This window comes from Ursus americanus, chromosome 1, assembly GCF_024610735.1.
Source record: "Ursus americanus isolate L20-20 chromosome 1, mUrsAme1.1.p, whole genome shotgun sequence".
NCBI lineage: Eukaryota > Metazoa > Chordata > Mammalia > Carnivora > Ursidae > Ursus > Ursus americanus.
Window position 1 is genome coordinate 53,240,728 of NC_142127.1, and position 136,836 is coordinate 53,377,563.

The following is a 136,836-nucleotide window of genomic DNA, read 5'->3' on the forward strand; positions in this document are numbered from 1 at the left end:
CAGCCCCCTGGCGGCGCCGACGTAGTTATCTGGTGAGCGGCGCCTCGTCCCTCTGGTCCGGCGGGCTCACGGCGGTCTTGCTAAGCACAGCCGCTGAGTAGGGCAGGAAGCCGCTCTCGGAGCGAGGCGCCGTGGCGCTGCAGCCGAAGTCCGAGCCCCCGGCGGCGCCCGCGCCGCCCCCGCCGCTGCCCCCGCCGCCCCCGCCACCACCCCGGGAGCCCAGGGCCGCGGCTGCTGCTGCTGCCGCCGCAGCGGCGGATTGACTGCTGTGGCAACTGAGGCACGAGCAGGGCGCGGAGCCGCCGCTGGGGGGCGCCCCGGCTGCCGCGGCAGAGGAGGCCGCAGCCGCTGCAGCTGCTGCAGCCGCCGCGGCCGAGGCCGCGCTGTTGAGGCCCGCGGCGGCCGCAGGCGTCTGGTAGAGGCCCGGGTGGCGGAAGCTGCACAGCAGCTCCGGCCTCGAGTAGGGGTGCGAGAGGGCACGGAAGGTGTCCAGCGGGCGGATGGAAGTGGCGAAGGGCGACGAGGCCGCGGCCGCGGCGCCCGAGGCCGCAGCGGCCGCGGCCGCTGCAGTGACACCCACATGCGGGTAGTAGTGCAGAGGCACGTGCGAGTGGAAGGGGTAGGGCAGGCTTCCGGTGGCGGCCGCGTGCGTCATCATGTAGGTGTAGAAGCTGGGGTCGGCCGGGTGCGGCCACGACATAGCCAGGCGCTGCCGCTTGTCCTTCATGCGCCGGTTCTGGAACCACACCTGAAGGGAGAGCCGCACCGCGGCCCGAGTTAGGGAGTGCCCTGAGGCCTCAGCCCGCGCCCTGGACCTCTCCACCCTTCCCGGACCTCCGAATGGCCTGACCTACTACTCCCCTCCGATTGGGCCCAGCTTGGAGGCCCCTCTGCTCTACCAGCTGGTAGTGAGGGCGACAGTGAGAACAGCCGTGGGCGCACCTTCCTCAGCGAAAATAATCTGCCCTCGGCTCCTGCTCCCTTGCTTTTTGCTGCGTTTAAGATCCCAGCGCAACCTTTCCTCTCCTTCCCGCCACCCATTGGTGTCCAGTCTTGCTGAACACCCCTCTCTCAATCCCAGGATTTGCACGGGATTCTAGGCCACCTTTGAAGAGGGGCTACCGCGGCAGCTTTTGTAAAAGGTCGCCGCTCGAGGTCTTGAGTCCTCTGAGCTTCAAGGACCTGCCCCAAGGGCACACGTCCGATTTTTACATTGAAGGGATGATTTTTTTTTTGAATCGTTTGCCTCAAATGAGTGGCGGGAGCAACATCCTCTTAAACTGGGAAAGGGACTTTTCTACCCCTCCCAACACAGTCTAATGAAGACATCATTCGTCACAACTCTAAATTAAAGAAAGCTCGATCAAACCAAAGGGAGACTTCCACAACCTCCCTTATCCATTGCAGTTTACTCTTTTCTTTTGCTAGAGTGTAGGATCCTCCGTGAAGTGTTCGCCAAGTCGCCCAACCTCCCAGCTGTCTCTCCCGGATTAATAAAATTAATCACCTAGAGATATAGAAGTAAGGACAATTTCGTTGTATCCTCCCTCCCCTCCCCCCCCCCAAGAAGGTTGCTTTTTTTCCTGCTGCCCAAGAGAAAAATGTTTAGGAAACTACTTTCTCAACCCAATCGATTTTCAAAATACAGTATTCTTTTCTCCAAGTTGTAACGATTTATGTGGGGAATAAATCTCCAAGATCAAGAGCAGATGAAAAGTTTCACCTAGGGTTCGTGCCAGAGGAACAAAGACCAGCCGGCTTTGCCGCGGAGGGAAAAGTGGGGCCACGGACATGGGCTAGGGGCACCTGAGCAGGCGCTGGGCAGAATCGAGCAGAGGCCAGCGTTTCCCGCACCGACTCCGCCATTCCCGGGCCTTCCCAGGTCAGCCAGGCCGGCCAACCCTTCGGATTCGGCAGCTGAGAAATAAATATGCCAGTTCCTTTGGTGACTCTACCCCGCGGATTTTCAGGCCCTCAGCTAAATGTGGCCACCCAGGAACGAGAAAGGAGAAACAAAAGTCAACCCAGACACCCCCGGGGAGGCTAGAAAAGGCGCGTGCTGGAATCAATACCTTGATGGTGGTTTCGGGCAGGTTGAGCGCGGCGGCCAGCTCACACCGGCGGGGCCGCGACACATAGTTCTCCCTGTAGAACTCCTTCTCCAAGCGCGCGATCTGTTCGCGGGTGAACGCCGTGCGGTAGCGCCGCACCTGATCCGCGCCAGAGCCGGAGCCGCCCAGCGCCGCGCCCCCGCCGCCGCCGCTGCCGCCACCTCCATGCAGGCTGCCAAGGCCAGAGCCCGACGCAGACGTCGTGGTGCCCGCGGCAGAGCCGCTCTCCGCGTACCCTGGCAAACAAACGGCCGACAGTACGAGAGTCACTGGAGGGCCGAGATCCCCGCGCTGGGGCTGAGCACGGATGGGGGAAGCCGGGAGAGGAAAGCGAGACGCTGCCTGAATTGATAGGGTCTGTCACGCTTACAAATTGCTGCCTCTAATGGAATCAATAAAGTTTGGGGATCCCTTCATAACCAAATAATAAGAACTTAATTAGGAAGGTTTTTTTTTTCCTTAATAATTGGAAATTTTCAACTCAGGAGGAAAATTGGCCAAGGGAAAATGCCTATATCTGGGCTCAGTTTGGTAAGCTCTGGGTTTCCCGTGGTCTGAAGACGGCAGGGCAGCTTTCTGTAGGGCTTCCAACCTTTCTTTTATAGTCTTTTGGGTTTGGTTAAAAAATACCTATATTTTTTTAAGATGAGAAAGACAGCAGCAGCTCAAACCGGAACCATTAGGGGGTGGACTCTACTTTTCAGCTCTTTTCTCCCGCTGACCCAAGCGGGTCTCCCAGAGGCGCCCGGCGACGCTCCCTCCGACTTACTCAGGATGCCCCCTCCACTCGGCCTTGGGGAATCAGGGGTAACGGAGTTCAGAGCAGCTACCAGGGCACCCTTCCCGTAGCGCGACTCAGCGGCTGGCTAGGGGTCGGTCAGCTCGCACAGGCTTTCAGACCAGCCCGCAGAAACATTTTCTAGGACTTGGGCGACAGCGGGGGCAGGCCTGGCACCCCCCAGGCCTGTGCCTTGCTGGGAGGCTCAAGGAGCAAAGCAGGAGTGCAGGGTCCCCAGCATGCGTCCCGCCCCCGCCCGAGCCCGCTGGGTGCAGCTTGCTTGCAGAGGGTCGGTTAGGGGCAAAGGCAGTAGGAAGGGCCAGCAGGAGCCGCGGAGGAACGGGGAGGATGGGACTAGAGAGCGCGGCAAGGGCGGCGCGGTTACCTTTGCCATTGTTTTCCTTGAGCGGCGCGGCAGCAAGGCCGCCAGGGGAGCGCAGCGCGGAGCAGCCCACCTCCACGTCGCTGCTCATGTCCGCCTCGGCGGCCGCCTCTGAATAATGACCCGGCTTTTTACGGCCTTCGGCGGCGGAGGCGATTTCGGAGGAGACGGTGCTTTCGCTGCCCGGGTGCTGCAGGTTGAACAAAGTGTCTATTTCGAATTTGCCCTTGGCAGGGAGGTCTCCCAGAGCGCCGTGCAGAGGGGCGGACGGCAGGCGCGGGCTGAGGCGAGCCGGGTGCTGCGAATTTTCCAGGGCCTCGAGCACAGCATTGCCAGCCGAATCGGACAAATTGGAGAACCGCTTGCCGGCCGTGGGGCTGTGCAGCCCCCTCTCCATCAGAATCATCTCTTTTCTTATTCTTTCCATCATCTCAGCTTTCTAAAAAATGTCACAGTGGCCCGCTGTCCCGTCCTAATGATGGGCTGCGCCTAGGGCTAATTCTCATTCAGCCCCAGCGAGCGCCTCTAAATATTATTATCTCTTTTGGAGGGAGGCGGAAAAACTGTGGGATGCCAGAGCGAGGGAATGACTGGTCAAAATGACCCATACATCCTTCCGAGCCCGAGATGTCATTCATCAAAAAGTAGCGCTCGCTCGTCATTAAGGTACGAATGACGCCGTTCGAATAATCATTTATTGTAACAGGTTTATAAGCAAATAAATACACGCTCTTGTCAGTGGGTAATGAAGGCGGCTTCGGAGCAGACAAATAGATCCAGGTAGGAGGCGAGAAGAGACAAGAAGTGAGGAGGAAGGCTCCGGTCCTTTGCCCGCTCAGAGCCGGTTCTGTTCGCCCGGGGGTTTGGCCTCGGGGGTGAAATTGACAGTCTGATTAATAGAGCGCGCCGCGGCACATTTCCCCCTTCATTTAGGGGCATCATTACGCTCTCAGTTTGCTGGGTTGCCCCTTAGGTCCTAATCATGCAGCGCCTTCCTCATTTTTCCTCGGACATAGATACATGTTAAATAATAGATAATGCTTTGATTTTCCAGAGTAGATCGTCGGGAAGGTGGTTTTTTTTTTTTTTTTTAACATTTACAAGCGGGAGGGGGTAAGGGAGGGGACAAGAGGGAGGATGTAGGAAGAGTTGGGTAAGGAGACCTTGCGCTCCTGTCTGGATTACTTATCTTTTGAATTTCAGAACCAAATATGTATTTTATTTAACAAATAGGACGCCGAGTTTTCTCTCTCCCCACTTCTTCGCCTCAGCCTGGCTGCTCTCCTCCCACCCCAGCTGAGAGAGAGAGAGAGAGAGAGAGAGAGAGAAAGGGAAAGGAAATATCGTAGAGTTTTGAAAGCACTTTAGTGCTACGTGGCTGGGGAGGTGCGTTGGCCCCGCGCCTCCAAACGGAAATCATTAGGTCCTCTCTGATTTTTTTAACACCGTTTGCAGAGTGAGTTCTGAACTTGAAGTCCTGGGTTTTTTACTTTTATAACCCTGCTGATGGATAGGCTTCTCGCCTACGCATTTTCCCTGGGGGAAATGAACTCGGCTGGACGATTTCATAGTAGAATTCGACAGCTAACTTTAAACACAGTCGCGATTTACAACGCCATATGGGCTGCCCCAGATCCACTTTTTACGTTGCCAGCTTTCCCCCTCCCTCCTCAAATCCAATTATTTGTGGCAAAGTTGCCGAATTTCTAGGTCAAAGGAGGAAAGAAGGGACTTAGCCTCCTTCCCCTTCCACCCGCTGTCCTCCCTTCTCCACTCTGCTATTCTTCTCTCTTTCCTCTCCTCCCCCAACCCAACCTCTTACCTGTGGCCCTGAGTATGCCGGGTGCTGAGTCTGGGCGCGGAGAATCTCGGATCAGCCTTGCTGCTGCTTCTTGCGGCCTGAGTTTGGCGGCTGAGCCTCTTGGCGATAACTTTGATGGTCATAATGACGCCGGTGGCAACCATTTTAACGAAGATCAATCTTCACTCAAGGCCTTTGCACGTCTCCTCCCGCGCTTGCGCCCCACCCTGTCCGGACCCCCAATGCACTGTGCGGGTCCGCCAGCCAGCAGCAAAAGAGGAGAGATCCGCGGCCACAGGCGGGGACACGAGAAGATAGGGACAGGACTCAGAGGTCGGCCTGCGAGCTTCCGAAGCGGCCGAGAGACCCTGGCAATCTGGGCTCTGGGCGCGGGTCCTGCATCCTCCCCTCAGCGCCCACTCAGACCCCAACCCAGCCCCCCCCTTTCTCCCTGCCGCCACACCCAGCACGTTGGGGTGTGTTAGGGGCAAACCCAGAATCTATTTGCCCATCTCTCCGTTGGCGCTTTCCTTTTAACCTTGAACCCGTTGGGGGCGCGTCAGGAATGTAAGGAGACACGAGGTGTTAGGTATATTTATATACATTTATACACATAGTCAATGCCAAAAGTTTCTCTCCTGTTCCCCTCGGCGCCAACTTATTTCAACAACTTGAGCTTTGCTTAGAAAATCAATTCCACCTCTTTAGGTAATAAACGGAATTCTCCCCCAAGGTGAGAAATGCAAAGCTGGATAGGCACGCGGTGGCTGGAAAGGTGAGAGGGGGGACGCGGAGTGAGTTTCGGGAACCCAGAAGAGGACCTGCCCCAGCGTCCGCCTCCCACCCTGTCCCAGAGGCCACTCGACTCCGAGCACTAAGTTCCCTCCCCGAGGCGGCTTTCTGGCCATTAACGTGGTCAAAGATTAGCCTTGCGGGTGCTCCCACCTCTCCCTCTTAGCTCCACAGTCTAGGTCCCCAGCTCTACCACCCCTGGTAGGGTCGTCGGCGAAGAGGAGTCGCTGTCCCAGAAACCTGGGAAGGGTACTCCCCCCGCCCAGTCCCCCCGTCCCACTTGCTTAGGGAACTGAATGGGACACTTGGGTCCAGGCTCAGGTCCGTGGGTGGCCAGGGCCCTGGCGGGGGAGCGGGGGGGATCGGTCGAGGCGCGACCCAGGCGGAAGTCACTGATGCCTTTATTGCTGTCGTTTGGCGCCCCCGTCTGTTTTATTCGCGGTTTCGGCAGCTGTGAGCTACTTTCAATCGCAGAAGCCGCCGCTGGGGGCTGGGGTACGGATGGCAACCCCTTTCTCCTTCACTCAATGCTTGTTCCCTTCCTCTGGGACCTCACGCCTCTGGTCCCAAAGCCTACGCAAACCCGGACCTCAGTCTGTTGAAAAGGTAAAACACCATTTCTAGGCGATACCTTTATTCATCAGTGGTTTTGAAAACTATTTTACACCTTTTAAATAACACTAGTATTTCGTATGCTAGCAAGTTTATTATAAAAGGTACATTGGAGATCATGTCAGGGAAACTACTCACAGTAAAAGAGGTATAATTTTTCACTGAACTGCGTTTAGCTGACAATATTTCACGGGAGACAGTGAACATCCCATTACAATATTTAATTTCCTTAATTTATTTTAGATTCCACGCCTACTAGTATAGTAATATTGGCCAACTTCTATTTAGCTTTTACTTTAAAATTACAAGTGCTTTTTACATATATTATAACCTCTAAAGCTGAAGCAACTCTAGAGATGGATTCTATTATCCCTTTTACAGAGGCGGACTCCTTCCACACAGAGAGGTTGAAGGACTTGCTGATTTAAACCTACCTCTGAAAATATTCAAGTTATAAGGTATTTAAAAGCTTTGGGGAAGCATTTTTGGTTGATTTTTTTTTATTTTGCATATGTCTTCTTTAAATACAGGCCTACCTCAAAAACATTGAATCCTTATGGAGGGTAGAGAGATTAACAAACAGTTCTGTTGATGTTTATTAATGAAATACCCAAACCTTGTACCTCTCCCAAACTGTGGAGGCTGAAACTGAGAACGGGCCTGTCAGATGCCCCCAGTGTTTAGCGTAGCTACCTCTGGGCCAGATCGAGACCTCCTACCCACTACCAAAGCACAGGACTCACTCAATAGAACAAGACAAGAATCCAGCCCATGCCCCCGTGGTTTGGCAAAAATTTTAAGTGCATTGGGGGTGAGGGTGTGGGAAGGACTTTCTCCAAATGGACTGAAAAGCACTTTTAGGTCGAAAGAAGGAATTACATAAAAGAGGTCCGATATTTTATTTTATTTTATTTTATTTTATTTTATTGTATTGTATTGTATTGTATTGTATTGTATTGTATTGTATTGTATTTATTTGGTTAGGCCTCCAGACTAAATATTTGTTTCTTGAGCAGCAGCGGGTCCTCCGAGGTGAAGTGGTAAACACTTTTGGCCTTGGACTGAAGGTAATAAAAATGTGTCCAGGCTGCCCGAGGGGAGGGGCGCGGGTGAACCTGGAGTTGTAACGGAACCCCGCGTCCGCCCGGGCCTGGCTGCGGTCTTCCGCGCGGTCGGCTCCTGGCCAAGCGGGCCCAAAACCCGCGCGGGCCCGCATCCGGATGCAAGCTCGCTCGAGGACTGGGGCCGCCTGGATGTAGTGGGACAGCAGAACCGCTAAAGCCTGGGCTTCGAACCTCTGGTACATTTTCTTTAGGATAAATGCAGTCCGCACGGCTTACGGCTTGGAGGTTTCGGTTTATAAGGGAAGGAGCCGCCGCTTTGGCGACTCAGGCCTGACTCCCTCCTGGCATCTTTTTGCGGCCATCCCTAGGCTGGCGGTCCTCGCGCTGTCTCTTAGTCCCTCTGGCTGCTTCTAGTTCTCCTCCTTCCCGCTACAGTTGCGCACCCTACTAGGGACGGCCCCGGATTGGGGGGGGGGGGGTACTTTGTCTCTGGGCTCTGGGGCTACCCAGACCCACTGCCTGCCTGAAGCTTGTGCGCCTTCAGACGCGACAGGAAAACTTGCAGGGACATCTAGCGCCAGGCCTGAGGAACTGCGCGCTGCCCAGCCGGGAAGCTAAGACTGACCACTTGCCTCTCAACCTCACTCCCTTCGCGCCCCGCCCCCCCCCGCCCTCCATCCCCCCCACCCCCGGCCACCTTCGTGGTTAAGCATTTCTCAAGCCTTCATCCCTTCATCCACGTGTCCACACGTGGATTCCTCATAGAGACCAAGGGCTCTGCGGAATGGAGAGAGACAGAGAGATGGAGAGGGAGAGAGAGAAGGTGGGGAGAAGGAGGAACATTTACTTTTTTTCATTTCCAAAGGCCAGCAGAGTGAGCACTTTCTGGACTTCAGTTAACAATGACATTACTAGAGAAGTGTATAACAAGGACAAACCTACACCTTGAAACCCTGAACAAAACAGCAGAAAATTGTTTGCAGTCCCAGCTTTTGTTTTTCGGTGGGGAGGGGGCAACAAGTTACTGATGTCCTCCAGCTCTGGGCCCACCTTCCAGCCTCCCCATCTCAGTGAGATTAGTGCTTCTCTAAGAGGGAAGACTTGCTGTGTTTAATTCCCACCAGGACTGGAGTTCTCTCCATCCCAAACAAGGGCCCGCTGCACTGTGGGAGGCAAACCTAGGTTCGCCAAATAGCACTTTGGGTTTAGAGAGTGTTTCGTTGTTGTTGCAAACAATTTACATTTAATAAAGCCTAATTGTGTTCATCAAATTCAAATGGAATACATCTGAGATATAGAAAGTGCCTAAACTGAGGATTCCACTGTCTGGCTTTTGCTAGAGACCACTTTCTTTACCCTAGGTTTGTTGTTTTTAATTTTTAAAAAATATATTTCCAACCTGAATGAAACTGGGTATTGCCTACAGAGGGAAAATTAGCTTCAAAGTTGGCAGGGCACAGATTTGGTTAAAACAACACTGTCCAGCCAGCCCCGCTGGATTTAAGGCTTTACTCTGGAATAAAGACTTTATTTCTACACTTCATCTTTGGCTTCTTACAAGTTAATTAGGAGGGTGTCCTGCACTTCCTGGTGTGGCCATCAAGGAACACACTTTCAAAGGAATTCCCAGCACCCCACTCTGATAGGAGTTGGTAATTGTTCTCTGGCAGTAACCGCCACTGATTCTGTGGTTAATTGAGCTCTTTGCTGTTTTGGCAAGCAGAGGAACTTGTGTTCTTCAACAAATCTAAATCTCAGACTTCATCCACCCATTCTCCAACCCAGGACAGGGACATGATTTGAAAGACCATCTACAAGGACGACAAGAGAGGATGTGATTTTCAGAACATTACTGATTCCCAGAAAGGGTGCCTATGGAGAGGGAGGAGAGCGAGTGATGGGAAAAGAGGGAGAGCTGATCTCTCTCTCCCTCTCTCCCTCTCCCTGCCCAGCCCCTTTTGAATAGGACTTTGGGCAATGGGGTTTCTCGCCCAAATCAGGAAATGTGACAAAACTGGTTTCACTGAATAACACATCAGTGTTTGGAGACATTTCTGAAAACCAAAAAGACATTTCTGTCTGGTTGCAAAAGATTTTCATTTAACAAAGATTATGTCTGTTGTTAAAGCCCCAACGTAATATACCCACACACATACACAGGGTTCAGTCTGTGCTCCTGACCACTCGAAGAAAATTATTCCCGTTGAGTTTAAACCTAAAATCAACTCGGACACAGGGTACACAAACTAAATGAAATGTTTCCGCAAATTCAGCCTCAAAATTCCTCCACTACCTACCACCCCTGGCTTGTAAACTATGTGTCTTATTAGTTCATAAACAGAGCAGCCCTGACTTTGCCTGGTACTCAGCCACAGTGCTATGATCCAATCGCAGCAGCTGCCCTGGGGTGCAGGGTTTAAGGGCCTTCATAAGGTCCAGTCTGAGCCTCTTTCCTAAGGGGAATTCCCTCCCCCAGGGCCAGGACCTTGAAGGCTGTACTGGAAGCAGGTTCAGCGGCAGGAGAGGCAGGATAGCGAGAAGCAATGCTCCTTATTGTTCATAACCTCCCTCGTCTCTGAACATTCTCTAGGATGGACAGAGAAACCCCAAGTCCTGTGAGAGTCCCGCAGGGCAACTGGAGGCAGGGCCATCATTGAGAAGTGTCTTTCAACTAGAGCATTAATTCAACTTTCCTCCCAGTCCTGCACAACTTAATTTGCTGCATGGACAATTAAGCCAAAATTGAAGGGCTGTCTCAACTTGGCAAAACTTGACAAATTCTTCCTTCCTAGCTTAATTTCATTGTCTTCATCTTTTGGCATATAATCAGCTAGTAGAATGTATTTATCAGTTAGAATAGGGCACAGAGGTCTCTTAGTGTTAAAAGACTAAAAGTCCATTTGTTCCAGTTACGTCTTAGAAATTATTTCAACAAATTTGCTTTTTGAGGTCACGGGGGAAAATGTTTAACGATGCGTTTTCCCTCTCTGAGAAAAAGCAAGGGAGACAAAGGAAAAATAGGAGTGTTTTGGGGTGGCATTCCATGACCCATTTGGTACCAAAATTGTTAGGTGAAGAGGACCCAGCCAAACTCTTCCAAAAAAAATCAGCAACTCTGTCACCTGGTCCCAGCTGGTGTTTTTAAAATGCCGATTCATCTTCCGTTACCAACTTTTGCCTCCATCTTTCAAGTAGCCAAAACTGTTCTCACCAGCAAACTTCTCTATGATTTTCTGCAAAGGCTCAAGCCCCTCTGACTCAAATTTGATCATGAACACATCTAGGACTTCAAAAAGGTCAAATTCCCCTGCTTTTCCTTTCCAGCAACCCTCTCATAACTTTCTCCTTTATTTGAGCCTTTTATGGTTACTGGGTTTTGCGTGTCAACACTCCCGACACCAGCAGCCCACCCTGCAATGCCAGGCCAGGCCCAGGAGGGCCTCCTCGGCTTTTTTACTTGCCCCATCCAGTCACGTCTTAGGTCCAGGAATGCCAGGACTGGGTGACAAGCCGACTTCACAAATCACAAGCTCAGGGGAGCGATTTTCTTGGAGATGGGCTGGGCTGGGGAGTTGATGCTACAGAACCAAATAGGCTCGCTCTGAGGGCTCCTGCACCCACCCACCCCAGCACCGTCGACTGCTCAGATGGAATGTTGCTTCTAAGGTTGAGCCTTAAATTTACCGCAGGACACACACCAGCTCCCCACCTATGGCTAAGATGGGTGGGGGGCTGGGGCTCTGTGGCTGAGAAACGGCACAAAGGGATGAATCGAGTCAGAGTTGTGATGCTTGACACCAAGAGCCCACTCTATCCCCTGGAGGCCAGACCCAGTTGCTCCGGGCTGCTCCTATCTGGAGCCCCAACTTTGCTTGGGGGAAAAAAAACACACACACCCTCTTAATTTGCCCCTCTCAGTTCTCTGCAGTTGGCAGCTTGGAAAAGAAAGCGAAACAAAGGTCCCTGGGAAAGTGAAGTTTTCAATTAATTGGTGTGAGTAATGGGCGGGGGTGGGTGGTGGCTGCAAAATGCAAGAGGCAGTTGGGCTGCAGGGGAGGCGCAGAAGTTTCGTGGAGGGCAGCAGAGTAGCTTTCTCCAGGTGCCCTCCACAGGGTCTTTCTGCTGGCCAGGGGAATCTGCGCCGGGGTTGGGGAGCCCAGTACGGGAGGCGACTCCCGGATGGCCCGCGTGTAGAGACGAATAGTGTGGACCAGCCATCAGGAGTTTTCTCGCGGGGGCAGATCGTCAGGTTCGCCGCTCCATGGCGGAGTCTTTTCTTCTACTTGACTTACTTGTAAGTCTCTGTCCCGGCTCCGAGGATGCTTCATGGGCATTTTCCTGGTGGACGGTGTGTGTGTGTGTGTGTGTGTGTGTGTGTGTGTGTGTGTGTGTGTGTGTGTGTGTGTGTGTAGGGAGGGTTTGTTCCAGTTGGTCTTAATTCGGAGGATCCCGTATGACAACCTGTGTGAAATGCTTTTGCCCCGTAGCAGTGTTCAAGGTAGGGAAAATAAGGTCAACTAATCCAAGGGATTAAGCAACAGGATCCAAAATCAGTCTGTTTTCAGATCATTCTGACCATCTCTGTCCTTCGCCTTGGTTTAGTTGTGCCGCTCGGGGATCCGAGGAGAGGTGGCAAAAACAGCCGTGGCCGAAACAAGGCGCAGGCCTCGGCGCCCGTCTCAGTCGCAGACAGGGCCTAGGATGGGCGGTCGCGCAATCAGCTCGTGGGGGTTGGCTTCGGCGCAAACGCTTGGGTCCGGGGGAGGGCGGGAAGGGGCGGTGGGCTGCGCTAGGGGCTGGGAAGGGGTAGGGGCCGGGGTGGGTGGGTCCAGCGGGGCCCGGGCCAGGAGCCAGGCTCTCCCGCGCCCCCACCCCCACGTGGCCCCGCGCAGCCAATGGCGCGGCCCCGAGCGGGAGCCCTCGGGGAGGGAGGAGGCCCCCCGACCGGCCCAGGCCCCCTCCCAACCTGAACTTCGTTTTTATAAACGTCCCGCGATGAGCTAACCTGTTGGAGGGCGGGCGGGAGGCGGGAGGCTCGCAGAGGGAGAGAGGGCGAGAGGAAGAGGGCGGGAGCGAGAGAACGAGAGAGAAAGGAGAGGAGGGAGGAAGCGCGCTGCGCCATGGTGTCCTGCGCGGGGCCAGGGCCAGGGCCGGGGCCGGGACGGGCCGGGCCATGAGCCGCGGCGGGAGCTGGGACATGGACGGGCTGCGGGCGGACGGTGGGGCCGCCGGGGCGGCTCCAGCCTCCTCCTCCTCCTCCTCTGTGGCGGCGGCGGCGGCGCCGGGCCAGTGTCGCGGCTTCCTCTCGGCGCCAGTGTTCGCCGGGACACACTCCGGGCGTGCGGCGGCGGCGGCGGCGGCGGCGGCTGCGGCGGCGGCGGCAGCCTCGGGCTTCGCATACCCCGGGACCTCTGAGCGTGCGGGCTCCGCCTCGTCGTCGTCATCTTCGGCTGTGGTCGCAGCGCGTCCGGAGGCTCCCTCCGCCAAAGAGTGTCCGGCGCCCGGCGCGGCCGCTGCAGCGCCTCCGGGCGCCCCAGCTCTGGGCTACGGCTACCACTTCGGCAACGGCTACTATAGCTGCCGCATGTCACACGGCGTGGGCTTACAGCAAAACGCTCTCAAGTCGTCGCCGCACGCCTCGCTGGGAGGCTTCCCGGTGGAGAAGTACATGGACGTGTCGGGCCTGGCAAGCAGCAGCGTACCGGCCAACGAGGTGCCCGCGAGAGCCAAGGAGGTGTCTTTCTACCAGGGCTACACGAGCCCCTACCAGCACGTGCCTGGGTACATCGACATGGTGTCTACCTTCGGTTCCGGGGAGCCTCGGCATGAGGCGTACATCTCCATGGAGGGCTACCAGTCCTGGACGCTGGCCAACGGGTGGAACAGCCAGGTGTACTGCGCCAAGGACCAGCCACAGGGCTCCCATTTTTGGAAATCATCTTTTCCAGGTAGGAGCGGTGTGGGGGTGGGGTGGGAACGGGGAGGTCAGGAAGGAGGGAGTGGGGGGAGGGAAGAGACAGAGAACGGAAAGAAAGCACTAGGAGTGTAGGTCCCTACTTGGGAGCTGCGCTGTCCTCCTCGCCCAGGCAGGGTTAACCTGATGGAACAGCTCCTGTAGTTTGCCTGAAATTTGTAAATTTCTCCTTTGATTTAAACTGCCCCTCTCACAACCCTTTTCTTCTTGTGTGGGGGCATAAGCCTGTTTTTCTCCCACAGCTGAGGGTCTTTGCGTGCCCTTTGCTCAGGCCTTGGCCCCTCCTCCCCGAAGAAGTGTCACAGAGTTGGGTCCCACTTTTGAAGGATATGACTGCCCCAGGGTCACCACTAAAACTTCTAAGAGCTCACAAACTCCAAACACAGGAACACAAGAAATCAAAGTTTGAACAAAAAAAACCTGGATTTTTTTAAGTCTTTCGTATGTTTGTATGTGTGCAACCAGCATTTGCAGAAACTATCCTTATAACTGTCCCCAATAACCATGCCATAAAATTGAAGCCTTGTTAAGATGCTGGTTTGAGAAACCATGATGATCCATCAAATGGCCTTCACTTTGAAGTGTAAATAATCTTTCTTTAATAATGTCTAAATAATATGTCTGTGTAAATACTAATAAAATGCAAACAACCTGGTTTTCTTTATTCCGCATACCCCTTCCAAACATACACACACAGCCCCCGGTGGTGCTCCAGAAACCCTGGTCTAATTTTTTTTTTGCTGTTTTTTATACCAGGGGATGTGGCTCTAAATCAGCCAGACATGTGTGTCTACCGTCGGGGGAGGAAGAAGAGGGTGCCCTACACCAAACTGCAGCTCAAAGAACTGGAGAACGAGTATGCCATTAACAAGTTCATTAACAAGGACAAGCGGCGGCGGATTTCGGCTGCCACGAACCTATCTGAGAGACAAGTGACCATTTGGTTTCAGAACCGAAGAGTGAAAGACAAGAAAATCGTCTCCAAGCTTAAAGACACTGTCTCCTGATGTGGACCAGATTGGCCAAAGAAGAGTTTAAATGCTTTCAGTTGTCTCCAAAAGGCCTTTGGAAAGACTTGAATATGTATTTAATTTCCCCCATCTCCCTGCCAATGATGGCAAATTTTGTGAATTGTTTTTCTCTCTTCCCCTTATCTGGCTCTAAAACCTTTTGCTGCCCTACCCGACTCTGTAGTTCTGTTTCTTACTTGTTTATTATTGATTTTGTTCTTGTCTAGGTTTTTTATGATGTTTTTAATGTTCTGTTTCTCCCTCCAGGCCAGTATAAAGGACTTGAAGTATTTTTTTAATAATGCCCCCCCAAAGAATTTCAGAAGTGCCATTATGATTTTAGTGTTTTATTTTCTTAAATCACTTAATGTGCCTGTTTCCAGCACTGATTATCTTCATAATCTATTAGGGTAGAACGATTTGCAGTCATTCATATCCTGTGATTGGGCAATTTAATCATTAGCTCTCAGCAGTCACCCTGAGGCAAGTGGAAACAGCTCTGGGCAGGCCGTGCTCTAGGGTCACTGGGAAAGTCTAAAAACAGGCGGCTGGAGGTACTGTGATGGCTTTAAAAGCAGCTACCTTATTAAATAGGGTTTGTATCGATATTGGAATGAAGACAATCCTTCCCACTTCGGGTCTTTCATTTGCTGTTGTAGTTATATGTTTTTAGTATACCTTGTCGATTTGTGCTTTTATAATCTTTAATTTGAAAATAATGTGTCCTCATGGATGCCTTCATTTCCCCAGATCTAGATGCAGATATTTCAATGGCTGCAGTTGTGAGAGTGATCCGTGGATGGTGTATATGCACACCTTCTCCTTGACCTTGGGTCTGTGGGACTAGAAATAAGGTGATCTCCTCAGTCCCCTGAAAGAGACTGAATCAATGTGGACATGGGTGGGAACTTTTACCCAGAACCCAATGAAGAACTTGACTGTCTGAACAAATGTATTAAGCCTCTCGTGGAGTTTTAGAACACCTAACAAATATGAAAAATGTGGAGCTCTACAGTTCAAGATTTTTAAAAAAAGATGTTTCTGAAAGTGATGACAAATAACTACTTTTAAAGTGCTGCGTATTTATACAACTGAGATTATTTTTGTAGATGCAATGTCTGTGAGCTGGGATATGTGTGCAGTGCTTCAGGCATTTAAAAATCACTTTTTTATTCCTAGGGAGATGCAAATAAACAGAACTCTCTTGTCTCTTCTGTGTCTTTATATATTTGTTTTCTTTTTCCAAGCTTGTATTACCTCTTGTGTTCTTATTTATTTTAAAATCTTGTTGTCTTGAAGATTACGATGTTCCCTATAGATGAAGGAAACTCAACCCCAGTTCTACTCTCTGAAACATCCATTTCCGCTGCCCCCTCCACCCTTTTCCCTGTGGCTTTAACATAAGTAGTGATGTCTTTAAATGAGAATATAATTTGTGGCGTCTAAAATGATATTTTTTACCAGACCAAAAAAAAAAAAAGTCTCCAATAAAAATTTTACTTCTCTTTCAATATTATCACTTTATTCAAATAGTTTTATTTTTTAAAATCATTATGTATGTTGGTGTCTGGGTATAGGAAATTGTGCTCACTTGAAGGTGTTCTTCCTAGAAAGGCTGTTATAAATATCTACTCTTGGAAGGTCTTGCAATTAGACACATCCATATTTGGGAATTGAAAAAGAAACATTTCAAGCTGATCTCTTATCGCCTTCTCCGAGCAGCCTCCAAACAGCATTTGAGGACTGAAACCATAATTATACACCCTAAACCTCTGGTTGCAGTTTTTAAGCACTATGAACTTTCTTTTTGAGGCCTTTTTGCCACTCGGGGAAATGGCCGCTGAGGAACGGGTGCCTCATCGTTGTTAGCGCCTGGACACAAATCAATTTAGTGGTTGCTAACTTTTTGGTATGTAAGTTAAATACACATGTTTCAAACCTCCCACAATATGTAAACTCTTCTGGCGGGAGAGCTCCCTTATGGATCTGCCAGAGAAAGCGCAGAGACCCAAGGACCAAAGCTACTTTCGTTTTCTCTGGCCCAGCTTGGTTTATTTCGTATCTTGCACCGATGGTTGACTGTGGGCCGCCGACTTCGTTTTAACTGACAGAGAGAGAGACAGAGAGAGAGAGAGAGGGACAGAGAGCGAGAGAGAGAACGGACTACGATTCAAATTGGAGAAGAAATAACCCCTGAAAATGGGGACACATCGACCCCGACCTTCCTCTGTCAGGAAGAGTTTCTAACATTTTCTCTGTTTTCCTCACAAGATGTGCTTTCATGTGAAACGGGCCTGTTTTCCCTTCTTTTCCTTCGTCGTTTTCCCTCCTTTTTTGTACATTCCAGACTCCAGGGCCGCACTCCATTCCCAGGTCCATTTCTAAGGTTTCCTGTCGGATGGGAGGATTGCCTCGAGGTTTTCCTTTCATCTGCAGTTTGCCGGTCAGTTTCCCCCGCCTAAGAGAAATGGGGGGTTTGCTGAAGATTAAAACTGCTCGAATGCTCTCCGGTGGAATTTGAATTGATGGCTAAATCAATAACAGATGAAGACTTTGCTATTTATATGCATTCCTTTTATATTCCGAATTGAGGAGGGAGTAGAGGATCTGGTAGAGGCCCGCGGGGAGCCAGGGCGAAGGGAGCTTCGGAGAGAGGCCTTTCCTTCGGGTGGAAACCGAGAGGCCGCAGGGAGAGCGCTTCCGAAACCGGGCAGGTTTCGAGCGCCGCTGGTGGAGACTCCAGGCCCGCGCGTCTACGCGTGAGTCAAGAGGCGAAGGACGCTTTGCAGCCGGGACGCACTGCCAAAGAGGCGGCCGCGACGCTTCCCCGTGTCTGGCAGCCTGCTGGGTGCCTCTGACTCCGCCGTCCCGGCCAGCCTTGCTGCCACGATCTCCGGCTTTCGGAGACACTTGGCGGAGCCTGGCAGCGGGCCGTGACCGCACGGGCTGGCGACCCCAGGCCGGCTGTGCCGCCCTTCACTGTTGATCTTGACCGTGCGCCGGCGCGTCGCCAGGCGTGGAGCTCGCTCGCCATCTCCTGGGCGGTCGGCGGCATTGGCAGAGCTCGCGGTTTAGCTCCGCGGCCAAATCCTCTCCCATTCCCCAGCTCACCAGCCAAGCCTCCTGCCCTTCCCCCAACCCGCCCCGCCCCCGCCGCGCAGTCTCCAGATCCCAGCTCCCAGCGTACAACTTTGCTCGCTGGACCTCGGAAATTATAAACCCAGGAGATAAGGTGGGGCGGCTGGGGCACCATTCTGAGCCAAGAAATGGACGGAGTCTAGTTGTTCTAGTCTTTCTGTTTCTCACTTAGTCCCTTTATATCTTTAGTCCCCCGGGGTAAACCGCAGCCGTGCGGCTGCCTAAGGGTCCGGAGAAGACACCCCTGGACTTGGAAATACCGGAGCATCGCTGTGTGCTGAGGCCGGAGGAGACGAGACTGCAGGGATCTCTGGAGCTGGAGCTTCGGGCCTGGGGAGGCTGTAGCTCCTGGAAAACAGGGAGAGTTTCCCAAAATGAGAGCCTGGATCCCTCAAGTCCTTAGGAACCGAGGTTGCAGCTTATGCCCACACCACCCCAATCCCCCAAGGACGGGGAGTGGAGTTCTTGTCTCTAAGTCTGAGCTCCTAAGGAAACTCTGACAGAACCCTGAAGAGCCCCTGACAACCCCATCCCCACCCCCTGCCCCCGCCCTAGAGCCGGAGGAAGACCGACGGCGTTCCCCAGAGCCGCCCAATTGGTCGCCATAACTCACACAATAAAGTCGCAGCGCGGTGGTCAGCCTTGCCCTCCGGCGGCGCCTGTGTGGTCTCCGTGCCGGAGCTGGCGGTCTAACCAATTCCAGCTTGGCTCGGGGACCGGCGAGGCGGGCTGCAGGTTGGGGCGGGCGCCAGTCACGAGGTCGCTGGGGTTCTTGGGACCAAGGCAGGAGAGGAGGACCCATAGCCCTCTGGCCAGACTCAATCGGAGGGCCTGCAGAGGGGGGCTGCCACACTGCTCCCGGCGAGGCAGAGCTGCCCCGCCCGCATCCCTGTTCGCCAGAACCCCGAACCCGTCAGCCGCCTTGGAGGCGCTGAGCCGAGGAACGCGCTAGCCTGCTGCCTCGGGGTGCCCCGCTGTTCCCGGCCCCGAATGACTCTGGCTCTTCTGTCCTTCCACACCAGATCGGGGGAGCTCCTCTTGCTCTGCCGGCTGCAGAGGAGTTGAAAAGCTTGGAGTTCTGGTTGGCACGATGCAGTCGCCAAGGTGACTCCTGGCGATAAAAGGAATGTAGCCTTTGGCCACGATTGGCCAATGCAGCTGCCCCTTCCCCGGCCAGCATTCTTCATGGACCTGGATGGCCGAAACTTTCCTGGGAGCAGAGGGCTTGGCCATGGAGAAGCACACCAGAATTGGTGTGAAACCACCTTCCTGGGAGCCAAACTTGGGCAGAGTTTGTGATGCATTTCTCCTCCATCAGCACATTTCTTGGACTGCGCCGGGTTCAGGCAGTGTGTGGGTCTTCGCTGCTAGACCACTAGTGCAGAATCCTCTCCAGAGGGACAGGGCAGGGAGGCATCATCGTAGGAGAAGCATTGCTCAGGCCTAGGGACAGAGCTGGTGGCCCCACCATACGGTGGGCTCTCCCTGCAAGCCTAGAGGTGCAGAGTACTGGAAAAGGCCTTAGCTACAACTTAAAGCCGGTGGAAGCAAGCCTGGCCCAGGCAGCCAGTGGATAAAGGGAGTGCAAAGCTAATCAAGACCAAGAAGGATCCCAAGGGACACTTAGGCAAAGGCACCCAATGTCCCCAGCTCCTGAAGCTGAGCCCAGAAACTCCCAGTGGTTTCACCTTCACTCAGCGTTCCTTGGTTCTGCCTGCCAGCCTCGTCCTCTGCCATCGAATATTGCGGGTGTTATCATAATACCCTGAAGGGGGGGAAACGGGTCGGGGGATGTAGGCGGTGCTGAAATGACCGGCTTTGAAGAACCTGCAGGCAAAGTTTCGTCCAATCGTCTGAGCCTGTCCTCTTATTCCCGGTTGTAACTAAATACTGCTGCGAGCGCAGCCGAAGCCCTTTGTTGGAGATGTGTGAGCGCAGTCTCTACAGAGCGGGCTATGTGGGCTCGCTTCTGAATCTGCAGTCGCCTGACTCCTTCTACTTCTCCAACCTGCGGCCGAATGGCGGCCAGTTGGCCGCGCTCCCCCCCATCTCATACCCGCGAGGCGCGCTGCCCTGGGCCACCACGCCCGCCTCCTGCGCCCCAGCGCAGCCTGCCGGTGCCACCGCTTTCGGCAGCTTCTCGCAGCCCTACCTGGCTGGTTCCGGGCCGCTTGGCCTACAGCCCCTGGGCGCCAAGGACGGACCCGAAGAGCAGGCCAAGTTTTATGCGCCCGATGTGGCTGCCGGGCCGGAGGACCGTGGCCGTGCGCGGCCGCCCTTCGTCCCCGAGTCTAGCCTGGCCCCCGCGGCCGCTGCTCTCAAAGCCGCCAAGTACGACTACGCGGGTATGGGCCGTGCGGCAGCGGGCTCTGCAGCCCTGCTCGAGGGGACCCCCTGCGCTGCCGGCTTCAAGGACGACGCCAAGGTCCCGCTCAACTTGAACATGACAGTGCAGGCGGCAAGCGTCGCCTCTTGCCTGCGACCTTCGCTGCCCGACGGTAAACGGTGGCCATGCTCCCTGGGCCAGTTTGGGCTGGGATGGGAGGTGGGGTGCAAGGGAGAGTGTGTAGGGGGAGGGAGCCCCTGGGGGCGGGCAGACTACAAGGAGCGCCCTGCCGGGCTGACTTGGGTTGGGGCTGTGTTGCAGGCCTACCGTGGGGGGCGGCCCCAGGGAGAACCCGCAAGAAGCGGAAACCCTACACCAAGCAGCAGATTGCGGAGCTGGAGAACGAATTTCTCCTTAACGAATTCATCAACCGCCAGAAGCGCAAGGAATTGTCCAACAGGCTGAACCTCAGCGACCAGCAGGTCAAAATTTGGTTCCAGAATCGGCGTATGAAAAAGAAGCGCGTGGTCCTGCGCGAGCAGGCGCTGGCGCTATACTAGACCCCCGCGTGGTCGCGGCTGGCCAGGCCTACCTTTTAAAGCCGAGGCCTGGCGTAAAGGAAGAGCTGGGAGTAGGGGCTTTGCCTTTCGCTCCTTCTCCGCTGGTCCTAAGTACCCTTCCGTTCAGTCTGCAGCCCCAGACGTCCGCAGAGGATTTGGAGACCAGGCCAGTTGGGCCTCTACGATTCCAGCTCTCTGGGAGGGGCCTGCAGAAGTTGAAGTATAACCTTGGCCTTCAGGCTTCCTGAGTGGGGGCCTGCGGTCACCTGTCCTAGCTCTTGTCTGGGGTATTTACATGGACGTTCCCTGTAGCACCCTTGTACTTAGATTTCTGCCTCCAACTACACTCCCTTTCCTCTTCTCTCCAGACTTTTTTGAATTTAGTAGGCACCTCACTAGAGCTCAGATTGGAATTAAATTTAGGAAGTCCTTCAGGAAGGAGTAGAAAAGGGCTGCAGGCACAATTCTGTCTCCTTGCAGCCAAAGCCCCTTGTGGCAAAGCCAGAAACTTGGCTCTGGAGAAAGAAAGGGTACCGCCCCCCTCCTGTCTGCCCTGGCTGGTTCGGGAGGACAAAAGCCACCCTAGACATTCAGACTTCGGGAGGAAAGGGGAGGGGAGGGATGGTGTGGCTGGACAAATTCGAAGACACCTCGGAGTTTGGGCTGGGCTGGCCCCTCCAGCTGGACAGAATGGTGTGGATACTTTCTTCCCATGGATTCCAGGGAGGCTGAGGCCCCACAGCCAACTGCAATCTCTAGATAGGACTGGTAAAATTTTTCCTACTTCTCCTATCTCTTCACATATGTCTAGGCCAGAGCCCTGCACTCTGTAACTGGACTCAGCTCTGCAGAGGACAGCTGCTAATCTGCTCTCAGGCTGGGTTGCACTAGGAGGTGGGGGAAATATCCAGGGGGAGAAGGGAGTGAGAGAGGAGAGGGGTGTCCCACATTCCAACTGTAAATATGGCTTTCCTCTTGAGGTGTGGACATGTCTTTCTTGAATTAGGGTAATGGGCCACCAGTGGGAGAGGTGAAAGCTTCTCCATCAGTCAGGGAGTGAAGAAGGAGGTCCCTCCAATCCTTAGCCCCTGGTCGCTGCTGTTGACCAAGTAGAGAGAAGACCCCTCTTTCACCCTCTTCACCACCAGACAACTCTACCAGGGGCCTTTCTGTGCCTCAGCCACTGTGCCTTTTCTGAGGCCATGTCTGGCCTGCCTCAGTGGAGCCTGTAAAGCCCTGGGCCCTGCTGGGCTTGCTTTGTGGAGGCTGGGGTTCGGGATGCCACATGGAGTTGTTTTGCATGTGCTGGGGTGTCCTGTCTACCCTCAGTGAAACCGACCCCCCCCCCAGCTCCCTCTACCATCCCTACCTCTTTTCCCTCTCCTTCTGAGAAGTAGCGCCCCCCAACTCCTACTGAGATGTATGACAGCCAAAGAGTTGAACATTCCTTCCCCAAGTCCAGTGATTTATTTTCAGTGCAGGACTAGGCCCTAGATCTGGAATGAGCACCTCACAGAGAGCCCCAAGCCTCAGTCCAACTGACCACAGTTTATGTTTAGACTAATCGCATTTTCTTTGCTATGTAACAGTTGTTGTGCATGTTTCATGTTGTTTTGATTTTGTCAAGAAAACCGCAATAGCTTGTATATATCAGATACATCAAAATGTTTTGAGTGGAAATAAATATCCAGGTCCCAGCCAAGCTGTCAAGGGACTGATGTCAATTTTTCAAAACCCTTTTGGATTCCCTCCTAATGATTTTAGGCCAACAAATTCGTTTTTCTTTCCTGGTTGTGGTTTCACTGCAGGTGTTGACTGTTCATTAAAGGAGAAAATGGCTTCCAAGTCAGTCAGCAAATGGTGTATAAAAGCCTATGAACAAAATGTGTATGAAACATCTAAGCGGAAGGTGAGGGGACTGTGTGCAGATTTGACGGCATTAAGTGAACTCTCAGCCTGTTGCAGGCCAGGGCTTCTGTATTTTGCCTAAATTATCAAACTTTAAGGCTTACTGTTGGGGGGGGGAGTGCTGTCAAGATATGAGGTTCCTCAGATTTCAACACAAAACATCTCTCTCTGCCATGTTTCGGTGAGGCTACTTTGGAACAGGCTATCCCCTGTGGAAATCCTGCATACTGGCGCCTCTGCCTGGAGCCCAGCAGGTTCCCTTGGGAAATGTGGCCTCTGCACCCTGCACCCCACACCCCGTAGGCCTTAGGAGCCTCTAGCCGTGGCTGGGAAATTTAAAGCCTGCTCAGTATTCACCATCCTCTTGCAAACCTCAACTCCCAGCTAGCTTTGAAATGGAAACAAGAGAATTGTTAGCTTTTAGCGAGTGGAAGAATTAGCAAAACCATCAAATCTCTAATGCCAAGTACTCATGGGCTCCAACTCCCCTTTCCTGAAGCAAATTTGATGTGTATTTTAAAAATATTTTTAAAACGGCTCCTTTAAGAAAAATACAACAGTGGGGAAAAAGAAGCAAGAGACTGCCGAAGCCCTATCTTTAGAAATGTTTTCCCACCTGATGGGGCTCAGGGAGGTAGTGGTACCCGGAGCTGGGTATCTCCCCCAAAAGAGCCGAACAAAGGCGGAGGCCACACGCAGACCTCAGGTCCAGAGAGCTGGGTAAAGGACTAGGAAACCAGACTTAGATGCAGGCCCTAGGATAACACAGAGAGACAGTTTCTTTCCAAAGTATACCATTAAATCATCGTGTTCTTTCTCTTTAGCCTGGGAGGTGGGGTGGGTGGAGAAATTCATGGAGACCACTCCCCAAAGAGATTGAAATTATTGTAAGTGTAAAATCTCGATTGTCCGTTGGGGCTTCAGCAGTGTTTTTCAAATTTATCCCCTTTACTGACCCGCAAAAATACAAAGGCGGTGGTCTCATCTCTTTTTTCCTAGCCAAGATCCTGGCAGGGATTTGGAACCACGACGAAATTCCTAAGAAACAAACGCGGAGAAAAATGATGCTGAAATCTGAGTGCTCAACATTCCCTCGCACAAAGACAAATGCGTCCTCCGAAATGCTGCAGTCCAGGCAGGCCTCTTGACCAAGAAAAAGGGTTTTAAACGAGAAAAAATGGCTTCGGCTGGCATTCAACCGGCTGCAAGCTCAGAGGGCCGACGGGGGAACTCTTAAGGCCTGGGGGCTCTCCCCAAAGGAGGCAGGCTAGGGAGGCTTCCGGGAGGCCACAGGGTGGAGGAGAAATCCAGAACCGTTGTAAATATTCATGTCTGCGGGGGGGGGGCTCTTCACCCCGCCTCTCCCAGCTGCAATCACCCCCCCTTCGTGGGGAGGGGGGTGCACAGCGCCTGTCCGACCGTCCTTGGACAAAGGTGATCTCCCCACATTTTTGTTCTCCAGCCACTTGACTTAGGTAGCCCTTTCCGAAGGCTCTGCAGGGAAGGGACTGGCTCTGGGTGTTTTCCCCCGCGTTTCTCCTCTTCTTTCGTTTCCTAAAAGAGCATAAATAATTAAAGTTTGGCAGGGAGGAAAAGCTTTCTTGCAGAACTGTAGTGGCAATAAATGAAATGACTCAGAATCCCTTCCCCAGTCTGCTTTTACGAGGGCTGCCAGACAGTGTCTGTTCACGTTCTCCAGATACCAGGGGCGCCCTGACAAAGTTAAGGTCAAGTTAGTGTCTTATCTTGGGTGGCTCAAAATTACCGCATCGCGTCTGGGCGCTGCGCGGAAAGCTACCACTCGCGGAGCAGCTGGATGTGCCGGAAGAGTCGGATGCGCTCCTTGTGCTTCGAGTGGGGCCGCGCCGGCAAGGACAAGGCCACAACGCTGGAGTCTTCATGGTAGGTTCTCGCGGGACCCGCGGGTCAGGAGGCTGCGGTTTTCCTTAGGTTTTGGGGTGAGGATCCAGGAGGGAGCGGGGGCAAAAGGCCGAAGCGGGCTGGGCCCAAAATGAAAGCCCAAGGTTGGGTGTGGGGGCGGGGATCCGCGCTAACGCTCAGAGAGGGGTCCGCTGCCCCTTCCCCTATGCACCCGCGCGCCGCTGCAGATGGCGCACCCTCCCCTGCCAAAGCGCGGCTCCAGCCCGAGCCGCCAGCGCCATGTCGTTGAACTTGAATGGTTCCGTCCTCCCCATTTCCCTCTTCAGCGGTCAGCAGGCTCGGCTTTGGGGGCAGCGGGCTGCCTGCGCCCCACCCCCTGCAAAGAGAAGGTGCGAAAATTTTGCGCACTCCCAGACACGTAAAGACCCGGCTGGGGGGGGGGGGGTCCCTGCAGCCGCTGCCCTGGGGCCTGAGCTGCCGCAGGGCCAGTGTGCAGTGTCCGGGGAGCCATTTTAGGAGAGAGATCCAGGGGCGTCGACCACAAGCCCGAAAGGGAGAGGCTGGGGTGGGGGGCGATGGAGATGGGAGGCAGATAAGTGTGCTGGCGGAATGGACCGAGGAGAAAGGGGCGAGCGGGAATCTGGGCGAGGGTGCCAGCTGGGAGGAGGGTGCACAAAACGATGGGCAGTTCTGGGGCGGAGGGAGCCTCCTTGCCCTCCAGTCGCCACAGACCTGTTTGCGCAGTGTTCGGAGGAAAGCAGAGGTGGGAGGGGGCGGAGGAAGAAGAGTGGGAGGGAGAAAAGGAGGGAGGAGAAAAAGAGGAAGGGGGGGGACAACGGCCAGAAAATAGATATGAGTTCCGATCACCCGCCTTTTCTCTGTCTGTCGGCATGGTGGGCAGAGCTTGCCACACGGGCACTGCGGCGGCCGGGGCCAGGGAGGGAACCAGCTTCACAGCCTGCACCGCCTGCCCTGGGCGTAGGGCAGAGGCCCAGAACCCAGTGCTGGGATTGCCTGGGCTGAAGAATCTTGGGGAGAGGGGCAACTTCCTGCCCTCGGTTCTGGGATTTGGGTTTGGGGAGCTTCTTTGTGAGAGACCGATTTTACCTTTGGAAAACGCTGGCTCTCCTGGAGGCCAGGCCTCGCCTGGACCCCCGGACTAGGAAAAGGGACCCGGCCGCCGTGGAGGAAAGTGAGGTCTTGGGGCAAACGGATGGGGGGGGCTCTCAGGGCCAAGTGCTGCAGAGAGGCTCAAGCAAGGAGGGAAAAGCTGCTGAGAGCATTCCGCCTCCCTCCCCAGAGCCAACGGACCTCCAGGGGGCTTCCCCCGCAGTGACCATGCCGGCCCAAGGGCACCGCAGGAGCCTGGGGGAAACCGGGCGGCGTGGATGCGTAGGCCTTGGCGGGTCTCCGACGCAGGGAAGGGGCTGGTTGTGAGGCGGACTGGTCCTAGTCCAGGCCAAAAAGCAGAGAGAGTGAGGAGGGTAGAGGCGCCCGTGGTTTGTCTCCGTTTGGTGGGGAGTGGGAGGCCAGGCACCTTTAGAGTAGGACTCCAGATCCTTTTGTTCACCAGACCCCCCAGCTTCTAGAGGGCCACGGGCGTCTCCGCTGCCTGAACTTCCTCCTTGCTTTAGCATTGGGAGAGCAAAGGCAGAGAGGCGACAGGGAGAGCACAGAGATGGTGACACACAGCTAGGGGAAAGGAAGAGATAGGATCAGGGGACAGAGAGGAGAGGAAACGAGGAAAGTAAGAAGGACGAAAGCAGGAGGGAACAAGTGAAGGGAGTGGGAAAAGAGAGGACAGGAGAGAAAGAAGTGAGAAGACTGAAGGGAGACGAGGAAGGAGAAAGGGAGACAGAATAGAGGAGGAGAGAGGGCGAGAGATCCGAGTGGGCACCGAGGCCCTGGCCTGGGTGAGCTCCTGGTAGGGTTTTGGTGTGTTTTTTTTTTTTCCGAGGCTGGCACTCGCACTCCCGGGGTCAAGAGTGGAGAGAGCCAAGTTATTCTGCGATGAACGCGCAGGGCTGAGAAATATGTAAATCAGGGCTCCGCGTGCCCCGAGAGTGGCGCAATTACGCCCCTGGAGCAAGAAGCAACAAGCTCCTGACCGGCAAGCTGCAGAGGGTGGCGGCGTCGCGGGGGAGGGAGCGGCTGCAGGAAGGGGTGTGGGGGGTGGGAACCTCACAACCTCACACCTAGTCCCCTGTGCCCCGGGCTGGGGCTCCCCCCTCCACTCTCTGCTTCTTTCCCTTCCCCCTTCCTCCCCCTTCCTCCCCCTCCCTCCTCCTCCCCGCCGGCTTCGGTCCGCGTACTTAAAGCGGCGCGGGCGGGCGCGGGCGGGCGGCCCAGCCGGGCGGCGGCAGATGCACCCAGCAGTGGCAGCCGCCGGCGGCGCACAGGTGACCGGCCTGCGGCTCAGCCTGGTCAGGGAGCGCCCGGGGAGTGCTGGCTGGAGAGGAAGACTGATCCGCCCCCAGCGCGCGCGTGTCTCGGCGCCAGGAGCCGTCCCGGGGCGTGTTGGCGAGAGCTGATACAGATATAAGGACATTTCTCTCCATGGCGTCACGTGACATAATTACCACCAGAATCAATCAAGATGAATTGCACGTCAGCGCCCGGTGGGGATTTTTGCTTAGTTGATCCTGGCCCAAGCCTCTTGTGCAATCGATGGCTCAGGTTGGCGGCGCGGGGAGCGGCCCGGGGCTCGCCGGCGCGCACGCCGCGGAGCCATGAACGACTTTGATGAGTGCGGCCCGAGCGCAGCCAGCATGTACCTGCCCGGCTGCGCGTACTATGTGGCCCCGTCGGACTTCGCCAGCAAGCCGTCGTTCCTATCGCAACCGTCGTCCTGCCAGATGACTTTCCCCTACTCTTCCAACCTGGCGCCGCACGTCCAGCCCGTGCGCGAAGTGGCCTTCCGCGACTACGGCCTGGAGCGCGCCAAGTGGCCATACCGCGGCGGCAGCGGCGGCGGCGCGGGGGGCGGCGGCGGCGGGGGCGGCCCTGGCGGGGGCGGCGGCGGCGGCGCCGGGGGCTACGCTCCCTACTACGCGGCAGCCGCGGCGGCGGCGGCAGCGGCGGCAGCGGCTGAGGAGGCGGCCATGCAGCGCGAGCTGCTCCCTCCCGCGGGCCGCCGGCCAGACGTGCTCTTCAAGGCGCCAGAGCCGGTGTGCGCCGCGCCGGGGCCGCCACACGGCCCCGCGGGCGCCGCCTCCAACTTCTACAGCGCCGTGGGCCGAAACGGCATCCTGCCGCAGGGTTTCGATCAGTTCTACGAGGCTGCGCCCGGGCCCCAGTTCGCCGGGCCGCAGCCCCCTCCACCTCCTGCGCCGCCGCAGCCCGAGGGCGCTGCCGACAAGGGCGACCCCAAGACGGGGGCCGGTGGCGGCGGGGGAAGTCCCTGCGCCAAGGCGACCCCCGGCTCGGAGCCCAAGGGAGCGGCAGAAGGCGGCGGCGGCGATGGCGAGGGCCCCCCGGGGGAGGCGGGGGCTGAGAAGAGTGGCGGCACAGGTAGGCACCCGGTGCGGGGTGGGCGGCTGGGCCGGGGGGCCGCGGGCGCGGGGGGGCGGCGGGGGCCTCCCTCTGCTTGCGCCGTTTTATGTGCTACTTTATAAGCGTTCGAAGGGGTTTATACATCCTATAAGATTTCCCGGGCCGTTGTAAAGTGTGTTTACGATAGGAAACCAATTTAGGTGGGCTTAAGGTAGACTTCGAAGGGGACATTAATCGCTGCAGAGAGCTTTTCCCCAGTTTGGGGGGGTGGTGGTGCTAGAGACCATGGAGTGTGGGGGGGTAGATTTCAAGCCACTTTGTGAGTGTGGACACTCGAGCCTCCTGCTTTTAAGGGGGTGGGGTGGGGAGATCCTTGAACTGGACTTTATCCAAGCCTCTGGCTGACGCGCGCTGCTGGCTGGAGTAGAGCAGATGCCTGGGCGCGCTCGTGTTTCTCTCCCTTCGGGTTCCAACTCAGAGCCGGCCTTGCCCTCTGCTTCTCCACCTCCGTGCCAGTGTGTGTGTGTGTGTGTGTGTGTGTGTGTGTGTGTGTGTGTGTGTCCGGGCGTGAACACAGGCCCACACCCACACTCTCTCCTGTGCCCGCCCATATATCATCTCCCACGACGCAGGCAGGGCCTTTCAGTGGCGGCGGGGGACGTCCCCAACGGGCCGAGGCCTGGCCCTCGCGCGGGCCTGGGCCGGCGGGCGGGCGGGGGTGGACAGCCAGCGGTCTCTCTCACCTCTTGGTTTCTTTGCCTTGCAGTGGCCCCCCAGCGGTCCCGGAAAAAGCGCTGTCCCTACACCAAGTACCAGATCCGCGAACTGGAACGCGAGTTTTTCTTTAACGTGTACATAAACAAAGAGAAAAGACTCCAACTCTCTCGGATGCTCAACCTCACTGACCGGCAAGTCAAAATCTGGTTCCAGAATCGCAGAATGAAAGAAAAGAAACTGAACAGAGACCGTCTGCAATATTTCACTGGAAACCCCTTATTTTGAGAGCTCCAGGAAGCACCCCTCTTCCCGAGCCCCACTCGCCCACCCACTTCCCCACCAGCCTGCCCTCGGCAGGCCCAATGTCCTTGGGTTTAATGACGCCTCTTCTCTGTGGAACACCACGATTCCTTCCCACGGTCAACTCGGGACCTCCCAGCGACCACTGCTGCCTGCGGACGAGGCCGGGGACTTGGCCGAATGGATCCTAATAAGGGGAAAATGGTAAATGCAAACGTCCCTTTACAATTTTACCGCCAATGTGCTGTTGTTCTCCCTCCCTCTCTCCAGTCCCCGTGGGGACGCTGTGGGATCTGTAGAGAGTTAGGCCTCGGGGCTGGAAGGCTCTTGTTTTTGTTCTGAGTTTAAGGGACCCGACCATCCCCCTTGGTGAATGCAGATTATTTAAACTCTGGGAAATGTATCTTCGGTCTGTCGGTCTGTCCTATTGAGGCATAAGTCACTGTGTTTTGTGTGAATAAATGGTTTCTGGTAAAATGGAGGTTACAGCTTCAACACACTATATGATTTTTTTCCTCTTTAAAGAAGTTTAGTGTCTGATTAGGGGATTTTAGTGGCCAGAACCTTCTCCCATATGCAAATGAAAATCAAGTGAAATTCTTTTTAATCCCACTGAAATAAGAGTAGCTCTCTCCCACCCTGTCTAGGCTACCCTGGTTTTAAAATCACTTTAGGGATGAATTTCTGAATTGAGGATGTGACCCAGCCATTCTGGTGCTGCTTTCTCCAGGCAATGAGGCTGGGGCAGCAGGAACCTAAGAAGGAAGTCTCCTCCCCCCATTCCCAGTTTAGTGAACTTGGAATTTCTGAAAAGACAAAAACCATTTAAAAAAAGTTGTTAGAAAATCTAAATGTACTCTTAACAAGGTGTCAAGGAGCCAGGGTCCCTTAAAAAAAGAAATCAAAATCAGAAACCTTCATTGAAAAAAAAATAGTTTGCTAAAAGGAAGTTACCAGTGGTGGAGAGGGCTTGGGATCCTTGCTAATGTCACAGCAGGCATAGGGTAGAGAAGGTAAGACCTCTCGCTGGAATAGGGCCTGAGGCTGCAGACCCACTTCTCACTGCATTTATCGCTGCAAGTTAAAGAATGTGGTGGGGGCTGAACTGCACTTTATGTTGCAGGGCCAGGCCAGGCTGTTTACAAAACCTTGAACTGTCTAGACAACACCATAAAAGCCAAAGTTCTAAACAGCTTAATTGGGTTATATTATACACCTTCTGGTGGGCCCAAAAGAGATTTCCGCAATGTGCAATAAACTGTAGGAGTGAGAAAAGCATCTCTTTCTCTGAAAAAAGTAAAGTGAATCATGACTCTTAACCTCTCCTAAGCCCAAAGTAAAGAAAAACAAATCCATAAGATGTACAGTACCCCATGCACCTTCAGAGGGGGTATGCATTTCCAAATACACAATTTTTTTAATTGCCAAAGTTTGGTGGTGGGGCGGGAGGAAAAACATAAGTGCATAAGTGTATGCCTTTGAACTTCCAAAATGTCAAGGTCATCACCTTTAACCTTTCTGAATAATTAGGCGCCTTAAGGTTCTTCTGTGATATTCAGCCGCCACCCACTCACACACACATGCTTACACACATCCAGACCCCCACATACATTTATGACCACACAGCATCATATCAGAGGCTCACCATAAATCTAAGCAAATGCCTAATTTCAGGATCAATAACTTTAATTTCCCTTCAAACATTTGTGTAATTCAATAGCAGTTGACTTCTTTTTAAAATACTGGTTAGATTTAAGTGTCTACCAGCATGTTTTTTAATACAGCTAGTATATAGTGAGGTGGGTTTTTTTGGGGGGTCATAGACAGCAGTCCCCTTTGCTCTAATGAAGAACCACAGCTTTCAAAGCAGGCATTTGAAAGAGGAAGCTTTAGTCAGATTTACACCTTTGCTATATTTGAAAAAAAAAAAAACAACTGTTGTACCGTCAGTTAAGTTATTGTACTTTCTATGATATGGAACAAAACTAAAAATATTTATATTGTTTTCCAAAGTGTCCCTCAACCGTTGGTGAAAATTGCAAGAGAAACAAAGCCTACAATTGAATAATTTCGTCCGGAAGGGGATTCCTTTGTGTGGAATTCTGGGTGTCTGTTAAAATGTCAGTGCCCTAGTAGTATGATCATTGCAGGAGCTTAAAACTGTTTTATTTCTTTCTCTCTCCATCTATCTTTTTTTTTTTTTTTTAACTGCATCTAAATGTAGCAAGCTTGTGTGTCCACCACCTTAGGTAAGCCGAGCCTAAGGATACCATTTCCCGTTTGCATGGCCTTGGAGAGCCACACGGGGGCGTGCTCACGTTCCAGAAGCCGCGTTTGGCGCTGAGGCCACAGTACCGTATCTTTCCAATACTGATTCTAATAGACAATCTCAGCCCGTTAGAAACAGGCGGCCACTAAGGTATTTGTTTGCTGTTTGTTTGTTCTAAGCAGCCACGAGGTGTGGAAAGTTGCATAAAGACAGAGAAAACGGAGCTACCCAGATTCCTGAAACAGATAATCACCTAATCGTTGTCTCCTGAAAGATAACGCTGTTGCAAAGAATACCTTGGCATAACCTGGTGGTGTCAAGGAGAGATTTTTTAAAGACAAATATGTACATTTCAAAATAGGTCATGCCACTGAGAGTTAATTAAATTAGAGAAATTAATTTTCTTGTTAGTTTGAGTACGGAGACCGATAAGAGGGTAGGATCAACTCCTCCCAAAAACAGCGTCCGCCTTGTACGCTCTCCGACCGCCTGGGATGATTAAAAGGCTTTTGTTTAAGACAGATCGGGGCGCCGGCAACTTAGCTGAATGTGGTCTCAGAGAAAATGAGACGCGTTGGGACTGAGGGGCTCGTTCTGGGCGAGGGAATGCCCTCCAACCAGGCCATGCCTGGCACCCAGGGCTACTGGTAGTGAGAAGTGCAAGTGGAACTATGAGTTGCGGCGTCTGGGCCAGGCTGGGCTGATGCGGCTGCGGGAAGCCGCAGGCTGTCCAGGGAAACATTTATACTACGAGGCAAGGCGGCATAGAATGGGGATTGCATTTGAAGCAAACGAGCTTTGCGTTTGACGGAACCCTGGACACTCTTCGCAGCCGCCTGCTGGCCTTGAGCATGGAGTTTGATTTTTGCACCAGCTCTTGGAAGCAGTCTTCTTGCTGCATGCCCTCCTAGTCCCCCACCCCCGTTTTGCAAAGCCCCTGACTTTGGGGAGGGCCTGTGTCGCTATCCTCTGTCCAAAAGGGAGGGCTCCAGGACATGCATGGTCTATTCTAAGGGAGGGTGACTGTTCCTTCTTTCCTGAAGTTCATTGTGAAGCTCCTGCAGCCCCCAGAATTAGTGCTGGCCTCCTCAGCTCGGCTGTCTCTGTCTCCTTTCTCCAAAGCCTGGACCAAAAACCCTGGGTCCACCCCTGGGAGCTGGCATCAGCTTCAAAGGAGGCTGGGGCGCCGTAAGCCCCCCAGTGAGGCGCCTGCCAGAGGCATAGGTGTTCCCCACGGGCACCCCCGGCTCCCGCCTGTCTGACTGCCGGTCCTGCTTAGCTATTGTGAAGCGACATTTCTCAGAGCCTAACCTGGGTGTCAGTCCAGGTGGGGAGAGAACCCTCCTCCCCAAATGTCGTTGTGTTGCTCTTTAGGCGGATCCAGCAGGGGTGCATGTGGCCTTTCAGGGCCCCTTGGCCTTGGCTGGCAGCCTTCCTCAGACAACGGGTGCTCAGCAGTCTGCAGTTCCTTTCCTACCAGCAGCGCCCAAGATGGGCCTAAGAAAGGGCAAAGGATTGGACCAGGACTTCTGGGGGCTGCAGATCCGACCCCTCCTGGTTGTTCAGAGCCTGTAGGGCTCGTGGAGTGTGGCCATGTATCTTGAGTCACCGAGATCTCAGATGCTGAAGTGGAGGGAAAGTGCGCCAAGTAGGAGTCTTTTGTGTCTGTAACGGAAAGAGGCTCCCCGGCCGCCAGCCCTTTTGCACAGTCTCCACAGACTCTTCATTGAGTTGGTGGTGGCTTCCACAGCCTGCCCATTTGTCCCCTGATTTCTTTTCACATTGGCTGGAAGGTACACAGTGCAACCCGGAGGGGTTCCCTGGGGAAGCAGCCTTTAAAATTTGTCTCCATCCGCTCTGCCCCCAAAGAATGGCACAGCCCTGAGGCCACTCAGGGCCCAAATTCAGAGTGAACCTAGGAGTCCCCAGGTCTACTCAGGCCCAGAGTCACTGTTCTTCCTGGTGACAGAAGAGCGCAGATGCAAGCCGCTTCTTGATTACAAATGCTAATTTCTTGCTAAAGCGACCCTATTAATTTTTCTCTGGAAAGAGCTGTGCCAGGGAGAAGGATGTCTTGGTACAAATATGGATATTCATCTCCTTTATCGTGCAATATTGATTTATTATTAATGGTAACTGCTCCAACTGAGATCTAAAGATGATCGAAAACAGCGGCTGTGCAGCTACATTAAATACTCCAAAGCAAAATGCAGGCTGGCCTTGAAAGCCACTGCCCTTTCATCCCATTTGCTTCATCTCAGCCTTAGAGTCTTAGCCAAAGTTTCCATCCTCCCAGGTCCAGATCATTCTCTTGTATTATTTCTATTTTGCTCCATTTTTATTATAAAATCCCTCTGAAATATTGGAGTCTCTGGCCTCAAGGAACTGGTCTGAAGACAGATATTTGAGAAAGAACAAAATAGAATTTTGTGATAATAGATTCAAAATTATAGCTGATACACATATTTTCTGTGAATGAAGGAGAACTATTTAAGGCCAAATCTAATGTGGGGGTGACTTAGAGCCTGAAGCCCCTGAGAGTTGAAACAGAAAGGCCCCCAAATTCGGAAGGCAGATCCTGCTTGTGCTGGCTCTCCGAAGACCTACTCGCTCCGCGAGGAATTGCTGGTTTTTAGCCTGAATGTTTTCTTCATGTATAAATAAAGATTATGAAAGGGCATTTGATGGGCATAAAATTCCCGATTAGATTGAACAGTCTTGCCTCACGAGTGGGGTAGGGAGAATTAGACAACCGAGTTCCAGGCAGTTCCCTTGGCTGAGATGCAAAGGGATGACAGTCCTGGAGCGCCAGGGTGGCGTCAGGGCGCCTGCCGAGAGCGCGTGCAGCGGGCACTTTGTCCAGCCCTGGGCACGCTTAACTGGCCGGGATCATGATCTCCACCTTCGGATAAAACAATTTTTGGGGTGCTGGTCCGTGGCTGTTAGCTTTGAACAGGAGCGGTAGCAGACTAGAGTCGAAAGTTGGATTTTTTTTTTCCTGCCTTCCTCACGCCCCCCCCCTCACCCATCCTCAAGCTTAAAAACAGCCACCCCTACGGAAAGGTAATGTTTAAACTCGGGCTTCGCCGCCGGCATCCCGCAGCCGGAGCAGTTAGAGGCGTCAGGCTTTTAACCTGACAATGATGTTGTATTTGAACAGCTGCGTAAAGGTTTAAAAGGTCTGTCTCATTGCCACCGCGGAGTTTTTTAAAAGGGGTTATTGTTTGGGCGAGGGCACTTCGAGGGGACAGGCAAAGTGGTCCCAAGGCCGAAAATAATGTTCAGTGCCTGTTTCCACCAGGCCAGGAGAGATTCCTTTTGGGGAGGGGGGACAGAGGGTTTGTTGGAAAAGGTTTTTGTAAAGGAGTGAGCAGACTCGTAGTTCCCCCCCAGAATGCTGAGGCGCTTTAATGAGCATTGGGCTCCAAAGAAATGTTCTGCTGAGGCGGAAACCCAATTTGCTCACAAGTTCAGTCTCTGGGCCTGAAATCCAAGGCCAGCGCATGACAGGGTGACTGTGGGGAGAAGAAAACACAGACGCCTTTCCGGACAGAGAACTGGTTCACAATCAGGGTTTCTGGGGCCTTTTTCCTCTCTCCGATGCAGGGAAGGGGATCTGGGAAGCCCGAGGACAGCTCCTGTGCCCTGGCCTGGCCCCTCGACCAGGGCAAGCCTTTGGAAATCAAGGTTAAAGCTCCCGCTGCTTCCCCGAGGCCGGGTTTCCGAAGGGCGGCTCACCCGCCTGCAGCCAGAGAACAAGAAAGGAAGTTGTTGGAGAAGTTTCTCGTAAAACTCTGAATTTCCATGGTGGTGATGGTGGTTATTCTTTAATGAGCTCGACCACAACCCCAGACCAAATCCTCTTTATAGAACTTTCCGTCACCAAAGGAAACAGAGGACCAAGGTTCTCTCACCTCCTTTTTTTTCTCCCTCCCCTTACCCAAGCAAAACGGTGTCAAATAATTTTAGGAATTGTCCAAAACTATAAAACTCAACTTCTGACAAAAGTATAGCTTTTAATATTTGACGATTTGTGTTAAAACAAAAATTGACCTTCTTGGTTAGTAGCGAAGGGGAAAAATCAATAGTATAATTTTCAATAATTCATAAAGCGAACGCCATTATGCTAAATCTTAACTATTAATCTTATCCTTTACAAAGTCTCGATTGATTTGTTAATAAAATATCTTCCCGTGTGTGGCAACAGCGGGTATAACTCTTTAAAAACCTTCAGAAGCAAGAAAATTACCAAGTAGCCCAAGAATGTAGATGAGAATTTTATTGATCGCCCTGATTCTTCTTAATATGTATTAATAAATTCCACAACCTTTTGTACCTTGCACTTGTCAGAAACCAATGCTTTTACAAAATCCATAAAAGGAAAACATATTTTTCTTTGCAGAAGAAGCAAATGACACCTTTGCTTCTCTCTCTCTCTTCTACTCGGCCCAGTCAGTTTTCTAAAACTTCTGGCGTCTGAGGGCTAGAGTTTTCCCCTTTCCTTGAAAAAATTATCTTCTTTCTCTCTTCCTTCCTTCCTTCCTCTTTGCTCATTATTGTCAGGGTGTGTAGGGAGGGAAACCTCGGTTTAGTTCTCCCGCTGGGAACCGGAGGGACGCTTTCGAGGATAGCCAACTGCTGGCGAGGGATTGTCTCCGGGCTGAAAGCTCCCAGCGGCCCGGCCGCAGAGGTCGGGGTGTGGTTCCTCCGAGAGAACCGAAGGCTCGGATAGCCCACCGGGGCGCCGAGGCGCCGGGATCCCGCATCTCCCTCGGGCTGGAGGAGAGAATGGACAGCGCCAGGGCGGGCCAGTCCTCCGGGCTCAGGGCCGGCCAGCTGCTTGGCCTCTTAGCCCTCGCGGCCCTTCTCGCCTCCGCTCCCCACGATAACTTGGCCACGTCTTTGCGTGAGAGATCTTTACTGTGGACCCCTGGGGTGGGATGTCTCAGAGCCCAGAGAATCCGACTCACCTTCCCAGGCTGCCCGGGAGAAAATTAACCAGCCGGGCCCCCGCCCCCCGCCCGTGCCCCGGCTCTCGGGCGCGTTCTGCCTGGGTGTGTGCGGGGAATGCTTCTGTGTGCTGGCGCCACGGCACTCTGGCTTCCCTCCCCGCGCGTGTCCTCCCGGACGCCCCTCTGGCCGAGACTTTCCTTCCGCCAGCGGGGCCCGGAGGCCGGAGCGGGGGACGCGAGTGGGGCCGGCGGGCTGAGCGAGCCCCGGGGAGGCTGGCGGGCGACGGAGAGTGCTGGACCGGTTGTCTACAGCGCGCACTATCGCGGGCGCGTAGTAGATGTCGCTGTTGTCCGTGCTTACGCGGCCGGCCGGCCGGGCTCTGGAGCACGTGACCTGCGAGGAGGCTGCGGCTCAAGGCCATTTTCAAATCTCATTGGCTTGGTTGTCATGTGGTCGGCAGAGGCATCCACAATTACACGGGGAATGTTTTCCTAGAGATGTCAGCCTACAAAGGACACAATCTCTCTTCTTCAAATTCCTCCCCAAAATGTCCTTTCCCAACAGCTCTCCTGCTGCTAATACTTTTTTAGTAGATTCCTTGATCAGTGCCTGCAGGAGTGACAGTTTTTATTCGAGCAGCGCCAGCATGTACATGCCACCACCTAGCGCAGACATGGGGACCTATGGAATGCAAACCTGTGGACTGCTCCCGTCTCTGGCCAAAAGAGAAGTGAACCACCAAAATATGGGTATGAATGTGCATCCTTATATACCTCAAGTAGACAGTTGGACAGACCCGAACAGATCTTGTCGAATAGAGCAACCTGTTACACAGCAAGTCCCCACTTGCTCCTTCACCACCAACATTAAGGAAGAATCCAATTGCTGCATGTATTCTGATAAGCGCAACAAACTCATTTCTGCTGAGGTCCCTTCGTACCAGAGGCTGGTCCCTGAGTCCTGTCCCGTTGAGAACCCCGAGGTTCCTGTCCCTGGATATTTTAGACTGAGTCAGACCTACGCCACCGGGAAAACCCAAGAGTACAATAACAGCCCCGAAGGCAGCTCCACAGTCATGCTCCAGCTCAACCCTCGCGGCGCGGCCAAGCCGCAGCTCTCGGCCGCCCAGCTGCAGATGGAAAAGAAGATGAACGAGCCCGTGAGCGGCCAAGAGCCCACCAAAGTCTCCCAGGTGGGGAGCCCCGAGGCCAAGGGCGGCCTTCCGGAAGAAAGGAGCTGCCTGGCTGAGGTCTCCGTGTCCAGTCCCGAAGTACAGGAGAAGGAAAGCAAAGGTCGGTATGAGCAAGTTGCCACCCCAGCGGGGCGTGCAGCCCGGGAACCCGGCAGAGAGGGAGCGCCTGGGTGCCCAGCGTCGAGCTCGGGCAGCTGAGGCGGGGCCGACTGGCAGGTGCTGCTCCTTCTGGCTTTTAGAGGGGCAGTCTCAGTCTCGAGATGGTCCCCGCTTCTCCCCGGCTGTCCTGGCCCTCCTGGCTAGTCCTGGCCCCACGCTGATGGCGCCTGGGCAGAGGAAGGGCTTGCCGGGTTTATTTTTCCTGAGCTAGACCTGAAATGCAACAAAAGAGAGCAAATGAGACCTGCGGCTCGTAAACACGGCCCCAGAACCTCCTTTCTCCTGCTCAGATTTGCAGTCCCAGCTTTGCCTTTCACCCAGTGATGATTTTAAGGCGGTCCAAGGCACCGTGGTCGTGTTCAAGTGTATGCACCCCGCATCCTGCGAGCTTGGGGGAGGCACTGGGAACGAAATGAATGGGCTGGTTGGCGCTTGGGCTGGGGAACAGGGCTCCCAGCCTCTGCGGGGTTAAGTAACCTTGGCTTTGTCTGGGGAAAGTGCCGCAAGCTTTGCAATCCATTTGCAAAGAGGGCAAAAGCTGAAGAAGGGGAGAATGGAATCTGCAGGGCCCACCCGGCAGGGTCAGCCTTAGGGCTGGGCTGGGGCAAAGAGCCAGGGGTTCTGGCTATTTGAGAAGAAACCCTAGCCCTAAGCCTCTCCCCCAGTGTCCAGAGGTGGGCCACAGTAAGAAGCCACATTTCTGGGAGGAGGGGATGCTTTTGTGTGGGGACAAGAAGGCATGAGAATGCGAGAAATTCTGAGGGGTACAACAATGCCCAGGCAGGTCGGAGAAGGTGTACTCGCTTCCTTGATTATCTTTTGAAAGAGAAGGGCCACTATAAACCTGGTTGTGGGGCTCCGCCCGGGCAGGAAAAGTGGGGAAGAAGTGGCAGACTTGGGGATGTGAGGCAGCAATGGTGTTGGTAGTCTTGTTCCGGCTGTGGTTTGCTTCTTCCACTCCAGCCCAATTATGAGCTGCCCACTTAGAATGTTGCTGGGGAGATCCTGAAAGTTTACTATTGTACGAATGTTTCGTGCAGGTCAGAAAGTTGAGAGAGAAAAAGAGAGAGAACCCTGACACCTAGGGCAAGAGTACCCGCCCATCGTGTCATTTTGGGCATTTAAACTAATCTGGCATCAATTACAAATCCCTTCCAGGGCCCACCTCATATGAGTAATGTTTAATACCAGCATTTCCCAAAGCGGCCTGGCTGCCAGCGGGGTCATGGCCAAGGGTACATTTGAAAAGACTGAGAGAAAAAAAAAATTCTTGATTTTTTTTCTTCTTTTCCCTTTAATTTTGTTAGAGGAAATCAAGTCTGATACTCCAACCAGCAATTGGCTCACTGCAAAGAGTGGCAGAAAGAAGAGGTGCCCTTACACGAAGCACCAAACGCTGGAATTAGAAAAAGAGTTCTTGTTCAATATGTACCTCACCCGCGAGCGCCGCCTAGAGATCAGTAAGAGCGTTAACCTCACCGACAGGCAGGTCAAGATTTGGTTTCAAAACCGCCGAATGAAACTTAAGAAGATGAGCCGAGAGAACCGGATCCGAGAACTGACCGCCAACCTCACCTTCTCTTAGGTCCCAGGCCCGTCGGAGGCCAGGATCGGAGAGGGAGCACCGCGTTCCAGGGCCCAGGGCTGGAGGACTGGGAAGGCGGAAACAAAACCTTCGTTGCTCTTTGTTTTTTTGTTTTGTTTTGTTTCCTGCTAGAATGTGACTTTGGGGTCATTCTGTTCGTGCTGCAAGTGATCTGTAATCCCTATGAGTATATATATATTAAAAAACTAGCACGTGTAATTTATTATTTTTTCATCGTAATGCAGGGTAACTATTACTGCGCATTTTCATTTGGGTCTTAACTTATTGGGACTGTACAGCATCCATCAGTTCATTCATCTGTCCAGCAATGTGACTTTTTCATGTTTTTCCTAACGCAAAAGGTCTGTGTGTGGTTAGTCCATGATCTCATGGCGTTTTGAACACATTCAGTACTTAAAAGTACTTAAGTTACATATATATTTAAAAAAGATTAAGAAAACCCACAAGCTTTGGGGGGAGGGGGACTAAAAAAGCACATTACAATGTATCTTTTCGCAAATGAATTTAGCAATTGTCCTTGGTGAGATGGAATACTGACGACTTATGCCTTGTAGCCTTCCCTTGTGGTGCATCTGTGGTTTGGTAGGAGTACAACAGCAACCTGTCCTTTCTGTGCATGTTCTGGTCGCATGTATAATGCAATAAACTCTGGAAACGAGTGCGCTCCCTCTGCTTTCTGAAATGGACATACACCTTACGGTGGAAATGAAAGCCTTTGGTGAGATTATCTTCCTGTTAAACTGCTTGTTTGGGGCAGTTGGGGGTGGCGATAGCAGGAGAAGGAAAATGGGAGAAGCTGGAGGAGGCCTAGGGTGCTAAAATTTGGCAGTGGGGGGGGGAGTGATAATCCAGCCTGGATGTGCTGTTTTCCTAGTTGGGAAGAAGAGGAGTCTTCTCCCCCTCCCACCTCCCCAAGATAGTAGCACAATTGAATTCTAGATGGGTGTGAGTTTCCCTCTAACCAGAGCCTGGTAAGTAAGACTGTGCCCACGCTGCTTTTTCCCTCACAGCTCCCCATTTGTGTGTTTTCCTGTCTTTGGTTTTGGTTGTGTTATTTTTTAATACTTTCAGTGGGGTCTTGGTGATTTCTGGCTGGCGTGCCATCGTCAGGGGCTAGGCTGAAACCAGTCCGGCCCACCTGGAAGCTGCCTGGGCCTCCAGTGCAGGAACAAGGACAACCAGCAGCTAGCACTGCAACGGATCCAGTTCTGCCTGCCCCCCCTTTCCCTTACTCCCACCCCTATCCCAAGCACAGGACAAGCCAGGCCACAGCGAAGCCGAGGATGGGTGAGTTTTCCCATCCCACTTTGCCCTGGTTTCCTTGTGGAAGGATTTCATGCTCAGTCATTAGCTTTTAGTGGCCCACATGAAATTTTCTTAAAATTTTCTGAAAAGATTTTCCCCCAGGTAATGCTCCATTTAATTATAAAATGCTGGTTGGAGCCACTGTATCTGGGAGGCAAGAAAATGTACAAAAGATGACTGAAAGGGACTTTGCAAATGAACGTGACTTCCCATGAAGTCCAATGTTCCAGCTGCCGACACTGCTCGGAAAACTCCAGCCAGCCTGCACCGAGAGAGTCCAGGCTTACCTGGTCCTACGTGGGAGAAAGGAGAAGAGGCCCCAGAGGAAAGAATTGACAAAGAATTCGTTTTCTCAGGTTGTGCTGTGGTTTCAAACGGTCTCCGCCAGCTTCAAGTAGCTTCACAAAACACATCCTTTTCACTTTTTCTTTTTCTCCCCATGAAACTGTCTATTCAGGGGCTCTGAGCCTTACAGTTCTCATTCCAGGGAGTCTTTGGGAAATTCAGTATTTATTCAGTTTTAAACTTCCTTCTGAAAACGAAGAACCTTCCCCAGTTCCAAGACAGAACCCTTTAGGGGAGCCATTTCCTACGGGTGGGAGAGAGAAGGCTCGGAATCAATGCCAGGTTGGAAACACTGGAGTAGATTCGCCCAGACCTCCATTGGTTGGGCAGGAGAAGGAGGGCAATTTTAACTTATCCGTTTCCTCCCTGCGATGTGGGGCGCGCCATTAGTTGTTGACAGGGGGCCATGTCTCAGAGGAAAACCCGGTGCTACAGGCAAAGACATCTCTGGAACAAAATCAGAAAGCCATTGGCAAAGGCAATCAATCAGGCCATAAGTAGCCATTTACCCCTTTCCTTTCCGGGGCTCGAGGTGGGCTGGGATCCCTCCACGGGTGCTCTGAGCAACTTGTAGAGTGAGGGATAGATCCTCTGCCGCCTGCTCCCGGGCTGCTTTTGTCTCGGCGCCCAGCCGAGCTGCCAAGGCTTTGTACCATGGATTTGGGAGTGACAATGGGCATTTCCCTCAGATTCAAGGCTGCCCAGCCTTACTTCTGGAGGGAAAAGAAAGAATTCGGAAGACAGTGGTCCAAGAACAAGCGCCAAGAAGCGGCCCGGCCCCGGGAGACGCGGTTCCCGCCGGCCTCCTTGAGGCAGGCTTGGGGCGGTGGGCGGGAGCGGGCCTGCGCTTGCATTTGGGTTCTGCCCTATGGCGTGTTCTCTTCCAGGGCCTTTCCAGCAGCCCCGGAGAAGACAGTCATCCTGGCCGCCACTGTCCCCGCTTTGCCTACTCTACAGCCTGCCAGCACTTCCGAGGGCACTCAGAAGCCCCAGCGGTGGCCGCCGCAGCACCCAGTCGGCGGGCCGGGCTGCCCCAGCTCACCCCTCGGGCCGCGGCGTGTGCTTCGCCTCACGTCGGGGGTGTGTGTGGCTGCGCGGGCGTGTGTGAGTGTGGTAGGGGGAGGAGGCCCTCCGAGCTGCTCCATCCGTCCGTTTTATTAGGGACACATTAATCTATAATCAAATACACCTCATAAAATTTTTATTGAAAGGCATAATATCATTACAGAGGTCTTCCACCTGTTTTAAACAACACGACAAGCTGTGAGAGAGCGTGTGTGGGTATGTGTAGGGAGGGGTGGGTTTGGGTAGGGAGAGAGGCACAGGGAAAAAACTCCCCTCGGGCGCCAGGGGGCCGCCTCTGAAGGCCGGCCTGCCTCGGGCCGCATCCCGCCCTGCGTGCCCCGGGCTGCTCCAGCCTCTCGCCCAGCGCTCCGTGCGCTCAGGACACGCGGCCGCTGGCTCCGAGTCCAGGGGCTGGAGAGGCAGCGCCTAGGTCTGAACTGCAAGACCGAGGGCGGCAAGAGGAGACGAACAAATAGTCCCCAGCGCCTCCTCCGGCCACGGTCGGGCGTAGTGGTTCCAGCCACCGCCAGACTGTCCGAGCCAGGCCGGACCGAGCTGGGCGCACGGACCGGGCTCTTGGGCTCTAATTGCGGCGCTTATGTTGATGATGATTTTTTTTTTTTTTTTAAATCACAGCAGCCCCCAGTTTAGCGGACTGATTTACTCTCGGTATTGGTAAATATGATCACGTGGGCCGCGCGACCAATGGTGGAAGCTGCAGTCTGCGAACTAGTCGGCGGCTCGGGCGCCGGCGGGGAGCGGCGCCGCGGCGGGCAGAGTAACCTTGGGTGGGAGCGCACGGCGCCTCAAAATGTCCTCCAGTGGCACCCTCAGCAACTACTACGTGGACTCGCTCATAGGCCATGAGGGCGACGAGGTGTTCGCCGCGCGCTTTGGACCGCCGGGGCCCGGCGCGCAGGGCAGGCCCACAGGTGTGGCCGACAGCCCGGCCGCCGCCGCCGCCGAGTTTGCCTCGTGTAGTTTTGCCCCCAAATCGGCTGTGTTCTCCGCCTCGTGGTCCGCGGTGCCCGCCCAGCCCCCGGCGGCGGCGGCGATGAGCGGCCTCTACCACCCGTACGTGCCCCCGCCGCCCCTGGCCGCCGCCGCCTCCGAGCCCGGCCGCTACATGCGCTCCTGGATGGAGCCGCTGCCCGGTTTTGCGGGCGGCGCGGGCGGCGGCGGGAGCGGCGGGGGCGGAGGTGGCCCGGGCCCTGGTCCCAGCCCCGGCCCCAGCGGCCCACCCAACGGGCGCCACTACGGGATTAAGCCTGAAACCGGAGGGGCCCCGACCCCTGTCGCCGCCACCTCCACCTCCTCCTCCACTTCCACGTCTTCCTCTTCCAAACGGACTGAGTGCTCCGCGGCCCGGGAGTCCCAGGGGAGCGGCGGCCCCGAGTTCTCCTGCAACTCGTTCCTACGGGACAAGGCGGCAGCGGCGGCTGGGGGAACCGGGCCCGGGGCAGGGATCGGGTCCGGGTCCGGGGCAGGCGGCTCGTCGGAGCCCTCGGCTTGCAGCGACCACCCGAGCCCAGGCTGCCCACTGAAGGAGGAGGAGAAGCAGCATCCGCAGCCGCCGCAGCAGCAACTTGACCCAAGTAAGTGCAAAAGAAATTGCCCCCTGATTTATTGCTGAAACCTGTAAGGCTCGAATGTGCAAAACTGATAGTTTTACTAACCTATAAAAACGTCTAGACGCCTACTCCAGCCTAGGCGAGCAACACGCATCCATAAAAAGCTTCCCATAACCACCTACCCTAGGCGCGCGGTTTGTACGGTAAACAGAGCGCGGGCATTAAGGCTTTTTATGATAATTCCCCCCAAGTTGTGAAAAGCGGCCATCCTTGGTGAAATTAATTTAACGACCTCTCTCCCCCACCCTGTCGTCTCTCCTTGCCTCCCCTCCGCCCTTCGATCCCTTTCTTCAAACCCCCCTCTTCATAGACAACCCTGCAGCAAACTGGATCCACGCTCGCTCCACCCGGAAAAAGCGCTGTCCCTACACCAAATACCAGACGCTTGAGCTGGAGAAGGAGTTCCTCTTTAACATGTACCTCACCCGGGACCGGCGCTACGAGGTGGCAAGGATTCTGAACCTCACAGAGAGACAGGTCAAAATCTGGTTCCAGAATCGTAGAATGAAAATGAAAAAGATGAGCAAGGAGAAATGCCCCAAAGGAGACTGACCCGGCGCGGCGCCGGCGGGACCACTGTGCGCTGCAAAGGCAGTGGGGTTTTTGTTTGTGGGTGCTTGATTTCCAGAAACTCTCCAGCTATTCGGACATTTCCTCCCCCCTTCCCTTTTTAGGTAGAAGTGACTGTGTGGTTGGTCTCTGTGAGGTGTTTGGGGGACTCTGTATTTGCTCGCTTATGTGTTGGAAAAATGAAGTGGCTTTGGGGTTTTGCCTTTTCCCGCTCCCTCCCTTTCCTGAACCGTTGGTTCCATAGGAAATGCTATATTTTGTGAGTGCACGCTGGATTGAGGAGCCCTCCCCTGTGTAAATGTCCCCTATGTTTCTGAAAAGTGCAGTAGTTTAGCCCCCAGTGCTGCTCAAGCAGGGGCCAAGTGCACCCCACTTCTGAGAATGAAGGCAGAGCGACAACAGCGGGAGGCCCACCCGGGTTGCCTACCAGTTACGAAAGTCCCCTTTCCTCAGGGAGCCCGTGGGCCCTTCACTGGGACCTGAAATGAGGCCGAGAGGGGAGCCCAGGGCCTCTGGTGGGTGGGTGGGGGGTGTATTCTCAGTGCACTGAAGGAGCCGCTCTCTCCTGGGGAGGGCTCGGCTTGCGTAGTCGGCGCGGGTGTAGGCCCTGTGGGTTCCTGCCTAAGGACCAGTTGTAAATGTTACCGCTTCCTACCAATAAATGCTGACCTGATCAAATGGAGCCCAGACGCTGGCCCTGAACAGTGTGTGCCTGCTTTCTCTTGTCTCTTTCTTTGCAAAATACCACACCCACAGGACTTCTCTTCCATCCCTGGGAGAGAGACACTGCTAAAAATCTGGGGCCCTTCCACCTGAGCGGTCTTTCTGACGTGCCTCTGAGTCTCCCTTTGTGTGGGCAGACCCAGTCAGAGCACAGCCCCTGGGGGGCCCTTGGCTGCTCTGTCCTTCCCCCAGCCTGCTTTCAGCTTCTCAGCGAACTCTGGGCCCTAGGCCCAGTGTCAGCCTTGCAGCAGTGCCCAGTGGAGCCCATGGGCCCCAGAAGCCAGACACCCTCTCGCTGGGGCATTGGCACATCGCACCCCATGTCTCCCTCTGCTCATGGAGTACCAGCCATCCACTCCCCTCTCTAAAGGAGGGAAAGGCCAACTCTGCACTCTGGAGCAACTCCCGCACCGCGTCAGGGTGGCTGGTTCCGGGAGGGCTGAGCCAGTTAGGCTGTGAGCTTCCGCCCTCCATACAAGAGCCCCAAAGTGACCTTAGCAGATCGAAATGGTCAAGGCTCTCCTTCGCAGCCACCCCCACCCCATCTCATCGCCCCTTCCCCGCCAACTCAATTCCAGTGCGTGTTTAGCCCCCAGCTTGGCCCTCTGAAGGCCGCATTCAGGGGCTAAAATGAAGGTCATTGTAAGTGAGGGTTCAGGCCCAGCACAGCCTTTGCAGGCCCGAGAGTGGGTGGCGCCGGGTGGCCTGGGCTGGGTGAAGGGAGGGATTGATCGAAGAGTTTGGGGGGATCCTGATGAAAGAGGGGACTTGAAGGAAAAGCAGAGGGGGGCTGGGAGGGAAAGCCAAGGCCCAGATCCGGCAGAAGGTGCAGTGTACCCCCCGCCCCTGCGGCCAACCCGATACCTAGGGCTCTTTGAAAACAGGAAGAGCCAAGGTGTCATAAAGCCATCGAGCCGGCGAGACGTCTGGAGGTAATGAGTTTACGACAGGCTCGGCGCTTCACTTTGAAACCATCTCATTTTGATGTTGTGTTTGTGGGAGGAAGGGAAAAATGCAGAAAAAACTGGGTCTTAAAATCTGGACAATAAAATATAAACAAGACTGTGTTGGATCAAGAAGGCAGGGGCTTGGGAGCCCCCGGTTAGGTGTGAGCACCTAGGAAATAAAAATGGGGGAGGGCAGGAAAGAGGAGATGATGTATTTCTGATTTTTAAAAATGGGCCGGTATTAGGATTAGCCTATGGTGGGTGGCTCTTTATAATATTTCACTATGGCCGCAGTCTAGCTCGTTCTTTTCTTTCTTTCTTTTAAATTGGCCTGTTATTTGTGGGTGGGAGAAGTTAGTGATCTTGAGTCATTGACTCAAGCTGAGGGTCTCCCAGCCGCATTGTCGCAGGTCGGCAGGAAAAAATGAAGTTATTTAAATACCCTATCATAAAAGTACCTGACCCTCCATTCCAAACTTTGCAGCAAAAGTATTGTTGTAAATTCTATTTGCTTGTAGAAAATGTAATCGTTACAGCTGAATTAGAAGAAAACATTTTTAAAATTGAGAAAAAAGACTAACCTCGAAAGAAACACCTAAGCTGATTAAAGTCTTTGCTTTAACAAAAATTCAAGTGGAATGCTTAGTCAATTTATTTCACTCTGTGACTTTTGATATAAATTTAAAATCTCACTTATTGTGTATAGAAATGTCAGTAAACAGCCCAACAGGGCCTTTCCAGAGAGCCGCTCAGAGATCCAGCAAAAAGCTTTTAATTTGGTTTCTATTTCTGCCTTCCCCTGCCCCCAGATTGCCCAGTGAAATGGGCCTGAAGGATTAAAAATAAAAAGTTAAAATAGCAAATATTCAGGATTTAATGCTAAGTAAAGAAAATATTAATAAAATGAACTTCTATCATTTCTTTGTTTTAGTAGTGCCTGGCTCCTCTGACAAAGAAGCCTGTTGTTGTTGATATTTAGAAAGTTGTAATTTTTGTTCAATCCAGCCCGTTCTGTAGTTGTGGGCGATTAGGGAATGGGGACCTACTGTGTCTGGCAAAAGAAAGGCTGGAAGCTTTTGAAAAAGACACTATTGGAAGCTCTCGGGAGTACAAATATCTTTGGCATTCAGGAGCCCCCGGTTGCTGCACTTGACTTGTTGACAATCAAAGGGATGAAGCATTATTAGTGTCAGCGATCCAAGCCCCAGTCAAAATAAAGAACAAGATTAGAACTGGTCTGAGTCGAATAAAGGGAAGTTAAACTCAGTCTACTGGAGGCGGCATTTTGACACTAGAGGGCGCTGTTGCTCCACTTTGTGATCTCATAAAGCTGGAGTTGCGGCGAGGAAGGTTTTGATTTAAGATATTTACAATCTTATTTTTAATTCTAAATTAGGATAAGTTTAACCAGAAAGGCTCAGTGTACACTATTAAATTCTCCGGGCGTGTTTGTTAGGTATAAAATTTTGGATTAGTCAGGATTTCAGAAAATTTGGACTATGGCACAGCTGAAACTATAAAATGTTATGGTTAAGTTAATGCATTCTATCAAAACAAACGTGTAAAAAGCATAGATCTTTATTTACAAAGTTAATCGCGCTCTTTTCCCATTCAAATTATAAACAAAATGCTTGGGGTGGGGGCGAAGGGGAACTAAGTGTTTTGTCCCAAGAGGAAATGTTGTGTTGTAATGCTTTGTTAATTAGGCCAGAATGTGTAGAAATGAATTTCGTAGTATTTGTGTTTCTTTTCTGCCCCCCAGAAATCACACAGTTCTGGAAGGTGCCTTGTATTATTGAGATCTGGGTTCACTCTTCTTTTCCCCCATTCTGTTCCAAAACCCACTCATTGATCCAGAGTTTAAATACTTAGAAGCGCACAAGCCAAACACTGAAATTTAAAAAGCCACAATTACAAAGTTGGTTCCAAGGCTTTATTGAGAATAATTCTCTTTTAATTGGGTATTTGCAAGACTGAAGTACAAATCGTTAACTATCGGAATCGGTTTGTCCGCCTTCGGATTTCAAGGAAGTTTTACCTGGCGATATCCGGCAGAGAACAACAACAACCCCGCCCCCCCTCCCGCCCCCAGTATCCTCTACTCCCTACTAATTTAAAAAATAAAGCATGCTTTTATCATCTGGAAATTCATTAACAGTCATTTACCTTGACCGTTTCCAGCCATTCCCTGTAGAAACAATTGAAAGAGTGTTAGACATTATCTTGTTATGCCTTTCCTTGTCGATCTCATTTTCTCTATTTGCGAAATATGATTCAGTCCACACGGACTGACCTCAGGATCGCACTCAGAGACTGGACCAACCCACAAAGAGTGGGGGGTAGTTGAAATGACTCGCTCGCTGCGCCTTTGGGGGCCGTCTCGGGTTTTTAGGTATTTGCATTAGGCGTGAAATGCCGGGGTGGTGTGTTTTAGCTTTAGCGGGAGCGCCCTCCGTGGGTTCGGGGCATGTTTCCGCGATCGGTTCTCAAGGCTGGAATGGGCCTGGTGCTCTCGCAACAATGGATTATCCCTCAGGAAAAGGGGCCCGGTCATCTAAAAAGCCCATGAAAAAGGCCGAGTAGGCAAGGGAAAACGCACTCAGCATAGACTTATTATGTTTATTGGACGTTAATACGGGAGTAGAGGAGAAAAAAAAAAGGTCTGAGGGAGAGAAGACGGTGGTGTAACGGCGAGCGGGCTTCTAAAATCAGGAATATTTTGCCGATTCACACTCGACTTGCCCACATGACACGGGACGTTTCTCTTCCTCATCGCTCAAGCTAGGATGGGCCTTCTCTTTCTTTTGGAAAAATTAGTAACTTTTTAAGCTGAGTCCAGCGCCCGCTCTCAGCAGTAAGTTCACAGGCTTGGCAGATGAACTAGAATCATTAGCAGACGATGGGCGCCGCCTTCAGCTGCTTCGAACCGGCGCGATCCGAACACCCGCCCGGAGGCTCGAAGTGGGGACTCGCAGGCGTCGGCCCCCCGTGCTCCGCCCGGGGCCACCGCCTGCCCTGGTCCGCTCGGTGCCGGGGCTGAGACCCGGGAGCCGCGCGTCCTGCTCGAGGAAATACTACCCACCCCAGCGTGAGTTCTCCTTCCCGCCTTGGAACATTTCTGTCGCTTTTCTATTTACTCCCTCAGCAATGTTAATCTGCCCCCCCGCCGCCCCCACATTCTTCTTTTCCCCTGCCCCTGGTGCTGACGTCTATCAAGGGTGAAATGATGGAAACTATATTCATGGGCATGATTTCCATTAAATATCAATTAACCTGGGAGCCTCAGCCAGGCGTGCAGTGCGTCAAGGGTAAATGTACATCTCATTTCAGAAGGCCTGCCAGCCCGGAAAAGAAGGGCCTAGATTCGCTTTGATAATGCCTGGCTTGGGGATCACCCTTATGGCCTTTAATCAAACCACCCAGGACCCAACCCAAATGTATGCGGTCCAGTCTGTCTACACTACTTGGCCCTTGTTCCCTGGGCTGCGCCCGCATGTTCAGAAGCGCAAAAGCCACGGCCAACCTCTGAGGGGCTGCTCTTGGGGCCAGGGGAGGGTCATTTGCTTCCATAGCCTCCTGGGAGTGGCCTCCCTGCCTCCCCCCAAGTGTAAGGTTCTCTCGCGCCCCCGCCACGCCAGCCGCGAGCCAGATTCCCTGGGCCCCGGGGGGCAAGTCGAGCCCTTGGCAGTGCGGCTTTATGGGCCCCCTTTAAGGCCGGCGGAGGCATCTCCCGGCCAGCGTGAGGAGTCCCGTCGGGAGCAACGGTGTCGCCTCCGCGCGGATCCCTCCGCGCGGTTATCTCGCCCCCATCTTCTCCACACAGTGGCGTGGTGCGAAAATGCCTCGCCGGGGCGCACCGGGGCGGCAGCCTCGGCGGCGGCGGCGAGAGCGGTGGGAGGGGGCCGCGGGGGGGGCCGAGGTGAGAGGTGGTGGCGGGTAGAGGGTGTTTTTTTCTCTTCCCTCCACAGCGGAGGTTTGTAAACCGAAGCCAAAGAGTGTCCCTGTGGGCCGGGCGCACTTTTTTTTCTTGTCCCGGTGCGCTCAGGGCCGCCTGGTGCCTGAGAGGAAACAGTGGAGGCAGCGGGGCAGGTCACCCGGGGCGTCGGCGATTATATTGCGGCCGAGCCGGCGCGCGCCGGGAGAGGCCGGGCGGGCGGTGAGCGCGGGGGCTGGGCGAGGCCCCGCGACCCGCGAGGGAGGCGGTGCGAGGCTGAGGCGGCGGGCGCGAGAGCCGGGCATGAGCGCCCAGTAGCCAAGTGCCCGCGGCTGCCGGGCCTCAAAGGCGACGCGCGCGCGGGCGGGTGGCAGCACAACGTAGCCCCGCGGCCCCGGCGGCGCGAGCAGCCGCCCCAGAGGCCCCCGCGGCAGTGCGGCCGCGCTGAGGCGCGCTCCCTGCCTGCTCTGCACCGTCCGCCCGGGGCCGCCGTACCTCGGCCCCTGGCCACTGCCCCCGCCGCTCCGATGAGCTCTTACTTCGTGAACCCGCTGTACTCCAAGTACAAGGCGGCGGCGGCCGCAGCGGCGGCGGCGGCGGCGGCGGCCGCGGCGGGCGAGGCCATCAATCCCACTTACTACGACTGTCACTTCGCGCCCGAGGTCGGCAGCCGCCACGCCGCCGCCGCCGCCCTGCAGCTCTATGGCAACAGCGCCGCCGGCTTCCCGCACGCGCCCCCGCAGGCGCACGCGCACCCGCATCCGTCGCCGCCGCCCGCCGGGCCGGGTTGCGGTGGTGGGGGCGGCCCGGGCCCCGGCCAGGACTACTTCCACCCCGGCGGGGGCAGCCCGGCCGCAGCCTACCAGGCCGCCCCCCCTCCTCCTCCGCATCCTCCGCCTCCGCCGCCGCCTCCCCCCTGCGGCGGGATTGCCTGTCACGGGGAGCCCGCGAAGTTTTACGGATACGATAACTTACAGAGACAGCCGATTTTTACGACCCAGCAAGAGGCCGAGCTGGTACAATATCCTGACTGTAAATCGTCCAGTGGTAATATTGGCGAGGACCCAGACCACTTAAATCAGAGCTCGTCTCCTTCTCAAATGTTTCCCTGGATGAGACCACAAGGTTGGGATGCATTTTTTTTTTTTTTTAATGCGGGGAGAGGGGGAGAAATTTGCTTTCATCTCACGTTCTAGCTTTAAAACTACCTTTTCCTCTCCCTCTCCTTTTCCTTCTTGTGTAGCTATAGTGGGTCTTATTCATAAAGTAATACTTTTTTTTTCGTAAAGTAGAAACCGCGTAAAGATAATGGGGACAGAGTAATTGTGAAGACCTTCCCTCTGTACCTGTAGCCTGCATATCCTATCTATCTATCTATCTATCTATCTATCTATCTATCTATCTATCTATCTATCTATCTATCTATCTATCTGAGAGCTAAAGAGACCTGTGTATATTTCATCCCTTAGACCCGTTCCAGAAAGCTCCAGCAACCTGCAGAGGCACCATTACATTTCTAAAACGCTTGTTTTCCTTTTTTTTTTTTTTTTTTTTAAATCAGCAGCTCCTGGTAGACGAAGAGGAAGACAAACCTACAGTCGTTTCCAAACCCTAGAGCTGGAAAAAGAATTCCTGTTTAACCCTTATCTGACCAGGAAGAGAAGAATTGAGGTTTCCCACGCCCTAGCCCTCACGGAGAGACAGGTAAAAATCTGGTTCCAGAACAGGAGAATGAAATGGAAAAAAGAGAACAACAAGGACAAATTCCCAATTTCCCGACAGGAGGCAAAGGATGGGGAAACCAAAAAGGAAGCCCAAGAGCTGGAGGAAGACAGAGCTGAAGGCCTGACAAATTAACTTCTACCTTTAAAATTTTAGCACAGACTATTAAAACTAATGATCAACACATGCTGTTGGACACCATCTATTTTCTTTGTTGGAAAGGACTTTACCTGTATTTCAAGCTACCTTCATGTCACTGCTCTTGAGGTTACTGCGCTTTGAGAGGGGTTTGAGTGTTAAAAGTTTTTAGTATTGCATAGAAGCAGCCCTTGAGCTGTACTATGTAAGGGTAATTTGATACTGACCTTGTTGCTATATTTTTATAATGGTAGTTTTTAATGTCTGAGCTGATGATTTGCCTCAGCAACATAAACTTCCTAATGATTAGCACTAAATAATTGAATATAAATGCTTTATTAATCAAACAAGTGCACTTGAACACTTAAAATCATTTCTTTATGGTGAGTAAATTAAAAGAGATCTATTAATTTTTTTAAAATTATGCCTGCAGAATATTTACTTTATGTCATTTGATTAAAATGTATTATTTATGTTTTCTTTTTCTGCTTTTATCATGAATGGTTCGGGTGCCTTTTGTTTACTCCTAAAAGGTTTCTTTGAGTATTTTGTAAATGTAATATCTCTGGGAAAAGTCTGGGCCAAATATTCATAAAGCACATGTTAGCTGAAGAGTGTAATGTGTAGTCCAGCTCTGCAGCTTCCTTAAACTTGGGGAAAATGTTGGGCCAATGACAAAAGTTTCAGGAAAATGTCATAGTTGACGCTTAACAATTTTCTATAGTCTATACAAATTATGACAATTTCATCATCTAAAGTGAATGAATACTTGAAAAGCCAATTATAAGATTTTCACTCATTAACTTTTCACTCTGGCAAGTCGCCTTGTGGAATGCCTCTCATTTCTCAGCTTGCTTTCGTTTTGAACTGCGCTTGGTATCGCCTGAAATCGCTAGGTCTCTATGCTGTGGCCGCTGCTGTGATTCCGTTTTTTAAATAGGTGCCATATTTATTTGTATTCCCTTCGCTCTGTTTGCACGCCCATTTTGAGCCAACTGTGTGCGTCTCAGATGTCGGTTGGTACGTCCTCTGCTGTTCTCCAGGAAGGCCTCACCTATTGAAACAAGCCCTGAGAGCAAATGCAGAAAAATCTGAGTGTAAACAACCGCTCCAGAACATAGCTAGCTCCTTAATAAAGAAATGAATCTTTTCTAGAGCTAGTGTGTTTGAGCGCCGCACATAACCCTTTCCCTGAGTCAGGAACCACCACCTGGGCTACTAGAAGGCAACGTTTCACTAAAGTTTCTATTTGATTAAAAAAAAAAAAAAGGAGTGGGGGTTCCAAGCACTGCGTTGTAAAAATAAATAAATGCAGGGGAGGGGTCTTTTTTTCATTACAGAGAGGGCTGGCTGGCTAGGCTATCCTAGCTGCGTCTTGCTCTAAATAACCTTGCTAAGATACTGTGAAAGCTTTGAACTTCGCAAAGGACTCAAGTTGTGGGTCCAGTGGGGAAGACCCAGAGTCCAGGTTACACCACAGATTATTCCGCTGAGCCTGTGCTGATGCTGGGGTTTGGGATCCGTTATTAACGAGATATCCATTTTCCATTGGAGGCTGCTCCTGCAGCTGCCATTTTATGAGGGAAAAGGAGGGGGAAGAGGGGGAGTAGAGAAATTCAAGTAAACTAATATTTCTCCCCCCAAAATGGAATGCATCTCATCAGGTAGACATTGAAGAGCTCTTTGCTTTTCCTAGATGCTTTTATTTTTAAAGAGGTCCTTTTAATTCCAGAGTGGTTTTTATTGCACAGGTAAGACAATGGAATCTGTCTTAGGCCTGAATCAGCCCCTAGGCATTGGTAGGCTATTTGCCTGCCACTTCAAGGACCTGGGAAATGTTGGCACTGGTGGGGCCAGAAGTGAAACACCACCTAGCTTTCTTTTTTTTTTTTATTAAAGATTTTATTTATTTATTTGACAGAGAGAGAGACAGCCAGCGAGAGAGAGAACACAAGCAGGGGGAGTGGGAGAGGAAGAAGCAGGCTCATAGCGGAGGAGCCTGATGTGGGGCTCGATCCCATAACGCCAGGATCACGCCCTGAGCCGAAGGCAGACGCTTAACTGCTGTGCCACCCAGGCGCCCCACCACCTAGCTTTCTATCCAGGGAAGAGGCTGTGGCTGTGGCATTCGCTGACCTGAGCCAGGAAAGACAATTTTAAGTCACGGTGGCCTGCGGCTTAAGAAACATTTGCACTAGAGGAAACAGCTGCAATTGTGCATGCTGGATTTGGAAACGTTCTGCTCCGTGTGCTGCTTGAGACACTGCCGTTGGCTTCTACAGAGCAAAGATGCCAAGCGCCTGAAAGCATGGCTAGGGAACAGCCTGTGTGGTGGTGGTGGTGGCGGTGGGGGTTGGTGGAGGTGGTGGTAGAAGTGGCAATGGCGGTGGCGGTGGTAGCCGCAAGCTAGCTGGAGGTTCTTACTGGCTAAACTCCAGCTGCCTTCCATTTAAGTGATTCCTCTATTAGCAAAATTCGCTGTCTCCCACTGAAAACTGCTCCCTAAATTCCAGTTTTAGAGCCACTGATTTGGGGCAAGACTCAGGGGACCTGGTGGTGCATGAATGGATGTGGAAATCAAGAAATGAAGGGGAGGTAGCAATGTGCTTATTTCCTCTATATTCTGTGTTGCTGTGGAAGCGTTGTACCTTCTTGACTCATCGCCCCCAACCTATAGTAAAACTGGAGCTCTTGTACAGAAAACTCTGTTGTAATACCTGGTGCATTGCAGAGTATTTGTTCATCTACAAATTTGGTATTCTGGGTATATATTTGGTGTATTTGTACTTACACATAGATTACACATTGCAGAAAGTGTTGGTCATAAATAAATGTAGGTATATATGTTTCTTTTTGTAGCTGGGAAAATCATAGATCTGCCTTCAAATAAAGAGCTTGGGAATTACACCCACCCACCCCCCCCCCCGTCACACACACACCACCTTCTTTTAGTGGCTAGAAACCCCCATCATGGTGTCTTATGCAGACAAACTCAAGGTGACAAGCACAGAAGATACCCTTCTAACTGGCTCAAATCTGTAAACATCGGAGGGTTGCAGCTAAGGGAGCAAACATTTTTGCTGCAGAAATGTGCATAAACCTTCAGAGAATCCTTTGAAAATCTAGGCGATGCTTTTTGGCCCTGGATTACTTAGAGTCTGCTTAGAGAGGTCTGTAAACCGTTTAGAGAAAAATAGGACCCTCCAATGTTAACACTGAATGAAAGAACCAAGCCTTCCAAGTGATTTAGGTTCTCTGTTTGCGAGGACTAGAAACACACAAAAGAGGGTGTGGGTCTCAATGGTTTCTAGAGAAAAGTCAGTTCGGAGACTGCCATTTTGTGAGGTTCCACAAAGCCCAGCACATCGCCTGGATTACCTCTGCACAGGGGAAAAAGTGCAAATATGGCTGCCTTTTCAAAAGTGCAAAGTCTTCTCCCAGCCCCCCTTCCCCAGGCTGAAAAGGAGGGTCATAAAGCTCCGCTTTTATGTGGGTAGACAAAAATCGGCAATTGAGATCATGTCTTAGAAAATTTTAGAAGGGAGCAATCTCTGTTCAGTTCCGTATGTACAGATCAATGTAAAGTGTTCTAGCTTGGAACCGCCCCAAAATTTGCTGCACATTTTCTTACATATTTTCTTTTGTAATTAAAAACATTGTTTTATTATTCTTCAGTGCATAAGATGTTGCTATTTCACATCCAAGCTTGTGTCCTCTGCTTCCCTGGTGTTTCCTGATTCTTCGGGCATCTGGGGGTGGACAGGGAAATAGAGCATTTTAATGGACCTTGGATACTGCTGTGGTTCCCTCCAGCAAAGTTAGAGCACACTGTTTCTAGAAGGAATATGACTTTTGCTGACAGATGGCAACAGAATTCCTTTAATAAAAAACATCCAAGGTCATCGGAACCTTTTCAAGGGATACAAATGGCCTGCTTCAGAGGGTGCTGTGTGTTTCCTGCTTAAGTCTATGTTCACTTAGGTACTTACTGGATGTGAGGATGTTAATAGCAGAAAACCTACCCATAGATATCCAATGCAAATATTTATAAATGCATTACTAGAAGTCCAAAGACAGTGCCCTTGAAAGGATGGGGGGGATGGGTTACCTCTTTCAGGCAGGTTCTGAAGGCTGGATGACCATGCCCATGCATTAATGATGAGGAGAATGCTGGGGCCCTCAAGGACATTTACTTTCAGCTGGTGTTCTCTGGAGCAGCTCCTATCAGAACTGCAAAAGGAATGTGACTCCTGCCTTTGAAGAAAAAGGACTATTTTCCCCCAAGGCTGAAACTGAGGGTCCGCTCTTTTCCCGGACAAATGGAGCCCCTCTCCTCTTCAATGTTGCATTGAGCAGGCTTTTTGATGGACAGTTTGGGGGCAGTGGAAGAAGGGGAAACTGGAATTAAATTGCATAGAAATAGGAATTGCACTTAAGGGAGAAATAGCAAGGGGTTTCATAGGGGATCTAGAAAGACTGCTTCCCCTTGAATCCAGTACTGTCCAGGAGGGTATTTCTGCCACGATAAATGCCAAGCATTGGGAGTTCAAACTGTTAGTTTGGAGAAGTTGACAAGTACCTAAAACCATTTCCAGGCTTTGAGCTGGTCGGTGACTCTCCTACCCCCAGAAACCCCAAGAAATGGGAGGGACCCCAATTCCTGTTGGAGAGGTGTTAGGGGGAGGGCGGGCTTTCGTGGCCTGCAGAGCCCAGGTTTACTGCGCAAGATCGCCGGGACTGGCTTGCCTGGAGATGAGGGGCAAAAACCGAAAGTGCCTGACTGCCGCTCTGGAGCGGGCCTTTCTGTGAGGGGAGGGGAGGAGAAGCCAAGTGACCCGCGCAAGGAGAGTCGGAGGGGGGTGACTGCCAGGATCACCTCCCCGAGCGCCTGTGCAGTACACCGCATTCATCTCCCCTCTAACACAACGGTCTATTCAGCAGAGGTTTCGAGCCAAACCAAAAAAGAGCAAAAGAAATACTTCCTAGAAAAGGTGAGAGTCAGGAACCATGGAGGAAAGAGACGCAGAGAGCAGAGAGGAGCTGAGAGGAAGAAAGACAGGAGGAAGGAAGGAAAAGGAGGAGGAACAGAGAGGGAGAGAACAGAAGATAGCGGAGAGAGAAAGAGGAAAAAACATGGCGCTTGCGAGCTGGATGTGCAAAATCCGCAAGGAATTGCAGCAAATTCCTTTTTGTTTGAAGAAAATTTACAACTTGGTAATAGACCTTTTTATGACCTATTTGCGGTCGTCATTGGCTGCGGCTGGTCATGTGCAGGCGCCGCTCGCCTTCACGGCCTTTTTCCTGATTTCCCAGGCGAATTTCCCCCCGCATTCTGCCTTCCTGGAGCCTCACCCCCTCTTTTTCTAACCTTTGTCTCTGCAGAGGTGGGATCCAGTCGCCGGCTGCGGGATTGCGGGGTCCGCCGCGGCCTCCGCTCCCGCCCGGCGCCCAACGTGGCCCCACCGCCGCTTCGCTAGGGCCGCGCCGCTGCAGCCTCCGGAGCCGGTGGGGAGCCCGGCGGGCGGGAGAGCCCGGAAGGAGCCCCGGGCGCCGAGGCCCCCGCCGGCGCCGGCGCCGACGCCGCCCGCCAGGAGCAGCCGGCCTGCTCCGGGTGACTGCAGCCGCGCGGTTCCGAGGCGACTCCTTCTCCAACATGAGCGGATCCCTGCCGCCCCCAGTGCGCGTAGCCCGGCAGCGCCTAATGGATTACTGCAGCCGCCCTGGCCGACCGCCGCCTCCTGCTCGGCAGCCTCCGGGTAAGAGTCGCCCCTCCCCGCGCCCCAGCACTGCCGCCAAGGAGCTCCAGGCGCCCACCCTCTTGGGCAGCCCGGTGAGCTTGGCCAGACTCCCTACACTTCTCCGGTACCTCGGGGTGGCTGCCTGCGCTCCCTGCTGCCTAATCACTCCATCTCTGAGCAGGCGTCCCCTGGGGCCCCGGGTGGGGTCCGGCTGAGCTCAGAAGTCTACGGGAAGCCTCATTTCCCCCTCGAGATTCCGAGAGGTGGAGACCGGCAAATAGGACCCCACTGGATCGAGAGCCCCTTAATCCCCACCCTGGGAAGAATCTGTAAATGGTTCCTGGACGTCTTAGCTGTGCTGTGGGTCACTAAAGGCACTCGGTAGTATAGAGCAGTGTTTGCGGCTTGTCTGTGGTCAGAGATATCTGGGAGGCTAACAGGTGTTTTTTGAGGGTTGAGGGTTGGGGCTCGGGTGGGGGTGGGGTGGATTCTGTGTACCCAGGATGTGTTTGGTTTGTTAATCTAGGCTTTGGTGAGTGATGCTGGCTAATTTCTAGGGTTTATGGTTTATTGGGCCTTATGTATGAGATGGAATTTTAAATATTTTTAACCGTTTATCTAGTTCTTAGAGAATTTTTGTAGCAATTTAAGAAAGGTTCCTCCCACATCTAATAATCTATCAGGTGAATTTGGATTATTTTACGTCACAAAATGGATACATGTTTTGGGAGGTAATGGGATCAGAAAATCCGGTGCAGGTCTTGGGTAAAAATCAATAGATATTTAAGAAATTCAAAGCATGTCTAAATTCAAATATCGCGTGTGTTTCTTATTTGCCAGAATAGGAAAAGAGTAGGTATTTTGCTCTCTAAATGCACTGTCGTGGGTTTTTGCCTACAAATAAACGTTATATAGCAACATTTTACCCTCTTCTTCAAAATTACTGAACTGAAACATTATGCATCAAAAGAAAATCCTTTGCAGAAAAAAAAAAAAGAATGATCTTTTATCCCACCGATTTTGAGCAGCACTTGAGGATGCATCCCTCAAATCCTCTGGACTATTCCCTCATGAACACCTTGTGAAATATTAAAACCTGTGGACAATCTGCCGCATTGCGCATGGGGTGGACCTGCGCACTGCTGGATATCGTCTCCAAAGCACTCAGCGGCAAATCCTAATATTCCAAAGATTCCTTTGTAATAGTTTTGGCCATAAAAGTGTTCCTAAACAGTAAATGACATCTGTGTAGAAAGGTATTTTAGTAATTAACGATGGAATCACGCTGGTTTCAAAATGGAGGGCCACTATTTGTGGCCATTTGCCATCTTATGAATTGTGGTGGATCACTATGATCTCACAAATAAGAAACAGTGATATTTTTTATTTGGAATGTCTGTATTTTGTAACTATTTCGCCACTACGGTACAATGGCTGTTGAGATCATTGTTTCATATTGGTAAAAAGCATTACCTATTGAAAAGCAGGCCCCTGGTCAGAGGCACGTGGGCCTGTCGCCTGGCAGCTCCAAAGCCTAAGGAGCTCCCTAGGTGGGCTGGGGCAAGTGTGGGGGTGGGGAGGAGTTGTGGCCGTGATGGCCAAGCCCTAGTGTTCAGAGCTTCAGTCGCTTTTCCCTGGGTTGGGTGGCTGAGTGCGCCCAAGTGACTAAGAACCTAGGCGGGATGCAGGTCCTATTACGATGCAGCAGAGGGTGAGGTCATGCGGAGATATGGAGGACAGAAGGGTTCTTTGTAAGTCCTGTGGTGGCATTAAGAGTTTATTGGAACTTAATGGTCGATTGCATTTAAAGGAATAAATAATCTGCAAATCACATTTGAACTCAGGCCAGGAGGAGACTAGTTAACGCTTTTGCTACTGCCGGAAATGCCCCCATTGTCCCTGTTAACCCAATTTAAAAATTAAACTCAATTTTTAAAGATTAAGTAAGAAACACTTGGACTCTAAGAGCTCAAAAGCCTGGAAGTGTAGCTGCCAGCGTCCTCAGCCCAACCTCTATTCGTTTACAGTTCAGGGAGCCACTGACATGTCGGTGCCTCGGTGTTTTACGGGACAGGCTGTGAGCTGGGCTTGCACTCATGGGGGCCAGGGAAAAGAGCAAAACTCGTTATTATAAATGTGGCCAAGCACCAAGGCTGAAAACCAAACGTATTTTCCTGTGAGATGTTCCTTCAAATAAGTGTATTTCGCCAGAATTCTGTTTTCTGAGCTAGAGAAGCAGGGGAAATCGGAACAAAGACAGTATTTCACTCTGGGCAGGCAGGCAGCTGTTAGAGGTATTTACGGCCTTGCCGCAGTGCGGCCGCGGGGCAGGGCACGCGGGGGCACCGGAAGCTAGGGAGAAGCCACCAAGAACTCGGAATTCCGATTTAAGTCCAATTTAGGGCCACTCTTCCGGAATTGGTGTGAATAGATACCCTCTTTCTAGGAATGAGTCCCTTAGACTTGATGGTCGTGCAGAATGAGGGGTAAGTTGTGCTTTCTGAACGCCCGGTGATTTATTCCCCGCCTTGATCAACGACTCAAGAGAAGCCCTGTACTAGATGTGAAATTGGTGATGCAAATGACAACCTTGAGAGTGTTCTTTGGCAACATGGCGATTTTGCTGGTTTGGTGGAACAGGGCTTGCAAATCAGAAAGGACGGCTGGGAGTTTTAATACAGATTTTCCTGGAAAAAAAAAATTAAAGAAAAGAGAAAGTACGATTCCTGCTTCTCTGAGATGGGGCGTCCAAGCTCCTCTGCAGGTAAGCACGCAAGCAGTGCGCGGTGGCGCACACCGCAGAGCGCTGCGCAAGCTGTTCTTACAGTTCAGTGCCCTAAGCGCCTGCCACGCACGCTCGTTTGGCGTCTGGCGCATGTGCAGTGAAATAGCCCTGCCCGGGGATCCAACCATAAGGCACGGATGGGGGAGGGGCGAGTGGACTCAGAGCAGGAAGATATAACCCGATCTCTCCACTCCTCCCTCCCTCAGTTTTCGCTACTCGTCTTTCCTTTATTCCAGCCTTCAATCTAAATATAGCCCAACATGTTGTCCTTGACTACGTTATTTTCAATCATCTTGACTCACCACCTCATCCCAATTTAAATCTGTACATTAGAAACAGTCTGCAAATACGAGCTAGTGGCCAAAGGGAAGCCAAATCTTCTTTCAAGGCGTTAAAGGAACACACACACACACACACACACACACACACACACACACACTTTTAACACCTTAAAAGAAAATTTTTATGTGTGCTCCTCTGGGAATTGTATAGATTTTTTTCAGCCTGGTGCTTCTGCTTTAGGAAAAGGCCTTTCCTCCTGGCGTCTGCTCAAGCCGCCAAGCTTCGGGCCAGCCCTTCCTCCGTACCATTTTCAGATTTTGTTACGCCAGTGCAGCACGTTCGAGGGCTCTGCGGGGTCCAGCGACTCAGCAGAGAACGGTCAAATAAATAAATAAACGGACAAACTGGAGGGACTATCCGCCTGGACTCGCCTAATTAATGGGGGATGCACGCTCCTGGGCCGAGAACCTGTGGGAGTGGGACGGGAGGACGTCTCAGGATCCTCTCGATTTCTGGCCGTCCCAGGGGACACCGAGGGGCCGGCTCGCAGCCTCTGGTGCCGGAAGACCTCCACCCGCGCGAAGAAGCCTCAGCCTCGGGTTTTCCGGGCCGGCTCAGTCCCCCTGCTCGGCTGTCTGGCGCCTCGTCCAGGAGGAGGCGCTGTAGGACAAGCGTCTTGCCCGCTGCGGCGGCGCATGAGATGCCCCGGGCGCGGGCGGGGTAGGGGAGGACACGTGACTCCCCTCCCTTGTCCTCTGGTCGCAAAGTGCTTTCGGCCTCTGTGGATGGTCAGAGGTGTTGCGCCCACCCCCAGAGGGCTGCTTCCCGGGATGGACAATTTAGGCAGACCCGAGGCCGCGGAGCCTGAAGGCAGATTCGAGAGTGGCGGGCCACCTCATTTCCTCCGCTTTCCCGGAGGTGGCGCGATTTCCGCGCGCTGGGCTCATAAAAGCAGGAAACTAGGGTCCTGCGGTAGGACAAGATGTGTTTAACCATCCCCCTCAGGCCGGGCTGCTGTTCTTGTTACTTTGTCTTACTGCGATCCTGGTATCCAGGATCGGCAGCCTTGAAAAGCACAACGCTCAGCGCCTCCCGGGGCAGGCGGAGCAGCCTCACCCTGACTCTCCTACCACAGGGCCTGGGTTCCAGGATTTCCCCTGGGCTTCCAGAATTTCCCCTGGGCTTCCTTGAGGCTCTGAGAGGGCGGGCGAATCTCTTTGACTTTGCAGCTTGAGAACACTGCAGACGCTCTTTCCAGCTCTTTTCCACACCACCAACACACACTTCTTTCACTCTTGCACCCATTTCAGGACCTTGGTGGGCTCCACGGGTCGTTTCTTGCACTGCTGTGACACGCGACTTCGACAATCAACCCTCATCCAACCCCACTGATCCACCATTGTCTGTTGGCAATGCAGTCTTTTTCTTCCCTCTTTTCCGTACTTAAGGGCAATGATTCTTAATAAAGACCTGAGTTCAAATTGTTTATAATTCAGGTTCCTGGGTCTCAGGCTAGACTTACTAAATCAGAATATCTAGGACCTGCATTTTGTAAACACTCTCCCAAAAGGCAATTAAGAAGCATGCCTGTATTTGCAAACTACTGGTCAAGTGTCTCTCCTGCTTCTTCTATGGTTCTTTGGTGTCCAGGGGCCAAGTTCCCTTTACCACTAAGCACCCCCCTATACTTCCCTCCCTAATTGAGTTTTCAAATGTCACTACCTCATAGGCTGATTAATTGCTCGCATTTAGGGAAGGGAACATTGATTTCTTGCTAACTCGGAGATTTTTAAGAGGTGAGTATGTTCTCAGTTCAGACTGCCTTGGTTCAAATCTTTACCACTTACCTGCTATGTAACCTTAGGCAAGTAGGGCAAATTTCCTCGTTTGAAAAGTAGGAATAAGAGTACCTTCAAGAGTTGTTATGAAGATTTTTTTTACATAGCAATACGTGTGCTGTGCAGTATTCTAACTACCTTACATACATTAACTCACTGGTTAAGTATACTTGAAACAGTGTTTTGGCACATAACAAGCATTCAATACATGTTGCTTATCCTCATTATCTCTTTTTTGCTCAACATCAGGCCTAGACTTTTAGAGGTGAAAGAGACCTGGTTCACTCACCCAATTCATGAAATCTACAGAGGAGAAGACAGACCAAGGCTTGGTCACACAGAAAGTGACAGACCCAGAAGAACACAGTTCTGGGACGCTTCCTCTTGCTGTAGTGGGCCTCGTAGGCCCTGCCCCTTCGGGTCTCTGGTGTCAGTTATCTGCCTGTGGGTAGACTTCAGGACCACATCCAGAAGGAAGGTGTCCCTAGCCCCTCAGTGGGCAGGTGGGCAGATTGAGGTGGTCTTGCCCCCACACAGGCACATCCATGACTCCTACAGAAGGCTTCCTGCCTTTCCCGAGGGCAGGCCTTTCCTGAGAGAGTCACCTCCACCACCACCTATCAGTCACGCCCACATCCCCTTTTTAGCCTCTTGAAATCTGGAGCAGGGTTAAAAAGCAAAAGGCAACAGCAGAGGATGCCAGAAATGTCCCATTCCCTCTTAATCTGCTTGTGTTCCAAGATCTAGGCTCCAGGGCCATGGCTGAGCCATAGCTTCCAACTTGGGCCACAGTGATGTCAAGGGATATCTTGGAGAGGCCTTATCCCTCCAAATCTCCATCAGCCTTTCCAAATTTTTGAGACTCTTTCTATCTTTTAAAGAGCTATGTAAATACTATTTCATGCTACAACCCACATATATGCACAGACCCCTTGCAACCAGGTTCCAACCCCTCATCCTGGCTTCCGTGACTTGTGCTTATAGACTTTCCTAACAAGGCCTCCGCAGCCCTTTGCCAAGCTACTTCTCTTGGCTTAACCAGGAGTTCACCTGCGTCAGTTTTTCTCTTAAAACACATTTAGTCTCTTTATCTACCAACCATGCCAGACGAAGTTTGGCCTATGGCATAGGGCAGTGCTGCTATCCCCAGCCATCCCCAACTCCTGTGCCATCTAGGCCTCCACTCTTGTTTCTCAAAGTACTAAGATGGCCATCCCAGACTCTACGCTTCTTGGGACCACTGGAGACTTTTCTAGCCCTCAGGTCCATCATCAAAGGCCCTGTCTCAGGGTCTATTCATTTGGATCCCATCTCTCACTTTAGAATTTCACTCTAGGGTCACCTTTTCTTTCCAGAGGACACCAAGCCAGAGCTCCAATGAGCAGACTCCATTGTAGGAGGTAGGGTTGAGGGTGGTGGGAGAAGTGTTCCTTTTTCAGTGATAGAGTATAGTGACAGGAATGTGAGATCATATTTCTCTCCTTCTTGGGACTCCCTGCTCAGCCCCTCTCTGGCTCTACCCCCATCCTGTGTTCCCAAGTGCCAGGCCTAGTAGTCTTCTTCCATCTGCCCCCCACTTAGGGAGTTCATTCAAAGTCCTATCCCTACCTATCCTGGTTATGCAGACACTTAAAGAGGAGAGCTCAATACCACCTCTGGGCAAGAGGCCTCTTAAAAGTCAATATCAGACTATTCTTCCCTGGGGCCACATAGCAAGGGCCCTTAGGGTGGATAGAGAGCAGACCTCATCACATTTGGAGTGTAGCTGATACCTGCTGATGCCCCTTTACTATCTCCTCCTTTCTGGGAGCTGCTCTGGCTTCTAGGTTGGTGGAGCCCTACACGGGACCCTACCTCATGGGAGCTCTCTGGGCAGGAATTCTCAGGACTGATCCTTTCCAGCCAAATGGAGAGGTATAGTGCCCAGAGTCCCGCTTCTCCCCAAAACGAATTGATTATAGGTTTTAAAGAAGGCTTCAACCTCTCCTTCCACACCTCTTCTTCTGTTACTACCACCACCACCACCATGGAAACTCCCTGAGAAAACTCCAACAAATTGGCCCAAGTTAGTATGCTGATCCCCCTGATGCCCAGCCTTCTTATTAGACCAAGTTTGTTCTTTTCTTATCCCCACTCCCTCATTCATTCACAGAAGCCCAGGACACTGGGGGCTCGGGGGCAAGGGAAGCCTGTAGGAAGGTGGACACTCTCTCCTTAATCATGCCGCCTGGCTGCCCTAAGATTAGAAAGTAATTGAAGATGTCTGCCTCAGTGTCTTCCTTTCCTCCTTTTTCCTCTGCGTGGCTAGTTACTTTCCTGTTATTATCTCAATATACAGAGTAGGCTGTGTCATTTTATTCATCTTGTTGTGTGAGCCACAGTGAAGACTGCAAGCAAGCCCAGTCACCATCCTTCATCGCGCCATTCATTTAAAAAGTATCTACTGAGCCCAGATCAGGCACCGGGCATTGTTTCAAACAACCACCTCCTCAGCCCAGTCTCCTCCTTTTTCCCCACCCCCCATGGAAAGCTCACACAAGTGCCTAGAAAGTCACACATGCTTTGATTAATTCTGTTTTATTAACTTAAGGAAAAATAAAGAAAGCTTGTCTCAATCTCTCAAATTCTAATTATTTTTTTTTACGGTGGATTAACTGGGACTAATTTTGTAGCTGCTCACCTGGTCCTAACAGAATCAGAAATCGTTTTTTAAAGGATTGATCTTTACTCATATTTTGAAAACGGATGCCACCAACTGTAAAAGAAAAGGTCCTCCTGAGTGGCTGGTGGGGGAGGGGAAGAAATAAATGCCGTAGAGTGAGCTAACAGCTCCCCGCTTTCAGCTAATGAAAGTTTAGAAATACACAGGGTTTAGAAATATACAGAGAATGGGTGGAAGTTAGAACGCAAAGAGATCTTTGTACAGAGGGATCTCTTTCGTGGGCTTGGTAAGACTTGCTGATGAGAACTTCGGCAACTGAATTTGATTTAGAAATCATGTATGTGCGTGTGCTCTACAAACCTACACATAACCCCCATTCTTTTCATCAGAATAGTCAAAATTACACGTTTTCACATTGATTGGTAGAAACTCTGGTGGGCTGTGGAAGGGTGCTGGGGGTCAATTCTCTTTCTATTTACCCCCCTTGGTGGGAGCTGGGGGCATCTTTCCCACCCCCACCTCGCCCAGCATAGCATCACTCGGGCCCAGGCTCCTTTTCTCGGCTTTCTCCGCAGGCGAGCGCACTCCTTCCTTCTCTCTTAGGCTCACCCCCTAGTGGGAGTGGCGGTGTGGGCGTGTAGCATTTCACTCAGGTTTGGGCGCAGGGACCATGAGCCCCTAGCCCTGTGGGAGTAGGGACATCTGACTTCCTGGGCTTGGGCTCCTTGAGAACCTCATTTGCTTCCTCACACCCCGTCCCCTTCACACCAGGGCTGTTTTATTGTTTTATAACCTTCTTTAGAGCTTCAGTTGCCAAAGATCCCGATGGGGCTATCCTCCAGTTTCTCACTTTACCAAACCCCAAGTCTTGCTGTTTTAAGCAGTTTGGTCACTTGCAAAGGCTCCCCTTTCAGAGCTAAGCAAATTATAGAAACATCTAGGCATGTGGCTACCTTCACCTTTCTCACTGAGCCCATCCACAGCAATACAGAGCCAAGTGTTAACTCCCAACTGCCACCCCCACCCCAAGCCCACCCAGCCTCTCCCTAACCACCTTTTTTTCTGTTGAAGTTTGAACAAAATCTCAAATAATTCCTGGTATAAGCAAGTATGAAGTAGCCTTTGACTTTCCTCTTTATTTATTTACCACATCTAGAGCTAGAAAATGATTGAAATAAAGGAGTTGATGGTACTCACAGTGAATGCAGCCAAAGAATCATAAGACAAGCCCACCAACCAGTCTTTCGAAATAGCACTATCTCCCAACTTAAACAGACTTCTCTGAAAAGATGCTATTTGAAAAGCCCAGGGTATTGATATGAATATGACCCCCCTTGCATCCTGAATATTTGGAACTATTTAAATGTGAGAGAACAGTTGCAGTGAACCTTTATTTAGTGAATAAAAGTTTAAAGCCGAAGGTTATTTATGGTTGTGCAGAGATGAGACCTGAGTGGCTATTTACGAGCACGTGATTCCAATAAACTTTGTTTTATGGCTTGAGAGTTGACAAGCCAAAATATAATTCCCACCATAAATTAGGTTAAGAGCATACAAGTGCAGATGCTTGGTTCTTGGAGCAGCGATAGGGAAGTGAGAGGCTCCAGCTAGCGCCAGGCTCAGAAGGAGACAGTTCTACTCCCAGTTCCCCTGCCCACTAGGATTGAAAACCAGTAAGTCACTTATTACTTTTTCCAGGACAACTCCAGGGGTGGGGGATTTCTCTGCCTTGTCTTTCCTGCCTGGGGAGAGCAGAAGTCCCAGCGAAGTTAATTTTCATTTTAGCCTAAACCTAAATGAACAAATAGAAGGGGAATCCCGGTTTCCTCCCCTCCCTTCTGGACATAGAAGTTAGGAACTGAGGGCTCCTACCTCACAAAAGGGACTTACTGTTTCTGTCCTCCTTGTAATGGAGCATGTGTCTCAGACGTGGAATTAAACAGTGGTAGTCTAGGTGGAGAGAGTGAGAGAGTGGGGGAGAGAGGGGGAGGGAGAGAAAGGATGAGGATGGAGATGGCTTTGCCTCTGAGATTTCTCAGGGAAGACTCCCATCCTAGAATAGATGAAAACGTAAAGCTGGACCCCAGCCCCTATGAGGATCACTGCTTTGTAAGATTGCTTTGTGGGCTCTCCAGAAGCAATGCTGACAAAATGCTGTCACATCCATAGAGCCGCATGACAATCTAAAGCATTGCCATTTACCTTCAAACCCATCGATTTTCCTCCTCCTTTGGTTATCATTTGGGTCCTCATTTCCCTTGGAAATTGCTCTTTGTTTTGAATTGGAGCAGAAGTGGGAAGGCAAGTCCCAGTCATGCCTGGCCCTTCTTTGGAAAGGAGAAGACAGGTTTTGGGGGCGCTAATTGGGGCTGGGGAATTTGAAACCAATCTGACACTGGTAAAGGGGGTTGAATTGCTGGGGCAGCGCGAGGCAGCCGGGGAGCTGGGGCAGGGGACAGATGCAGCGGCTGCCCCCTCCCCAGTGGACTTGCGCCCACCCGGCCGATTGTGCAGAAGGAAACACACAAAGGCCCATTTTCTCCTCGCTTCCCGTTTTCCCACTGGGGAAACCCTGTTACTGGCAGCCTGAGTCGGGCCAAGCAACCAGTAAGGTTTTGCCCAAGGGTGCATGGAATGGAGGAGGTGATGGGGGCCACACTCTCCTACTCCCCGGGTCTGCCCTTGAGGACTGCGGTCTCCCGCTCCGCGGAGAACTTGGCGCAGTTCCTGGGGGCGGCACCCGAAGCGGGGAGGTCTGGGTATTGGTGGGGTGTCTGGGCCTTGTCATTTTTGTGTGTATCCTCTATCTCTGCTTTATTATGCTGTGGAATTTAAGTGACCCCCGTTTCCATTGCAACAGGTTCGGGACCATGAGAGACTGCCGCTGTAAGTACCTTCCCGTTTCCTCCGAATTGCGAAGAGGCGGTATTGATAACTGGGGAGGTGTAGGCGGAAGGGCCGCGCCAGAAGAGTGGGCGGGTGGAAGACCAGCCCTGGCTGCCCCGGCCTGGCGGTACGAGGGAAGCTCTCTGGGAGTGGAGGCTCTAAGTGCTCCTGGATAGATTTTCTGGGGCCTAGTTCACAGTCACGCAACCAAGAGAACACACCGCAGGCTCTCACCCTTGTCTCCTTGGGCCTCTCCAGGCCTCCCCAGCTCGCACAGGTGCAGCTCCGCTGCCGCCCACGCTTCTGTTAACAGCTTGCAGCTAATTAGCAGCCCGCCCTATTAACAAGTTTCGGCGAGCATCGCTTTCTGCTGGAACCAACCTGCTAAACACCAAAGCAAACGCGGTTCTCCTCCGCAGCCCAGCCTAGCTTAACCCGGTCCAGCCTGGCCCAACCCTCTCTTGTTTTGTTTTGTTTTTAATAAAAAGAAGAAAGAAAAACGTAACCCTCTATGGCTGCGAGTGTGTGGAGTTGGTCCGCTTCCGGGAAGGGCTGCGAATTCTGAGCTTTACGTGGAAATCCCTCCTTGCCCCTCCCCCGGTCCCAGCCCCAGAGGTTTGGGCTCTGGGCTGGGGACACGGGCTGAGCAAGGAGGGAGGGATACGATCCTTCTGGTTCACCTCTGCTTCTCTGGAACTGCAGTTTGAGAGTTTTCGCGCCAGAGCCGCTAGTGTTGCAGGCAAACATCGTGGTGCTGCTGATGGTCGTGGTGGTAGGGCTGTTGTGTGGGGGGGGCGGCGCAGAGATTCTTGGGGGTCCTGGGCTCAGAAGTTTGGATCTTTCTGAGTTGCATGTGCGGTGGAAGACAGGTACAGTTCTGAGGAGGCCTGTGAAATCTCCAGGCAGACTATCTCATTAAGGTGATGGTAGTGGCAGAACCAAGGAAGAAACAGTGACCCCCTCCCTCACGGCAAAATGGAGATTATTTTATTTTAATAGGAGATGGAATGTAAGGGGGTGATAGAAGCCAGGCACCCTTCCTCTCTGGTTAGACACGCTTTCTCCAGGGTGGAAGAAGCTAGGGCTTGGCTCTGGGCCAGGTTTCTTTGCCCTACAGGGTGGGCAGCCTAGTTGGCTGCCTGGGGGCTGTGTCCTCCCGCCCAAGAAGTGGAGATTCCGTCCAGTTCATAGTTCCCCTCTATTAATCAGGCTGGCCCAAATGTAACCAGCTCTGGGCTCCAGGCTGCAAAATCTGGTGTCCCCAGGACACCCTGGTTTTGCTCCCTTTCCTGCGGCTGCCCCTGTTCCGGGTGCTTATCTCTGCCAATGGTCCTTGCTTGCAAACCCACATTCGGCACCCTGTAGCTGAACACAGCACAAAAAAGCCCGAGAGATCAAAAGCATTTGTATGGGCAGTTGAGCGGGAGGTGAATATTTAACGCTTTTGTTCATCAATAACTCGTTGGCTTTGACCTGTCTGAACAAGTGGAGCAATAAGGTGAAATGCAGGTCACAGCGTCTAACAAATATGAAAATGTGTACCCTCACCCGGGTCCCCACCCAGCCCAGCAGGCTCCCCCAATTTGTCTGGATAAAGCCTAGGCCCAGTGTCCCCAGGCAGGTGGGTGTGTGGGAGCACTTGGCAATAGGGTAAGTTGGGGGGAACCCCCCACCAAGGAGGGAATTTGGTGTGGGGCAGCCTCGGACTCTGCTTAGATTTGGCATTCAGGAAATCCCTACAAAATAGCCAAAGCACTGGAACCAAAGGATGGGGGTAGGGTGAGGAGTGTCCAAAGTGCAGAATAGAAGCAGGGAGCCAATTTTGCCAGGCTGGGGGGCAGAGGGGAGTTTCCCTGCTCTACCCCCCCATCCAGGATAAGGCTGAAACTAATTTTTGAATCATAAGGGAGAAAATCAAAACAATCAAAAAGAATTTTAACACCTCTGGCCCATGGTCAGAGATCTAAAAGTCCCTCTTGAGCCCGGGCATCCTTCTGCCCCTGAAATCCATCCGGGCCCTGAGTGTGTCTGTGTTCTTCACGTGCCCCAAACCGAGGGGTGAGCCCTAGACGGCGCTGAGGCGCTGGGGCGGGTGCAATTCATGAACTTTTGTACTCTTGTGTGCTGCTGTCGGCAAAGCAAAAATAATGAAACTTTGTGATATGTTTGTAAATGATTTCGAATGACCCCTCGCCCTGCCCTTCACCATTAGCACGCCGACCCTCGCCCAAGGCAGCTTGGTGCCTGCAAGCAGTGCCTTCCGCGGGGTCTGCTGCAGCAGGACGGAGAGGCTAGCTCGGCACAGGGCCCAGGAAGGTAAATGTGAGACTTCCGGGAGAACTAGCTTTGTCAGCCAACCTGGCTCGCCTCCGCACTGGGAAAAAGAATGGGTGGAGAATATTCCCCTCTTGCATCTTTTCTTCTGCCACTGAGGGCATTTGCTCCTTTTAGGAAAATACCACTTGATGGGGGGGTGTTATTTTCATCTGGCAAGGGGGGTAATAAAGCCGCCGTTTCCGGGATGGATTATTTTTTTCTTTTCTTTTCTTTCTTTCTTAAGTAGACTGTCCCGTGTCTTTGGCTGCTCGGTCACTCCAGCCCTGGTACAAGGATGGGGAACTCGTTGCTGCAAATTTTCACCAGGCTCTTCAAGCTACCTGAACCCTCTCTGAAAGTGCGAGTGGCTGCGTCGGGCCGGTGATGGCTCGGAGGAAGAGGCCGGGGCTGGCAGCGGTCCTGGGTACCCACTCTGGGTGGAACCCCGAGCTAGTAACGTTGTCTATATATACCCTGTAGAACCGAATTTGTGTGGTATCCACATATTCACAGATTCGATTCTAGGGGAATATATGGTCGATGCAAAAACTTCACGTTTCTCCGAAATAGCCACAGTCGGAAGCAGAGGCCAGAGGCAGCCGGGCGCGGGTCAGTTTTCTTTCTGTTTCATTACCTTAGACTCCAGGAAGATGGACTGAGCCTGGTGACATCGTGGAGTCTTTGCCTGGAGAAGCCCCTCAGAGGCTCCTGTGTAAACCCTTAATTGGTTGCATGAATGCAGGGCCAAAGGGCTAGGTTTTGGGGGACTGGGGAGCAAGGTGGAAGGCCAGGTAGCCCCAGCCACAACTCTGCCCTAAAGGAGTATGAGGTGAGGTCGGAGGGTGCCCAGTGAGGGGGCTCACTGGTCATTGAGTGCCATGTGGGAAGAAGGCCAGTTGGGAAGAAGGAGTGCAGGGTCCTTTGGAGCCCATCTGGGTGAGGTGGGGGTGCCATCACCACCTTCCAGGGTCATCCCTCAGCTGCATGAGCTGGGGGGGGGGGGCGGTGGTGGTGCGGGGAGGCAGTCTTGCCATACCTGTAAGGCTGGCTTTGGCTAGAAACACTCCAGCCTGGGCACTCACAGAAAGCTTGGCAGTTACTCATTGCCTGATTTGATTCAGGCCAGCCAGATTGTTGTAACTTTTGGGTGACCCTGACGAAGACAAAGCCAGGACTCGGCCTTTGTATGGCAGAGTCCCCGTTCCCGCGGGCGGGAGCCCTGCCCGCCTGGGGTACTCCGCCTAACTCAGAGGTTGCCTCACCCTTCCGCCTTTTGGTATTCTGCCGCCTGACAGATTTGGGGTCTCATTCCCCCCTTGAACTGTGCCCATTTTGGGGGGCTGTTTTCAGGCGGGAGTGAGCAGAGAGGGCACTCGAGGTTAACAAAATCAGTGGCAGACAAAAGCCGGGATTACCTGCCAGGAATGAGGGTGCTGGGGATTAGAGAACTACAGTAACATCTGGTGGGGGCCCTCAAATGTGCCATGGCGAGTCACTTGATTACACGTATGTTATTTAGTTAAATTTGTGAAAATTATGAGATGCTCACCAACCCGGTGATAAACTCGCTCCCTCGCTATTGGCTGGCCTGGTCACATGGCCGCCAACTTTATTCAGTTGACAGCAAGTAGGAGGGCCCTATGGAAGGAGAAAAAAAGACAACACGAGAAAAATTAGTATTTTCTACCTTCTGAAATTAATGGCCATGAGTTCGTATATGGTGAACTCCAAGTATGTGGACCCCAAGTTCCCTCCGTGCGAGGAATATTTGCAGGGCGGCTACCTAGGCGAGCAGGGCGCCGACTACTACAGCGGTGGCGTGCAGGGTGCAGACTTCCAGCCCCCGGGGCTCTACCCACGGCCCGACTTCGGTGAGCAGACCTTCGGAGGCGGCGGCCCTGGGCCCGGCTCCGCGCTGCCCACACGGGGTCACGGGCAAGAAGCCAGTGGCCCCGGCGGTCACTACGGAGCCCCAGGAGAGCCGTGCCCCGCGCCCCCGGCGCCCCCGCCCGCGCCCCTGCCCAGCGCCCGGGCCTGCAGCCAGCCGGGCGGCCCCAAGCAGCCGCCCCCCGGGACGGCACTCAAGCAGCCCGCCGTGGTCTACCCGTGGATGAAGAAGGTGCACGTGAATTCGGGTAAGGCACGGCCCAGCGACCTCTCAGCCCCCACCCCAGCCTGGAGGCCTGGGCCCCTGGGAGGGGGTGCGAGTGGGTGGGGGCGTGTGGGGCTTCAATGGGCGCCGCAATTACTCTCTCCATAAATTTTTATAGCTGAGGGAGCAGGCCGGGACCATGTGGCTGGCTGCTTGGCTGTGGGCGAAAAAGGGGGTGGAGATGGGGGTGGGGTGGGGGAGGACTCCATTTTCAGAGCCGAGGGAACCTGGTAGAGGAGAGGGGGGTTTCCAAATGCTTGGGAATTCTGGAGCTTGCGGCGGGGCCGGGGAGATGGGACCACATTTGGGGATCCCCGCCCGGGAGCCTGGGGGAGTTGGTGGGTGCGAGGGTGGGTGGGAGTGAAGGCAGGGAGGACGGGAGGGAGGGAGGAAGGGAGCGGGCTGGGGAGTGTGCGGGGAGGGCCGCGGGGCCTCGGGGCACGCCAGGAAGTGAGCGGCAGTGGCGAGGGGCCTAACGAGTGGCTGGGCGCTGACCTGACCGTGCTGTCTGTTTTGTCTCGCAGTGAACCCCAGCTACACTGGCGGGGAGCCCAAGCGGTCCCGGACGGCCTACACCCGGCAGCAAGTCCTAGAACTGGAAAAGGAATTTCATTTTAACAGGTATCTGACGCGGCGCCGTCGGATTGAAATTGCTCACACCCTGTGTCTGTCGGAGCGCCAGATCAAGATCTGGTTCCAGAACCGGAGGATGAAGTGGAAAAAAGACCACAAGCTGCCCAACACCAAAGGCAGGTCCTCGTCCTCGTCCTCCTCTTCTTCCTCCTCCTGCTCTTCCTCAGCTGCTCCGGGCCAGCATTTGCAGCCGCTGGCCAAAGACCACCACACGGACCTGACGACCTTATAGAAGTGGGGACCCTGGGCCCATTCCTCCCTGCGCTCCCGGCTGAGCCGAAGCTGCGGGGGCAGGCCGGGCTTGCTGTCACCTCCCTGGGCTCTAAGGTACTGTGGGGTGGACCTAGGACACGTAGGCCGCCCTCGGACTAGGTTAGCATCCTGCCCGAGGGCAGCCCCCTCCCTGGAGCGGGATGGGGGTGGGAGGGGGGCGGGATTCTCTCTCTAAGTACATTATCATATGGCAGGAGCTACTGAGAACATAAACCTTGGTGAGTTATTAAACTTATGAAAATCTCTGCTGTTGGATTTTGAATTTGCAAACGAAGGTTGGATACTTTATCCCAGCGTGAATTTGAACATCCTCCCCCACCCCACCCCTCCAGGGATCTTTGTGGTTTAATAATGTGGGGGAGTTGAGGCGGAAGGTTGGCCACCCCTGTGCTAGGTGCTTTCAGTGGAAACAGGAGAGCTGGGCCAGGATTTCTGAACTTTCTGGGTTATCTGTATAATTTCCAGTGTGGAAAAAAGTATTTTGCTCCCAGTGGCCCCATGCCCAAAGAAATGAGTCTAAGAAGAAAAGTGGAAACGGGTTATTTTATGTTTAGATTATATTTGCTTAAATATTTATTTGTTGGGGGATGGGGTACAGAAATAACTGACATCTTAATGCCAAAAATCTTAAGACAGTGAAAGGGGCTGAGTTTCAGGGAGAAGAACCAGAGATGTGTGGACTAACTTCTGGCTCTAACTGGCATTTTGAACTCCACCCCCTCCCCACTCCCCGGAAATGTGTGTAGGGGGCCCTTAACCCTTTTAGAGGGAAGCAAAGGGTCCACTCAAAGTTGAGTTCTTGAAAATATATTTCCACATGTGCTTTTTTCAGCACTGTGCTTACAACTAGTTCTGGGTGATTAAAGAAAAGGGAAAAGAAAGAAACAAATGGTCCAACATTTTTCCTTCTGGGGAAAGAAAACAAAACCTCTATGTTCTGGGTCATTAGATAATGACTGAATTTTCTGTTCCAACTGGATTCCAAATGCTGGATTCCAAATAACCCATATAGCAGTTTTTTTTTATAGGAATTGGTGTATGGCCTCTGTGGGAGAGGGGGTCTGTAGTGGGGAGAAAGTGGGAAAGTAGGGGAAATCTTGCTTTAAAAAAGAGAGAAAAAACTAATTGAATCTAGAAGTCCACAAAAGTTGGTCTTAGGGTTTTTTTTCCCCCTGAAGTTTTCATTTTTTAAACAAATGTAAGGAAGTTTTTCTCAACACATTAATTAGAAACAGAAATTGTAAAAGTTTAAAAGTTTCAGGCCCTCTTCCTTGCCTTAAAGAGTAGTGGTTTAAGAACAGTCACTCTCAAACAACAGAAGTGATGTTCTTCAGTCATTTTTCTTATGCCTTGCCTGAGAAGGGTTCAAAGCTCATTTTTCTAAAATGCTGACCCTTAACGATAAGGGGGAAAGAGTCAGAGGTAATGGCCAGAGTTCATATACTCAAATGAAACAAGACTTTGGAAGTTTAAAGCCCAAAGCCTCAGGCTCCAAAAAGAAACCCCTGGTTGTAGCTACGGAAAAGTGACAAAAGGGGGTAGTGGTGGTGGGGGAAGGGATGAGCTTGAAAGATTCAGAACTGGAGCTATTTTTTCAATGCTTCAGAACACTTTAGAAGGTTCAGAGATAATTTTTTTAAATATATTTAAAGTGGAGAGAGAAAAAAGATTGTTTTCCGCACGCATGTGGATGTTCTTTGGGGTCTCCCGAGAGCTTAGAGCAGGTATTCACTGGAGTCCCTAGGCTGAAATTCCACTTCTCTAAAGTATCTTCCAAGCCTTGGTCTTTTGTATTAGACCCTGGGGACAGCTCTTTGTTTCTCCTTGGGGTGAGCCTGGCTCTCAGACTTGCACATGGCAATACTTGAATATCGCCACGTCGGGATATTAAAGATGGATATTCCTGCATTATTCGCATCATTGTTTCTATGACAAAAAGCAAAGAGTTCATACATAGTCAAGACGTCTTTTTTCTGACGCCCTCACGTTGAGAAGCTGAAAAGGTATTTTACTGAAGTTCGGCTAAATTACAGAATCAGGTTCATCCAGAGGACAAATTTTCTATTCGATTAGCTGTATTTCAGCCGGGAGGACTGACCTCTAAACCCTTAACCTTTTGGACTCTAACTACCCTTCTCTTCTTTTTTTCCCCTCTAACATGGAGAGCAGTCTTTGGATGTAGCATTTGAAAAGAGCCGCTATGGTTAGGCAAGTTGGAAAGTTGCTAAGATTCTTTCCTAAAGCCCAAATCTGTGAATATATCGAACCTTCTCCGTGGGAGGGGGGAAAAGTATATATTTTCACAACACCCAACTACATATATATTATAAAGATTATTATATAGATTTCCCCCTTCCCAGAAGTTCAGGTTATTCACCCCAGCTTCAGACCAAATGCCAAAACTGCATAGCTGCCTTCACCCATGCCCCAGAGGAAAGCCAAGAGGCGTGTTTTGATGAAGAAAAATCCAAGCTCCTTCTCAAATATAGCCCCACTACTTTGAAAAGTAACTTAATCAGAGAAACAACTTCTTTGTTTGTAAGTCTCAGTTCTCCTCAGTTTCCAGGGATTGTCTTTTGAAATGTTAATGGAGCCTGGATGGCCCAGGGGGCAGCCCTCAACCCTGTGGTCCCAATTGGACCTCAGCATCCATTTGGGCCCACAGGAGTGGGGCAGGGAAGAAGCAGTGCCTCCGCCCAACCAACACCACCTAGGGCAGGGAAGGAAGTGAGTTTCCATCTGGGAACGTACTCTAGAGAAACCTAGATGTGGAAAGGCGCCCTGCCCATTTGCTTTTATTTGTTTCCAGTTTGTTCCCCCAAATATGAGCCAGAAGTGTTTGTTTTGGTGGTGGTTGTTTTTTTTTAAGCTGTGTTGGGGTCGTGACTGGGGAGGAGTGAAGTGTTTACTGAGGACATTGCTCCTCAGACTCCCATCTCACTTTGTCCATTGCAGCCTTTTGTTGGGAGATGACATTGTCAGTCAGCCCCATGGTGTCTGTTCACACAAGATGCTTTTTTAATAGAATTGACCAATGTTCTGCTGCCACTGATTAAAGTATTATTTATACTAATTGTTGCCTGTAGTTTTGATGTAATTCGTTGATCTATATTTGAAATAATAAAAGGTGTAGCGAAACTTCCATCCTGTTTGGTGCCTCCACAGAAGCATTCTTCATTAAGTCTTCTAAAAGCTAACATTCAATATAAACAATTTATTTTATTATTTTCTGCATCGTGCCTGACATGTGAAGGTTAAACTGTGTAAGGTTAAACTGTGTAAGGGTTAGCAAATCTGTCATTGACCTCCCCCCCCCCCATACACACTCCCAATTTGGCCACCATATTCTGTGAGCGTTGGGAAGCCTAAGCTTGGATTCAGGCTGCAGGACATTATTTTTTGGAGGAAAATAAGTAACTTCCTAGGCTAAAAGGAGGCTCCAGGTTGGCTCTCTGTGTGGCCCCGGTTAGCCCCAGACCCCTTCAGTCTCTCTTTGTTTTGTGGTGGGTGAGAGACTTCCCTGCATGGCCCCCGCCCCCCAACTCTGGAAGAGTGCAGGGTTCTGGGCCAAGCTGGAACTGGCCAGTGACTACTCGGACCAGACCCCTCTGGCCTCCTATCTTGGACTCCTACTTTTCCTGTGCTGTTCAGCCCCACTGGGGCCTCCAGCACCTGCCCCTCCTTCCCCTGGAGCCCCCTCTGCTCACTACACGACAATAAACACTCCCCACTATAAAAAGTGGCGTGCGCTATTTTTTTCTCGAGGGCTTTCTCTCGTCTTTGCCTCGCCTTGAAGAGTGGGCCAAGACAGGAGTCCCAAAATAGCTGGGGGGGGGGGGCTTGCTCGCGACAGGAAATGAGCAGAATGCATAAAATCAGACATGTGTCCTTAATATATGGAAGGGCTCGCCTCAGACGCGTGGACATGTGTATTTATAAGTGTGCAGACAGAAGTTTAAATATTCAGACACATTTTATGATTGTCCTCTGCCCGTCTTCTGGTTAATGGCTCCTCCTGTGCCCACCAATACATCAATACCGTTGTGTGTATTGAATCACGGGCAGGGACGAGGAGGAAGCGAGTCCATAGCCGAGCCCGGTTGAGTACAGTACAGTAAATCGGGACCCTCGGCAGACGGCGCTTCCCGCCCGCCCGCCATGTTGGGGAGCCCTCCCTGCCCCCCGCGCCTGGCTGGGCGGCTGGGGCTCGCCGGCAGCCGGGGGAGGGCCTTTCATAACCCGGAGAATTTTCAAAGTGCGAGGAAGATGATAAGAATAGATTTCTACAAGTCCCGACCACGTGATTGGCGAAATAATTAATTCAGCACGTCCCTTAAGAAACACGGAGTCGTCATTAATCTGCCACGCAAAGGGCTCTCTCCGACTTGGAAAGTGCAGGGATCCCAAGAATATCACCCGCCGAGGGGGGCCGCGCGGCGCCCCCAGCCCTCCACCCTCGGCCCCCAGTGGCGGGCGCGGGAGCGCAGCCAGCAGGTAAATATTTTGGCGACTTTTATTTCTTCAGATTTAAATCCTTAATGAACTTAGCTGTCAGGGCCGCTGACAAATAGTTCCCTTTGCTTCCTGATTTGGAACCGCGCGCCGGCGAGAAGTTGTTAGTGGCTTGGATAGTGACCTTTGGTTCAGCAAAGCTTTGCACTTATGAAAAATTACTGAGAGCGGCCGAGTGTGTGTATGTGAGCGAGAGAGAGGGTGTGTGCGAGCATGTGGGGGTGTGCGAGGGGCGAGGGGCGAGGGGGCGAGGGGCGAGGGTGCGCGCGGGCTGCTCCGAAACAACAGGAGTTGTGGAAAAAAAAAAAAAAACCGCCCGGCTGGGGACGCGCCTGGCGCACGCGGGCCGAGGTTGCCCGGTCGCCTGTGTCTACCGGGAACAATGGTCGCTGTCACGGCATCTGCTGCCTATTCTTAAACCGGTGAGAAAAGGCCCTGGCCCTCTTTTCAAGCGAGGGTCGTAAATTTTTCTTTGCGTCATAATAGAAGGCTATAAAATCGAGTTGAAATTTTACCCCAGGCAGGTTTTAACCTACAGATAATGATTTCCGAGTTTCTTCTCCCACTCCCCTCCTTTCCCACCCAAGCTCTGCTGCTTCTGTCACCCCCGCCAGGAGTTTCTCCTTCTTCCCCTTTATTTTTGTATTTTTAATTTGGGCGAAGATCTAAAATAAAGGCACGGGTTAGAAGTCCTTGCCGCCGAAGTCGGAGACCCTGGGGCGAAAGGAAGCCTGGGGCAGGGGTATGCGCGAGAGGCCAGGTCGAGGCGCAGAGGCTGCCTGTCCTGTCGTCTCCCGGTTCAGCCTTTTTCCTCCCCCCTCCAAGGAGATCTGAGGTCCCACTAGCCACTCTGCTCACACCCCATCCCACCCCCAGCTCGCCCGGGGATCTGGGTTGGGGCAGCAGCGGGCATTCTCCTCCAGCTCGCAACTCAGGGCCAGTGCCTGGGAGGAAAGCCTCTTTATTCGCCTTCTTCCCTCCCGTTGGCTTTGAGGATGATTTCCGCTAGCTGGAGCTGGCTGTGTTTGGTAGTTGTTTTGGGATCGTGTGTATGTTTTGATTTCTTTTTTGGTGTGTGTATATTTCCCAGTCAGGACAGAGACAAAGTTTCCTCCGCTATGAATTATACATTCAAACAATAATACATTAATTCAATTATTCAGAGATGACAAATGTTTATGTGCTTTGCAAGTGACTCCGACGCAGATTCCGGGCGCTTTCTCTGAGCTGCTTGCGTTTTTCTCAATGAGAATTGGCTCCCCTCCCACCCCAACCCCACCCACCCCAACCCACCTCAGCATCCCCTGGTAGGCCCAGAGAGGAACCCACAAAAGCCTCCCCAGCCCCGCTGGCAGCGCGGCAGCCAGCAGCCTCCCAAGTCCTGGGCTTGGCGGGCACCGGCCCGGGCTATTTTATCAGTGTGACAATTGCCCGGGTTGATGTGATAAATCATCGTAAGTAATTCCTGAAAGGGTGCGAGGCTGTTGGGGGCCGGGCGAGGACTGTAAATCTTTCCGGTTTATTGCTCTATGAACATATGCTCCGATTGAAGAAGGCTTAGATCCTTTCCCGGAGACAAATTCCCGCAAATCGGCCCCCCTCTTTGGCAGGAGATTAACACTTGCTGCGGGCCCGTTCCTTGGCCCCTGGCGGGAGGCTAGGGGGCGGGATCCTCCGGGTGGGGGTGAACTGGGGACACCTACGGTCCGGCCTCAAGAGGCGTCCCGAGTGGGCCTCCAGCCAGGCCCGGCCAGGTGAACAAAAGGAAGAGCTCCCGGACAGGTCTGGGGGCTCGAGCCTGTGACCTGTCCTCGGGGACTTCCTCTGCTTCTGAAGTGGGGATGAGGAGGACTTTACTCCCTTCTCCCCGGCTCTTCTAGGGCTGCCGAGCCCATTCACATTCGCCTTCGCCTGTCGGAGACCTTGCTAGCGGCGACACGGCATCTGCTCCATGCGTGATGCCGTTCAGAAGCAGAACTGGCCATGAAAATGAGACTTAGGGGATGGGGTGGAGACTCCCGCATGGTGCGGGATTCCGGGGTGCAGGTCGGGCCGGGAGAGGGCCAGGGGGGCTCTTGGCAGGCTAGGACCTGGAGGCTGGTCGCTCACCCTGTTCGAGAGCTTAACTCTTTCTCACAGGCAGAATTGTTACCGTAAATTCCGCCCGACCACTTGGAGAGTGCTGGGAACAGGTCCCGATGTAATATTTCTAAACAGAAGCTCCCTTGATTCCCAGATAAGCCCGACTAGGACTGATTTCGCAGGCTCCTCGCCTTTTTGGAGGCGCCGCAGGAAGCGGGAAGCCGCGGCCTGGCAGTCGCCGGGCCTGCGGATTCCGTGGGCCCGGCCCAGGTTCAGAGGCGCGCAGGTCTCCGCACAGAGCGGCTCGGCGCCTCGGCAGCTCCAGGCAGCGCAGGACCCGAGTGGAGTGCGCCAGACGCAGAGACGGAAGACCGCTACCGGTCTGGCCTGCTGCTTAGGCGCCTTTTCTGGCTCTCGGGAGTGGTGGCTCCTCTGCTGCGTCTGCGGAGCGAGCCAAGGCCTCAAGCAGTGGTGAGGGTGGGGGAGTGGGAGTGGGGGTGGGGTTTCCCCGGGGTGACCGGCCGGTTCTGGGAGCTGGAGTCACCCACCTTAGGGCCGGAGCCTGCGCTGTGCCACAACTAATTGCCTGGTCCGGGGAGGGGGAGAGCAGCGCGTCCGCCTAGGCGGAGCCTTGGCTGGGTGCGTGCGGACGCGAGGTATCGGGATCGGCCGGCCGGGGAGCTAAGGGAACCCTGGGCCTCTGATGCTCCACAGCCACCTCCGGAGATGCCTCTGAGAGGCAGCCTCTAAAATTTCCAATCCGTGGCCAGTCCGGTGGAAGGCCGGGCCAGGGTCAGAGGTCGTGGGGGGAGAGAGTCTCAGCGCCCCCATCCCACTGCCGGCGGCCAGGCTGGGGCTGGGTTGGTCCTGAGCTGCGAGATGGGGGCTTTCTTTTCGCTCCATGCCCACCCATGTCTGCTCCGGGGAATGGGCCCAGATCCCACGCTTCCTGCCCCTCCTCCAAGCCCCCAGGCCTGGCTGCGCTCCGGGGCTGGATGGCGTGAAAGTTTCAGCCTCAATCAGTACAATCTTCCCTCGGGGTCACGTGAACAAATATGCTCGCATTTGAAGGCAGCGTCTGTATTTCCCGACTATGAGGGAGTTTCCGGGGCTCTCTCCAAATCCAGAAAGGGCCACATTCCGAAAGCAAAACAAACCCCGAGCTCTGGGGGGTCTGGGAGGGCTGGGCAGGAACCCAGGAGTGGGTGGGGGCGCGGGTGGCCGCCGCTCTGGGCCTGGGAGCGGACAGGCGGGCGGGTGGACCGACGGGCGCGCAGCGCGGGCGAAGCCAGCTCGGGGACTACGAACTCGTTCCTCCTGCGTTTATTGGTAGTTGAACCTCAGCCTGGTTCCGTTCTACCGGGAATTCCGTGTGCTCGGGTATATGGCCGCGTCTGCGAGCGCGCAAGACCAGGGTTGGGACAGTGTTGTCTGCAGACAAAGGGGGAAGGCTAGCTCTGCCCCCCACTGGCGCCCACTCTGAGGCCGAGGACACCAGGTTTATGATAAATTGGGATCCAGGTAAGCAATTGCATGACAAAATGGAAATCTTTGGGCACGGGGCTGCTTGCTGCCCTGAATGGGATACTAAATATGATTTATTTTGTGTAATCTGTGATCTTGATTATTGCCAATTGGTGAGGCAGTCCGCGTAGACCTAGATACACTTCTACATATACATCGAGGACGGTGATTAATCGCAAGGAGGTGCGCTTTGTGGGGATGCTCCCCGCCTACCCAAAGGTTAGGAGGACACACTACCTTGCCAGGCTTGGGGGGTGGCTGATGGCATGGTTAGAGAGGGAGGGGGTGGCAGTTTGAGGAGAGGGTCGGTGAGGGGGTCGGGGGTGGAGGAAGTATTTTGGGGGTAAATGTGCAGTTATGAGAAGGGGCTGGAAAATGAAATGAATAAAAAGAAACTTTTTTACACTGTCACTGCCAAAGTAAGACGGAGCGTCATATTAATTCTGTGTCTTGGGCTGCCGGGCTGGGCACAGGCAGGTTGATTTATATGTATTTAAAATAAACTCTGTGACCAGCCAGCTCCTTGCATTGTTCTGGGAGCTAGCTCCACATACGGACGCCTTTATCTCTTGCTACTGGCTTAATATTTTTTCCTTTAGAGGTTAAAGTGCTACTCAAGCTTCTCCCCCAAATTCAAGAGAACCCCCAAACTCCTCAGAAGAATTTGAGAGGCTCCTCCACATGCCCCCTCACTAATTTGCGTTTTGACTTCCATAGTGTCCGAGAAAAGACTTAGGGCTCCTGAGTTCTTCTCCCCAAAGAACCCAGGATGGAAGCTAAACCCTCTTTTGGCTTCTGCCCCCCTTGCCCCCTTTTGTTTACTGGAGCCTTTGGCTCCTGGCTGGAGGAGGACAGGACAATTCATTCTGGGTTTTTCCAGGGCCAGAGCCCAAGTGAGCAGCTCCATGAGTCCAAGTGAGCAGCTCCAGGCTCATGGGAATGCCACACGGCCGGGCCAGCCTGGGCCTCTGTGGGAAGGGTCCCAGAAAGCAAGGAGCAGCTCCTTAGCCTAGGTTGGGACAGGCCCCAGCCAGAGGGACCGACTTCCAAGGGCATCGCCATCAAAGGAGAACATTACAGTTGTTTTGTCAGTCGCCTGCTCTTGGCTCCATCAGAACTTAAAGTCGCTGGACATTTTTCTTCGCCTGCTGCCTTGGAGCAGCGCGCCTGCCAACTTAGTCAGCTGAATCCAATTACTGCGAGCAGCATTTCATTTGGCCCCATGGAGCACTCACTTATAACTTCCCCGAAAATTTCAATAATCCGCACCAAGGCTCCCTACCCTAAAGACTTTTCCCGGGGATGCTGGTGGGGGTTGGGGTATAGGGCCGGGTCTGCCTCGGACCAGCTCTTCGTTGACAGCTCGCAGATAGGGCTCCCTCCTGCTCCCCCAGTTTCTGGCTGTGGAAAGGGTACTTGAGCTGGTGGCCCAGAGCCAGCCGGGTTAAGCCTGTGATTCTAGGCAAGCAGGAGGCTGATGTTCGGCCTGTGCTGGATGGTGGGTGGGCTGAGCAGGGAATGCGGGAGAAGGCAGTCGGGACTCTGGGTGGCCCAACTTTGTCCCCCCTGGGGTCCTTTTTCTTTTTCCCTTTGCAAGCCTCCTGCACCAGAGCACAGGGTGCACAGGGCATCCCAAGCACCCAGGAGCACATTTACCCTGTTCCTCCATGGCTGGGAAAACAAAATCTAGCTACGCGGGGTTGGCCCTGGTGGCCTCCCAATTTAGCTGTCTTCTGAGGGGAAGATCCTACTTTTAAAGAACCCTCTTTAAACAAACAAACAAAAAATAATAAAACAGTCAAGCGGCAAAAGTTGATGTCCGTTCACGTGAATGTATCATCTAAAGTGGCTCCAGGGCTTGCCGGTCAGGTCCGAGGACCTGCGTACAGCTCTCCCCCACTGCGCAGCCCTGGGGCGGCCCGGCAGCCTGGGCCCCCTGGGCCCTCTGGGCCTGAGACTGGCTGGGAAGCTGAAGCCGGGCGCGATATTAGGAGCCCTACCGGGCTGGGATCTCTCCGAGGCGCTTCCGTTGGGTGTTCATTAAGGGGTGAGTTATTGCCGTGTGAGCCAAAGGTCACTTCAAAGGCTTATGGCTGCGTGCTCTGGTCTTTAGAAGGGACCGGAACGCTTTGTGTGGGGCTTTCTCCTGCGTGGTTTAGTGTTTGCAAACTACTGAGTCGACAAATTGCACAGGGCAGTTGCAAGAGGGGTGATTGTGTCTCTCCTTTCTCCTGACCTGCATGGACACCCGTTAGGCACCCACAGTGGTGGGCAGCTTGGTCTGTTTCTGGGTAAGGGTGGAACGGATGTTTGTTTCTTCAATGGTTTGCAGCCTAATCCCTACCCAGGAGTGGGTGAGCAGCCCAGGCCAGGAGTGTGGTGGGTACCTACTGGAATAAAATAAATTCAGGAGAACCATTCAAGATACAACGTACAAACCAGGAAATAGCGCCCAGCTCCCTTCCCACTGGGGCTGAGTAGGACAGCCATTGACTCGGACCTACCCAGGCCCACCTATATATTCGTCCTCTTTTTCTGGTGCAGTATGCTGTAGCCTTCCTTCCACCCCAATTCTGCACAGGCCTCTTTTGGTCCTAGGAGGGTGGGCTCGGCCTGGGGGATTAGGGCACCTGGAGCACTTAGAGCTTGGTGGAAGCAGGAGGAGAGAACTAATTCCCCTTGTGCCTTTGACCCGCTTGGCCCACCCCCTGCCTGAGGGTCTGGCATTTTCCTCAGGTTGGAGCTGTTCCTTTCCCCACCCCACCAAAGATTTTGTGTTAAAGCCCACTTACTCCCTAGAAGCCAACCACGTCTTCTTTCTGCCAGGGAGAAGGCGCCTGGAATGACTTCGGGCAGCATATACAATAGTCACATTGATTATGACACCCTTAAAAGGGGTAAAGCCTCTCAACATGTGTGTGTAAGAAAGAACCGGCTGCCACTGAGAGTTTTCCATTTTGTTCCAGATCTGCCTTAACAGAATATCAAAAGGAACCCGAAGAACCTAAAAAGAGTTACCGACAAAATTTGAGAACAAACACACACACACACACACACACACACACACACACAATTGTGGTGAGTAGTGTGATTTAAAAAAAAATAATTTCCACTACATTTCCATCTGTCCTACAACTCAAGGTAGCCACCTCAGGATTCATACATCAAGACATAAAACAAAGGGCGGCTTTGAAGTGGATCACCTCAGTGTGAACTGCTGCCCGTTACATGATAACCGATCATCGGCCTTCAAATTTATGGTGCTTTAATGGGGTGAGCCCAGTGCCTTAAATGCAGGGTGTATTACGTATTGAGTTATCTGGGCTAAATAAGAATGATTTAGAAGGCGCGTCCAGGGCTTCCCATAGGGCAGAAGAGGCTCAGGCTGAGAGAACGAGAGAACGAGAGAACTCGGGCAGAAAGCTATCCCAGCTCTGCAGCAAACATATCCCTACGGAGCAAACCCGAAAAGGAGTGGTTTCGGAATCCCGGAGTAGCAAAGCCAACAGGGAGCAAGAACCGTTGCTATGTTCCAGCGAATTAACGGGGATGCCCAGCAAGAGTCTTGTCCGTCAAAAAGAGATTTGTGGGCTTCTGAGGCCCTGGTTAAGGAAAAAACAGGGAGAGGAGCCAAGGCGAACTGGAACCTTAGAAACATTTGAGAGCAACAGAAACCACCGGCAGACCATCGCCTCCCCTTCTCTTTCAACTTGCCCTGACTCTACCGCTCCATAATTTGCTACAATTGCCTAGCAAGTCGCAGCCCGGCGACTGCCGCCCCTCCCTCTCTTCCTCCCTCCCCAAGCCCCTCGGTTTTTTCACGGCCCGGGCGGGCGAGCGAGCGCCGGGCCGGCGTCCGCGCATCCAGCAAGCCTCCCGGCGTCCCAGGCAGAGGCGGGCAGCAGGTCTTCGGCCACCGGCGAGGCTGCGCGCGTCCGGTCCCGCGTCTGGCCGCCCAGCAGAGCTGCTCCGACAGGCGGGCACTGGCCACTTTATATAATCCCCCTGCTCGCGGGGCGCGGGGCCGGGAAAAGTGCGGAGTAGGGAATTCTTTTGCTGCTCTTCCTCCTACGCGGAGCCTGTTTTCCACTTCTGAAAAGTGCCGGGCCTTGGGAAGTGTTTTTCTTTTCATTCCTTACTGAAGCGTTTACTGCCGCCGCGCTTGCAGTCATAAATTTTGTTACAAACCACAATGACAGGTGCATTGATATGCACCGTGAGAGCTCCGGCTGCTTAATAACCCCGTCCCCTGGCCGCTGTGAGCGCCTTTTATTTATTCTGTATCATATTAGGTATTGATCCCAGGCAGAATTAAGTGCAGTGAGCAAGTATCAGGGTTCGGCGGCTTCAGAGGCGCGGCGGGTGCGGCGGGTGCGGCCCAGGCGGCGGACGGTGGTCACTTTGAGGCCGCCTTCCTTCTGGCTGGGGACCGTTTGGCCCTGCATTCCCTGCCTGCGGTTGGGCCTCCAAGCTGAGTTGGGCAACTTCCCGGGACCGCGAGAAAGGTCGAGCCAGACCCCATTTAGTGCCCCTACCCTAGAAGGGGCCGGGGGTTGTGCCGGCGTGGTTCTGGGGAGGCTGCCCCGGCCGGCACCCCGGGGGTTGAGGGGAGGAGGAATGAGAGAAAAGGGCAGCTGAGGACTTCGAAGACCGCCCCTCCCCCTACACGGGCTAGTCTTCACCCCAAGGCATTTGGGTCCCGGAGCAAAAATGAGCAGAGGTACCAAAGGGCGAAAAAAGAAAGCCTTTAAAAAAAAGGGGGGGGAGGTGATCGAAAAGATGAGCCACTGAACAGTTGACCATTGTCCAAGTGATTTATGACCCATTCCTGCTTTTTAGGTTCAAGCAGAGTTCACAAGGAGTAGGGATTTCTGGAAAGAAATAAGCTTTTTTTTTTTTTTTTAAACCAGTTTTGTAACAATATTCTTGGGTTCTGTTTTAGGAGAGTTGGTTTCTTTGCGGCATTATAATATGGATGTGGGGGAAGGCTGCAAAGTCCTTTCTGGTGAGGAGAGGGCTACGGCCCTTATGGGGCAGTGGACATTGGGGTGGTGGCTCATCATTGAGTGGGCCTTGAAATTCCTTTAAGACAATGAAAACAGATGCGAGAGAACAGGCGCTGTGGTTATTCATGAAGCTGCCAAGTATTTACACTTTTGAGGCCCAGGACACGGAGCTTCTTCCAGGAATATGCCATAGGAACAAATATATATGTAAGACCATCTGTTCCAAAGACCTGGTCGGTTCCTAAAGAAGCTATTTTAATGTGATTTGTCCACCTATTGAGATAAACTTGGTCAACCTGGGAGGCAAGGGGGGGGGTGATTTTGCTTCCACAGTTGTAAATGAAATGATGGAAGTAGCAGTGAGTTCGGGTATGCTGAGTGTCAAATGTGACCATTTTGACATCCAGAGGGCCCACTTATGGATTAAGACTGGAACCAGGATGCCAGAAAAGTCCAGAAACAAGTAAATCCAGAGTACCCGGTCCTTTGGCTTGGGGGCAAACACACAAATATTAATCATAGGATGAGGATGTAACTTTCCATTTGATATTCAGTAACTTTAATGGTCAGAGGTTGATATAGAAAATGAATGAAAGAAAGATTAAGACCAGCTTTGCTAGGTAGATATCTTAACTGCATACATGTAAGAGCAATAGAAACAATTCCTAAAACACATCCTAGTATTCTGTTATCCCATTGAAAAGGGCCTGTGTCTTATCAATATAAATGCCAGATTCACTTATATTTTAAAACAAAATGGGCGATAATATTACCAAACAAAGGGTAATATGAAGAATTTTAAAAATTGGCCCCTTTGGTGAAAGTGGAGGAGAAATGAGTGAATGGAGGAGTGGTTTTGATCCTAGTGGTCAAATCCATTAGGCCACATAAGTTGTCTAGACAATGTGGTCCATCATGATGACCATGATGGAAGCCCAGGGAGTTTTGAGAACGAAAGGTGCCTGAAAGAGGAGATCAAGAATTAAGAGCGGGGAGCTGACCTATGAGTTTTCTTTATCAAGCAGACAAAAGTGGTTGAATGGTATTAGTTATACTTTAACTCCTTAGAAACCTTTCAGGAGAAGGGGGTGGAGTGGGTAAGAAGGGAAACCCCCATCAAGAATCAGAGGACACAAAAGGGATAGAATTTTTCTTAGTTTTTTTTTTCTTCTTCTAATTCTGGGTCCATTCATCATGGCATGAGAAATTCTCTCATTGGTTGTGCAGTGAGTGGAGATGGGGTGTCATGGATTGTCCAGAGCAGAGGTCAATAATAATAATATATATTTCCACAATAGATGCAGGATAAAAATGAAAAAGTTATAATATAAAGCATTCTATGTTCACCCATGCTACATGCATTTCAAATTCTAAATCTCTTCACCCTTTCTAGTACCCATTTAAAAGTAGTGGAGGACAAAGTAAAGACTAGAAAAATGTAGATGAAAGAGAAGAAACATTTTCTAACCTCAGAATAAGTTTGGGAGTCTAAGTGTTCTTGGTTTTTATCTCCTAGTACATTTCACAGTGCTGACCCACAGAGCTCACTGAGTGGATTCTCACCCTGTCACCAGAAAGTGGACTATCTGGGTCTTCATGAAAGATGCTGTGATTTTGAAACCAGGTGGGGGAGATACTTTTCTCCTTCTTTTTTTGAGGGTTCTGGCTGTTCTGAGTGTATTATAGAGCTTTCTTTTTTCATCAACACCCTGGGGGGGGGTCCCAAAGATTGACTGATCCATCCATTCACTCATTCAACAAGCATGTACTGCACTTACTACAGGCAGGGCACTGGACTGGGCGTTAGGAATATATAGATGAATAAGACACAGTCCTTGCCCTCAAGTTGCTCACAGTCCAGTGGGAGAATCAGCCATTAAAATGTATGAGGCCATAAGTGCTTTTCTATGCCATTTCAAAAGCTAAATTGACAATCTTGAAAGATGATGGTGTCTAGGTGGGGAGGAAGCCCCTTCTCTTGGAAGGAGTTGAGCTCAAGAGAAGGGAAGGTCTTTTCTTATGTTTATGAGAAATTCCTTCTGACTTTTTCAAGGGTTCAAATAAGTTGAACTTCATAAAAACTCAGATCCTCCCCCTAGGAAGCGAGTGGGCAGCAGAGAGCGCGGGCTAGCTAGTCCTTCTATATTGACTGTCTTGTCAGTTACAGTCCCTCTGGGGCCTTTCACTTTTCTTCTCCACAGGTCACCTGGAGCCTGGGGCTATCCCAGCCCTCTCAGCGTTCGGCAGACCTCGGAGGTGGAGGTGAAAGAGACAGTGGTGGTCAATGTTATTTGAGCCGGGTCAGCAGGCCCTGGATCTTCCTGAGTGCACGATGCAGAAGGCTGCTTACTATGAAAACCCAGGACTCTTTGGAGGCTATGGCTACAGCAAAGCCACCGACACTTATGGCTACAGCACCCCCCATCAGCCTTACCCGCCCCCTGCTGCTGCCAACTCCCTGGACACTGATTACCCAGGCTCCGCTTGTTCCATCCAGAGTTCGGCACCTCTGAGAGCCCCAGCCCACAAAGGAAATGAACTCAATGGCAGCTGTATGCGGCCTGGCACTGGGAGCAGCCAGGCTGGGGGCGGTGGCAGCCAGCCTCCTGGCCTGAACTCAGAGCAGCAGCCGCCACAACCCCCTCCTCCACCACCAACCCTGCCCCCATCCTCGCCCACCAATCCTGGAGGTGGAGTGCCTGCAAAGAAGGCCAAGGGTGGGCCCAATGCTTCGGGCTCCTCAGCCACCATCAGTAAGCAGATCTTCCCCTGGATGAAAGAGTCCCGACAGAACTCCAAGCAGAAGAACAGCTGTTCCACTGCAGGTAGCTCTCTGAGGAGGCTCATCCTGGGCTAAGTCCCCCAGAATGACCCCAAGAAGCTAGCTCACCTACAGAGCTAGCAAGAGACTCAGGGCTAGAAGTGCAGCTTTGGAGGCCGTAGGCCTACACTTCACTCATGCAGAAATGGCCTTTCTTTCTAGTGTCCCTGATTGGAGCCATACCCTTACAGGGACAGGGTGCTCCATTCCAGGCTGCTGGTGCCATTGCCAGACAAGTCCCGCAGTTGTTAATAGATAGCTTTTTTTAAAAAAGATTTTATTTATTTATTTGTTTATTTATTTATTTATTTATTTATTTATTTATTTATTTATTTGACAAGAGAGAGGCAGCGAGAGAGGGAACACAAGCAGGGGGAGTGGGAAAGGGAGAAGCAAGCTTCCCACTGAGCAGGGAGCCTGATGCGGGGCTAGATCCCAGAACGTTGGGATCATGACCTGAGCTGAAAGCAGACACTTAATGACTGAGCCACTGAGGCGCCCCAATAGATAGCTTTTTCTTATATTGACCTAATATCTGTTTTCTTGGGCTGGTGGTCATAACTTGGCTCCTTCTTCCATCCAACAGCTCTTCAAAACTTGAAGACAGGTATTATTATTCTCCCAGCCTGGGCTTTTATGGAGCCCATATCACACGAATCCCACTCCCTTAAATTAATAAAAACTAAAGTCTGTGGAGTGCTAACATGGTTCCGTGTTAACAACCATGCTAAATGCTTTACAGGCATTATCTAATTTAATTTCCAAAGAACTCTTTAAGGTATGTGTATGATAACATCCCCATTTTACAGGTAAGTAAACTGTTAGAATTGTCCAAGATCACAAAGCCACAGAGCGATGCACTTGAATCCAACCGGAGTCTGCAAGACCTAGCCATGGACTCTGCTTGGTATACCTCAGCCCAGTTCTCCCCATCAGCAAATCCATAATGGGGAGGGGCATATCCTAGGGGGAGACGATGTGCTCTGAAACTGGAGCAGCCTTGGGTTTCTCTCCCTGAAAAGGGAGACCCTAGAGCTGAAATCTTCTGTGGGTCCCTTCAGGGTGTGTGGAAGAAGATGGGCAAGCAAGCTCAGGAGCTCTAAGGCCTGCTGCCCCTCTGCTCAGCCTGCTTGGTTCCTAAAATTTTCTGGCTCGTGTCCTTTGTTGCAGTTTATCTTCAGGTAGATGAATTTAATTCCAGGCCTAGTTTGAGGCCTCAGATGTAACTACCTTGCTATCAAGTCTCTGGTTTGCCTGCAACTCTCTGGGGCTGCTGCTCCTAGGGGGAAAGTGCCTTCCAGTCTGCAAGCTTCTTCTGCCCCTCCCTCCCAGCTGCAAGCCCAGGCCCCTCCCTCCCAGGAGAAATCCATTTGTACAATCAGGGAGGGAGCGGACAAGCCGCTGAGAGGTGGCAGGGGTAGTAGAAACCAGCGTTGAGAATGCTGCTCCTAGCACTGCAATACTCAAAAGGCACCCAGGCTGGCCTTGGAGCCCCTGAAACTCTGGGGCAGTATTTTTATGGTTTATTACTTCCCTGAGTTGGGGTGCAGAGCCCTTGGGTGCAGCTGAGCTGGAGTGAGGTGCCAAGATCTCCACCCTCATTCTGTGCTTCCTGGGGTGCTTTGCCTGGGAGCCAACCCCAGAGCAAGGTGGGTAGGGGCGTATGGGGGTGTGGAGGGTGCTTTCCTCCCCCATCCCCCAGCAGAGGCTGGGAAGAGTGTTCAAAGAAGTCTGGCCCTTCTTTAATGGGGGGTGGGGGGGCTAGGCCTTACCAGCTGCTACTAGTCTCTCATTAAACCCTTCCACAGCCTTAGCCTTAGGGACAGGATGATGGACTAGGCTGGAGGGGAGGGGGCGGCAGAGTGAATCGGACCTCAGAAGGCAGATGGGGGGGGGGTTCAGGTGCAACTCCTAGGTAGGACAGGGGCCTGTGAGGTCCCGCTAGGAGTCTCACATCTCAGACGCCCCTCCCCCACTCCAGCCAGCGTTAAGGGTTGGGGGCTGGGATGGAGGAAGAGAAGGGAGCCAGGGAATCACCCTGCTCGAGCCCTGGGTGCCCCCCACCTCTCCCGCTCAGCATCTCCTCTCTCTCCCTTCCTGCCCAGGAGAGAGCTGCGAGGATAAGAGCCCTCCGGGCCCGGCGTCCAAGCGGGTGCGCACGGCATACACGAGTGCGCAGCTGGTGGAGTTGGAGAAGGAATTCCACTTCAACCGCTACTTGTGCCGGCCACGCCGCGTGGAGATGGCCAACCTGCTGAACCTCACCGAGCGCCAGATCAAGATCTGGTTCCAGAACCGGCGCATGAAGTACAAGAAGGACCAGAAGGCCAAGGGCATCCTGCACTCGCCCGCGGGTCAGTCCCCGGAGCGCAGCCCGCCGCTGGGCAGCGCCGCCGGCCACGTGGCCTACTCCGGCCAGCTGCCGCCCGTGCCCGGCCTGGCCTACGACGCGCCCTCGCCGCCCGCCTTCGCCAAATCTCAGCCCAACATGTACGGCCTGGCCGCCTACACGGCGCCGCTCAGCAGCTGCCTGCCACAGCAGAAGCGCTACGCGGCGCCCGAGTTCGAGCCCCACCCCATGGCGAGCAACGGCGGCGGCTTCGCCAGCGCCAACCTGCAGGGCAGCCCGGTGTACGTGGGTGGCAATTTCGTCGACTCCATGGCGCCCGCGTCCGGGCCCGTCTTCAACCTGGGCCACCTCTCGCACCCGTCTTCGGCCAGCGTGGACTACAGCTGCGCCGCGCAGATTCCCGGCAACCACCACCATGGACCGTGCGACCCTCATCCCACCTACACAGATCTCTCGGCTCACCACTCGTCTCAGGGACGCCTGCCCGAGGCCCCAAAACTGACGCATCTGTAGCGGCCGCCACCGGCCCGAACTCGAGGCGCAATTACCTCTTTTGCTTTGGTGGCAGGGGTGGCGGGCGGGGCCCGCGGGGCAGCTCGGTGACCCCCTCCCTCGCTCTGGCCCGGTCGCCGCCTCCTGGGTCTCGGGCCAACAGCGGCCGAGACGCAGGCGACTGGGCCTCCCCTCCAGGCGTGCCCTCCTTTGGGTGACTCGCCATAAATCAGCCGCAAGGATTCTCCTCTGTAACCCTGACAGTGCCATATACTGCGGACCGAGGGACTCTAATCTGGTAAGGGTGTCCCGAAGGTAAGTCCGAGATCCATCGGCGGCGCGCTCTGCAGAGGGACCGGCGGCCGGACAGCCCCGGGCCTGGCCCGAGTCTAGCTTAGTTGCGGAGACCTTAATTTATATGCTCCTTCCCGTCCCGTAAGGATTGCAACGGACTCAACGATCTGTATTTATTATTTGAAGCGAGTCATTTCGTTTCCCTGATTATTTATCCTCGTCTTAATGTATTTATGTGTATATTTGTAGAATTCTCCAGCCAAGCTTAGGTACGCGCTCCCAGGCCGCGGGGGCCACCTTTCACCTCTTTAGTCCCCTTGGTCTGAACTAGTTGAGAGAGTAGTTTTGAACAGTTGTAACCGTGGCTGGTGTTTGTAGTTGATGTAAAGGATTAAGACCGCAAATTGTCCTTCATGGGTAGAGTCAGGCGGCCCCGTGGCGTGGCACGACACCCGTTACTCATTTCTCACAGCCGCAGCCCTCAGCAGTCGACACAGTTTATTGATTTCAAATTGTCTGGTACTATTTGAACAAATATTTAGAATAAAAAAATTTCTCAGTCCTAAGTGTATCTGTGTTAATCACACACACTTGGAAGTAGATCACTCTGCCTTTTATCTTTCGCACAATCCCAGTAAAGGCCCCCAAATAGGCTCTTTGATAGATCTTTTTTTTCCCCATTTATTTGGAATCTGGTACATGAATTGGTTCTGGGGATACTTGATTACATTGCAGCATTGACCTTAGGGGGGGAAATCTGAGGATGCAAGCCTAGAAATGTCCTGGGCGGGGTAATTTGGGTAGGGCTTTGTGCTGTGCCTGCTACGCTGTTTCCACCACCCTCTTTTTAGACACAAATAGAGTTTTTTAGATTGCATTTACATTGGGGAGGCCAGCACTCACTTCTCTGCGCTTATAAAAAATAAACTTTAAAAGAAAACTGACAATCAAAGAAAAGACACAAGTGAAGTTGTGAGAAGAACTGAGCTATGAAAAAGCTAAGGTGCACAAAAAGAAACGATCATTTGGAGACACACACCTAAGCTTTTTCTCTAGGAAATGCTGTCAGGACTTTTTCCTTTATAATGGTTGGTGGTTCATTTCTAAAGCAAACAAACGTTCCCCACGATGTAAAGTAATAAAAGTTTCATTAATGGAACATAACAAGTATAAACACCTTGTTTATTATTCCTGTTTCTTTGTACAAAACGGGCAAAAATGTCTTCAAGGATTTATATCCACTTTGTAAATATTAGCGTGGCTTTAGCGAGGGGCGGACAATGTCCACCCGCTTCTCTATAAGGAGACACTTGGAAAGCGCCTTCAGATAAGGTTCAATTCTTTTGTATCTCAGCGAAGTCGGCCCACGCATCTCTATTTGGTTTGACAAATAATGCAACTCCTACTACATCCCCGGTGACACGAGGTGAAATTCCCATTGTGTGGAAATAATTTAACTTCTAATCTTCCGGTGGAACAACAATCGTTTCTATTTGGATGTTTGTGTTTCGCTAAATAACGATGGCTCAAATAATATTTAGTTTTTTTGTTCCTTTGTGCTGTTTTTAAAATGGCATGTTAGACTGGGGGTAGGAGGGGACTATCCTTTTGCTAGATTTCACTTTATCTGAGCAGGTTTAGAGTAGACATGTTGTAGAAGTGTATCAACAGAGTAAATGACTTCAACGGAAGGGATATTTTACCCACGTTCAAGGCTTAAAATTGTTTTCTATGAAATTTGCATCCATAGGCAGAATTTTTAATTGTCTTGTAAGAAATTATTTTTTAAGCTATTAGGGAAGTCAAAGAAGAGCTTGCTGCCTCGCAGGGATTACAACAACCTTTCTTAACTGGCTAAATATTAAATAGATGAATTATCAGGCTGTTTAGATTCAGCCCGGTTTTCCCTCATCTCCTCTTCCTACCATAAATAATAATAAAAATACATAATGCATTATGGCTCCAGGCGTTTTCCAGCGCGGTGTGTTACCGCAGGAGTATCTGCTGAGTCTGCGGGTGTCTGCAAAGGCCCCAAGTGTCATCTGCGGCTTAGGGTTTCATGGATTAGACTTTAAACGGTGTCTAGGCCGGCTGACATCAGCCTCCTCCCACACGGAGGCTCCAAAGAAGTGCGGGGTTGGGGGCTCCCTCTCGGGGCGGTTGCCCGGAGGCGCCCCTCTCTAATGGGGTGGAGGAGTTCGCTTGGGACAAATCGGCTTTCTCTCACCTTTGGCGAGAGGTTCCCCGAGGCTTCTGAGAATAGCTCGGATTCTTTCCTGCCATTGGCGTGAGTGTCATGTGATGGGCACACTCGGTCGCTCCTGGCCCGCGGGGGGGGGGGGGCGGTGGCGAGTCTGGGTCGGCGCTTCCCGCGCGGCCGTCGGCCAGGGCGAGAGGGGGGCCCGCGGCACAGCCATTTAAAACTTCATAAATTATAAACAAGCCGCCTTGGCCTTCGCCATAAATTCTGCCCCTTTTGAGCCTGCAATTAGTGTTAGGAAGCACTGGAGTCTAAACACAACCAAACGCCCTCTGAAGGGCCCAACTGCCCAAGGTTGCAAACCTTTATTTATTTCCCAGTACCACCCCCTCCGCACCCCGAGGTCTGCACACACAGCCGCCTCCTCCCCCGCCGGCGGTGCACTCTCGGTTGGGTTCCCGCTCGGCGAGGGAAGGTCACAATAGCAGCTCTATCGGCGGAGGCGCCCGCCCCCTCCCTCCCCGGGCTCGGAAAGGCAGAGAAAGGAGAGAGTGGGGGAGGGGAGCACGGGCTGGGCAATGGCGCCCTAGGCCCAGGCCTCTCCATCCCCGGGGAACTGGGGGAGTGTGTGCCTGGCAGCGGGAAGGGGCCAGTTGGCAGAAGGAAACCTCCACCCTAGCCCGCGACTTCAGCCGGAGACAGGCCCACCGGGGGCAATGGGGAGCGCACCAAGGCCTCTAGGCTCCTGGCCCCTCACTGTCGGGCGCTGGGCTGAGCGCGCTCGGAGCAGCCGGGCTTCCAGGAGCCCTGCGCCTCTGTGTGCGCAGCTTCCCCGTGGGCTCGGCGGCGGGCGAGGCCTCACAATAGCACCGTGGGGCCTACGCCTGGAGGTGAGGAAGGGCTGGGCTTCGCCTTGGGCCTTGGGCTCTGGGAGGTTTACCTCGTTCGCTGCTCCAGGAGAGGAAGTGGCTCTTTGGCCCAGGCCTTGATCAGCAGTTTTTTATTTTATTTTTTTCCCTACAGAGACCGCTGAAGGGTGGAGTGGGGGAAGGGTAGGGGTCAGGGAGGTTGTGTGTGGGGGGGTCCTCCTGAGGCTTGAAGAAAGGGCTCAGAGTCTAAAACCCAGGCCCATGGATGGGGGTGGCAGCCGTTTGGGAGCCCCTGGTTGTTCTGACCAGGCAATGAGAAGTGAATTAAAGCAGGGTAGGGAGGAAGCTGCGAGAATGGCCCAATGCAGAATGGGGGGTGGGGTGGGGAAAGAGATTTAGGCCGAGGGAGAGCTTGCCCTGGCTACCAGGAGAAACTCAGGATCCAGCCTGGAGTGGAGTGAAGAGACCCAACTGAGCTAGCCAGGGGTGTGGGGAAGTTGCAGAGGAAAGGTCTGAAGAGTTCTCCTGGCCCCTGGACAGGTGGTAGGAAAGGGCGATTAAGTAAATGTTCTGCCTCCCGGCTTTCAGACCTCAGCCTCATCCAGGGACCTGACAGAGAAAAATCCGCCTCTGATGAATCATTAAGTTAACTATCCATTTGTACCATTTCTTTGTACAGGCTTTCAAGTGAGAGAGAGAGAATATAGAGTGAGTACTTTCCCCCTGGTGCAGCCCCAAGCCTAGTCCCTATCAGAGACACATCAGCCAAATTGGTTTCCTAGGCCCCAGAGGCTGCTAACCTTGCTGAACAGGATTTTTCGAATTTCTATCTGTAAGGAGTATTAAAAGATAGTAATAACCTACGCTAGCTACTTATTTCTCCCTTCCCCATCCTGTACCAGCCAACCCACCCTTGAGTGAAGTGCATCTTCTCAGCCGTAAGTCTTGGGAGCCTAGGCTCTCCATCTGTTGAGGCTTTTCATTAGGGAGGGTGAAGAGGATATGTGTGGGTGTATGTTTGAATAACAAAGAAGAAACCCAACATTCTAATGAAAAGTGTTTCTCTGCTTGACCTGGAGAAGCCAGAAGCTTGTTTACACTGTCAGTACTCAAGGGACAGTCACGGGCCTGTTTGGCTTTATCCTCAGAATTTGTTGAACCTTTCTCTTGAAGTATAGAATTGGTTAATCCCAGTTTCAGATCCAGGAAGGTCCTCTTCATCTGGGAGTTCTTGGCATTACTTTGGTACTTCTTTCAGAAACTGTAAGGAAAAAAAAAAAAAAGGATGAACAGCAATTGGTGAGTATTAAATAAAAATACAAAGAGGGGCAGAAGGCCCCAGTCCCCATAGACCCACAGCCTCACCACTTCGGGGCACTGCAACTTCCCAGAGAGGCTATAGCTACCGCCTGGGTGAGCAGGCTTATCCCTGGACACTTTGGGCACAGAGAGCTGAGGCTGAGTCGCCAGCCATACCCTCACCAGCTCTGAGGACTAGCTCACTTAGACCTCTCTTGCAGGGAGCCTGGATGGAGAGGAAAAAAAAGACTGGGTAGGTGAATCCTCTGTACTTACTGCATTGGTGGTGATGGTGGTGAAGATCACCGCCGAGGGTGAAATCTTAGTTTTCATTGTTCCCTTGTCTTCCGTCCAGCTACAATGCCCTTATCTTTGGGGCCCAAGGTTGGTACCAAATGGATTATATATCCCTGGCCTAAAACCCACGCCTAAACACTTCCCTCAGGTCTCATAACCACTTGGCAAGTTGGAATAGTACAAAGGTAATTCAAGGACCCACTTTCAGGCCAGGTCCAGCCTGAAGCACAGTGAACAGAAGGTTTCCCCACATGAAGGAAGAGGAAATGTAAATGGATGTCCAATCATTTGCATTAGCAGAAGCAGGTGAAAGGTCCCTATTTTTTTTTTTTTTTTTTTAGATTTTATTTACTCATTTGAGAGAGAGCGAGCACAGAGGGAGAGTGAGAGAGAGAAACAGACTCCCCACTGAGCAGAGAGCCTGACCTGGGGCTCACGACCTGAGATCACGACCTGAGCCTAATGCAGACGCCCAACCTCCTGAGCCACCCAGGTGCCCCAAAAGGTCCCTATTTGTGGCAAAATACCTTGACTGGTTCCTATAGCTAGTCTGGATCATTTTTCTGAAAGCATACTATCTGGAAAATAATGAAAATAGGATTTTAACATTAGTAAGAGCGCAAGAAGGAGCCTTTAATTTAAATCGGGATTCATGGAGAACCCTGGTGGTACAGTGAAATGTTTTTATTGGGAAGGCAGACCTAAAACCAGGCCAAGAGGACCTGTTGGGCCAGGGCCTTTCTGAAGGAGGGCAGAAGAGCAGCGCTGACTTCTGAGGAGACGGGGAGAAGGCCCTTTGATGGCTCTATTGTTCCAAGCACTGCCCTACAAATACCACATGCCTCCCTGCCTCGTCCGCAAGGGCAAAGCAGGAAGCTGGTCGGCTGAGCGGAGGAGCTCGAGGTAGTGGCAGAGCTGGCACAAACCTCCCTCAGCCTCGTCTGCTGCCCCTTGGGACAGCAACGACGCGCCATTCCCGTCGCAGGCACCGAACACACAAAGGAAGCCCCCACCCGTCCTCAGACGTGGGGACACTCTGGGGAGGAGGCTGGCGTGGACCCCGAGTCTGAGCACCTCCCTCCCCCGCGGGGAACAATAGCCGCCGCCTCCCCCGGGCGGCCCGGCGGGGGCGCGGCACAAAGGCCGTCTCGGGGCCGCGCCACCATGTGACGCGCGCGCTCGCCCCGCGCACCCCGGGCCGGCGGCAGGACGCAGTCTGCGGAGCGCGGGAGCCGCGGGGCTGCGGCCGGGCTGCCCGAATCCACCTGGCACACTTTCGGCGAGACAAACGGTGAGTTAATCACCCAACAGGCAGGCGGCCGCGTCCCCTCTCGCCAGCGAGGAGGGCTGGGGAGGGGGCTGGGGTGAAGGATTTCTCTGTGTGTGTCGAGGGTTGGGGGGGGGGCGGGAGAAGTTAGTCCTATTAAGAATTCATCAATCACCCGGTGTGCACTTTTCGCTCGACAGCGGTTCCTCCTTCTTCAGAGCACGTCTGGGCCAGCTGGGAGCCGACCAGAAACCGCAGGCAGCGGAGACGCAGGCACGCGGGTGAGCGCTCACGGAGGGTGCGATCCGCCGCCCCACGCTCTGCGGCGCGAGGCCGGTCACCCCCTCTCTCCCGGTCCCCACTGCCGCCTGCCGACCCCTTACGGCCCACGGCCCTCCCAAGAGGGGGCCCCAGCGCCCGTCCCCGAAGCAAGAGTGACTCAGTGTCCCCCTCACGCTCCCCCCCGACTTCCTGCTTCCTCCCTCCCGGTCACACCCTCAACGCTACTCTACGCCCAGAAAGGGACACTCCATCTCTCCCAAGGCGGAACAAGAAAAATTCCAATGGATCAGAAGGTTTTTGCAGACACTATTTAAGAATTTAAAAAAGATTCCCAAGGGACTAGACTTCAGGGAAGAGGCGGAGCTAGTTTCGTTCTCTTATTTACCTGCCGGAGTAATTTGTGTGGGAGGAAGCAGGATAACACCCCTGTTGAACTTGGAACTAAACTTGAATGCCATATAAAAAGCACAATAAAAATACACTTAAAATACCAACCACAATGATATGCCTCTCCTTTCTTCTCTGGTGTGAGGGAAGGACTGTAATATTTTTACATCAGCTCTTTTGGGGTTCACTTTAGAAATACCATAAAGGGATAGCCTAAGGGATAGACTGAAAACGGTGCGCAGCGCGGTGTGTGTGGGGTCATTAGCATTAGAGCTGTCTAGCTCAGGAGAGCTTGGGTAAGTGGGTGGTGAAGCATTCTTATAACCCTTCTGGAGTGGTACTTGTAGTCCTCTTTGTAAATTCTAAGAAAGTTCCAGGCTAACCCCTCTTTTACTCTTTTTCTACGTGACATCAGCTGAGAAGTTTCTGGAGTTAGTTAAGTGTTGCCTTGGCCTATAGGAAAGAGCCCCTAAAAGACAGAAAATCCCAGTTGCCCCCTCCCCCTTTTCTTTCAGCATCCTCTTGGGTGGAAATTAACTTGCTCTGGAGAGATGTTCTACTATCATTTTGCTTTAGATAGATTATAACCTGAAGCATTAAGCCTTGCACAGTGTTCTGAACTCATTAAGCAATTAAAATACTGGTCCTGTTGTCCTTGGCGCAGAGTGTGTCCCTCTCTCTTTGCCTTTCAGCAATACCTACTGAACAGCTCCTGTGGGCACTGTGCTGGGCTCTGAGATAGAAAAATGAGTCACTAATAGTGTGTGCCTTTTCATCTCCTGGGGGAGAAAAAGAATCCTAAAACTGTGTGACAGATGCTAGAACACAGGTGTGGCCATAATGTTCCTGGAATAAAGAGAAGGAGCCACTAACACTACTGTAGGGTCAAAAACAAGGCTTCTCAGGGGAGGTGAATTTGGGTTCCTGAAGTATGAGTTTTTTAGGAAGGAAGGAGGGACATACCAGGCAGAAAGAGCAGCACATGCAAAGCAAGGAGGGAAGAAAGAGCAAGGTCTGGACCTGGAACAAGAATCCTTTGGAGTAGAACGTCTGGCTGGAAAGAGAGGTTGTATGGGGTACATGGAAAGGAGTTTGGACCTAAGCTGTAGGCAGTGGGAAGCCACTGAAGGATTTAAGCTGGGACGTGAGGTTATGTATTTGGAAAGCTTGCTCTTTGGGATACTGTGACTGACTGGAGAAAGCAGAGGTAGGAGGCAAGAAGGAAAAAAAGGAGGCTGCTGCAATAATCCAGCAGAGAGAGGAACTAAGGTAATGACAATGAAGAGGAAAGACGTTTAGGAGGACAAATTGACAGGACTTGGTGATAACTGGTTGAGTGAAAGAGGAATTACAGATGGTAACTCCTAGGTTTCTATTTAGAGGATCTGAGTGGGTACTCAGGTCATTCACCAAAATGAATACAGGAGAGAAAAGACTTTGTAGGGGAAACTAATGAATTCAGTTTTAGGTCTACATTGTGTTTTCTGTTTTGCTAACTGATACACTGTATGACCCTAAACAATTCACTTAATCTTTCTGGCTTTCCGTTTCATCACCAATTTAACACTCAAAGGATATCTACCTCAGAAGTTTATCGTGTGTGTGTGTGTGTGTGTGTGTGTGTGTGTGTGTGTGTGTGTGTGTTTGCGTGCCCACGCACATGCCCACATTAGGTATTATCTTCACCAAGTCTGAGTGAGTGTCCCATCCAAAACTAAAACTAGGGAAAACATCCTCTTACCCATACCATGCTGATCAATACTTAGATCCTGGATGGCCAGTGAGAAATAAGTCTCAGGAAAATTAAAAACAACACGCTCCTGCTTCCCAGATATTGAGTCCAAGCTAATGCTTAGGACTAGGTCAGATCACATCGCTAATTAGAGCTCCTCTGCTTCCGGAGGGTACTCTCCAGGGAAGAGGAAGCCTCTTAGCAGATGTCAGAGAGCTTTTTTATATCATGTGTCTTTCAGGGAATGCTTGAAGCCACCCATTCTCTTTGAACCTCCTTAGGCTTCCCTGTGACACAGTGCAGTATAAGAAAGAGTGTTGAACATCCGACCTTGGCCATTTACATTGGGTGTGATGACAACAAGTAGTTTATCTTTTCTGTGTCAGTATTACTATTTGTAAAATAGAATTATGAAAGGATCAAACAAGATAAGGAAGGATGGCATTTTTGGAGATGCTCTAAGGGTGAGTAAGAGGTATTATTTCTTACTTATTAGATTGGCAAAAATAAAAAAATTTGCTATCCCACTGGGGTGCCAAGGTTATGGGGTAACAGGAATTCTCTTATGTTGCCAGTAGAAGGGTAAATTGATTGATTCCTAAGCAATTTGGCATTTTGTATCAAAATTGCCAGTGCACATACTTTTGACCAAGTAATTTCATGTCTGGGAATTTTTCTAATAGGTCAAAAACTTAAACATGTGTTTGTAATAGCAAAAGACTAAAAATAAGCTAAATACTCATTGATAGGGGATTAGTTAAATAAATTGTGGTAGGTATGCACAGCAGAACAGCATGAAATTGTAAAAATAAACCAGGTCTGTATGCATTTATATGAAATGATCTTCAAGATACAATAGGGGAGGGCGCCTGGGTGGCTCAGTTGGTTAAGTGACTGCCTTCTGCTCAGGTCATGATTTCAGGGTCCTGGGATCAAGTCCCACATCAGGCCCCTTGCTCAGCGGGGACCCTGCTTCTCCCTCTGTGTGCTGCTCCCACCTGCTTGTGCTCGCTGACAAATAAATAAAATCTTTAAAAAAAGATACAATGAGGGGAAGCATGGGGCAAAAGAGTATATCTAATATGCTATCATTTATGCAAAAAAGTGGGGGAATTTATAAATAGATGGAGATGTATAAAGTATCTCTGGAAAGATACAAGAAACTAATAACTGGTGTTTATGGGAAGGGGAACTAGGTGGCTGAGGACAGGGGTGGGAGAAAGATTTTCACTGCGTACCATTGTGTACCCTTTGAATCCTGAACCACGTAAATTTAAATTTATTACCTAAATACCTAAAAAAATAAAGGAGCCAAAAAAAAAAAAAAAAAGATTAGTACAAATGTAACTGACCTGGGTGTACCTGTGTGTGTTCACACAGGTCCTAAATTTGCACTATCCACCTACATTATCTAAGGACATTTCTTGTTTTGATCCCCCAGGGATCAAGCTCAGCAGGAGATGAGGGGATCCTTGACCCTTGCTTGGTGGAGGGGGTGGGGACCCAGATCCATCTCTGCCTTCTCTTGCAGGAATAGCTCAAGGTGGGCCTCAGAAGTCTGGAGCACAGGGGCGCCTGCGTGGCACAGCGGTTAAGCGTCTGCCTTTGGCTCAGGGCGTGATCCCCGCGTTATGGGATCGAGCCCCACATCAGGCTCCTCTGCTATGAGCCTGCTTTTTCCTCTCCCATTCCCCCTGCTTGTGTTCCCTTCTCTAGCTGGCTGTCTCTATCTCTGTCGAATAAATAAATAAAATCTTAAAAAAAAAAAAAAAAAGAAGTCTGGAGCACAAGTTTAGCAAACAAGCTGCAAAGGGGGGTGGGCAGCAAGCCTCCCAGTCAGCCACACAGGCTGTAAGGTCTCCCAGCAACAAGGGTGTTTTTCTCCTTGAACACTGCTCTGTTCTGAGTCCACCACAGTGTGGAGGAGGGGCTGCTTTACTCTTCCCTCTTTGTAAACTGTGGACAGGCAGCAGACTGTGGATAGTCAGGAGATCCAAGTTAGTTCCCTCATTTTTTGCAGGACAGTTTTGTCTTTTCACCTTTGAAAAAAGTGACTTCCTTTCTAAAATGAGGGGTTCGATGTCACTTATCTCTAAGGAGCCTTCTTGCACTGACATTTTATGATGTGAAAGGACCATCTTTAACCAAGGGAAGAGTTACAGCTTTCCCCTCTGGATCCTGGGAACTTGAACGCTCATTCCAGACAATTTGGGAGAGGTGGAAAGAAAGAAGAATTGGCTCCTCCCTCTTGAGACCCCCCATTCCTACTCCTTTTTTCTATTACCTCGAAACCACTCTAAAGTTTCTCCGAGGAGACTGGGATAGACAAAACCCTTTCACTTCCTACCTTACTAGCATCCCCAAAGCTGAGTTAGGAAAGTGGCAAGGAGCAGAAGCCAGGTCTCTGCAAAGCACTATTTTGTCAGCAAAACTTGGGAAACTCCTACTGACTACTACTTAAGGATATTTTGGGAAACTTCACCCCAACTAGACACAGGTCGGGCCTTAACATTCTCTGCCACTACCAACCAACAGTCTTCTGAACACTGTTCAGATTTACTCCTGTTCCAGCTAGTCATGAGCTCTCATGGTGCTGGTCAAGGACCCCTCCCACAGAATCACCCCTCTCTCCCCACACTGCCCACCCCAACCCAGACCCTGAAGCAGAAATTCTCAAAATATGGTTCCAAAGAACCTTGCTTTAGAATCACCCAAGAGCCTTATTAGAACTCCTACTGGAGTCAGATAGATTGGATTAAAATCTCTTGGGTGGGCTCAGGAACCTGCACTTTTAAAGAAGCCAAGAGTTTGCATGTGCTCAAAATATCTCCAAGGGGTAACATGATGAGGCTTGTGGAGAGGGCTTGCAGGAGACTTCTTAGGAACAACTGTAAACACACAGAAGACCAGAGTGCCACCCTCCATCACTTCTGTCTTCTGTCTGCAGGAAAAAAAGCTTGTTGTTCAAATGGGAGACAAAGGTTGTCATGGGGGTGGGGGTGGGGGGGTGTCTGCCTTGGTTAGCAGTATGGGAGAGATTTCAAAGCATTCCTACATCAAACACAACCTGGCAATCAGGCTCCTCTGCTGTCACCTCCTGCTGAGAACTCACAGCACCAGGACCTAGCAGGGCAAGTGACCCTTGGGAATTCATGACTTGAACAAGCAATAAAATTAGTAAGACATTTCTCTCATACCCTGTGAACATCTAGGAAGCAAACTTTAAAAGTACTCAAAGTATCCTATGTTCACATCTTTCTACATACATTTCCTCCACTAATATCTTCCAATCTCTCCTTAGAAAATTATCGATTCAGATTCTTCTGGAGTAGATTTATAGTACAGCTGAGACGTGTGCCAGTAATGAATCCCTTGTTCCTTTGGCTTGAGAATATCTTTTTTTTGCAGCTTAGACCTCCCCTAACAAAACATTCTTACATAGGTCCTTGGCAATTGTAGAATCTGAGTCGGACATAACCAGAGTCTTGATTCCAAACTGAGCAAGTCAAGAACCAGTCCAGGAGTGGAGATGGCAACTCTGGGTCCCAAGGTGTAGGATATGCCAAGGCCTGAGAGGTTAAAGGGAGTAGAGAGGATGAACAGAATGCAGCTCTCTGTGTGCAATTATCAGAGAACTGCAATTGGGTCGGAACAAATATTGAATACCCCACCCACCCACTCTCACCCATAGTTTTGAAAACAAAACAACACAATTAAGAAAAAAATCTCATTCTCTCCTAGGACATTTTCTTCCATCAGCAAAAGTTCAATCTCTGAAATTTTGCTTCAGGGAAATAGTGTGGACAGCTTATGGGTGCATCAAAGTCAATGCTTAATTGTGACAGCAAGGACCCAACCTTTGCGCCAAATGCTTAGCGGCAGAAACCTTGTCCCTGTTGCAGTGAAGTCTGCCAAGGCGCCCAGGCTGCCCGTTTTTCCTGAAACCCTAGAGCAAAGGTGCTTAATTTGATAGGTTTTGGGCAGATTTGCCGGGCAATCAGGCCAGATTTTCTGTCCTACATCCTGAGCTGCAGGCCCCTGGATGTCCTCTCCAGACAGGTTCACAAGGCCATCCTCCTTCTTGACCTGTTGGGGCCTCTGGGCCTAGGGGCTGTGATTAAATGAGTACCTTTGGAGAGAAAGACTTACGGTTTTGAGATAGGAGTGTGCACACTGGGTCATTATGCTGGTAGAAATTGGCTATTAAAGTCTAGCCAGGGGTGAATGAAGTGTTATGTGACCTCAGCAGCATCTGAGTTGCTGATATTTTTGTATTAAGAGCACAGAGTGAGAGACAGCAAAGAAATACTACATATGAAGCCTGAGCTAGCTCTGAAAAGCTCTATCATTTCCTGATCAGGGAGCTAAAAAAGAGCCTCTGTTTCTCCCTTTTAAAAGACTATTTAGGACCTTTGTCATCTGATTGGCTGTAGGAGAAAACTGAAGGAGCAACATCAAGTTTGAAGGGCAATTTTCAGCACAGGATTCTATTTCCCAATAAAATCCAAGATATCCAGCAGGGTGGGGACCCCAGACCTGTTAGCTTTGTGCTCATTCCTAGGTGTGTACTCTCTACCTACCCCCTCCCCACCTTGGCTCAACTTCAGCTCCAAGGGCAACACGTTTGGCGTGGCTTTCTTTATTCACAAGTTCACATCCCAGTAAGGGACTGGCTCCCTGGACTGTGATGGCTCCTACTTTCCAGGCTTCCTCAGAGTGGAATTTTAGGCAAGGACTCAATCGCTCTTTCATGACAAGTGGATCAGTAAAACAATAATAAAACCTCTGTCACCATAACTAAGAGGCTATAATAGATCAAATTCTCAAGGGCACTTGAATAAGCCAAGAGTAGACCCTATTCACACAGTTTTAGGAAACCACGCTCTTTCAGGACTGCTGTGTGTAAATAACATTTATTTATTTAATTTGTTATTTTCCTGCAGCCCCAAAGAGGAAAACATTACAAGAAATGTTCAAGGAAGTTGGAAAGTTTGTCAATGTAAAGCTTGTCTTTGTAACCCTTCTACCCTTCATTTCCTGTGCCAGTTGCACTTTTATTTCCCGTCTCTCTACGCTCAGTAAACAAAACCATATTATCAAGGGAAAGACGTGAGCCCATTAACATTGTGAGCCCTCAGATTTCACTCGCAAGAGACGACGCAGCACTTAACTGATGGAACAGAAGCTTTAATTGCTTCGAGGTACGAGCCTGTCCAAACCTCTGAGATCTGCCCGGTCCCTGGGAAACCTTTGCGCCCTGAGCCAAGCGCCTCAAGAGAGGAGGCGCAGCCCCGGTGCGGGTGCCAGGCTCCCAGAGAGGAGCACTAGCGTTCCACCACAAGGGCAGAATCTTTATTTGGACAACCTACTTAGAGGGGGAAATCTGGTAAACTTCCCCACAAGGCAGAAACCTCATCTTTTGTCCAAATCAAAACCTGGCGCTCCAACACGCATCCTTATCACGCCGCCACAAATGGAAGGAACGCGAACTGAAGGGATGCTGCGATGTAACGTGAAAATCTAGTCTAAACGTGAAGGTTTTGTGCCGCCCCGGGTACACAGCACCCAGGGCATACAATTTAGTCCCATGAATCGGAGGGAGGGAGAAAACGAGGGAAAATTAAATCTGTACTCTAGGTTTAGGAGAGGGATCACACCCGTCCCAGGAAAACAGAAAGCGCGGAGGACTCAAGAGTAGAGGGGGAGAGGAATACTTTACCTTCCCGGGGGGAAGAAGGCTATGAGCAATCCCCGCGGGCTGAAGTCTCCGCTCCTTTTTAACCCCTTCCCCACCTTAGTGCCCACAATCCGCAACCGAGGGTTCAGCCACCCACCGATCCAGAAGAACAAGCTTCTCCCCCTCTATCCTCACCCGAGCGGCCAGTCTTGCCTTCCTCCTCCCGCTTCGTCCAGTACCGGTCCGGGCAGCAGGCGCCCTGGGCTCTCGCCCCGTCCTTCCCCAGGCCGCCCCTGGGCCGCGCCGGCTCATTCCCGGGCCTGGGGGTGCTGGACGGCTGCCACCCGCAGGTTTGGCAAAGTTGGCGGCGGGGCAGGCGCGTGGAGCCGCGCGCCAGGCGGACCCCCGGCCGTGCGGGGCAGACGCCCATTGGCCGGCCAGCGCCACGTGGCCACCCCCGCCGCTATATTAGGCCACTATTTACCTCCAGCTCGCTGGTCATGGCTCGGCAAAGGCAGCTCGGGTAGAGAGGAAAGGTGGAGCGGCGCAGCCCGCGGTGGTCCTGGCCGGCCCCGCACTCCGGCCCCGGCCTGCGCGGTCCGGCGGGAGGTCCGGAACCATGAGCTCCTACCTGGAGTACGTGTCGTGCGGCAGCGGCGGGGGCGGCGGCGACGTGCTCAGCTTCGCGCCCAAGTTCTGTCGCGCCGACGCCCGGCCCGTGGCCCTGCAGCCCGCCTTCCCCTTGGGCAGCGGAGACGGCGCCTTCGTCAGCTGCCTGCCCCTGGCCGCAGCCCGACCTGCGCCTCTGCCCCCAGCCGCGCCCGCGCAGCCTCCCGCGCCGCCCGCGGCCGCGCCCTCCTTCGCGCCGTGCACCCTGGAGGGCGCCTACGAGCCGGGCGCCGCACCTGCCGCGGCAGGGGGGGCAGACTACGGCTTCCTGGGGCCGGGGTCGGCCTACGACTTCCCTTGCGCGCTCGGGCGGCCGGCCGACGACGGCGGGGCGCACGTCCACTACGCGACCTCAGCGGTCTTCTCGGGCGGCGGCTCCTTTCTCCTCAGCGGCCAGGTGGATTACACGGCCTTTGGCGAGCCCGGCCCCTTGCCGGCGTGTCTGAAAGAGCCAGCCGACGGCCGCCCTGGGACCTTCCAGACTGCGTCCCCGGCCCCCGGTGCCTACCCCAAGTCGGCCTCGCCAGCCTCCGGGCTCCCCGCCGCCTTCAGCACCTTCGAGTGGATGAAAGTGAAGAGGAACGCCCCTAGGAAAAGTAAGTACTTGGGCCTCGGACCGAAGCTACCTGGGTTGGGATCCGCGCCCCCCTCCGCCGGATGACGCTGGGCGCGCGTGGCAGTGGCCCTCTTGACGGCGATTTAGGACTTAATGGAGGAAAGGCGTTCCGAAGCATTATTAAAGTAGGCGCATTCCATTGAGCGTGCCCTCAAGTAGACGCTTAGAAAATGTGCCAGGCATTGAGGAAATTTTAGGAAGGAGCCCTCCGTGGAGCGTTTCTCCTGGGTTTACAGAGACCCAGGAGAAGTGCATTGTAACTTTGATTCTAACTAGCTCCACTGGTCGCCCGCGTTCTGTGTCCGCGTCCTCTCACCCCATTGATGCCTTGTGTTTACACTGCAGGCAAACCCGCCGAGTATGGAGCCGCTAGCCCCCCCAGCGCGATCCGCACGAATTTCAGCACCAAGCAACTGACAGAACTGGAGAAGGAGTTTCATTTCAATAAGTACTTAACTCGAGCCCGACGCATCGAGATAGCCAACTCCTTGCAGCTGAATGACACCCAAGTCAAAATCTGGTTCCAGAACCGCAGGATGAAACAGAAGAAAAGAGAACGAGAAGGGCTTCTGCCCTCGGCCACCCCTGTGGCTTCCCTCCAACTCCCCCTCTCAGGAACTAGCACCACCAAGTCTGGCAAGAAGCCAGGGAGCCCTTCTCAGGCCCAAGAGCCCTCCTGAGGTTTAGTCTTGAGGCTGAGAAACCTTGGCCTGCGCAAGTCAGAGGCCGCCTCACCCCTATCTAGGCTTACTAAGCTCAGTTTGGGATGGAGGTGAGCACGGGTAGACATTAACAGAGGTCTCACTAGGGAAAGAAAGTATCTTAGTGGCTTCTGAGTTCCAGGCTGTAGGCGTACAGATATCAGTTTCAGGTCGCTTAAGCCACTCGTATGTGTATTATTTGTGTCTTATCAGGGAAGATGTGCCCAACTGCCAGCCCAGCCCTGCTGCTATGTTGCCTAACTTAGTCATATGCAATTCTTTGGTGCAGAGTGGCCGAAGCATTAGATGCTGATCTCTGCCAACCCCCCCCCCCACCCATGGGCTCAGAAGAACATCAACCCAAAGTTTTTCTGATTTTAATTTAAAGGACAGGCTACATATATTCAGCTTGAGATGACCAAAGCTAGTTAGGGCCTTCTTGATGTAGCTAAGCTGCTTCAAGGATGATCTTCACATTTGCACTCCACTTGTTCTTTTCTTTTAAAAGCAGTTTCTACCTCTTCATGTGCCTGAGTGAAGATACAATCGCTGTCTAGTTAGTAGCTGAACAAATCCACAGGGTGGGTGAACACTAGAACCTTGATACCAGTTACTCAGACTGGAATGTAAATATATACAGTATGTATATTTTTAAAAAGGTTTGCTTGCGATGAACTTCTATATGACATTTCATGTCATAGCATGTAAGGGGTTGGAACTTTTTTTTTGTAATAAAAATTACAGAATCTGCTACTCTCTGTTTTTCCTTATACTCCTTTCATTTTCATTCTCTTTCTTAAAAGCTAATTTGGTTTCTTCTATTTGGAATTTCTTGATTCTGCTCTGGGAATTTGCTTAGATTGATAACTTTAAAAAAGAACACGTTTTACAGGTTGTATACACAAACAACAGGTGACGGACAATTATCTGAGCAGTTTAAGGGAGAAGAAAAGCTGCTCTCCCAAATAGTCAAGTAACTAAGGGGGCGCTGTACTTACTTTAAGTGCCCGAGTTTTTCAGTGAATGTGTAGACTGCACATTAACTCAAAGTTTAGGTGCCCACTGTGGGAATGTTGAAAAGCCAAGAAGACACTGCGGAGAGATCTCCTTATTCTTTTGTCTCTTGCTCTCACAACAGGAAAAGGCAACATGAAGATTCTGTTAGTTGGTTAGTGTTCTCTGAGAAAGGCAGCTGCACAGCAAAAAGTTCTCAATGGCTGACTTCCCATTTCCAAAGTCAAGAATTACAAAGGAGGCTGGCAGAGGCCAGTAGTCAGAGCTTTCCACTTCCTGTTACCCAGACTGACATCTGGCCTACGAAGAGAGCATACAGGTACCTTTCTGTTTTTAAAAATGAAATACTTTCAAGTGACTTCTTTGAAAGAAGATTCAAAGCACAAAATTTGTCGGATGGCAAAAGGGTATGTGGTAAAAAGCCTCGAAGCTTGTTTCCACCCAGCCCCCCAGCTCCTAACCCCGAAAGCACGCATGGTTGAGCAGGCTTTTATGCAACCTTACAGATATATTACGTGAAAAAATGCGGCATTGGTACACAAAGCCAAGTGGATACTTGGGACATTTGTCAGGGCAGTTCATTTCCCTCACTTTATGAACAACTATAGCTATATCTTTAAAGTCTCTCAGTAGTTCAACCGAAAGTCTTCAAGGCCCAAACAATCCAGATATGAGCCTCAGCTCTAGCTAGATTTCTAGGTTCTAGTGTAGTGTTTTAAATCCAATTATTCAGAAGCCTAACAGTTGTGGAAGATTACTATCCCCCGATGTGATTAATTGTCTTAAAAGATTGAAATTACACCTAAATTCCTGTCCTTTGCATTCACAGTTTAATGGAGTTGGAGAAATAAAATTATAAGCTCTAACAAACTCAGCCGATTAGGGGGAAAAGATCTGTCAATATTATTCTCTCTTTGTTTTTTCACAGTTTCACTCTCTCTTTTTCTTTAAGGTTTTTATTTAAATTCTAGTTTGTTAACTAACACACACTGTAGCAGTTTCAGGTTGTCAATATTATGCTTATGTTTCACCATCTGCCCTTCATGGACTCGATGCTGATCAGATCTGGTTTGAAAAAACAGCACCCCCCACTGCCCCTATCCCCACCCCCATCTTCGTAGCTATTTGAAAGGACTTGTTATAGGAATTGTCATCTGCTTGCTTGCTTCCCTTGCAGTGGTCTTTGACAAGACAATGTTTCCTTTTTGATAAGCATTAAATGTACACCTAAACAAACAAACAAACAAACAAACAAACAAAATGCCAACACACTGGGTCATTTCCTGAATCTACCATCCTTTTCTCTGAGAAAATAGAGCTTTTCCTTTTGAAGCTACTGCTAGCACTTAACCCTGATGGACGTCTTCCTTGATGCAGGTGGCTATTTTGACATACGTATAATGTTGTTCTATGAATCAGGCCAATATTAGCTATTTTTTGACCAGCCCCAGGGATCTTTAAAAGCTTTCTTAATGCAGATCACTATACAGCTATATTCAGTATTAGGGAGAGTCCTGGCTGGAGATGGGGATGAACGAGGTGACCTCTGGAGTTCCCTTTCAGCAATGAAAATGCTACAGAAATGATTCAATGACTTCTACATATTTTATTTTAGGCCTAGCATTGCAAAAAAGAGAGTTCTGCCCCAAGACAGTAAATGCAGTCCATGGGATTACAGTGACACTGTGTACAGGAAAAGTAGATTTTAGACTTCATAAATACATCTTGTCAGTGGAGGTACCTAACCCATCTGGATTGTTTATAGAACATTCCCCTTCCCATTATTCAGAGCCTTGTGTTATTTTGAGTGAGATCACCCATGAAGTATGATGGTTACTATGCAAACTGTGAAACTGCTAAAACAATGCCATTTCTATTTTATAAGAATTCAAACTAAATATGCTAATTTCCCCTCCAGTGGTCCATTACAAGAATGAATACACAGTGGACGGTTCTGGCTGTTGTATAATTTACTGTTCAATGTTCCTTTGTCTTCACAGAATGACCATGTGTCTGTTTTTCTGGATTCAGAATAGTTGGGGGTGAGGAAGAAGAAAAAAGCATTTAATAATATTTAAATTTCCATTACTTGAATACTAGCAAACAAAGGAGTTGCTAATGTAAAAACCTAAAGCAATGTCACCTAAATCCTCAAAAGATTAATTGTATGCATTCTGCCCCAGTCTCATACATGGTGAGGCCTGAGACCAGGGAGGTTATGTCTGATTATCATGTCATCAGAAAAGAGGGGCAGACTCAGGAGAGTTGCATTAGCTCTCAACTTCTTAATTATTTCTTACGGCCAAACAAATGCTCTATATTTGCCGAAGATTGAATTTAAAAACCTCAGGACCTAATCAGGTTCAGAGAAATGTTTAGTCTGACCACAGACCTCTTGAAAAGAAAAATGCCGATTGTTAAAACTTTATTTGTGGTTTTAAAGTGAAACCATACTGGACATATCTCACAAATAATGATAAATCTCCATCTAAATAGAAATCAAGATTTTCATGGTTTTGTCCTCTAAAGCATATTTCCAGAGCATGAGCATGCAACAAACATATAAAATAGTTTTATTTAACATCTCACTTAGTGGGTGGCTCAGAGTGTAGGAGGCTTAGTTGTTAAGCGTCTGCCTTCGGCTCAGGTCATGATCCCAGGGTCCTAGGATCGAGCCCAACGTTGGGCTCCCTGCTCAGCGGGAAGCCTGCTTCTCTCTTTCCCACTCCCCTCCCCCTGCTTGTGTTCCCTCTCTTTCTCTCTCTGTCAAATAAGTAAATAAGATCTTTAAAAAAAACCATCTCACTTATAACTGCTTCTGAAGTTCTAATCATTATGCAGAAATATACATTCAATAGAAACTGTTTAAATTCAATAGTGAACCAAGAGGAAAGAATTCTTAAATATTGGCATGAAAGGAAGGTCTATTACTTAGATTGTAAAGACTTAAACATTATCTCTTCCACTTCTAGTCTTATTGATATAATTTAATAAGTATAAAGGATGGCCACAGAGTGGTCATTTGGACTTGCAAGTAGTTAATAGAGCAAGTCACTGACACTTTGGAGGCATTTCTAGAGGGCACTAGACTATTTAGCACATCCCATTGTTAGGGGTTTTGTTGAGCTAAACTACAATTTTAGGGATGTCTTTAAGAAAAAGAAATCATGAATACAAAATTGCTAGGGTATCTTTCAGGATCTGGAAGGGCCCAAGTGAGTGAAGCTTACATTTCTTTCTCTCTCTTTTTTTTAAGATTTTATTTTTAAGTAATCTCTACACCCAGTGTGGGGCTTGAACTCACCCCTAAGATCAAGAGTTGCATGCTCTACCCACTGAGCCAGCCAGGCTCCCCAAGTGTCTTTGGGTTCATCATAAATCCCTATCTGCTCTTTCTGAAATTGTTGCTCCATTCCCAATACCTAGCCATTGTTTGTAAGATGGTAGCAGTGACTGCTTTTCTCCAACATCTTGGAACCAGAATGACTGTTTGCTCCTCTTGAAGTGCATCAAATAGTAGATAACGCAGGCAAGGGCAGGTTGGGGCTCCGTTCATCTCAGTCCCACTCTGCTCTTCTGGGCTACTGGCTGGCCGAACTATGTCACTGTCTGGTAATGGGAGCTCTATTTCATCCAGGCAGTTCTTTTCTGTTGTAAATTCCTTCTCAATGATATAAACAGAAGAAAAATCTAGAACCGGGGATGACACAGCTACACAGCTAACTTCTAAGCATGTCACAGAAGGACAGAATCACTGAGGCTGAGGAAAGGGCTGTGGAAAAAAAAATAACATCGTTCTTATGGGAGAAGATGTGGGTTTTAGCACTGGTTGTGATTCCTAATCAAAAGGGAACATAACTTCCCTGGTCGCAGTTTCTTCTATAAAACAGAGGGCTTTGGTCTGGATGATCAGTAAGTTTCCTTTTCACCCTAATATTCTGTCACAATCCCCAGTGGTTATTACTGAGATTTTATTTAACAAGAATGTGGCTGTGTAAGCTTAGCATCAACAAGAGGCCTTACATTTTAAGCTATCTTTCTCTAGAATATGTGTGTGTAGGGGCACCGGGTGGCTCAGATGGTTACTCTTCGCCTTCGGCTCAGGTCATGATCCTGGAGTCCAGGCATCCAGCCCCCACATCAGGCTCCCTGCTCAGCAGGGAGTCTGCTTCTCCCTCTCCATCTGCTCCTTCCCCCCCACTCATGCTCTCTCTCTCTCACTTTTTTTTTTAGAGAGTTTATTTATTTATTTGAAAGAGAGAGAGAACACAAACAGGGGGAGTGGTAGAGGGAGAGTGTAAAGCAGACCCCTGGGTGAGTGGGAAGCCAGATGCGGGGCTCCATCCCAGGACCTTGGGATCATGACCTGAGCCGAAGGCAGACGCTTAACCCACTGAGCCACCCAGGCGCCCCTCAATCTCCTTATTCTTAATACTTCAAAGTCGACAGTTTTCAGAATAGAGAAATAATTTTGAATTTCTCTTCCTTGAAGATATGTGGGATTCCAAAGTAAATATGCTGTTCTGTTACAGAAAAGAGAAAAAAATATCCAACTTGTTCCTGCTTTCCATTAGTTACCCAAGCCCTACTTATTTTTCCTTCAAAATGTCTCATGTCTTTTTCGCTTCTCCGTTGGCTCAGGCTTTATCATCTCTCATTCAGCTACACGATGGATGTCCTGCTGATCTTCTTGCCTCCAGTCTCCTTCTCAGCCAATCCATTTTAAAGCCCTGTCTTCGTCGTGTTGTTCCATTTTAAATTCTCAGTAGCTCCTGGTTGCCAGTGGGAGAAACTCAAATGTTTTAGCCTGAGATTCGAGTCTCTCAACATCCATGTTGATCTCATGCTGTTGCCTGACGTAGAAACTTCACCCTAGTTAGTGTGATCTGTTCGTTCTTTTCCCCCAAGGAAATTTATGCTTTTCTGCCTCTGAACCTTTTCTAATGCTATCCCTCTCTCTTATAATTATCTCCCACCTTCTCTCCACCTATCCAGAGTCATCCTTTATGGCACAGCTCGAATCTCATCACTGTGAAATCTATTTGCACCGTCCAGATTTGCAGTGAGCGCCTCCCAGCTTCTGGAGGTTTGCGTTACTCATTTAGCATTCAGTCTCCTTCTGTCTCCCTCCCCGCCGCTGTCTCCCTCTTCCCTGTTCTCCATTAGTTTCCTCACCTTTGCTGTGTATTTCATCTCTCATGGAGTACCTTATACATAATGGTGATTCTGTACTTGTTGCTGAATGTTGGATGCAGTTTTATTAGATCATCACAAACAGGGCTGCTCACTAGTACTTCCTCTATCAGGGGAAGAACATTCTAACAATTTATTCGCTAAGTTGTTGTTTTTTTTACGTATTCTCTATGCCCAGGGAGGGCTCGAACTCACAATTCCAAGATCAAGAGTCACGTGCTCTACCCACTGAGTCAGCCAGGCTCCCCATGCTAAGTATTCTTTATATTTCATTATTTATAGTAGAACACGAGCTATTCTTGACCACACAATGCAATACAAATAGGAGGCTAGGAGGTAAGGAGGAACCATAAACTTCCCTTCTTGTGCTTCAAGGCACATTCTTTTGACTGAATACATTGTAAACCAATGGAGAGTGGGAATGTTATCTGAACTGATCCCTTTCATCCTTATAGAATATAATGTATAATGGACTTTGGCTGTTGTTTGAGGCTTTGTTCATTCATTACTTACTATCATCACTTGAGTACCTTATGGGAACAGGACCATTGGAAGAGGATTTTTGAAACCAAACAAGGTCTAGTGTGGGGTTTCTCAAGAAGGGTCTGGAGACAATAAATGTAGGGGTTACAAGAGTGCATCTTGGAGGCAGACAGGCTTGGGAGCAAATCCTAAAATGGACAATGCAGTGTCACCTCGCTCTACATTCCTCCCTTAAAAACCGGAATAATAACACCCTTATTTCATTGACTTGTGAGGATAAACAGAGGTAATACATGCAGATTGCTTAGCACAATACCTGATGCTTAATAAACATTCACAAATTATTTATACAGGATGAGAGTTATAACAGGCAGCTAGGATGGAAAGACACAGGCTGAGGGAGAGAAATATTCATATACATATATACAACAAATATTTATTGAGCTATTAGATACCAGGCACAGAATATTAACCATTAGAATTGAAGCGATATTGAGAAAGGAGCAAGAATTACAGGGAATCGGGTTGGAGAGAATAAGTAAAGGTCTAGGGTTATTGATAAAATTAGCAAAACATAGGTGGTACGTCATAACAGACTAAAGTAGAATGGTAGTTAATGGATACTTGACGGGAGCAATGGCTAAGCACGCACTGAATTAAGAGCCCAGGACCTTAGAGGGTCCCAGCCTGGGAGAAATAAGGATCAAAGAGGCATTAAACCATTGCCCATTGCTTCCAATTTACGGACCAGGCAATGCAGAAAACTTAAATTCATTACGCGTCTGCTTTATTTTTCCCCGTCTAAAAGGACATATGAATTCACATGCATGGCATTTTGAGAGTCAGGTGTCATAAATTACATTGCTAAGTGATGATTTACATGAGTTTCCTACATTGTGGCGCTTCCCCAGGGTCGAATTTATCATCCTTAAACATAGAGACTCTGGTTGCTGTGTTCTGTTGACATCAAAGTTAAAGTAGGATCAACTACATTCTTGACTCTGTTGTTACAGAAAGAAGCAATTCCTCCCTCTACCTGCTCTGGCAGTGGGGAATCATGAATTGTCTTAACTGTGCCTAAACCTGTAACATTTCCATTGTGCATTTATGAAAGCCTGCCCTTAAGCTGGAAAAAAAAAAAGGCTTTGCTGCAGAGGGACTTTTTGAGGTCTAATTAATGGCAAGATAGTCCTATGTAAAGAGAAAGTATTTTATTTTACCTAAATGCCTATGACCTAATTGTCAAAATAGTGTTAGTATTCAATTGCTCGTATGAATAATTACTCTACCATATATAAATGTTTATATCTGCTCTTACATTTGAAACCTGAGCTACATTTCAAATTTGTGAAGTGTTTTGGCTTTACTATAGGGGGCAAGAAAAGAAATTACTAGCTTATTAAAGAATTGTAAAAAAGATAGGTTCACAGTAAATAAAATGAGCACAAAGGACAAGTTAAAAAATATAATATTTCTTATTCAGACAAGGATATGCACAATTTGTCCCTAAAAATGTTTGATCGACTTTAAAAACAATTTAAAGTTCCTTGGAGTGGGGTACCTGAGTGGCTCAGTTGGTTAAGCCTCTGACTCTTGGTTTCAGGTCAGGTCACGATCTCAGGGTCATGATCTCAGGGTCGTGATCTTGGGGTCATGAGATCAAACCCTGAGTTGAGCCTTGCACGGGGCTCTGTGCTCAGCCAGGAGTCTGCTTGATATTCTGTCTTCCCCTGCCCCTCCACCCACTTGCACTTTTCTCTCTCTGTCTCTCTCACATAAATAAATAAACAAACAAACAAACAAATAAATAAATAAATAAACAAACAAACAAATCTTAAACAAAACAAAACTTCCTTGGGTTAACCTGCTAAGAAGCCCAATTTATTCTTGTTTTGACTGCAGATAAAAGCCCACATGCAAGCACAATAATCTATTTTTCTAGCAGCATATGGTTCCCTTGCAAACTTCAAAAACAGCTCTGTTTGTGTCTCTGAAGATGCTTTGAAAGTTGTTACATGGTGGTGCTATCCAAGAGCTGCCCAAGTTTACTTTTATTGAAAGTTTGTGATTTTTGGTTGGCCCTGAATTTTGAAAATTATATAGTTTATAAGAAAATGTTATTGATTTCTTAACTGGTCTCATATAAAGAAAAACTATTATAAGTTACATATTTTTATTATACCAATGGACTGAATGAATTTCAGTCTGATTGATCAAAAATGAACAAATGTATTGCTTTATACCTGTCCCTAACTTCATAAGCATCACAAAGACAAAGCAAGCTAACCCTAGATTATTTGTAAATAAAAGTTTCAGATTTTCCAATTCTATTCCTTTGCAATTTTAGTTGTAAAAGACAATTATCATTTTGAACTCAAGACAAGTAGAGTTAGCTTAAAGGTTTCTCCATTAAGACTATGTAGTATTAGGGGCACTTTAGTCTTATTTATTTATTTGAGAGAGAGAGAGAGAGAGAGAGAGAGGGCACGAGCTGAGGGGAGGGGCAGAGGGAGAGGGAGAAGCAGATTCCCCACTGAGCCGGGAGCCTGATGAGGGACTCGATCTCTGGACCCTGGGATCACGACCTGAGCCCAAGGCAGATGCTCAACCCACTGAGCCACCCAGGCGCCCTAGTTTTTTTGTTTTTAAGTTTTATGTATTTACATGATTTCTACACCAGACATGGGGCTCGAACTCACAACCCTGAGATCAAGGGCTGCATGCTCCCCTGACTGAGCCAGCCAGGTGCCCCAGGGACACTTAAATAAAATTGAAAAACACATTTGGGTTGCTAAAAAATTCAAACTTTTAAATATTTTCACCCCTTATTGTCAGAAGGCTACTCTTCTAATAAAGAAGAAATAGTTATCTGTTAGTTTCATCGATTTCTCTTGTTTGTTAAATTTAACGTTTTTATTTAAAAAATAAAGTGCATGGTAGGTGCCTAATTTTATACAGTTATTCTGTGTACCAAACTCTCTCTCCATGTGTTCATCTACCATTCCTCCTATCTGCGTGTCTACATAGAGAGATGTCAAAACAGATGTTCCCCTAATGTTAATGATGATTATATCTACATGGTAGGCTTTTGTTGATTTTTTTCTTTGTAGTACTTTTCTATATTGCTTAAAATCTTAAAATAATGAATCATTAAATGTAGAGATAATAAAGTCATTACCTTAAAATATATGAAAAAGGGAAAATTGCATTTGATAGTCACAGTCCTTGCATTTATTTTTGCCAGTGGAAGACCCCAGAGGAATTAGATAATGCATCTCATGTGCCAATTCCTGAATAATTAAATAAAAATGTCTGTAATATACATGGGTGTACACATGAGCCGAATAAATGATAGATAAGGTCTATCATTCATTTCTTCAACAGGGAATTCAGCACTCGGGTGTCACATATGTTCAATTTTCATCCTACCAGTTGGAAACAAGCTCTGAATTGTGCTGATAAAAGCAGACTTCATGAACAGCAGAAGAATAAGAAAAGAATATCTTTAGCTTAAGTAAAATGGAGAACCAAGAAATATGGAAAATGATACTCTATTTTATGGAGCTTATTTTTTTTAATTGAAGTGTGGTAGACACACAATGTTACATTAGTTTCAGGTGTACAACACAGTAACTGTACAAGTTTATTATACGTTATGCTATGCTCACCACAAGTGTAGCTGCCATTTGCCACCACAGGACACTATTACAATCCCATTGACTATATTCCCTATGTTATACCTTTTATTCCCATGATGTATGTATTCTATAACTGGAAGCTTGTATCTCCCTCTCCCCTTCACCTGTTTTGCCCATCCCCCACCCCTCTAAAACAGTACGTCTCATTTTTCCATACTTACAAAGCAAAACTCAAGAAATGCTGCTTTTTATATTAAAAGCAAGTTTCTAAAGATACAAGCAAACTTTTTATGAGTATCTTTTTTTATTAAAGATTTATTTATTTTAGACAGAGAGCATGAGCATGGCAGGGGGGTGGGGGCGGTGGGGGGGGAGGGAACCGAGGGAAAGAATCCTTAAGCAGACTCCCTGCTGAGCACAGAGTCTGCTGCAAGGCTCCGTTCCAGAACCCTGAGATCATGACCTGAGCCCGAATCAAGAGTTGGCCGTTTAACCTACTGAGCCCCCCAGGTGCCCCAAGAATGAATATTCTTTTTTTTTAAAGATTGATTGATTTTTTAAAAGATTTTATTTATTTATTTGACAGAGAGACAGCGAGAGAGGGAACACAAGCAGGGGGAGTGTGAGAGGGAGAAGCAGGCTTCTTGCTTAACAGGGAGCCTGATGCGGGGCTCAATCCCAGGACCCTGGGATCATGACCTGAGCCAAAGGCAGACACTTAATGACTGAACCCCCCCAGGCGTCCCAAGAATGAGTATTCTTAATATGCTTTGCATTTTTTTCTGGAGAGCAGCCCCAGAATATTCTTTGATATCTATCTTTCATTCTTTTGTAGAAAGACTTATGAAATTTCATGGTGGCCTATGAGAGAAACACACCAAAACACAGGTCTAGGTAAGCCTCTAGGAGGCTAGTGAAAGGTTAGATCACCACCATGAGAAAATGCTAGTTCTTTTGTTGGCTTTATTTCAAAGTTGTCATATTTTTATTAGCAGCTTGATACCTCTAAGTATGTGTGAGAAAATTTAAAATAGAGATGTATTCTCTCTAACTGTACTAGGTACCTTCATTTGGCTGAAATTACTAAAATTCTGTGGGGCATCTCCATTGCTGCTGCCATTGGTTTGGTTGCTTCGCCTGGCCTAGTGCCTACTCCTTCTTCCTCTAGCAGCTTTCCACTTTTTCTGGGGGTAAAGGACTGTCAGATTCTCCTGCCCATGGCAGCAATGCCGGCTCTGGGACCTGCACTGGCTGCCACCGAGGGAGGTGCTCCTGGCTGGCTGTAGACCTCCTCTGAGTGTAGTTCCGTGGCCCTCCTAGAGTAACTAAAACCTAACCCCCCACCCCATTTCAGTGAGCTTGTGTGGGTCCCATGTTTGCCTCTCAGAACACCGTGGGATGCACTGCCCTCAAGGAACTTAAAAACTCCTAGTAAGGGAGATCAGACAAGTCCCAAAATAACTTTAAGTGCTTTAGGGGAACTTCACATGCTTAGGACTGCGTCTACACAGCACAAAATGAAGTGGCAGTCTGGCGTGCATCCCGCCGCTTTAGCAAACTTGGCAGCCCGCTGGATACACAAGACTTCAAAGCCTATCATGAGATCTCTGGAGAAGGGCTTCCCCAAGTTCGGCTGGAAACGCATGTGAGCTGCTTCATAGACTGGCACTGGGGATGTGGAGCAGGTTTTCTCCCTTTCATCTCTTTTGGTTTCCAGGAACTTTCTCAGCTCACAGCAGGAATTTGAAATGAAATGATGACAAAGATCCCACTACCAATTGCTTCTTGCTTTGTTTCATAGTTTGATTAACTTTGATTCTTTCCGTTTCTAAACCCTTCTGCACTCTGCTTTGCCTTTTGCACAAACCTTTATTATGGAACGACTGCTGTTTATTGCAGTGAACTGCACCGACGTCTGTCTTCCCGGGAAAGGAGCTGGGATATTCATCTTCCTAACACTGACTCCCTACTGTGTCTGTTTAGCGTTATGCTGGGTTTCTACACTTACTGAAGAGATTTTTTTTTTTTTTTTTAAGGAATTGTCCATGGGCCCCACTCTGGTCCTGCTAGAAGGTGCTGCCCCCCATGCTTGGGTTAAGATGATAAAGTAAGAGATATGCGTCTCTGTATCTTCTTTCCGATCACTTTCTGCTACTCCTCCATCTACCCATTCCTTCCCGTCAGTTAGCGCTAGGCACCAGCCAGCAATGTTCTCTGTTAACCTGGTTACACGAGTGGGTGAACGTGTACACGAAAGTTTAATGTACCCTTCTGCAGGATATGCTGTATCTCACAATCGAAGTAAGTGAGGGGCACCTGGCCGGCTCAGTTGGAAGAGCACATGACTGTTAATCTCAGGGTGGTGAGTTCTAGCCCCATGTGTGGCATAGAGTTTACTTAAAATACAATTTAAAAAATAAGTCAAATAATGCTCACTCGAAACAGGTGTCCAGCCTGGTTTCCCACTGAATGAGAGAGAAAACTGTTTTAATATGTGTTAAGCTTCTTCTAAAGGCAAGAGTGAGGCACTGAGAAAGTTAAACTCTGGGGTGACATAGAAAACAGTGCTGCGGGGGCGCCTGGGTGGCACAGCGGTTAGGCGTCTGCCTTCGGCTCAGGGCGTGATGCCGGCGTTATGGGATCGAGCCCCACATCAGGCTCCTCCACTGTGAGCCTGCTTCTTCCTCTCCCACTCCCCCTGCTTGTGTTCCCTCTCTCACTGGCTGTCTCTATCTCTGTCAAATAAATAGATAAAATCTTAAAAAAAAAAGAAAAAGAAAAAGAAAACAGTGCTGTGAGACAGACTGGATAGGAAGAGGCAGAATCAGCGAGGCCATTTAAGGGCTCATGTCGATAGCCTTCACGAGAGGTGATGAAGGCTTGAGGCAAGGAAGAAGACGGGAAAACGTCAGACAGACACTTTGGAGGAAAAACGGGAAGGAGTTAGTAAGACCAGATACAGACCTTGGAGCTCTAGCAATAGAAAAGATTGGAGAAAAAAATTTTTTTATTATGGTAAAATATACATAAATGAAAAGTTATCATTTTACCCACTTTAAAATGTACAATTCAGTGGCATGAAGTGCATTCACATTGTTGTGCAATCATCACTACTATCCATCACCAGGACGTTGTCATCTCTCCAAACTGAAGCTCTGCACCCATTAAACACTAACTCCCCAGTCCCTCCTCTCCCCAGCCCCTGGTAACCACCATTCTCATTTCTGTCTCTATGAATTTGCCTATTCCTGATACCTCGCATAAGTGGAATCAAATAATATTTGTCTTTTTGTGTCTGGTTTATTTAAATTAGCATAATGTTTTCAAAACAGAAATGATTTTTCTGTGCTTCACCTCCATTACAAGTCATTTAAGATAAAATTGTGTTTTTCAAAATGACACCAAATTATACATAGGCTTAAATTTAAGAAAACATATCTCAGGGTTTTCTGATTGCAAATTTTGGATAATTGAAGCTGGACGTTCCTTTCGTTCTGCATCTGGGGTGTGAGTGGGATGCGGGGGCAGGAGGTGCTCTCGCTTCACCTACTAGGTATTCAGCTGCTCAGAGGCCTTCCAACACCTGGAAATGCTGCAGTGTCAGATCTTTCTCAAATTATCCCTAAACTCCAATATATGTCCCAGGTCTCCTATTTCCCTCGGGCTCTGTTCTCTGCTAACAGGTCAAAGATGGTGACAACGAGTTGGTGTACATTTCCCAGGGAACATATTTAAATTTTAATCAGGGATTTTTTTTTTTTTTTTACTAGACCCTAATGAGTCCTAGAAACAATGTGGAAGTGGAGACTTAAAGAGAGAGGATGTGAGACTTCGGCCAGAGCAGACTTGGGACTCTCCTGAGGCTCTTGTGCAGAATTGCACCTAGGATGTCTGTATGGTCCCAGCAAAGGCCACTAAAGATGGCTGGTGCTGTAGGTGCCATGAAGCAAGGAGTAGAGGAGGAGCTTTTCACAGCATAGAATCCTCTCTGTTTGGGCTGGAAAGAGCCTTAGTGATTTCCCACTCCGGTCCCAAAACATGGGCATGGAAATCAGAGGACCTGTGTTCAAATTTGGACTCCACTCTACTATTTGACCTCGGGCAAGCCATTTGACCTCTCCTGCGCTTCACTTTCCTTATGGGGGAATGAACAAAATGGTATCTACCTCATGACTGTGGTAAGGATTAAATAAAACAATACGTAAAAAGTATTTCTGTATTTGTAAACTTCGTAGCTTAGAGCAGCAGTAACCGTCCATAACCTCACCGTTTCTGTGGGTCGGGAATCCTGGAGTGGCTTGGCTGGGTTGTTCTGGCTCAGGATTTCTCACAAGGTTACAGCCAGATGTCAGCTGCTCTGCAGCGGTCTGATGGCTTGGCTGGGCCTGAAGGATTCACTCCTAACATGGCTCCCTCACAATGCAGGTCAGTGCTCTCCGTGGGGCCTCTCTGTGTTGCTGCCTGAGTGGCTTCATGACATGGCTACTGCCTCCCTCCAAAACAAGCAATTCAGGACACGAAGGCAAAAGCCCCAATACCCTAACTCCCCCGAAGTGACACACTACACTGCGGAATGTTCTACTAGGCACACAGGCCTGCTCTGATCCAGTGTGGGAGGGGACTCCACAAGGTTGTGAAGAGCAGGAAGCCAGGACCTTGGAGGCTGGCCACCACTCCCGTCTTCAGCTCCATTTCTAGTTATGAATTACCCCAGGAATAGGACAAGCCCGGGGATGGGGTGAGGTCAGGAGGGAGGCCTGAAATTGGTCCTGAGGGGGGAGGCAGGAAGACATGGAAGCGAGCCTCATCTACCTTTCCCCGCCCCAAGAGAGGGTCCGAGAGGCAGCTTGAGTCAGGAAGGTGCAGCCCCTGAAGGGAGCTACAGACCTTGGGAGCATGCTAGGGCCTGGAAAATATAGATAAAATGATTTCTCTTTTAAGCAAATTGGGTACAACTTTGAAACGTTTGACAAATGTCCTAGTGATCCCTGTCACCTGGCTGGGCCAGCAGTTTTATTTATTTACTAAAAAAATTTTTTTTAAGATTTTATTTATTTATTTGACAGAGAGAGAGAGCACAAGCAGGGGGAGAGGCAGGCAAAGGGAGAAGCAGGCTCCCTGCTGAGCAGGAAGCCCGATGCAGGGCTCGATCCCAGGATCTGGAACTCGATCCCAGGACCCTGGGATCATGACCCGAGCCGAAGGCAGACGCCTCACCGACTGAGCCACCCAGGTGCCTGGCCAGCAGTTTTAGACAGCCGCTACTGCTCCGGCCAACATATTGTATGTGACAGCAAGTCCATCTCTTCATGTCTTACTGCCTCCCATCTTGGAAATGGGTTTGACAATACTAATTCATTGGTGGTTATTTTGAAAAACAAGTTCATCATTACAAATATGAAGTATATTTATTTTCATGTTATTATTTTACTTTAAAATATTCATTAGTTTGTTTAAAAGATAGCATAAAGATCCTCATAGATGCATTAATCAACACATTTACTTGCTCATTTTTCTTCTAATTTTAGTTTTCAGAAATACCCCAAGGCTACATCCATTACAGGGTAATGGACTGCAAAATCTTATTTAATTGCGATGAACATATTTAGTGGAGTTATAAAAAGGAAAAAAATATGTAATTCTGTGAACATATGTCAGCTTAAAAGAATCAAAACCATTGTTCTCTCCTCTACTACCCCCCTTCCAACCTCATTCACTCCGACTTCACAGACCTTGAGAGAGCAGGTGATCCTGGGTGTCTACACGCAGAAGCCTCAGAGACCCACGGCGCAGGACTCCAGGGAGACGGATGTATCGAACACGCTCTAGGTTTGATTCTAATATAGGGCTTTAGGGTGGCTCACCACCAGCCATTTCCAGAGCCTTCCTCCTCTGCAGACTGAGAATGCTCAGCAGGCAGATTGTGTTGGGGGACACTCGGGCCACAGGCAGTCCCACTGTCTCTGAGCTATTCTGGTGCCTTCTCTGCTTACCTTGAAGACAGCATGAGCATTTTTTTAGGTGATTAACTATGGCCTTATTTATGATTCTTGAATTATAAAATGTTTTAATGGAAAAATTTTCCCAGAAATTTAAAAGCAATAATTAAAAATTGATAAAACACACAAGTTCAGGAAAACTTATTCTTCCAGCAGATCCCGGTACCATTACATATATGATTATATTTAATTCAATCTGAGATGATTACTTCAAACTGGATTCTCTTGCTGTCTATTTCTGGTTCCTCAGGGATCCTATGAAAAATCTGAGGAAATTTCTTGCTGATTGGGGCGATATTAAACTGCAACATATGGCGCACACATGTGATTAGTATTCCTCTAAGGAAAAATGCAAAGGATTATATTTAGAATACAGGGTATGTGTTCAGTGGTTCTGGATGACCCAGGGGATTATTAGGTTGTTCTTGTGGAATTTTCTATAGTTAAAAGATAAATCTGGAATTCTGAATGTTTGGTGTGGACACTGGAGCTCATCTGTAAGATTTTGCAGGTGTGAGGCCTGCCAAATTTTCAATATCATGTAGTTTCTTGAAAGATATTCACATTGTTCTTCAGAGATTTTCTGAGTTTCAGGGTCTCTGCCATATATTTTAGAGGAGTCTTTTCACACAGTTATCTTCTGAGGTAAAAAATTAATAACAATATGTTATTGGCTCCCAAATAAAATGGGTTGAGCCTGTGATACCATTGCTGGTTTTGTGCCTACAGGACCTTAAATGAAATCATTCAAATTTCATTCCTTTTTGTTCTGATGTTTCACCATGAATATGTTTTACCACATATTCGATCATGGAACTAGGGAATGGGCATAGTTTCTGATGAAATTCTGACTCTCACATTGTGGTTCTGGAAGTCCAGGGGCAGATATCAGGATGACCTGCTGCCTTGCCATCTGACCATGTCAGAAGTTCCTCAGTACCTTTTCCATCTTCTGGTAAAATGTCCTATGCTGCAATGTGAACTCCTTGTTTTGTAAGTATCCGACTGCAACCACTAAAGTCCTCAAGAATGTAAGGGCTCCCAACTGTCTCTATGTGGCCTTTCCACTTGAATATCCTACTGTCAACTCAAAATCAATATCCCCTGCCCAACTCACCCCTCCAGCAAACTGGTTCTCCTTCCTGGTTACCTGACTGCTGTCAGTTTAGTGACACCAACTTCTCCTCATTTCCAGTCACTCAGGTGAGAATTTTGGGGAAGTACACTTTTGTTCATTCTCTTACACTAACCTCTTTCTAAGTCCCTTTACTCATTTTTCTCTTCAAGCTTTCGGATTCGCTTTCCACATTCCTCTCCTTTGACAGCACATGGGAAGTTTTGATTCTAGTTCTTTTCCACTACTCCGGTGTCCTTCCTGTCCAGCTCAGCCTCAGTTCTGTCCAGTGATTCTTCATGAACCATCTCCCTCTCAGTTGTGCTACCGCCCGGGGTTCTAGGCAAGCTTCAACTATTTTATCTCACTCTCAAGGTCAAGGGCCACCTCTAATAAGAATCTACTCATCTGGCCTGATCTCCCACTATTACCAAAAAAACCTTCTACTTCTATCAGATTAATTTCCTTCTGTTTTTTTTCCTCCCCCCCCATATTAGGTTCTTACTTGTTTCTGTTTCATTTTTTTCTTCCTGAAATATTTCTTTTCCCACCTTTCAAATCTCTATATTCAGACCTCTGTTAATCCTACCTCACAGCAGCTGCTTTCCCTGCACTTAAAACCAACAAAAGCAAATCAAAACCATAAAAATGTGTTCATACCTTTCAATCCAGTAATACCATTGCTAGAACTGTATCTTAAAACATGAACATTGACGAATTAGAAAAAGCTTTTGTGCAGTTTCCCCTCCCTCCCACCACTACTGATGATACTACTGAAGAATTGCGAAAGAACTGTGTGTCCAGAGATGGAAATAAGTTATTAGCGTGCATCACTTTACAGCGTGCCCAAAATGAGTATTATAAAGACTACGTAATTATATAAAATTTCTAAAAATATAAAGCTAACTGGACAGTAGCAACAGAATGTAATATTGTATGCATATAAACATGTTAAATCAGTCCTTAATATGCAAAACACTTTAAATCAGCCCTTAATATCCCAGATGTACATAAGCTGGATTATGAAATGGTGAAAGGATAATTTAACCCTAAAGACAGTGCTGACACAAGAAAAACTCATCCACTTACAAGTTTCTATGTAAATAAATTTGGACTTTTGTTAAAAAGAATCTAATATCTCTTATGTGCCTCTGGCATTCTAGTTATTTTATATCTCATTTAATCCTTACAACCTACCCAGGGAAGGAGGGATTATTAGCTCCATTTAACAGATGGATAAAACAGGCTGCAAGAGGTTAAATAATTTCCCCAGGACCACACAGTTAGGAAATGGAAGGTTCAGGAACACTTCTTTATTCTTAATACAATTTCTGTTATTGAGGACTTGATTATTAAATAATGTGCCTATTGTAAACTTTAAAAAGTAGGGGACAAGAAAAAGGGGGGGGAGTTTGGGATTTATTTACATGGACTTCTTAAGAAGTAGTCAGAAACAATACGGACGTTAATGATAAAAGCCATGCTGGTGGACAGGGTGCCTTCTGGGAGCTCTGGTTCACCATTTTTAGCTTAACATTTATGATTCACAGGTGACAATGACGCAGCTATGCAAGCGCTTGGGTGATTTGAGCAGGATGCAACCCACCCTCAAAATCAGATAGAAGAATGGATGCTACCACCTTTCTATAGACCAGAAATTCAGCTGGTCCTTTAGGAGTCGGGTTTCAAGTAATCTTGCGGCTTTCCAAAGATAGTTGGCTCTCCAGACTCAAGTCTGTTTCTGTGGCAGAGGATTCTGTAGTCATGCCCCATATATGGACCATAAGAAGCTCTGAAATTTTGGCAATCTTTGATGGCAAGTAGTATGTCCATCTGCAGAGAATCTTGCAAAACTAATGTTGGCAGAAACCTGATATTACTAAATTCATGGAACTGGTAGCCACCTGGGAAAGGTGTTATTTCGGAGATCCATACATTTTCCCCTGGAGACTTGAAAACATGGATTCCCCATTGAATAGGACAAGCGAGATGTTTCTGAGCTTCTTCCACGGAGGTCAAGCTACGTGGGGGGTTGCCTAGGCACTGTGGATGAAGTGCTAGTGAGAAGTGGAATCTTACAGTGACTTGGTTATTAGGTCAGTCTTTGTCTCCACCCAAAGTATACTGTACTCAGAGCCTACTGATAAATAATGCCATTAGTTAAAAAGATGAAGCTGTTTGTGCCTAAAAGAGCTCAAAATTTATTTCACATTGGTGTGGCCAAAAAAAGTTCTGTTGTCAATTTATTTACTCACAAGCACCAGCAGATAATTTTCAGAAGAGTCTATGGGGGTAGCATGAATTGGAGTGCCATTGCCTGGAAAGCCCTTCGTTGCCAGACTGACAGAGATAGGCAAGGAAGTACTGGACGTCTGCTGTGTGGGAGGGGTGTTCAGGGAAGAAGGCTGAAGCTCAACAAGGTTAAAGGGCAACGGTACTGCCTCTCCCCTTCCTGTACACGCAGTTCAGGCTTCATGTTATATTGTTTTGACTCCTTTTTTTTTCATCCTAGTTTTGTCACCAACATCTTGTGAAAGAATTCAGTTGTGTGGTATTTGCTAATGTGGTATTGAAATCTTGAACAGTTTTAAGGTGTTTGTTATTATTATTCATTTGAGAGAGAGAGACAGAGAGAATGGGGGGGAGGCAGAGGGAGAGGGAGAAGCAGACTCCCCACTGAGCTGGGAGCCTGACGCGGGGCTCAATCTCAGGACCCAGAGATCATGACCTGAGGCACCCAGACACCCCCCACTTTAAGATTTTTTTTTAATTCATTTGAGAGAGAGAGAGTGAGAGAGCACATTGAACAGTTTTAAAAATTAAAATTCTTCACATGAACAGCTTTAGCAGATATGAAATGCTGAAATTAGCCAAGGTGCATGGAATGACTCAGAACGTCCACCAGCCCTTCTATCTGATGGCCGTCACTGCTGTGGGAGAGAGGAGAGGCCCAGTGGAGCTCTTTGTCTCTTCTTTAAAATACCTTTATGCCTACCTAAAATCTCTTTTTATTATGAAACGTTAGAAACAGTTTGGCTTCTAAACTTAAGAATTAATGAAATAAAATAAGACAAAATCAGAGAGGGAGACAAAACATAAAAGACTCTTAACGCTAGGAAACAAACTGAGGGTTGTTGGAAGGGAGGCGGGTGGGGAATGGGTAACTGCGTGATGGGCATTAAGGAGGGCACGTGATGTAATGAGCACTGGGTGTAGTATGCAACCGATGAATCAGGAAACTCTACTTCTCAAACTAATAATACACTATATGTTAATTAATTGAATTTAAATAAAAAAGTCAATAAACAAATAAACAAAACAGATAAAGAATTCTATTCATTTGAATGATTTTCAAGCTAGATGACTAGTGATTCAACTTGATATTTTCTAAGCTTCTATTTTCTCACAAAGAATTGAATGTTTTACTTTTTTTTTTTAAAGATTTTATTTATTTATGTGACAGAGAGACAGCCAGCGAGAGAGGGAACACAGCAGGGGAGAGGGAGAGGAAGAAGCAGGCTCCCAGCCAAGGAGCCCGATGTGGGACTCGATCCTAGAACGCCGGGATCACGCCCTGAGCCGAAGGCGGATGCTTAACGACTGCACTACCCAGGTGCCCCTTTACTTTTGATGTATATCAGATGAGCAGAGTATAGGTTACATGACTAAGTATACTATCTAGGGATTCTATTATGGAGAAATTTTAGAGTTTATCCTATCATATTGTTACATGAATGGTAGTATTTTTAATAAAAGCATGATAATAAACGTATTTTTAATAAAAGCATTTTATTTCCCCTTCACTGGGGTATAAGCAGCATCAGACTTTCTTCAGATTGTGAAGGGAAAGCCCTATTATTCTATCAGTGACCTTTGGCAAGCAGCTGCTCTCTTGAACTCTTCATGTCTCTGGAGTGTTTGACTAAGGTTTCTTCTGGTCAAGTCATCGACAATCCAAATGTCAAACAACAATGTGGCCATTTTTCATCTTGAGATAAGTGTTTCTTCAATAAGATGATCGATTAGTCTTATTCACATTACAACACACCTCCCCATGTATTTTTATGCCATACACAGATCTCTATAGTCCTATTACCTTCTTATTAAAAACCCTCTTCATTTAGATTTCAGGCTATTAGAATGTATAATCAATCCAAACACAGCTCATGTAGGACCTATGTGTATTGACATTCTTTATACCAATGCATCCTCCAAAGAAAAATCTCTATTCTCAAGGATATGAACTAAAGTCTTTCATAGAAAATGTTCCACTTTTGGTAGAACTAATGTTCTGGAAATGGGCTTTTCACAGAAGCAGCACTTACATTTAATTACAATTCCTTGGGATCTTTTTCACTTGGAAACCAGGCATTTCATGGAATGCTTTACAAGAAAAATTCTAAAATTTGTTTGCTTTTTGCTGGAAGACACTTAAGATCCCATGCCTGCTTCTAAAGAAGAGTCTAATGTGGGAAACATCGGGTGTACATTTTGGGAAGAATTCTCAGCCCATCATTACAGGTCACTTCGGGAAGTTTTGACTGCTGTCTGGGGTTGTGTACATAAAGCTGCTTCAAATGCGGCCAGATTTGAAATAGGAACTACTGCTTTTTCCTAGTTCCTTGGTAATGGTAGTATCCTTCACATCTACCTACATTTTCAAAAGTGTTTTACATTACAGTTGGACAATTTATAAATCCTTCCCAAGAGATACCTATGGTTTAGAGAGACCTATGAATGTTCTCATTTTTAGAGATCTTCTTTTTAATTAATGAAACTTAAAAAGGCCATTTCTGAGAATGTTACTTGGAGCTCAGAGTGCTTATACCTCTGAATATAAATGGTTGTAAGTCATTTTGGAGAGCATAATAAAAATATAGTACTACAGATATATGAGTCTGTGTGTAGGGAAGGCGAAAAAAATTCCATGTCCAGAATCAGTCTTTAGCAACACATTTCAGAAATTTGGAGTATTTAACATATTCAAAATAGCTGGCTTAAAATAATAACAAAATACTCTCCTACATTGAAAGTGAAACAGCAGTTCCAGTAAGCATTATAAATAGAACAATGTTCCCCGGTTTATTAATTCATTCTCTTTTTCCTATGACAAGCCAGTGACAAGCACCTAATCTGGGCCGGGTAAGTACAAGGCACTGGAAATACAAAGATAAATGACAATCCGTGCGCTCCTGGAGATATTTTTCCTCCTGGAGTTTTAATGTTTAATTTCATTCGTGCTTTTATTAGGAAGGAAAGGCAGAAGAGGAGGGAAATGACTGTCTAAAAAAGGGATGGGAGTTTGAGTCAGAAGTTATTATTCAGCTTTTCTTGGGAGATTCTGAACTCATTCCATTATTATAAAGTTCTCACTTTCTTCTTCATCTGAAATGAAACATACACACCCCCTTTCTCTCCCACAAAGATAGAATGAGTGGTAACAAGCTAAGATCACGGGGTCTGGGGTCAGATAGGTATGGTATGGAATACTAATCCCGCTACCAATTCGACTGTACCTTTCCGTAGTTTACTTAGTTAGCCTCTCTGTGTATTGCTTTTCTCATTACAGAATGGGAGTAAAAATATCAGTTGGTCCTTGCTAAAGGCTGTTTCTTTCCTCTTCTAAGCTCTTCCTTTCCCTTCACGCACTGAATATTATTGATCTGAAAATGAGGCACCACACAAAAAATTTAAAATAATTTGAAACTTGGGAATTGTATCTTTCAAATGATGTAGCCTAAGTGCTAACCGTGATGTTTTATAAGGCACTGGGGTAAAGATGATGTCAGGGCTCCCTAATCCCGTGGTCCGGCTATACATGTTTGGCACAGATCCCAGACTAAATATAGCAAGTCTTGCTTCTTGGGTCAATGTAATTTCTAATCCCTAGGCTGAATGAGCAAATCTTCCCAGACAAGACTTAATTCACAAATGCGTTTAGGTAGACCCTGGATCTATCTAACAGTACATCGCCAGGTGAAAACAGATCATCAGCATCAGCTTGACTAACTGAAAAGAAACTTGCATTAGGAAACCAACAATCTCCCCAACAAATCCTGCTGGGGTTTGACTAAACATAATTGTTAATTGAAAAAAATTAAAAATAGAGTATTAGGGATATATTCTCCCACTGATAGTTGCACGTAGTTCCCTGAAGTGTTAATGGAAGCTCAGCAAGTGCACCATCAGGAAACCCTCTTAACGTCCATGTTCATCTGTCCGTCTCCATTCACAGACTCTTGAAGTGGAGTGGAAAGGGAAAAAAAATCCCATGGAATTTTCAGGTAAGAGAAGTCCATCTCTCTGTACTTAACAATTCACCACACTACAGCCTTAGTTTTAAAATGGCTAAACTATTTGGAATCATGTGTTCCCAAGCCTGGAGGATGGACTTTGCTGTCTTTGCCTTTCTAGAATAGAAAGGGATTAATGGGATTCCATCTAATTTAACCCATGAAGGACAAGTTTTAAGCCAGGTCCCTCTTACTTACATGGACATTACAGGATTTTCCCTTCTTTTCTTCCTTCCTCCCTTCCTCCCTCCCTCCCCTTTCCCTCCCTCCCTTCCTCCCTCCCTCTCTTCCTTCCTGCCTGCCTGCCTTTGCCTTTGCCAAAATGTCTCTGCATTCTTGGACTTAGAGCTGAGAACAGGCTTTGTATTCCTAGAGTATCAGAAAAAGTTAAATGTCTTTATTTTTTCATTCATTTCTATTGAAATAAACAAGCATATATTTTCCAATTTCTCTGCTAACTAAAATCAATTTCTGTGGTGGGTGAAAGTTACTATCACAGCTCGGTGTGAGAAGTCAATGAGAAATTGAAGACCGCTTTTTCTGTGACTCCTAATGATTGCAATGGCAGGCTTAAACTGCTTTCACTAGAGTCCTGTAAGCCAGGCCCCAAAGAATTCTTATATTTCTGTATAACCCCTTGGAGGAAAACAGCATTCAATCTAACTGAGACTGGGTAAGCTATACTTCCGTGATTTGCTTGGCTTGTGGCTTCTATTGGTTTTCTACCACTGCCTTAGCAAATTATCACAAACTTAGTGGTGTAAAACAACCCAAATTTATCATCTCCAGGACCATCAGTTCTGAAGGCAGAAGGCTGATGCAGGTCTCACTGGCCTAAAACTAAGGTGTTGGCAGGGGTACGGTCCTTTCTAGAGGCCTGAGGGGAAAACAGGTTTGCTGGTATTTCCAGTTTCTAGAGGCACGTGTGTTCAAAGAAGTTGCTGAGTCCTAGTCCCCAAAAATAATGGGTCATGGGTGGGATGATAAAAAGAAAAGAAGAGCTCTATTTCATGAGTCTTTCATTTTAATGACCACTGTGGTAGGCAGCCTTTAATGTGGTAGGCAGCCTTTAAGGTGACCCCAATGATTCCAATTCCTTGAGTGTGAGCTGGACCTAGTGACTTGCTTCCAACCAACAGAATATGGCAAAGACAATGAGATTTTGGTTCTGAGATCAGGCCACAGGAAGACTCTGGCTTGCATCATGCTTGCCCGCATGTGTTTGTGCTGATGAAGATCAGCTGCCATGTTTTGAGTGCTCTCCAGAGGGGCCGCATGGCAAGGAACCAAAGCAGGCTCCCGGGTGACAGAGAGTTGAAACCCAGGCCCTCAATGCAAGAACCTCAGAGGAACCGAATCCTGTCAACAACTGCTTGAGTGCACTTGGAAGCGGGTCTTTTCTTGCTCAGGCCTTGAGGCAGCTGCCGTCCTTGAGGCTGAGGCGACCGGCAAAGCTGGATTGCCTGGATTTCTGATTCACAACACTGTGGGGAAACAAATGCTTGTTGTCTTAAGCCTCTAAATTTGGGGATAATTTGTGTGATAACAATAGATAACTAATACAACAATGAGATGGCATTACGGAAAGTTTAGAAAACGGGGGAGGGGAAGTCACCCAGAATTCTACCACTCAATCACAACTCTGGCTCTATTTTTGCGTGTTTTGTTTCAGTCTGCATACATATATACACAAACATTTCTATTGCTGATGAACAGAATGTGAATAAAATTTTGCATCCTATTTTTTTTCATTTAACACTAAAGCCATAAGTATTTCCATGTTGCTGTAAGAATTTTTCTACTTACGTGGTGCCTGGCTGGCTCAGTCAGAAGAGCATGCCACTCTTGTTTGTTTGTTTTTTTTTTTTTTAGTACTAAGTTTTTTTTCCATTTTATTTAAATTCAAGTTAGTTAACATACAGTGTTTTGTTCTAAGTAAGCTCCACAACCACCATGGAGGGCTTGAACTCACGACCTTGAAATCAAGACCTGAGCTGATATCAAGAGTCAGATTTTTTTTTTAATAATGATTTTTTATTATATTATGTTAGTCACCATACAGTACATCCCTGCTTTCTGCTGTAAGGTTCGATGATTCATTAGTGAGCATGCCACTCTTGATCTCGGGGTTGTGAGTTCAAGCCCCGCGTTGGGCGTAGAGAATACTTAAATAAATACGAATCTTTTCTAAAAAAATTTTTTTGTACTTACAATTTTTAATGCCTGCATTATAGTCACTCAAGAGGAAGTACCGTAATTTAACTAACTTCCTCATTCTCTTTGGGCATTTCCATTACTTCTTCTTTAATTTGTAATTAAAAATAATGTGACAACCATCATCTTGTGGATGTGGTTCTTCTTCTTTTTTTCTCTCTTTTACCACTTTAATTTTTCCCATCTCTTTCTCTTTCTTGGTACACGTCTCAATTTGCTCTAATAACTCTTCAGATAATTCTCAGTGGTTGGTGGATGGCAAAATTTCTGAGTCACTTCTTGCTAAAGCTGTCTTTGTTTTTCTGTTCATTAAATATTAATTTAGATGGCTATTGATTTTTGGTTGAAAATTGCCATGCCCAAATATATAGCAATATCAAACCTGAGAAAAATTCCACCTCTCCAATAAGAATATAGTTTCAAAGTTTTTAGTCAGCTTGAGTAGACAATTTTAGACATGGAAACAATATAGGTAATGTATATTTATAATTAATTTTGTCACACAAGCATTTAAATTGACATATTACAAAAATCAATTTTTTAAAATTTTGAATTACTGCCTTCTTTTTTTTCTTGTTGAATTCTTAAATATTTTTTATTGTGGTAGAATACACATAATATAAAATTTGCCATTTTGATAATTTTTAAGTGTACAATTTAGTAGCATTAAGTACATTTATGTTGTGCAACTATCACCGTTGTCCATTTCCAGAATGGTATTGCCCGTCTTTCTCTCTTTCTTTCTCTCTCTCTTTCTCTCTTTCTTTCTTTCTTTCTTTCTTTCTTTCTTTCTTTCTTTCTTTCTTTCTTTCTTTCTTTCTTTCTTTCTTTCGATTTTATTTATTTATTCGACAGAGATAGAGACAGCCAGCGAGAGAGGGAACACAAGCAGAGGGAGTAGGGGAGGAAGAAGCAGGCTCCCAATGGAGGAGCCTGATGTGGGGCTCGATCCCAGAACGCCAGGATCACGCCCTGAGCCGAAGGCAGACGCTTAACAACTGAGCCACCCAGGCGCCCCTGCCTTTCTTTTGGAGTAGGAAAACTTCTTGTAAGTGGGATTACTGGGTCAGAGAGTTTGAATTATGTGCCCTTTTTGTTTGTTTGTTTATTTTTAAAAGATTTTATTTATTTATTTGACTGAAAGAGAGAGAGAGAAAACTGGCAGGGGGAGCAGCAGAGAGAAAGGGAGAAGCAGGCTCCCTGCTGAACAGGAAGCCTGACTCGGGCTCCATCCCAGGACTCCAGGATCATGAACTGAGCCAAAAGCAGACGCCCAACTAACTGAGCCACCCAGGCGCCCCTATGTGCGCTTTACATAATTCAGTTATATTGTAGTGTCTAAGAACCTGGGCTATGGGGGCGCCTGGGTGGCACAGCGGTTAAGCGTCTGCCTTCGGCTCAGGTCGTGATCCTGGCGTTATGGAATCGAGCCCCACATCAGGCTCCTCCGCTATGAGCCTGCTTCTTCCTCTCCCACTCCCCCTGCTTGTGTTCCCTCTCTCGCTGGCTGTCTCTATCTCTGTCGAATAAATAAATAAAATCTTTAAAAACAAAAACAAAAACAAAAAAAAAACAAGACAAAACAAAAAAAAGAACCTGAGCTATGGAGGTAGACCAAATTGGATTTGAATCCTGAATCTGGGTAATACTTGACAACCTTTGGGAAGTAATCTACTTTTTCTAAGTCTCATGTTCCTCTTCTACAAAGTGGAACCCAATAATACCTAATAATATTTGGTATGAAATTTTATGTCTAAAATACTTAGGATGATGCCTGGCACAGAATGCCCATCATTTCTTTTGTAATATGTAAACATATGTAAATGTAAACTCCTATTATTTATCACCATTATCATCATTATTATCATCATATTCATGACCCTATAGAATCAGTTATTCTTTATATATGTGGCTTCTGGCACTTTACTGCTTCTGTAGGGAGATTTTCAACAATATCTGTGAACAGTATTTGTGTTTTGAACAAGTGGTGATACTATCAGGGTTATAGAAGATGCTATTGCTGTGGTTCTCCTGAAACTTGAAGGTTCAGCTTTTTACAGAGCTTAACAACAGATGCAACGAACATGGAATCGAGCCACAAGAATATTCATAGTACATCACCACAGAGCAGGTTTCAGTATCAGATGAAATGCGGGGGAAAAGAATATAAAACAATGATGGGAGGGATGGGCGTGGAGAGAGATCTTGAGATTTTGAAGGAATGACTGGAAAGAAATAGGGAAGTTCCTGGTTATCGAAAATTAAGGAAAGCGAGTGCGGCCAACACGTAGTCAGGTGCTGCAAATTTCCTCACAATACTCTAGTGAGATAGTGATGAGTAGACAGACAAGAAAGCCTAAATACAGAAAACTTACTTTCCCAGCATCACACAGCCAATTATTGGCAGAAGTGAGATTGTCATTAGGCTCCTGATTCCATGATTCTATTTGTTTGTTGCTCACTGCATTAGTCTGATTAAGGACTAATTCTAGAAGGAGGTTTTTTCTATTTGAAATGAATGAGTCTTTACCAGACACAGACTCATGGAGAATGAATAAAGCACAGCTGTGCCGGAGAGCTTCGGTTTGCCCCCGGAGATCCACGCCTCTGCTTCCCCCTCTCGCTGTCTACATCAGAACTGACCTGTAGAGATAGCATCAGCGCGCTCCCTTGCCCCAGCTTCCTGTTGGTATTGGTAAAGGAGATTAGAGGGAAGAGAGTATGGTTTCCTCCCTGAGGGCTTTCATTAGGCTGACTGTGTTCTGGCTGCTGTCTGCTGTCCCTCTGTGCAAAATCTTCAGGTTCCAGTAACTTCTCTACACCCTTGTTATTGCAGGGTGG

General features: G+C 49.8%; 11 protein-coding genes and 2 long non-coding RNA genes across 15 annotated transcripts; 11 read left to right on the forward strand and 2 right to left on the reverse strand.

Moving 5' to 3' along the window:
• Positions 1–25: 25 nt before the first annotated feature.
• EVX2 (even-skipped homeobox 2) lies at positions 26–3,701 on the reverse strand. Its single transcript, XM_045806146.2, has 3 exons — positions 3,275–3,701; positions 2,073–2,347; positions 26–748 (listed from the first exon to the last, which is right to left on the reverse strand). The coding sequence occupies exons 1-3, from the start codon at positions 3,699–3,701 to the stop codon at positions 26–28; spliced, it is 1,425 nt and encodes a 474-aa protein (XP_045662102.2).
• Positions 3,702–12,671: 8,970 nt separating this feature from the next.
• On the forward strand, positions 12,672–14,521 carry HOXD13 (homeobox D13). Its single transcript, XM_045806114.2, has 2 exons — positions 12,672–13,488; positions 14,271–14,521. Exons 1-2 carry the CDS (start codon positions 12,714–12,716, stop codon positions 14,519–14,521), a joined length of 1,026 nt encoding a protein of 341 aa, XP_045662070.1. The 5' UTR covers positions 12,672–12,713.
• Positions 14,522–19,586: 5,065 nt separating this feature from the next.
• On the forward strand, positions 19,587–20,548 carry HOXD12 (homeobox D12). Its single transcript, XM_045806145.2, has 2 exons — positions 19,587–20,160; positions 20,310–20,548. Exons 1-2 carry the CDS (start codon positions 19,587–19,589, stop codon positions 20,546–20,548), a joined length of 813 nt encoding a protein of 270 aa, XP_045662101.2.
• A 4,667-nt stretch (positions 20,549–25,215) lies between these two features.
• On the forward strand, positions 25,216–31,048 carry HOXD11 (homeobox D11). Its single transcript, XM_045806156.2, has 2 exons — positions 25,216–27,847; positions 28,596–31,048. Exons 1-2 carry the CDS (start codon positions 27,067–27,069, stop codon positions 28,829–28,831), a joined length of 1,017 nt encoding a protein of 338 aa, XP_045662112.1. The 5' UTR covers positions 25,216–27,066; the 3' UTR covers positions 28,832–31,048.
• On the forward strand, positions 28,832–39,683 carry HOXD10 (homeobox D10). The gene is made up of 3 exons (XM_045806153.2): positions 28,832–29,050; positions 34,722–37,360; positions 38,727–39,683. Exons 2-3 carry the CDS (start codon positions 36,406–36,408, stop codon positions 39,002–39,004), a joined length of 1,233 nt encoding a protein of 410 aa, XP_045662109.2. The 5' UTR covers positions 28,832–29,050; positions 34,722–36,405; the 3' UTR covers positions 39,005–39,683.
• Positions 39,684–42,006: 2,323 nt separating this feature from the next.
• On the forward strand, positions 42,007–44,630 carry HOXD9 (homeobox D9). The gene is made up of 2 exons (XM_045806154.2): positions 42,007–43,335; positions 43,682–44,630. The coding sequence occupies exons 1-2, from the start codon at positions 42,552–42,554 to the stop codon at positions 43,921–43,923; spliced, it is 1,026 nt and encodes a 341-aa protein (XP_045662110.2). The 5' UTR covers positions 42,007–42,551; the 3' UTR covers positions 43,924–44,630.
• Positions 44,631–48,006: 3,376 nt separating this feature from the next.
• HOXD8 (homeobox D8) lies at positions 48,007–52,686 on the forward strand. Of its 3 annotated transcripts, XM_045806159.2 has the most exons (3): positions 48,007–48,699; positions 50,523–50,670; positions 51,107–52,686. In XM_045806159.2, exons 2-3 carry the CDS (start codon positions 50,646–50,648, stop codon positions 51,400–51,402), a joined length of 321 nt encoding a protein of 106 aa, XP_045662115.1. In that variant the 5' UTR covers positions 48,007–48,699; positions 50,523–50,645; the 3' UTR covers positions 51,403–52,686. The 3 variants fall into 3 exon arrangements, with proteins under 3 accessions (XP_045662115.1, XP_045662114.2, XP_045662113.2); XM_045806158.2 differs by lacking the exon at positions 48,007–48,699 and having other exon boundaries at positions 48,708–50,670; positions 51,110–52,559; XM_045806157.2 differs by lacking the exon at positions 48,007–48,699 and having other exon boundaries at positions 48,709–50,670; positions 51,107–52,559.
• Positions 52,687–53,785: 1,099 nt separating this feature from the next.
• On the forward strand, positions 53,786–68,212 carry LOC123798299 (uncharacterized). Its single transcript, XM_045806697.2, has 5 exons — positions 53,786–53,806; positions 56,001–56,396; positions 56,788–57,161; positions 67,571–67,596; positions 67,855–68,212. Exons 1-5 carry the CDS (start codon positions 53,786–53,788, stop codon positions 67,938–67,940), a joined length of 903 nt encoding a protein of 300 aa, XP_045662653.1. The 3' UTR covers positions 67,941–68,212.
• Positions 68,213–70,423: 2,211 nt separating this feature from the next.
• HOXD4 (homeobox D4) lies at positions 70,424–76,112 on the forward strand. Its single transcript, XM_045806161.2, has 2 exons — positions 70,424–72,047; positions 72,589–76,112. The coding sequence occupies exons 1-2, from the start codon at positions 71,612–71,614 to the stop codon at positions 72,927–72,929; spliced, it is 777 nt and encodes a 258-aa protein (XP_045662117.2). The 5' UTR covers positions 70,424–71,611; the 3' UTR covers positions 72,930–76,112.
• Positions 76,113–87,614: 11,502 nt separating this feature from the next.
• HOXD3 (homeobox D3) lies at positions 87,615–95,276 on the forward strand. The gene is made up of 3 exons (XM_045806160.2): positions 87,615–87,718; positions 88,296–88,919; positions 91,021–95,276. Exons 2-3 carry the CDS (start codon positions 88,379–88,381, stop codon positions 91,776–91,778), a joined length of 1,299 nt encoding a protein of 432 aa, XP_045662116.2. The 5' UTR covers positions 87,615–87,718; positions 88,296–88,378; the 3' UTR covers positions 91,779–95,276.
• A 532-nt stretch (positions 95,277–95,808) lies between these two features.
• On the reverse strand, positions 95,809–106,511 carry LOC148110766 (uncharacterized). The gene is made up of 2 exons (XR_015724208.1): positions 106,257–106,511; positions 95,809–96,381 (listed from the first exon to the last, which is right to left on the reverse strand). It is a non-coding gene; the product is annotated as an uncharacterized LOC148110766 (long non-coding RNA).
• LOC148110767 (uncharacterized) lies at positions 96,377–98,759 on the forward strand. The gene is made up of 2 exons (XR_015724206.1): positions 96,377–98,007; positions 98,184–98,759. It is a non-coding gene; the product is annotated as an uncharacterized LOC148110767 (long non-coding RNA).
• A 49-nt stretch (positions 106,512–106,560) lies between the features above and the next one.
• On the forward strand, positions 106,561–108,801 carry HOXD1 (homeobox D1). Its single transcript, XM_045806162.2, has 2 exons — positions 106,561–107,326; positions 107,692–108,801. Exons 1-2 carry the CDS (start codon positions 106,681–106,683, stop codon positions 108,024–108,026), a joined length of 981 nt encoding a protein of 326 aa, XP_045662118.1. The 5' UTR covers positions 106,561–106,680; the 3' UTR covers positions 108,027–108,801.
• The last annotated feature ends 28,035 nt before the right edge of the window (positions 108,802–136,836 follow it).

What these genes read in the sequence shown, in the direction of transcription:
- HOXD11 (XM_045806156.2), top strand. Translation starts at nt 27,067, where the DNA reads ATGAACGACTTTGATGAGTGCGGCCCGAGCGCAGCCAGCATGTACCTG. An exon ending in TGAGAAGAGTGGCGGCACAG is followed by an intron (nt 27,848 to 28,595) that starts GTAGGCACCCGG and finishes TTTGCCTTGCAG; the next exon opens with TGGCCCCCCAGCGGTCCCGG.
- HOXD13 (XM_045806114.2), top strand. Translation starts at nt 12,714, where the DNA reads ATGAGCCGCGGCGGGAGCTGGGACATGGACGGGCTGCGGGCGGACGGT. An exon ending in TTGGAAATCATCTTTTCCAG is followed by an intron (nt 13,489 to 14,270) that starts GTAGGAGCGGTG and finishes TTTTTATACCAG; the next exon opens with GGGATGTGGCTCTAAATCAG.
- HOXD12 (XM_045806145.2), top strand. Translation starts at nt 19,587, where the DNA reads ATGTGTGAGCGCAGTCTCTACAGAGCGGGCTATGTGGGCTCGCTTCTG. An exon ending in GCGACCTTCGCTGCCCGACG is followed by an intron (nt 20,161 to 20,309) that starts GTAAACGGTGGC and finishes GCTGTGTTGCAG; the next exon opens with GCCTACCGTGGGGGGCGGCC.
- HOXD10 (XM_045806153.2), top strand. Translation starts at nt 36,406, where the DNA reads ATGTCGCTGTTGTCCGTGCTTACGCGGCCGGCCGGCCGGGCTCTGGAG. An exon ending in ACAGGAGAAGGAAAGCAAAG is followed by an intron (nt 37,361 to 38,726) that starts GTCGGTATGAGC and finishes TAATTTTGTTAG; the next exon opens with AGGAAATCAAGTCTGATACT.
- HOXD9 (XM_045806154.2), top strand. Translation starts at nt 42,552, where the DNA reads ATGTCCTCCAGTGGCACCCTCAGCAACTACTACGTGGACTCGCTCATA. An exon ending in GCAGCAGCAACTTGACCCAA is followed by an intron (nt 43,336 to 43,681) that starts GTAAGTGCAAAA and finishes CCCTCTTCATAG; the next exon opens with ACAACCCTGCAGCAAACTGG.
- HOXD3 (XM_045806160.2), top strand. Translation starts at nt 88,379, where the DNA reads ATGTTATTTGAGCCGGGTCAGCAGGCCCTGGATCTTCCTGAGTGCACG. An exon ending in GAACAGCTGTTCCACTGCAG is followed by an intron (nt 88,920 to 91,020) that starts GTAGCTCTCTGA and finishes CTTCCTGCCCAG; the next exon opens with GAGAGAGCTGCGAGGATAAG.
- EVX2 (XM_045806146.2), bottom strand. Translation starts at nt 3,701, where the DNA reads ATGATGGAAAGAATAAGAAAAGAGATGATTCTGATGGAGAGGGGGCTG. An exon ending in CAAGGAAAACAATGGCAAAG is followed by an intron (nt 2,348 to 3,274) that starts GTAACCGCGCCG and finishes TTTGTTTGCCAG; the next exon opens with GGTACGCGGAGAGCGGCTCT. An exon ending in TGCCCGAAACCACCATCAAG is followed by an intron (nt 749 to 2,072) that starts GTATTGATTCCA and finishes CTCTCCCTTCAG; the next exon opens with GTGTGGTTCCAGAACCGGCG.
- LOC123798299 (XM_045806697.2), top strand. Translation starts at nt 53,786, where the DNA reads ATGGCGGTGGCGGTGGTAGCC. An exon ending in AGAAATACTTCCTAGAAAAG is followed by an intron (nt 56,397 to 56,787) that starts GTGAGAGTCAGG and finishes TTGTCTCTGCAG; the next exon opens with AGGTGGGATCCAGTCGCCGG. An exon ending in TCCTGCTCGGCAGCCTCCGG is followed by an intron (nt 57,162 to 67,570) that starts GTAAGAGTCGCC and finishes CCATTGCAACAG; the next exon opens with GTTCGGGACCATGAGAGACT.
- HOXD8 (XM_045806157.2), top strand. Translation starts at nt 50,073, where the DNA reads ATGAGCTCTTACTTCGTGAACCCGCTGTACTCCAAGTACAAGGCGGCG. An exon ending in TCCCTGGATGAGACCACAAG is followed by an intron (nt 50,671 to 51,106) that starts GTTGGGATGCAT and finishes TTTTTAAATCAG; the next exon opens with CAGCTCCTGGTAGACGAAGA.
- HOXD1 (XM_045806162.2), top strand. Translation starts at nt 106,681, where the DNA reads ATGAGCTCCTACCTGGAGTACGTGTCGTGCGGCAGCGGCGGGGGCGGC. An exon ending in GAGGAACGCCCCTAGGAAAA is followed by an intron (nt 107,327 to 107,691) that starts GTAAGTACTTGG and finishes TTTACACTGCAG; the next exon opens with GCAAACCCGCCGAGTATGGA.
- HOXD4 (XM_045806161.2), top strand. Translation starts at nt 71,612, where the DNA reads ATGGCCATGAGTTCGTATATGGTGAACTCCAAGTATGTGGACCCCAAG. An exon ending in GAAGGTGCACGTGAATTCGG is followed by an intron (nt 72,048 to 72,588) that starts GTAAGGCACGGC and finishes TTTGTCTCGCAG; the next exon opens with TGAACCCCAGCTACACTGGC.